The following is a 144,179-nucleotide window of genomic DNA, read 5'->3' as shown; positions in this document are numbered from 1 at the left end:
GACGGAACTCATATGGATAAAACTCGGAGTTGGTAAGCAACCCTCGTTTTCATTGCATTTTGTCATTAATCCACTGTTATTGTTGAATGACCGCTATTATGGTTTAAAATAAAGCTATTTATGGTGTCAACACGAATCGTCTCTGATGTCTGGCTGCGTGAGCGGTAAGGCAACTGGTTTAGGAAAATTGTCATGTCTCCCATAGTGATAGCTTTATTCTATTTGATTGTTATTTTTTAATGTGTTTCGATAGGCTCGGATTAACAGTTTTGTCCAAACAGATTTCAGTGCGCTAAAATGAAATGTGGGCGCAACAAATATCCCTTTCTATTTAAACCAGGGGTGTTTGTTTTGATAAACCACTGCACCTGTTCTGTAAAACAGGGCCTAGGCTGATTTATGTTATCATTCGGAATTGCACACTTCTCAAGAATTTGGCAACCATCCTATGGCAAACATTTAGTTTTTTATTTTCCTTATTTTTTTGCAATGCAATAAACACTAGATTATTCTGCAGCACAATATATTGCTTTTGTATTATTTCCCATTGTGACCTACAACAGGATTAGTGACATGGTATTGTCAATATAAGCACACGCACATAGCAGCCTATGAAAGTGTGTTCATTATGGATCATCTGACTCTTGACAGGGGTGGTGGCCAGAAAAGCACATAACATGTGATGTCGCTCAGCCTGATCTAGAAGCATGGGGCTGAGGCTAGTTGACAAGGTAAGTTAATTCTGAGTATTGATACACCCTCAGTTACTGTTCATAAATATAACTACAAGGCACCTGAAATGCTTATTTCTAGATTAAATTAACTGTTTTTGTAGAATTTGCTATCAAGTATAATTACTGATGCACTGTCCATAATAGGCCTATGTTTTGTACAATTTTATAGCATAACATTATGTATGTTGCATATGGTGCAAAGATGCTAAATAAACCTAAACTTGACAGTGTATTTGGAAAGTATTCAGACCCCCTTTTCCACATTTTGTTACATTATAGCCTTATTCTAAAATTGATTAAATTAAAACATTTCCTCATCAACCTACACACAATACCCGTCAATGACATAGCAAAAACTGTTTGTTTTTTTTATACATTTTTACAAATGTATACAAATGAAACATATTACATTTCCATAAGTATTCAGACATTTTGCTATGAGACTTGAAATTTAGCTCCGGTACATCCTGTTTCAGTTGATCATCCTTGAGGTGTTTCTATAACTTGATTGAAGTCCACCTGTGGTAAATTCAATAGATTGGACATGATTTGTAAAGGCATACACCTGTCAGTTGACCGTGCATGTCAGAGTGAAAACCAAGCCATGGGGTGAAATGAATTGTCCGTAGAGCTCCGAGACAGGATTGCGTCGAGGCACAGATCTGGGGAAGGGTACCAAGAAGGGTCTGCAGCATTGGAAGTCCCCAAGAACACCGTAGCCTCCATTATTCTTAAATTGAAGAAGTTTGGAATCACCAAGACTCTTCCAAGAGCTGGGCACCCGGCCAAACTGAGCAATCAGGGGAGAAAGGCCTTGGTCAGGGAGGTAACCACAAACCCGATGGTCACTCTGACAGTGCTACAGAGTACCTATGTGGAGATGGGAGGACCTTCCAGATGGACAACCGTCTCTGCAGCACTCCACCAATCAGGCCTTTATGGTAGAGTGGCCAGACGGAAGCCACAGTTCAGTAAAAGGCACATCACAGCCCTCTGAGTTTGCCAAAAGGCACCTAAAGGACTCTTTAACCATGAGAAACAATATTCTCTGGTCTGATGAAACCAAGCTTCACATCTGAATGCCAAGCGTCACATCTGGAGGAAACCTGGCACCATCCCCACGGTGAAGCATGGTGTTGGCAGCATCATGCTGTGGGGATGTTTTTCAGCGGCAGGGACTGGGAGACTAGTCAGTATCAAGGGAAAGATGGATGGAGCAAAGTACAGAGAATTCCTTGATGAAAACCTGCTCCAGAGAACTCAGGACTTCAAACTGGGGTGACGCTTCACATTCCAACATGACAACGACCCTAAGCACACATCCAAGACAATGCAGTACTGGCTTCAGGACAAGTCTCTGAATATCCTTGAGTGGCCCAGCCAGAGCCTGGACATCTCTGGAGAGACCTGAAAATAGCAGTCCAGTGACACACCCCATCCAACCTGACAGCGCTTGAGAGGATTTGCAGAGAAGAATGGGACAAACTCCTCAAATACAGGTGTGCCAAGCTTGTTGTGTCATACCCAAGAAGACTCTAGGTTGTAATTTTTATTTATTTATTTTTTATTTCACCTTTATTTAACCAGGTAGGCAAGTTGAGAACAAGTTCTCATTTACAATTGCGACCTGGCCAAGATAAAGCAAAGCAGTTCGACAGATACAACGACAGAGTTACACATGGAGTAAAACAAACATAGTCAATAATACAGTATAAACAAGTCTATATACGATGTGAGCAAATGAGGTGAGAAGGGAGGTAAAGGCAAAAAAAGGCCATGGTGGCAAAGTAAATACAATATAGCAAGTAAAACATTGGAATGGTAGATTTGCAAAGTAGAAATAAAAAATAATGGGGTGCAAAGGAGCTAAATAAATTAATTAAAATACAGTAGGGAAAGAGGTAGTTGTTTGGCCTAAATTATAGGTGGGCTATGTACAGGTGCAGTAATCTGTGAGCTGCTCTGACAGTTGGTGCTTAAAGCTAGTGAGGGAGATAAGTGTTTCCAGTTTCAGAGATTTTTGTAGTTTGTTCCAGTCATTGGCAGCAGAGAACTGGAAGGAGAGGCGGCCAAAGAAAGAATTGGTTTTGGGGGTGACCAGAGAGATACCTGCTGGAGCGTGTGCTACAGGTGGGAGATGCTATGGTGACCAGCGAGCTGAGATAAGGGGGGACTTTACCTAGCAGGGTTTTGTAGATGACATGGAGCCAGTGGGTTTGGCGACGAGTATGAAGCGAGGGCCAGCCAACGAGAGCGTACAGGTCGCAATGGTGGGTAGTATATGGGGCTTTGGTGACAAAACGGATTGCACTGTGATAGACTGCATACAATTTGTTGAGTAGGGTATTGGAGGCTATTTTGTAAATGACGTCGCCAAAGTCGAGGATTGGTAGGATGGTCAGTTTTACAAGGGTATGTTTGGCAGCATGAGTTGCTGGTGAAGGTGCTTCGACAAAGTACTGAGTAAAGGGTCTGAATACTTATGTAAATGTAATATTTCAGTTAAAATATATTAGTTTTTTTATATAACAATTTAATCAATTTTAGAATAAGGCTGTAACATAACAAAATGTGGAAAAAGTGAAGGAGTTTGAATCACCAGTTTGCCCTGCAAATGGGATTTGAGCAGCTTTCAATTTTTATTTTTTTTACTGAAAGTCAGATCGACAACAAAGCACTAACATTGATCCCGGCACCCAGAACCAAATACAGTGTACACGCTGGCCAGTTAATCGATTTGTTACCTTCCTGTAACAGTCTGTCACTAAAGAGTAACAAACAACACAGCAATAACTTGATGTATATCATTTACATGTACCCCCCTCATCTTTTCCAGCAAGGGCAGCAGAGCCAGAAGATGGTGATCTTCGGAGCCATCTTCCTCCTTATGACCCTCCTCATCCTCTATAGCTCCAACAGTGCCAACGACATCAGCCCCTTATACAGTCCCTTCAGGGCGTCCACGCCTCATCACGCCATCAAAGTCACCGACCTCAAGAAATGGGCAGGGAAGGAGGGCTATGTTGCTGTCTATGGAAACAAGGTAACTCACACTCAGGGTTGGAATGACAGACATTCTATGGAACGTCTATTTAATCCTGGAGACCTGGTCAAGAAGGCCACCCTATTATAAAACGCATGGGAGCTCAACCAAAAATATATATATTTTTTCAACATATTGTACATGGGGCAGAACAAGTATTTAATCAGAACATGCAGTACACTACAAACAGGTAGTGGAGAGTGGGGCAAATTGAACTGTCTAGAGAAATATAGTATGGTTTCTAACAAAGATATCTACATATTTCAGGATGTTGTGTATCCCTCAAGAATTAATGTAAACATTACAGGTAAGTTGAGCTGTGGAACAGGGTAAGTTCAGCCGCCTAGAAGTGTCAGTACTGAATTGAGTATTACCACTACCTTTTTAAATCCATGTATATCTTTATTTCCCAAACAATTTAACACAATCCAAACCACTGTCTTTTTAATAGTTTGAAGCATATTTTAACACTGGCTTACTGGCTTACTACGTAACAAACACTTTGTACTTGGCTCAACTTACCCTATGGCCATTGGCTCAACTTACCCTATGGCAAACATTTACTATATTAGCCCACACAGTTACAAGTCATACTTGAGTAAAAGTAAAGCTACCTTAATAGAAAATGACTCATTTGAAAGTCACCCAGTGAAATACTACTTGAGTAAAAGTCTAAAAGTATTTGTTTTTAAATATACATAAGTATCAAAAGTAAATGTCATTGCTATAATATCTTAAGGATAAGTGTAAAAGTATAAATTTGCTTATACCACAATGTTTTATGTATTTATTGATAGCCAGAGGCACAGTCCAATGCTCAGACAATTTACAAATCAAGTATTTGTGTTTAGTGAGTCTGCCAGATCAGAGGAAGTAGGGATGACCATGAATGTTCTCTTGATATGTGTGATTTTGACCATTTTCCTAAGCATTCAAAATGTAGCGAATAGTTTTGGGTGTCTAGGAAAATATAAGGAGTAAAAAGTACATTATTTTCTTTAGTATGTAGTGATGTAAAAAGTTGTAAAATATCAATGACGACTAAAGTATTTCTACTTAAGTACTTTACACCACTGCAAGGATGCACTTTCATGCCAGGTTTAGGACCTCATATTGAAGCTTATAGAGACCCCAACTGATGTACAGAACAATCTTAAAATTATCTACTTTAGTTTTTATACAAGCATCATAAAACCTCAAGCAAGTTAGGTCCCAAAAATGTGTTAATCACTTTTTCCATGTGATCTTATCCTTCAGACTCTGGAATGATGACCTCTTCCTAAATATTTGGTCAAATTATTAATTTTATGTATGGTTTCCTATTAACGAGTGGCTCAATGTATCCCTTTAGCTCAACTTACCCCACTCTCCCCTACAGTAAGCTTACCCAACATAATAATATGGTGGTAATAATCATATTAATATGCAGGGCACCCTTGTAACAATCAGTATAACATATAAATGTACTCCCACCCAGAAGCATAAAAACATTACTATTTGCTTCCCCCAAAGGGTTCAAATAATCTGGGTCAAGTCAGCTATTTTTAGGGCACCTCCAGCAGTCTAGGTGTAATTTGAACCCTGTTCCCGCTCACACTTGCGGCATCAAGTTGTATCGGTGGATACATTCATTTTTTCAACACTGGTTAAATGTAGCTATGTACTGCGTGATTCATAGACGCAATCATGCACAGCCCAAAAACAAAACATGCATTTATTTTTAGGAACATCCCAAGTCCAAAATGAAGTAAAACTTCACTGTCCCTAGTGGAAAGCTGTTGCAGTCCATACAACTGTGTTCATATAGCTGTGTAGAATTGTGGTGTGCTTGTTTACACTGCACATGTACTGTATGTTTATATTTGTGCATGGGTTTTCATTAAATGAGTCCCTTTTGTGTAGTGTAACTTGGTGGGGGGAAAAAACGTTCAACTCAACGCACATGTTCAACTTAATCATCTAAATGTTTTCCCATCTCAAGAGAGAGGCACTCTTTTTTTTCTTTTATTCTATGTGCCAAATAAAGTAGCAGGGTTGACTTAAAATCAGCCGCAAATCCCCTTGTGACAAGGGAATGGAAGCTTCCCAGCTAGCACATTTGGTTCCTTGGAAGTTGTGGGAATGTTTTTGGTTTCCTGTTGGTTCTGGGAACAAAGCCATACGTTTCCTGACCGGTAAAACAAAACATTGTTTTTATACGTTCTGAGAACGTAAGGTAAATGTCAGCTGTTCTGGGAATGTACATTTTTAGGTTGCAGGGAGGTTTCATTAACGTTTGAAGAAAGGACATTACAGGTTGTTTTGAAGGTAATGTTCTGAGAACATGTTTCAATAAGACTTTTAATAATACTGCTAGCTTAGTTTGGGTTAAGTGTTTTGAACTCCAAGCACAGATAGGACACATGGAAATAAATTTGCTTTGGCATTAATCATGTAAACACTTTTTTATTGTGTTCTCCATCCATGGAATTAGTCAACTGAGCCACCAGGATGGAGCTAGCATGCCATCTTTATTTAACTCATACAAAGCTGTTAATTTGTCTATTCAAACAGACCCCATTTCAAAGGAAAAAAAGCACTCATTAGGATCAGGTGTGGCTGAATTTACTTAACAAGATAGAATGAGAGTTTTATTGAAGCTGAGAATGGAATGTAGGATTTTAACCTTTTTGGGATAGGGGGCAGCATTTTCACTTTTGGATGAATAGCGTGCCCAGAGTGAACTAACTCCTACTGTGTCCCAGATGCTAATACATGATGATTATTATTATTATTAGTAGTAGTAGTAGTAGTAGTAGTAGTATTGGATAGAAAACACTCTGAAGTTTCTAAAACTGTTTGAATGATGTTTGTGAGTATAACAGAACTCATATGGCAGGTGAAAATCTGAGAAACCCAACCAGGAAGTGGGACGTCCTGAGGTTTGTAGTTTTTCAAAGCTTGGCCTGCCGAGTACACATTGAGATATGGATGAGGTTGCACTTCCTAGGGCTTCCACTAGATGTCAACAGTCTTTAGAAACTGGTTTGAGGATTCTACTATAAAGGAGAGGCTTATGAGACCTCTGAGTCAGTGGTCTGGCAGAGAGCCTTGGTCTCATGACGCGCTCCCGACAGGGTTACTTCTCGTTCCAGTGCTTTTCTGAAGACAAAGGAATTCTCCAGTTGGAACATTATTGATGTTTTATGTTAAAAACATCCTAAAGATTGATTCTATACATCGTTTGACATGTTTCTAAAGGAATGTAACGGAACTTTGAGTTTTTGTCTGGATGAAGTGCCTGCGCCTCATGAAGATGGATTACTGGGCTGAACACGCTAACAACAAGTGGCTATTTGGATTCCTCGGAGTGCCTTCTGATGAAGATCATCAAATGTAAGTGAATATTTATGGTGTTGTTTCTAACTTTGTTGATTCCAAAATGGCGGATATTCCTCTGGCTGTTTTGGGTTCTGAGCACCGTTCTCAGATTATGCTTTTTCCGTAAAGTTTTTAAAAAATCTGACACAGCGGTTGCATTAAGGAGAAGTCTATCTTTAATTCTGTGAATAACACTTGTATCTTTTATCAATGTTTATTATGAGTATTTCTGCAAAATCACTGGATGTTTTGGAATCAAAACATTACTGCATGTAAGGCGCCAATGTAAACTGAGATTTTTGGATATAACTATGCACATTATCGAACAAAACATACATGCGTGTCATCTGATGAAGATCATCAAAGGTTAGTGATTAGTTTGATCTATATTTCTGCTTTTTGTGACTCATCTTTGGCTGGAAAAAATTGCTGTTTTTTCGACTTGGCTATGACCTAACATAATCATATGTTGTGCTTTAGCTGTAAAGCATTTTTTAAATCGGATACGATGGGTAGATTAACAACATGTTTATCTTTCATTTGTTGTATTGGTCTTGTTAATGTGTGAAGTGACATATTTCAAAAGAAAAAAAATGAATTTCACACGCTGCCTTTTCAGTGGAATGTTGCGCTAGAAAGGTTAAGTGACATTCTTAGAATGTTCTTTGAATGTTACCAATGTTTTTATGGAAGTTTCTCAAAACATGACTTTAAATAGAACCATGAGAAAACGCTATGCTGAAGTACTGAAATTCCCACCTACAGAGGATTTGGAAAGTATTCAGACCCCTTAACTTTTTCAAAATGTTACGTTACAGCCCTATTCTAAAATGTATTACAATTTTTTTTTTCTCATCAATCGACACAGTACCCCACAAAAAAACGGAAATATCTAATTTACTTAAGTGTTCAGACCCTTTACTCAGTACTTTGTTGAAGCACCTTTGGCAGCGATTACAACCAAGGCTTCTTGGGTATGATGCTACAAGCTTGTCACCTGTATTTGGGGAGTTTCCCCCGATTCTCTGCAGATCCTCTCAAGCTCTGTCAGGTTGGATGGGGAGCATCACTGCACAGCTATTTTCAGGTCTCTCCAGAGATTTTAGATTGGGTTCAAGTCCGGGCTCTGGCTAGGCCACTCAAGGACATTGAGACTTGTCCCAAAGCCACTCCTCCGTTGTCTTGGCTGTGTGCTTAGGGTTGTTGTCCTGTTGGAAGGTGAACCTTCGCCCAAGTCTGAGGTCCTGAGCGCTCTGTAGCAGGTTTTCATCAAGGATTTCTTTGTACTTTGCGCCGTTCACCTTTCCGTTGATCCTGAATAGTCTCCCAGTCCCTATTGCTGAAAAACATCCCCACAGCATGATGCTGCCACCAACATGCTTCACCTTAGGGATGGTGCCAGATTTCCCCCAGATGTGACGCTTGGCATTCAGGCCGAAGAGTTCAATCTTGGTTTCATCAGACCAAAGAATCTTGTTTCTCATGGTCTTATAGTCATTTAGGTGCCTTTTTAGCAAACTCCAAAAGGGCTGTTGTGTGTTTTTTAATGAGGAGTGGCTTCCATCTGGCCAGTCTACCATAAAGGCCTGATTGGTGGAGTGCTGCAGAGATGGTTGTCCTTCTGGAAGATTCTCCAATCTCTACAGAGGAACGTCTGTGACCATCCAGTTCTTGGTCACCTCCCTGACCAAGGCCCTTCTCCCCTGATTGCTCAGTTTGGCAGGGTGACCAGCTCTTGGAAGAGTCTTGGTGGTTCCAAATTTGCAAAAATGTCAACCTGTTTATTACTTTGTCATAATGGGGTATTGTGTGCAGATTGATGAGGATAAATGTTTTATTTGATCGCAACTGGCGAAACTGAATGTCTATCTATGGATTTCTTAAAGCTTGTGAGGGGCAACTGTCTGTCTGGGTAAAAGGCTTGACGTGTAATTTTACACCACAGAACACCAGTAGAAACGGCTCACCTGCTTTTACACTATGATTTGACTATGAGATGTTAAATTTCATTTGAAAATCTTATGTATATATATATATATAGAGAGAGTTTTGGGGGCTACGTGGGTTAATCTTCCTGAGAAATCAGAGTGCACATAGGGACATTTTGGCAAGTCATTATTCATATAAAAATCAGATGTATTGCATTTCGCATGTGGTCTATATTAAAGGGCACTTCATTTAATATAGCGGGCTTTTAAAATCCAATATTGGTGCACAATTTTTACTTAAATATCAAATGGATAAACGGGACTCATTTAATGGAACGACCCGCATGAGAGAGAGAATTATATACTGAATATATTTTCTGACATTTATCCATTCCCTCTCCAGAATATGACCCTGCACTGCCACCACTGTGCTCTGGTGACCAGCTCCAGCCATGTACTGGGCAGCGGGGCCGGACCGGAAATCGACCACACCCAGTGCGTGATCCGCATGAACGACGCCCCCACCACAGGGTACGAGCGTGACGTGGGCAACCGGACCACTCTCAGAGTGGTGGCCCACTCCAGCGTGTTCAGGGTGGTCAGGCGGCCCACCGAGTTTCTCAACCACACGGATCATAAAGCAAACTCTGCGGTCATATTCTGGGGACCGCCCACCAAGATTGGGAGAGAGGCTAAAGGAACGCTGTACCGTCTGATCCAGAGAGTGAGCATGACCTACAGTAACCTGTCCAGCTTCACAATCACGCCCAGCAAGATGCACAAGTTTGATACACTCTTTCAGAAAGAGACTGGGCGAGACAGGTGGGTGAAAGGGATGAAGGTGGGGATGAGGATGGAACAATGGGGATGATGCGAAATTAATTCAGTTTCATGAAATTTCAATTCAATATGGGATTCAGCTTCAATTCATGAATCAAATTCTAATTGAATTCTAATTACATTTCTTAATGATGATGATCACAACATGAGGATTTTCCTGGCATCTAATGATAGAAATGGCCCTATCAAGAAATACAAAAGTTTTCTTAATATATATTTTTTTCTCACTAACATTTTCATTTTTATCCTTTGGTTTCCTTCCAAAGAGCGAAGTCTCAGTCCTGGTTGAGCACTGGCTGGTTCACCATGGTGATCGCCATAGAGATGTGTGACAATATTAAAGTGTACGGGATGGTTCCACCCAGTCACTGTGGGTGAGTATGAACAAGGCTAAACATAACGATAAATCGCTAATAGCGATCTATCAATCACTTAAATCAAACTATTACATTGTGTAATCCTTAATGTGTTCAGTGAGCAAATGGTTAATCTATAATACTGATTATTATGAAACCATTGTCTGCAATTGACAGGATTGCTTTCATATACACAATGTAATATTATGTATTATGATTGTGTTCCTATGAAAGAAGCATGGCGAAGACTTTTGGGTCGAAACGTTGCACTGTAAAACAGCGAGGGGAGCATTCGACAGTGTGCGGGTATCTATCTTTCTTGTCTACAAAGGAGCCATAGAGTAATTGCTACCCATTATGTATGCTGATTGTCTTGGAGCACATTGTCAATGCAGTCATTTGTAGCACCCCTTCTCCTAGAAAAAAGCCCCAGCCCAAGAAGATGCCCTACCACTACTACAAGCCCAGGGGCCCAGAAGAGTGTGTCACCTACCTGCAGAACGAGAAGGGCCGAAAGGGACCCCACCATCGGTTCATCACGGAGAAACAGGTGTTCGCACACTGGGCCAAGCAGTATAATATCACCTTCACTCACCCCACATGGTGAGATGACTGGTTCCTCTCACAAGGTATGCCCCCTTCTCTGAAAGGTAGTCATTTCTCTTGGGAAGTACTGTAGCCCTGTGATGACTTGAAGGAAATACATGGAGTATTTATTTCACATATGAAGCTGTGGGCTTGGTTTGTAACAAATAATATAAATTAGAAATGTGTTTTATTTTACAAAGCTAGCTACAAAAGTGTACAATCTAAGTTTTACAGGAGTTAATACTGTTTTTCTGTGTACAGTAGAAAATGAAATTCCAATGAAATTCCACACTCCACATTCCACACACAAACTGTAACTCCTGGAAACCTTAGATTTGTATGCTTTTTTTTATAGCTAGTTTGGTAAAATAAAAAACACATTTCTAATTATAGGGCAACTGATGTTTAATGTAAATATAAACAAACAAAAAATATTTTTACATGTTTCTAATGTTTGTTTTAAAAAAGTCCTCAAAAGCAAATGTTATAATACAATATAATATCAACTTTCTCATACTGAGGGGAGATTGTATTATCCTAGACGTTAAAGGAATTCATTTCAGAGACATATGCTTATAGACAGTATGGCTCAAATTAAGTGACATGTTTGTTGCATTACGTTATCCAATCCAACCTTGTGTGGCTTTCACTTAACACAGTAAAAATACCAACAGAAAACTTTAAGCTTACATTTATAGCACTGTAGGTTGGCTCGTGCCAACCCAATGGAATCATAACGTTCCTGTTGAATGTAGGGGTGTGTGAGATTAAGGCATTCACACAACTGTGCTGTACTGGATGCAGAGTTTGTTTTATCCTGTCAAACCATGACACAAACATTGTCTCGTCATCTTTGACCCTTTACCTCTGTGACATCCTGAGGCATGCAGCTGTTGGAGTCTGAACGATCCAAAAGAATGTATTGCGTTATTTATTGTTAGCATTGTGCTGATTGACTTGTTATTCTTCATGAATGTTCTGTAATGTGTGTCTTGAGAACAAATAACGTTTGATAAAAGATGCATGTACATGTTTAAATTCGCATGGAATCCTATACACAGGGGATAGTAGAAACATAAGACAAAAGGGTAACAGTGGATATAGATGGAACACACCTACTGACCTGATACAAAAGACAAGGAGTACCTCCAAGAACATCTTATGGTTCTTCACTTGTGCTGTGATCTTCTATCCTTGAATAAAAAATGCTGATGGTACAGAATGTCCATTCATTTGATCCCAGAAGTGTATAAAAGGTGTGAACTATTAGTCCTTTTGACTTCCTTTCAGTGATGGTTTGTCAGTGGCCACTTCCTGTTACGAACCTTTGGCCTTGTCTGGAAATGTGGCTGCGATTTTCTTCCTCAGGCTGGACATCGAGATCAAGATGGCCTCCTGTGGAAAAGACACCGGGTGGAGGTCAGGTTGCACTCCCAGCTGATATAATGAAAGATAACAGGCCCTGAGTTTTTCCTTACATGTATAGAAACCAGTGGAGGCTGGTGACTTGAAAGAGTGAGGAGGATGGAAGACCTACGTTATAGGCTCGGACCGAACAACAAAGCGCATTTGAAAAATCATCAAAGACAAATTATTTTAACCGAAAATGTTTATAAAAGACATTTATAGTAAACTATTATGGGGAATAGGAATGAGAGCATCTTACACTGTTGGGAAGGGCAGCAGTGATTGTATGAGGCATGAGTAGGTGTTTGGAGGCTTGACTTCAGTGCAGGACAGGGTTGAGGTGTTCAGAGGCTTCAGTGCAGAAAAAAGTTAATCATGGATGGATGATGTTGAAGAGCCCAACTCCTCCGCTAAGGACAGGACAGGATTTGACTGGGAGGACAAAAAACACAGTTGGACAAAGAATGAGTTAGTCCAAGCAAGGAGTAAAATCACATTGTGTTATAATGTGATTGTGTTTGTCTATGTGATTGACTCTTGATAGTAATTGAAAGAAAATATATAGGGGTACTCACAGTGCTTGGAGAGGAAACATTCAATGTGCCAGTAGATTAAATGGTTCTTCAGAGGGGCACAGGGCTGTCCTGTTTAAAGTCCGTTAAGAACAAATTCTTATTTACAATGACGGCCTACCAAAAGGCAAAAGCCCAGGGAATAACATTTAAAAATGAATACAATATAAATATAGGACAAAACCCACATCACAACAAGAGAGACAACACTACATAAAGAGAGACCTAAGACAACAACCTAGCAGCACAAAACATGGTACAAACATTATTGGGCACAGACAACAGCACAAAGGGCAAGAAGGTAGACAATACATCACACAAAGCAGTCACAATGAGGTTTGAGAAGGAAGGGAAGTGAGACTACCACTTGCTGGAAAATATGTTGTATTCAATTAACTAGGTAGGCCAGACCCAGCTGCTATAGAGAGCAATAGTAATGGCATCTTTTGTAGGCACAAACTCCGCCGTGGTTCGTTGGACAAATCCTATGGGAAAATTGTGTTTTTAGATCAACACTGAAAACAAGGTCTGTGGTAAACGCAGGCTTGAACCTTGTTTTTCACAGAATTTTAATTAAAAGCAAATGCTATAATGGTCATGTTAACTGATCTCAGGAAATGTATAATCTCCTAAAAGCCAATTTATACTAGATCGAAAATGTGGTCAGTGCCATATGAATGGTGTGAAGCAGGCGAAGACCAGTACTAAACAGCATGCAATATTAACTGTACAATGTGTTGGTTTTTTTTAGGCTCAATCTGTGTCCGGGAAACTGGCCCTAAAAGAAAAGTCATTTCATCTCAGTAACCATTATTGTAGAAGTTACTTTTTGAGGTAGTGCAGTAAGAGCAAACGCTGAAATACCTTGTAGTGGTCAGAGCCCTTCAGAGGTGCACAGGGCTGTCCTGTTCTTCAGAGGGCAGAGGACAAGGGGCTTCAGTTCTTCAGAGGGCACAGGGCTATTTTGTTCTTCAGTGGGCCATGGGGGGAGGGGGAGACAGAATACAGTATTCGGCATGTATTAAAAAGTGGTTGATGACGTATTTTATGTGTCACGTGGTTATGCCCAAATATGTACATCCTGTCCGGATGTTCTCACACTATCGAGTTAGTGTTTATGTAACCTGATAGTGCAGCTGTTCCTTTGAAGTAAAGCATGTGTTTGAACTAAAGCTGTCATGGTGATTGAAGTGTAGTGACCTTGTTGAACTGTGGAATGTTTGAACATTTGAGAGAGTAGGGCAATGTTGTAATGAATTTATGGCTCTGCTGTATCGGGATCTTGTATATTGAACAGTAATTTCCGGGGTAGGTCAGCCGGAGTATAAGTAAGATCTGTGAACACAACGAGTGCCAAGAAACCTTGAGAGCTAAACCACAGAATACTCTAAAGAAGAAAGAAATAAAACATGGCTACTAGACCCATTGTCAGTGTATTGTGTCCTTCGTGTCATGAACACAATGGCAAAACCATTGAAGCCATTCTTTGTGATGCCTCTGATTTGTTTTAATGGTGTGCGTGATATGAGTGATGGACATATGGGTTACATTTTCCAACCGGACGATTCAACGGTGAAGATTTTCACAAACAGCTGCCTCAGCACCATTTTCCAACCAAAAACAGGGAATTTTTCTCTTGCGTTGCGGATGAGAGAATGGTTTAAGATAAGACTTGCTCTATGTCAGATCGAACAGGTCCTGAGTGGGACAACCCTCACGGGGTATGAAGAGGAAGTCTGCGGGGGAGATGATTTGAAAGCCATAACAATCTCTTCAGTGGCATATAGTCCAGACTCCAAAGTGACAATTTTAGGTTGTGCCGAATTCAATAGTTCCAATGCAACCAAATCAGTTAGTTCGTATGTACTTTCAGAAGCCTGCACAGAGGTCAACTATTTTGTGCCTGTCTTTAGCTTCAGGCAGGTAGATTATCATAAAGACCTTGACATGATGAAACAAGTGGAAAATCTTTTCCAACATCATGAACATTTACGTCGATGGGCCATTTCTATCCTTAAGACAGAACCTGGGACTAAAGGCAAGATGGTTGATCTATCCTAGAAAATAAAACATACGGAACCTGGGACTAAAGGCAAGATGGTTGATCTATCCTAGAAAATAAAACATACAGAACCTGGGACTAAAGGCAAGATGGTTGATCTATCCTAGAAAATAAAACATACGGAACCTGGGACTAAAGGCAAGATGGTTGATCTATCCTAGAAAATAAAACATACGGAACCTGGGACTAAAGGCAAGATGGTTGATCTATCCTAGAAAATAAAACATACGGAACCTGGGACTAAAGGCAAGATGGTTGATCTATCCTAGAAAATAAAACATACGGAACCTGGGACTAAAGGCAAGATGGTTGATCTATCCTAGAAAATAAAACAGACAGAACCTGGGACTAAAGGCAAGATGGTTGATCTATCCTAGAAAATAAAACATACGGAACCTGGGACTAAAGGCAAGATGGTTGATCTATCCTAGAAAATAAAACATACGGAACCTGGGACTAAAGGCAAGATGGTTGATCTATCCTAGAAAATAAAACATACGGAACCTGGGACTAAAGGCAAGATGGTTGATCTATCCTAGAAAATAAAACATACGGAACCTGGGACTAAAGGCAAGATGGTTGATCTATCCTAGAAAATAAAACATACGGAACCTGGGACTAAAGGCAAGATGGTTGATCTATCCTAGAAAATAAAACATACGGAACCTGGGACTAAAGGCAAGATGGTTGATCTATCCTAGAAAATAAAACATACGGAACCTGGGACTAAAGGCAAGATGGTTGATCTATCCTAGAAAATAAAACATACGGAACCTGGGACTAAAGGCAAGATGGTTGATCTATCCTAGAAAAGAAAACATACGGAACCTGGGACTAAAGGCAAGATGGTTGATCTATCCTAGAAAATAAAACATACGGAACCTGGGACTAAAGGCAAGATGGTTGATCTATCCTAGAAAATAAAACATACGGAACCTGGGACTAAAGGCAAGATGGTTGATCTATCCTAGAAAATAAAACATACGGAACCTGGGACTAAAGGCAAGATGGTTGATCTATCCTAGAAAATAAAACATACAGAACCTGGGACTAAAGGCAAGATGGTTGATCTATCCTAGAAAATAAAACATACGGAACCTGGGACTAAAGGCAAGATGGTTGATCTATCCTAGAAAATAAAACATACGGAACCTGGGACTAAAGGCAAGATGGTTGATCTATCCTAGAAAATAAAACATACGGAACCTGGGACTAAAGGCAAGATGGTTGATCTATCCTAGAAAAGAAAACACACGGAACCTGGATGGAGCGGGATATCGTGCGGGGAAGAGACTGTCTGAACCGGTCACATCTTGACGATGGTGATTTAGAGACTGATGGTGATGTTGGTTTACCATAGATCCTACCCCAGGCCTTTTTCTCTAAGGAGGGAATTAAAGAATAATGACAGTATTGTTTCATAAAAACGTGTAATATGTATACAATTCGGTACTAAATATTTTTAAAATGTAATTTACATTGAATTAAATATCCGGCTGTCTCTCTCTATGTACCTCAAAAGGTTGCAGTGTGTGTCTGCGTGTGTGTGTGTGTCTGCTTATGCGTGTGTCTACGTGCGTGTTTGAACCAATGTTTTTTTCCTCATCAATTCAGGAGTAGGGGGCTATATGTACATGAGGATACCGAAATAAGTGTTTTTTTTTCCCCCTGAGCATCTCATTTCCCTTCAAGGGGCTGAAATATCTGTCTCTCTACCTCACTTGTGTGTCCCGGTGTCAGATTATGAGCTGGGTTTACACACACACACAGAGAATCTTGAAAATAATCAAAAAGCCTTCTTTTATATGAATACAGTCTTTCCTACAACAGGCAATTATAAATATAAACATTTAATGGGTTTTAAATGTAGTACTGTGTGGTAATAATATATGTTCTATACATTTTTGGGGGGTAAAAAAACATTCTGGCATAGTTAAATATTGCATTGTAAAATTGTTTTAAATAATTATAACATGTTTAAAAGGTCTGTACTAAAGATTTAGAATTAAATAAAGCATTTTAAAATGGTATCTTACCTTTAATGAATGGAATCTCTGTCTCTCGCGCTCTCTCTGTATCTGTCTGTCTCGGTTTCTCAACACAAGAGAAATGATTCTGGGAAAGGTGTGTGTGTGTGTTTGAACCAATGTTTTTTCTCATCAATTCAGCAGTAGGGGGCTATATGTACTGTATATAAGGATAGCTAAACAACAGGTGTTTTTTCCCCTGGGTCGGGATCAACAAAAAGTTTTACACCCCAGGAGAGCACCACACAAATGTTTGCAGTCGCAGTCAATCACATAGACAGTAAGAGGCTCCTGCAATCCTTTTAAACACATGGAGAATTTTAATGGTGAGTTGAAATTACAATCTAAACAATGCCTTTTTTATATATCTAACTATGCATGTTAATATGTATATATTGTATATTATAAAAGGTATGTTTTTTAATAAGGTATATATATATATATATATATATATATATATATATATATATATATATATATATATATATATATATATATATAGAAGGAGAGGTTATTGTTAAATGCTTTATTTATTTATTTATTTGTTAAAAGAGAATGGACTTGGGGCTTACACAGGTATTTACCCCAAAATGTTTTGGATAAAATCATATATATCAGACTTCTAAACAGCAATCACTAACTCAGAGAGGCTGCTGTATACATTGAGACCCAATCACGGTGCATCACTGGACAATGAATGGATCACTAGTCACTTTAAACAATGACCCTTTAAATAATGCCACTTCAATACTTTAATAATGGTTACATATCTTACATTAAGCATATCACCTGTATATATTGCATTTTATACCCTCTACTGGATCATGCCTATGCAGCGGTGCCATCGTTCACCCATATATTTATATGTACATATTGTCATTCACCCTTTTAGATTTGTGTGTGTATTAGGTGGTTGGGGGGGGCTTTTTAGATTAGTTGTTAGATGTGTGTGTGTAGTAGGTATTTGTCGGGAATTGTTAGATATTACATGTTAGATATTACTGCACTGTTGGAACTAGAAGCACACGCATTTCGCTACATATGCATTAACATCTGCTAACTCTGTATGTGACCAATAAAACGTGATTAGAATTGTTCTGAAAAATGAAAATCATGCAAACCATAGCCTCTCTCTCTCTATAAATAAAAAGGTTTCTTCAAATATTTAACAGTAGTTATATGTGGATAAGTGGATAAGTGGATGACATCCAACATCAGGTAATTCATATTATTACTACTGTATATGTTGTTTTTATGTCAATTGTATGTATTTTTTAAGAAAACCTATATATTTTGTGTAAATGTATTTCTATATTTAAATGTATATAGGATACCTTACATTTACCCAGCTGTGACCTGCAATAATTGATTTGGATCATCAACCATCAGAAGTTCTAATTATAGAAGATGATGATTTTGAGGAACAGCCAACCAAAGGTGTATCTTTACTCGGTCCTACACCCTCAAGATGATTTAGAAATGAGTCAAAATAAAATGCGTAATAATCTTTATACATTAAGCATTAAACAAATTGTGTACACTATTTTAAAAACATAATCTTGTGTTTACAGCTGACAGCCCCCAGACAAGAATTCCCGAGGCATTATGGGCTCTACCATTGAATGACTTTGAAAGGGAATTGAAAATTACAATATTCTACCATTCTGTACGGCCGGCTTCGCCAAAACTCAAAACAGCCCGAGAATCGAAGATTTAGCACACATATACACACCTCCAAGAAGCCCCAGCCCTTCGGTATATAATCCTACACCATATCCTAGTCCTGCACGGTTCCACAGAACAGCAGTTCAAATACACAGAACTGCATCACCTCTGCCCGGGAAGGTCGACTGGTCTGAAACGATTGGATTCAAGAGCCATATGGTATGAACAGTTTTTTATTAGTTATACATTTTTTTTAAAGAATATGTTAACTATTTCAAATAATGTTATGCTTTTCAGTCTCCAACGATACCTATACAAATCTTGCAGACTCTATACATCAAGAGGACATCAGGATAGGAAACACATCAAGAATTCTTCAGAAAAACAGGCATGAAACAACCAAAGGTAATTTAACTAAAACCCAAGGCCTAACAATGAGAAACAGAAACAGGGTGATGTGTTAAATGTACGGTTTTCACTTTTAGTACTATTATTGGTTATTTAATATAATATATATTTTATTTCTAATACACTATTTTGTATATATTTTTCTTTCAGACTTCTCCCAGGCCTACACAAACATAGAAGACCCAATACACCAAGAGGAGGAAGAGGACGATGATGTCATACAGAGTAAAACATCTAAACCGGTTGATACATTCAATGCTTTTAATGTCAAGGATGATTGATGTTGCTGATGAAGGATTGAGCTATGATGAGGATGACGTGTTGATGTATGATGCGGCTAAACAGCTTGATACAATCAATTCAGAGGTAGAGCCAATACTCATTGAAGATGGCATGAGGACACTGATCCTGAAACAGAAGTTCAAGATAGGTTTCTCACAGCCTTTTACAGGGCTCTAAAAGCCAGAGAGGTCCAGCTACACACACGTATGGTTGCTTTATGAAGAGGTCAGTCCAGCCAAGATATATCCTTCTGGCATAAAACCATGTCACGCTTGTTAAGCATCAATCTGATTAAAAAACGCCCAAACAAATGATAAAAGCCATATGTAACATGGATACTTCTAGAATACCACCAGAACTGATCTCCTTAATTAACGAGAGAGGTCCCCCCCACATCAGCCCTCATCTCCTATAACCCTTACACATGAACACCCATCATCACAGGTGAACTTATATCGTTAATTAACCAAATGAATGAGAGCACCCCACCTTCAGCAGCTACACACACACACAACTCCTATAACCCGTACACATTATCCTTAATTAACCAAGTGAATGAGAGCACACCATCATCACCCCCCCCCCCCCCCCCCCCCCCCCCCACACACACACACACACACACACACCTCCTATAACTCCTATACATGATGACAATGAGCAACCACATGATGATTTTGAGGAATTAGAAAAAAAATTAAATCAGAGGGGGGGCGGTATTGATAGAAGTGTCCCTGTTGTGTACCTCAATAAATTGAACAATACTGCGATTCGTCAGTTTTTTAAATTCGCATGTATCAATCAGAGCCATGATTATGCAGTATTTTATGTGATGATGTTGGATACTCTAGGATAACTTTTAGAGGGCTACAGATTTTGCCAAACCTCGTGATGTCTTACAACTTGAAATATGTTGTGATAGTCTGCAAAACACAGTATCTCTTGTTGTACCTAATGGTGAAGCAGATCTTGAACAATTTATAGCCCTGCTGGAACATCTTGTTTAATCTAATTTATCTATCATAGCTGATAGGACATTAGAACTTGCTGTACAAATAGTCTGCCAACCCCTAGGCGGAGGGGGTCAAAGAAGAAAAACTGATAGTCTCATGCAATCTGAAATCATAAAAAATAAGCAGGCTATCTCATAAACGTTAACAATCCTGGTAATTAATTATGCTTTGCAATAGGCCTATCACATTTACTCAACCCTGGATGTACTGATCTAGAAGATTTACAAAAGGCTAGTGAGCTCCAAAAGGTTGGTTTAGGTATACAGGAGGCTGTGGCTTTCTCTGACTTAGTAAAATTTGCTGAACATCAAGATTGTAGTTTGGTGCCATATTAGAGCTAATTCAGCTCTCTTGAAATTCCAGAACAACCCTCAATCTCATCCTCATATTCTGTGCTTTTATGTGAAAAACAATTTTTATGATATTACCAACATCACAACTTTATGTGTCCATGTCATTCAGGCTACAGCCGACAGGGGGCACTCTTGTCGTTATAACAGTTCAGTGTGTCAGGATGAAAAATGTCCGATGCAGCCCTTACACCTAACACCATGTGAGGATTATCATCATACATGTCGTTCTGCCTACTGCTACGAAAAACACAACATTTAAACATGGCACCCCAAGGCATGTAAATCTGTAAGCAGTTGTGACATTAACAAGAAATATCCAAAATGCCATTGCAATTACAACCTTAAAATAGACAACCCCCAAACTCACTTACAGTGCCTTGCGAAAGTATTCGGCCCCCTTGAACTTTGCGACCTTTTGCCACATTTCAGGCTTCAAACATAAAGATATAAAACTGTATTTTTTTGTGAAGAATCAACAACAAGTGGGACACAATCATGAAGTGGAACGACATTTATTGGATATTCCAAACTTTTTTAACAAATCAAAAACTGAAAAAGTGGGCGTGCAAAATTATTCTCAATCATGCTCAATCATGTGTGGCCATGCCCAACTCAATCATCAAGTTTGCAGACGACAGTACAGTGGTAGGCTTGATTTCCAACAACGACGAGACGGCATACAGGGAGGATGTGAGGGCCCTCGGAGTGTGGTGTCAGGAAAATAACCTCACACTCACAACTACGGTACAGTAGTGGAGAAGGTGGAAAGTTAAGTTCCTCAGCGTACACATCATGGACAAATTGAAATATCCACCCACACAGACAGCGAGGACCTCAGGAGGCTGAGGAAATTTGGCTTGTCACCAAAAACACTCACAAACCTTTACAGATGCACAATCGAGAGCATCCTGTCGGGCTGTATCACCGCCTGGTACGGCAACTGCTCCACCCACAACCGTAAGGCTCTCCAGAGGGTATCATGGTCTGCACAACGTATCACCAGGGGCAAACTACCTTCCCTCCAGGACACCTACACCACCCGATGTCACAGGAAGGCCAAAAAGATCATCAAGGACAACAACCACCCGAGCCACTGCCTGCTCACTCTGCTATCATCCAGAAGGCGAGGTCAGCACAGGTGCATCAAAGCGGGGACCGAAAGACTGAAAAACAGCTTCTATCTCAAGGCCATCAGACTGTTAAACAGCCATCACTACATTGAGTGGCTACTGCCAACATACTGACTCAACTCTAGCCACTTTAATAATGAAAAAATTGATGTAATAAATGTATCACTAGCCACTTTAAGCAATGCCACTTTATATAATGTTTACATACCCTACATTACTCATCTTATATGTATATACTGTACTCTATACCATCTACTGCATCTAGCCTATGCCGTTCGGCCATCCCTCATTCATATATTTTTATGTACATATTCTTATTCATTCCTTTACACTTGTGTGTATAAGGTAGTTGTTGTGAAATTGTTAGGTTAGATTACTTGTTAGATATTGCAGCATGGTCGGGACTAGAAGCACAAGCATTTCGCTACACTCGCATTAACATCTGCTAACCATGTGTATGTGACAAATAACATTTGATTTATAACATGTTTCAATACATTTGTTTGGTAGCATTTCTATATTGAAGATTGAAAAAGAATTTGGTGTATTTTTTCACATATTCCATACAGTTTGCTTGTTTATAAGATATTACACTGGATCTTTCTTGAATAAGTTTCTCCATTTCTTTTTGTTTTTCCTCTAACTTATTCTATGCCTCTATGGTAAAGTTTTTATTGCTATCTAACTGTACCGTTAGTCCTTCAATTTCCTTTATTAATATGGACTCTTGATCTAAAGTCCTTTTGTTTTATAGATGAGTACTGAACCACATGGCCTTTGCACATTTTAAAGTGTCCCATACAATAAGGGGATCTGCTGTACCTACAGTTGAAGTCGGAAGTTTACATACACTTAGGCTGGAGTAATTAAAACTCATTTTTCAACCACTCCACAAATGTCTTGTTGACAAACTATAGTTTTGGCAAGTCAGTCAGGACATCTACCTTGTGCATGACACAAGTCATTTTTCCAACAATTATTTACAGACAGATTATTTCACTTATAATTCACTGTATCACAATTCCAGTTGGTCAGAAGTTTACATACACTAAGTTGACTGTGCCTTTAAACAGCTTGGAAGATTCCAGAAAATTATGTCATGGCTTTAGAGGCTTCTGATAGGCGAATTGACATAATTTGAGTCAATTGGAGATGTCCTTGTGGATGTATTTCAAGGCCTACCTTCAAACTCACTGCCTCTTTGCTTAACATCATAAGAAAATCAATCAATAGCGTTTATTCTCGAGAGTACATGGTTACAACAGGTTATAAACTAAAAATGACCTCATAGGTTTTAAACTGTCCCTCCTCCACTCCGATACAATGGCAGTATAGTTCACAAGCCTTCCCACATCGTCCACCACTTGTTAAATAATTTACTACTAGCCCAAGGTCTCTCCTCTTCCTGTGTATAAGATGTCCAGTAAGGGACACAGCATTCTAGCCAGTCTGACTTCATTCGTTTCTACCAAGGAAAAGACCGTCTTTGTTCTAATTGTTGATTATAATTACACACGTTATATTCAGTACTATGATTATAATAAGATTCATACATCCATCCATACAGTAACATGGTATTCTGTTTAGTTGTAGTTTTAAGCTAAATAATGTATACCTAATTTAGTCATTATTCATCAAAATCTCATAACAAAAAATCAAAAGAAATCAGCCAAGACCTCAGAAAAAAATTGTAGACCTCCACAAGTCTGGTTCATCCTTGGGAGCAATTTCCAAACGCCTGAAGGTACCACATTCATCGATACAAACAATAGTATGCAAATATAAACACCATGGGACCACGCAGCCGTCATACCGCTCAGGAAGGAGACGCGTTCTGTCTCCTAGAGATGAACGTACTTTGGTGCGAAAAGTGCAAATCAAACCCAGAGAACAACAGCAAAGGACCTTGTGAAGATGCTGGAAGAAATGGGTACAAATGTATCTATATCCACAGTAAAATGAGTCCTATATCGACATAACCTGAAACGCCACTCAGCAAGGAAGAAGCCACTGCACCAAAACCGCCATAAAAAAGCCAGAGTACGGTTTGCTACTGCACATGGGGACAAAGATCGTACTTTTTGGAGCAATGTCCTCTGGACTGGTGAAACAAAAATGGAACTGTTTGGCCATAATGACCATAGTTATGTTTAGAGGAAAATGGGGAGGCTTGCAAGCCGAAGAACACCATCCCAACCGCAAAGCATGGGGGTGGCAGCATCATGTTGTGGGGGTGCTTTGCTGCAGGAGGGCCTAGTGCACTTCACAAAATACATGGCATCATGAGGAGGGAACATTATGTGGGTATATTGAAGCAACATCTCAAGACATCAGTCAGGAAGTTAAAGCTTGGTCGCAAATGGGTCTTCCAAATGAACAATGACCCCAAGCAAAGTTGCGGCAAAATGGCTGAAGGACAACAAAGTCAAGGTATTGGAGTGGCCATCACAAAGCACTGACCTCAATCCCATAGAAAATTTGTGGGCAGAATTGAAAAAGCGTGTGCGAGCAAGGAGGCCTACAAACCTGACTCAGTTAGACCAGCTCTGTCAAGAGGAATGGGCCAAAATTCACCCAACTTATTGTGGGAAGCTTGTGGAAGGCTTGACCCAAGTTAAACAATTCAAAGGCAATGCTACCAACTACTAATTGAGTGTATGTAAACTTCTGAACCACTGGGAATGTGATGAAAGAAAAAAAAGCTGAAATAAATCACTCTACTATTATTCTTTAGTTTCACATTCTTAACATAAAGTGGTGATCCTAACTGACCTAAGACAGAATTTTTACTAGGATTAAATGTCAGGAATTGTGAAAAACTGAGTTTAAATGTATTTTGGTTAGGTGTATGTAAAATTCTGACTTAACTGTATGTTATGTCTGAAAAAGTCAGTTATAAATTATTCTGTCCTATTTATAAACAATTTATCATCTAGTAGGCTTTGATTAAATTTCCAATATCCTCGCCCATGTGGATATTCTGTAAGAGTAATATATATGCCAATTATGTGATGATCTGACCGCATTCTGTCCCCTATCAACACTTTTTTTAACTTTTGGTGCCAGCGAGAATGACATAAGAAAGTAATCAAGATGACTAACTTGATTAAGCCTGTGCCATGTGTATCTCACGAGGTCAGGGTATTTAAGCCTCCATATATCCACTAATTCCAACATATCCATGACATTCATGATTTCCTTAAGTGCCTGAGGGTGATAGTTGGTAGTGTGATTTAGCAAAGACTTATAGATGACCTGGAGCCCGTGGGTTTGGCGACAAATATGTAGCAAGGACCAGTCAACGAGAGCATACAGGTCGTAGTTGTGGGTAGTATATTTGGCTTTGGTGAAAAAATGGATGGCACTGAAATAGAATGTATCCAATTTGTGGAGTAGAGTGTTGGAGGCTATTTTGTAAATGACATCGCCAAAGTCATGGATCAGTAGGATAGTCAGTTTTACGAGGGAATGTTGGCATCATGAGTGAAGGAGGCTTTGTTGCGAAAGACGAAGCCAATTCTAGATTTTACTTTGGATTGGAGATGCTTAATTTAATGTGAGTCTGGAAGGAGAGTTTACTGTATAGCCAGACACCTAGGTATTTATAGTTGTCCACATCTTCTAAGTCAGAACCATCCAGAGTATTGATGCTAGTCGGGCGGGCGGGTGCGGGTAGCGATCGGTTGAAGAGCATGTATTTCGTTTTACTAGCGTTTAAGAGCAGTTGGAGGCCACAGAAGGAGTGTTGAAGCTCGTTTGGAGCTCGTTTGGTGGTTTATTAACACAGTGTCCAAAGAAAGGCCAGATGTATACAGAATGGTGTCGTCTGTGTAGAGGTGGATCAAAGAATCACCCGCAGCAAGAGCGACATCATTGATATATACAGAGAAAAGAGTCGGACAAAGAATTTAACCCTGTGGCACCCCCATAAAGACTGCCAGAGACAGGCCCTCCAATATGACACACTGAACTCAGAGAAGTAGTTAGTGAACCAGGCGAGGCAGTCATTAGAGAAACCAAAGCTGTTGAGTCTGTCGATAAGAATACTGTGATTGACAGAGTCGAAAGCCTTGGCCAGGTCGATGAAGACGGCTGCACAGTACTGCACAGTACAGCTTGGAAACCAGATTGCATAGGGGAGAAGGTACGGCGTGATTCAAAATGGTCGGTGATCTGTTTGTTCACCTGGCTTTCGAAGACTTTGGAAAGGCAGGGCAGTATGGATATAGGTCTAACAGTTTGGGTCTAGAGTGCCTCCCCCTTTGAAGAGGGGGATGACCGTGGCCCCTTTCCAATCTTTAAGAATCTCAGACGATACAAAAGAGGGGTTGAACAGACTAGTAAATAGGGGTTGCAACAATGGCGGCAGATAATTTAAGGACGAGAGTGTCCAAATTGTCTAGCCCAGCTGATTTGTAGGGATCCAGATTTTGCAGCCGATGTAGGCAAGACCGTTAACCTTTCTGGGATATGTGGTAGTATCCCACCTGGCCAAAAGCCAGGAAAAATGCAGAGCGCCAAATTCAAATAAATTACTATAAAAATTTAACTTTTATATGAAATCACACATGTAAGATAGCAAATTAAAGCTACACATGTTGTGAATCCAGCCAACATGTCAGATTTCAAAAAGGCTTTTCGGCGAAAGCAAACGATGCTATTATCTGAGAGTAGCACCTCCGTGAACAAAGAGAGAAAACATATTTCAACCCTGAAGGCGCGACACAAGACGCAGAAATAAAAATATAAATCATGCCTTACCTTTGAAGAGCTTCTTCTGTTGGCACTCCAATATGTCCCATAAACATCACAAATGGTCCTTTTGTTCGATTAATTCCGTCGATATATATAAAAAATGTTAATTTATTTGGCGCGTTTGATCCAGAAAAACACCAGTTCCAACTTGCGCAACATGACTACAAAATACCTCAAAAGTTACCTGTAAACTTTGCCAAAACATTTCAAACTACTTTTGTAATACAACTTTAGGTATTTTTTAAAGTAAATAATCGATAAAATTGAAGACGGGATGATCTGTGTTCAATACAGGAAGAAAACAAACTGTCGCTACCTTTCTGGTCACGCGCCTCTAACAAACAGTACACTGGAAGTGACCCTCGTTTTGAACAGGGCTACTTCTTCATTACACAAAAGAAAAACCTCAACCAATTTCTAAAGACTCGTGACATCCAGTGGAATCGGTAGGAACTTCGGGACCTTCCCTTCAAGAAGGTCCCGTTTTCATTGGATTCCCAATGAAAACCCATCGAAAAGAGAGTGACCTCAAAAATAAATCCGAATGATTTTTCCTTGGGGTTTCGCCTGCTACATAAGTTCTGTTATACTCACAGACATGATTCAAACAGTTTTAGAAACTTCAGAGTGTTTTCTATCTAATCATACTAATAGTATGCATATCTTATCTTCTGGGGATAGGTAGCAGGCAATTGAATTTGGGCATGCATTTCATCCGGACGTGAAAATACTGCCCCCTGTCACCAAGAAATGACATCAACATCAGCATCAACTGTCATGTCTTGTCATGTTATGTCTTGTTCCTGTTCTTTCTCTTCACTCTGTCTCCCTCTGCTGGTCGTATTAGGTTACCTTCTCTTTCTCTCCTCCTCCAACTGTTACTCATCTCCTCTAACTACCTCGTTCACCCTCTTCCCACCTGTTCCCTTTTTCCCTCTGATTAGGTCTCTATTTCTCTCTCTGTTCCTGCTTCTTTCTTTGTCAGATTCTCGTTTGAGTTTCTCATGCCAGAAACAAACTATCGTCTCGTTTGCTTCACCCTTGTCCTGTCCCGTCCTGTCGGAATCCGCCTGGCAAGTGCATCCTGTACTCAGCTAACTGTCTTGTCGTTTGTACTGTGTCCAGTTCATCTGATGCTACGTGAGATCAGGTACCACTGTTCCTCTACGACCCGCGCCTACCCAGAGAGACCTGCAGCCTGTCGCCGCTAACCCAGCTATTCTCCTCTGTTGCTAAGAAGGGGGCTCTTTTGTAATTATCAGAAGGACTTTTTGTTTCATTTGTCGCCCTCTCTGCGGGTTGTCTATTTTTCCATTATCTACATCTGAAGAGGATCTATGTCTTCCCTGTGTTTACATTAAAAGACTCTGTTTTTGTTAAACCGCTTTTGGGTCCTCACTCACCTGCACAACATCAACATAACAATGGATCCTTATCTTTCTTTTTAAGTAGGGTGATTGTAACAAAACAAAGTGACTCGAAGTACATTTTTCTATAGAGCTTCTGTGAACATAATACGCTTTACAGACAGACTTTACGGTATGTTGCCTGTAAAAAGAAAAAAAATCTGATTATGTTTTTTGAACCCAAATCGTACAGTCCCATTTTTACCTTTTAAGTATTATATGTCTCCCGTGCACATGCTGGCAAGTGTAGGAGTAGACGTGGGCCGATGTGAGTGGATGTCTATTTGAATTAAAAACAAAAAACATGTTTTAAGTATTTGTATTGTATTTATTATGGATCCCCATTAGCTGCTGCCAAAGCTACTCTTCCTGGGGGTTTAGCAAAATTAAGGCAGTTTATACAATTTTTAAACATTACAATACATTCACAGATTTCAGAACACACTGTGCGCCCTTAGGCGCTACAGTACTAAATCCATGTGTATGTAGAGTGCGTACAGTGGGGAGAACAAGTATTTGATACACTGCCGATTTTGCAGGTTTTCCTACTTACAAAGCATGTAGAGGTCTGTCATTTTTTATCATAGGTACACTTCAACTGTGAGAGACGGAATCTTATACAGAACTGCCACTGCAATAATGATTGTCAGTATCGTGTCCATCTGTGTGCAGAGCCCATCCTGTAGGCACAGGAATCTTTTTTCCCACACGCCAAAAACTCTGAGACCTCTTTCCAGGATATGAGATGTTGTATTCTCTCTCTTCAGGTGTCTGGGGGATTGAAAGGGGAGTCATAAGGTACCTACGACAGGCATACATCCTTCATATGCCCTCCTTTCCAGCATTGCACACAAACGACTATTGTCAAATATTCTGCTGTCATGGGTGGATCCTGGCTATCTAGCTACGATGTTGGTGAGCTGACCTTTGTCAGCAGCCTGCACGTTAATGGAACAGTAACCTTTCCGATTCTGAATAGTTCTCCATTCTCGCCACCAGGGTTGGGAATAAGAATGTGTGTACAGTCTAGTACACCTGGGAATCTAGCTCTCCTGTAAAATCCAGCTGCTGTTTCCTCTGTAGGGTTGAACCTGATGTACTGATTCTTCAGACCGGCAATAGAAATGGACACTGAGTGCATCCTGCAGATGGTTGACTTGTGGAGTCCAAAAAGGTCCCCATCCACCATCTTGAAACATCCAGTTGTGCAGAACCGTAGGGCCACCAGGAGCTGAGGGGGTACAACCATGTTCCTATCACTACCATGCTTTATGGTCCAACCATACTTTCCAGTTGCATTACATTCTTTCCAGTCCTTGGAGAAGTGGTATATCCTTGAAAACTCATCATTATCATAACACTCAACAAGATTCAACAAGACTAATTATTCTCTGACAAACTCAGAACTTAGTCGTTTTGGTCTTTCCACTGTAGATATGCTGCCATTTTATCAGTTAAACCACCTCAAGTGGCAGTTTAGAATTAATCTCCAATCTTATATTTAAAAATAATAATAATTGAACAGGCTTAAAATGTATCTAGGTTTAAAGTAAAAAAATAAACTTAGATTAGAGGAAGGATTTAATTTAACTAGGATTAATTTAAAACTAGGTTTAAAATTCTGTGCAACAAGATTAATAGATACAATTTGATTTAACCCAGTTTAAGAGTTAATCGATGTTGCTGCAACCCACCCTCAGTGGGAGAATTTTGCAACTGCAGCCTGCAATTCGGGGCACCATAACATTGGATGCCAATTGCCGATAAACCCCAAAGAAGAAGAAGAGGCGGAGGCGACTAAGGTAGCTAGCTATAGCTAGTACACACCGGTAAAGTGTCCTTCTCCGTTGCCTATCGGCCACTGTTTTCCCAGTTCTCTTAACGATGGCATGTGTTCGGCAGATGGGAGCGAAGGACTCTGTGTGCTAGCTTAGCCAGCAAGTCCAAAAGAGGCTAACTAACAAGTAAACTAGCTAGCACACGGTGTCGCCCCCGCCTCTCGCCGGCTGTGTACCGGAGTAGCTGGCGGTTTTATCCCATACACAGCAGGTAGGAGGCAGGTGCGACACTGTTTTCTAGCTAGATAACTAGCAAGTTAGCACACGGTGCCACTAACTAGCAAGATAGCTAGTTAGCACATGGTGTCCCACCAGCCTCCCGCCTGCTGTGCTAGTGGGGGCGACCGGTAGACAGTCTCTTTCCCCCCCCGCCTGTCGGGCACAGATTGCTCCGGTACACAGCAGGTAGCTAACTAGCAAGCTAGCACACGGTGTCGCTAACAAGCAAGCTAGCTAGTTAGTCAGCACACATTGTCGCTCCAGCCTGCTGTACTAGCAGAAGACGGGGCAACCGGTAGACAATGTCCTTTGCCCCCCCCCCACCTGTTTGACACTGTTTTCCAGCAGTTCTGTAAACTATGGTGAGGGCAGGTGTTCGACAGGCGGGAGTGAAGAACACTGTCTACCGGTGTCGCTCCCGCAATATAGCAAAGAGGATTCCGGTACACAGCAGGCGGTAGCGAAAACTCAGATAAGTGATTTTAGAAACAATAAAAGTATTATGGTAAAAACAAATGGTGGAAAAATTATTGGAACCATTTTCTTGTTTGGCCGCTAGGTTTTATGGGTAATCAAATCAAATTTTATTTGTCATATACATGTTTAGCAGATGGGATTGGGATTGCTAACTATGTAAGGGAATACCCCCCTGATTTGGACAAAAACAAATGGCGGTATATTGGCATTGGACAAACCATATACACGATGGTCAATACCACCCAATTTGGCGTTGATTCATGCAAAGTATATTGCAAATGCCATATGGCAATTGCCAATTGTAACACTTCAAAATTCCAATAGGGGGCGTGTGCGTTCCACCGGGGCATTTCATATTGCAAATGGCACCCAAGTCAACATCCAAAAGCCAAATTTTGAAAAATGACATTTTTTAAAAAAAACTTAAAAACCCTTAAAAAAGTGCTTTCTGGACCTTTTTTCGAAATTCTTTCGAGTTTTTTGTCAATTACACATGGGTAAGTACTGTATGAGTATACTTTTGTCATCATATATATATATTTTTTAAGTACATGCGCATAAGGCATATGTTTTGTCCATTTGCAATATGATTTCATAGGAAGTCAAAAGTCAAAAGTCAAAAATGTCAAAATTTGGTAAAAAACTTCACACATCCTTAAAAAAGTGCTTTCTGGACCTTTTTTCAAAATTCTTTTGATTTTTGTGTCAATTACACATGTATAAGAACTTTATCAACATACTTTAGTCATACTTTATTATCATATATATATATATATTTTTACTTGTGCATAAGGCATATGTTTTCTCCATTTGGAATATGATTTCATAGGAAGTCAAAAGTCAAAAGTCAAAAATGTCAAAATTTGGTAAAAAACTTCATACATCCTTAAAAAAGTGCTTTCTTGACCTTTTTTCAAAATTCTTTCGATTTTTGTGTCAATAACACATGTATAAGAACTTTATCAACATACTTTAGTCATACTTTATTATCATATTTTTTTTACTTGTGCATAAGGCATATGTTTTCTCCATTTGCAATATGATGTCATAGGAAGTCAAAAGTCTAAGTCAAAAGTAAATATTTTCCTCCGTGCAACTGATGATCTAAAATGTGCAACAAAATTTTTTGGATTTTTTTTGTTTATGTTTCCTTACTTTTTCAAAGTCACTGTGCATTTGCAATATGTTTTAATGGGCAGATACCATCACGAATTTGTCATGCTCAAAATTCAAACTTTACTTTGCTCAAACTATACCTTGGTCAACTTGTATTACATATTTCTTTTTGTTTTACTTGTGCATAAGGCATATGTTTTCTCCATTTGCAATATGATGTCATAGGAAGTCAAAAGTCAAAGTCAAAAGTAAACATTTTCCTCCGTGCACCTGGTGATCTGAAATGTGCACCTGGTGACCTGAAATGTGCACCTGGTGATCTAAAATATGCAACTGGTAACCCAAAAAAAAAAATTTGGGATGTTTTTTTGTTTATGTTTCCTTACTTTTTCAAAGTCACTGTACATTTGCAATATGTTTTAATGGGCAGGTACCATCACGAATTTGTCATGCTCAAAATTCAAACTTTACTTTGCTCAAACTATACCTTGGTCAACTTGTATTACATATTTCTTTTTGTTTTACTTGTGCATAAGGCATATGTTTTCTCCATTTGCAATATGATGTCATAGGAAGTCAAAAGTCAAAGTCAAAAGTAAACATTTTCCTCCGTGCACCTGGTGATCTGAAATGTGCACCTGGTGACCTGAAATGTGCACCTGGTGATCTAAAATATGCAACTGGTAACCCAAAAAAAAAAATTTGGGATGTTTTTTTGTTTATGTTTCCTTACTTTTTCAAAGTCACTGTACATTTGCAATATGTTTTAATGGGCAGGTACCATCACGAATTTGTCATGCTCAAAATTCAAACTTTACTTTGCTCAAACTATACCTTGGTCAACTTGTATTACATATTTCTTTTTGTTTTACTTGTGCATAAGGCATATGTTTTCTCCATTTGCAATATGATGTCATAGGAAGTCAAAAGTCAAAGTCAAAAGTAAATATTTTCCTCCGTGCACCTGGTGATCTGAAATGTGCACCTGGTGACCTGAAATGTGCACCTGGTGATCTAAAATATGCAACTGGTAACCCAAAAAAAAAATTTTGGGATGTTTTTTTGTTTATGTTTCCTTACTTTTTCAAAGTCACTGTACATTTGCAATATGTTTTAATGGGCAGGTACCATCACGAATTTGTCATGCTCAAAATTCAAACTTTACTTTGCTCAAACTATACCTTGGTCAACTTGTATTACATATTTCTTTTTGTTTTACTTGTGCATAAGGCATATGTTTTCTCCATTTGCAATATGATGTCATAGGAAGTCAAAAGTCAAAGTCAAAAGTAAATATTTTCCTCCGTGCACCTGGTGATCTGAAATGTGCACCTGGTGACCTGAAATGTGCACCTGGTGATCTAAAATATGCAACTGGTAACCCAAAAAAAAATTTTTGGGATGTTTTTTTGTTTATGTTTCCTTACTTTTTCAAAGTCACTGTGCATTTGCAATATGTTTTAATGGGCAGGTACCATCACGAATTTGTCATGCTCAGAATTCAAGCTTGTGATCTAAAATATGCAGCTGGTTACCCAACATTTTTTGGGATGTTTTTTTGTTTATGTTTCCTTACTTTTTCAAAGTCTCTGTGCATTTGCAATATGTTTTAATGGGCAGGTACCATCACGAATTTGTTTATCGAATTTGTTTATGTTTCCTTACTTTTTCAAAGTCACTGTGCATTTGCAATATGTTTCAATGGGCAGGTACCATCACGAATTTGTCATGCTCAAAAAATTTTAGATGTATTTTTTTTTGTTTCTTACTTTTTCAAAGTCACTGTGCATTTGGAATATGTTTTAATGGGCAGGTACCATCACGAATTTGTTTATCGAATTTGTTTATGTTTCCTTACTTTTTCAAAGTCACTGTGCATTTGCAATATGTTTCAATGGGCAGGTACCATCACGAATTTGTCATGCTCAAAAAATTTTAGATGTATTTTTTTTTGTTTCTTACTTTTTCAAAGTCACTGTGCATTTGGAATATGTTTTAATGGGCAGGTACCATCACTAATTTGTTTATCGAATTTGTTTATGTTTCCTTACTTTTTCAAAGTCACTGTGCATTTGCAATATGTTTCAATGGGCAGGTACCATCACGAATTTGTCATGCTCAAAATTTTTTAGATGTATTTTTTTTTGTTTCCTTACTTTTTCAAAGTCACTGTGCATTTGGAATATGTTTTAATGGGCAGGTACCATCACGAATTTGTTTATCGAATTTGTTTATGTTTCCTTACTTTTTCAAAGTCACTGTGCATTTGCAATATGTTTCAATGGGCAGGTACCATCACGAATTTGTTTATCGAATTTGTTTATGTTTCCTTACTTTTTCAAAGTCACTGTGCATTTGCAATATGTTTCAATGGGCAGGTACCATCACGAATTTGTCATGCTCAAAAAATTTTAGATGTATTTTTTTTTGTTTCTTACTTTTTCAAAGTCACTGTGCATTTGGAATATGTTTTAATGGGCAGGTACCATCACGAATTTGTTTATCGAATTTGTTTATGTTTCCTTACTTTTTCAAAGTCACTGTGCATTTGCAATATGTTTCAATGGGCAGGTACCATCACGAATTTGTCATGCTCAAAATTTTTTTGATGTATTTTTTTTTGTTTCCTTACTTTTTCAAAGTCACTGTGCATTTGGAATATGTTTTAATGGGCAGGTACCATCACGAATTTGTTTATCGAATTTGTTTATGTTTCCTTACTTTTTCAAAGTCACTGTGCATTTGCAATATGTTTCAATGGGCAGGTACCATCACGAATTTGTTTATCGAATTTGTTTATGTTTCCTTACTTTTTCAAAGTCACTGTGCATTTGCAATATGTTTCAATGGGCAGGTACCATCACGAATTTGTCATGCTCAAAATTTTTTAGATGTATTTTTTTTTGTTTCTTACTTTTTCAAAGTCACTGTGCATTTGGAATATGTTTTAATGGGCAGGTACCATCACGAATTTGTTTATCGAATTTGTTTATGTTTCCTTACTTTTTCAAAGTCACTGTGCATTTGCAATATGTTTCAATGGGCAGGTACCATCACGAATTTGTCATGCTCAAAAAATTTTAGATGTATTTTTTTTTGTTTCTTACTTTTTCAAAGTCACTGTGCATTTGGAATATGTTTTAATGGGCAGGTACCATCACGAATTTGTTTATCGAATTTGTTTATGTTTCCTTACTTTTTCAAAGTCACTGTGCATTTGCAATATGTTTCAATGGGCAGGTACCATCACGAATTTGTCATGCTCAAAATTTTTTAGATGTATTTTTTTTGTTTCCTTACTTTTTCAAAGTCACTGTGCATTTGGAATATGTTTTAATGGGCAGGTACCATCACGAATTTGTTTATCGAATTTGTTTATGTTTCCTTACTTTTTCAAAGTCACTGTGCATTTGCAATATGTTTCAATGGGCAGGTACCATCACGAATTTGTTTATCGAATTTGTTTATGTTTCCTTACTTTTTCAAAGTCACTGTGCATTTGCAATATGTTTCAATGGGCAGGTACCATCACGAATTTGTCATGCTCAACATTTTTTAGATGTATTTTTTTTTGTTTCTTACTTTTTCAAAGTCACTGTGCATTTGGAATATGTTTTAATGGGCAGGTACCATCACGAATTTGTTTATCGAATTTGTTTATGTTTCCTTACTTTTTCAAAGTCACTGTGCATTTGCAATATGTTTCAATGGGCAGGTACCATCACGAATTTGTCATGCTCAAAAAATTTTAGATGTATTTTTTTTTGTTTCTTACTTTTTCAAAGTCACTGTGCATTTGGAATATGTTTTAATGGGCAGGTACCATCACGAATTTGTTTATCGAATTTGTTTATGTTTCCTTACTTTTTCAAAGTCACTGTGCATTTGCAATATGTTTCAATGGGCAGGTACCATCACGAATTTGTCATGCTCAAAAATTTTTAGATGTATTTTTTTTTGTTTCCTTACTTTTTCAAAGTCACTGTGCATTTGGAATATGTTTTAATGGGCAGGTACCATCACGAATTTGTTTATCGAATTTGTTTATGTTTCCTTACTTTTTCAAAGTCACTGTGCATTTGCAATATGTTTCAATGGGCAGGTACCATCACGAATTTGTTTATCGAATTTGTTTATGTTTCCTTACTTTTTCAAAGTCACTGTGCATTTGCAATATGTTTCAATGGGCAGGTACCATCACGAATTTGTCATGCTCAACATTTTTTAGATGTATTTTTTTTTGTTTCTTACTTTTTCAAAGTCACTGTGCATTTGGAATATGTTTTAATGGGCAGGTACCATCACAAATTTGTTTATCGAATTTGTTTATGTTTCCTTACTTTTTCAAAGTCACTGTGCATTTGCAATATGTTTCAATGGGCAGGTACCATCACGAATTTGTCATGCTCAAAAAATTTTAGATGTATTTTTTTTTGTTTCTTACTTTTTCAAAGTCACTGTGCATTTGGAATATGTTTTAATGGGCAGGTACCATCACGAATTTGTTTATCGAATTTGTTTATGTTTCCTTACTTTTTCAAAGTCACTGTGCATTTGCAATATGTTTCAATGGGCAGGTACCATCACGAATTTGTCATGCTCAAAAATTTTTAGATGTATTTTTTTTTGTTTCCTTACTTTTTCAAAGTCACTGTGCATTTGGAATATGTTTTAATGGGCAGGTACCATCACGAATTTGTTTATCGAATTTGTTTATGTTTCCTTACTTTTTCAAAGTCACTGTGCATTTGCAATATGTTTCAATGGGCAGGTACCATCACGAATTTGTCATGCTCAAAATTTTTTAGATGTATTTTTTTTTGTTTCTTACTTTTTCAAAGTCACTGTGCATTTGGAATATGTTTTAATGGGCAGGTACCATCACGAATTTGTTTATCGAATTTGTTTATGTTTCCTTACTTTTTCAAAGTCACTGTGCATTTGCAATATGTTTCAATGGGCAGGTACCATCACGAATTTGTCATGCTCAAAAAATTTTAGATGTATTTTTTTTTGTTTCTTACTTTTTCAAAGTCACTGTGCATTTGGAATATGTTTTAATGGGCAGGTACCATCACGAATTTGTTTATCGAATTTGTTTATGTTTCCTTACTTTTTCAAAGTCACTGTGCATTTGCAATATGTTTCAATGGGCAGGTACCATCACGAATTTGTCATGCTCAAAATTTTTTAGATGTATTTTTTTTTGTTTCCTTACTTTTTCAAAGTCACTGTGCATTTGGAATATGTTTTAATGGGCAGGTACCATCACGAATTTGTTTATCGAATTTGTTTATGTTTCCTTACTTTTTCAAAGTCACTGTGCATTTGCAATATGTTTCAATGGGCAGGTACCATCACGAATTTGTTTATCGAATTTGTTTATGTTTCCTTACTTTTTCAAAGTCACTGTGCATTTGCAATATGTTTCAATGGGCAGGTACCATCACGAATTTGTCATGCTCAAAATTTTTTAGATGTATTTTTTTTTGTTTCTTACTTTTTCAAAGTCACTGTGCATTTGGAATATGTTTTAATGGGCAGGTACCATCACGAATTTGTTTATCGAATTTGTTTATGTTTCCTTACTTTTTCAAAGTCACTGTGCATTTGCAATATGTTTCAATGGGCAGGTACCATCACGAATTTGTCATGCTCAAAAAATTTTAGATGTATTTTTTTTTGTTTCTTACTTTTTCAAAGTCACTGTGCATTTGGAATATGTTTTAATGGGCAGGTACCATCACGAATTTGTTTATCGAATTTGTTTATGTTTCCTTACTTTTTCAAAGTCACTGTGCATTTGCAATATGTTTCAATGGGCAGGTACCATCACGAATTTGTCATGCTCAAAATTTTTTAGATGTATTTTTTTTTGTTTCCTTACTTTTTCAAAGTCACTGTGCATTTGGAATATGTTTTAATGGGCAGGTACCATCACGAATTTGTTTATCGAATTTGTTTATGTTTCCTTACTTTTTCAAAGTCACTGTGCATTTGCAATATGTTTCAATGGGCAGGTACCATCACGAATTTGTCATGCTCAAAATTTTTTAGATGTATTTTTTTTTGTTTCCTTACTTTTTCAAAGTCACTGTGCATTTGGAATATGTTTTAATGGGCAGGTACCATCACGAATTTGTTTATCGAATTTGTTTATGTTTCCTTACTTTTTCAAAGTCACTGTGCATTTGCAATATGTTTCAATGGGCAGGTACCATCACGAATTTGTTTATCGAATTTGTTTATGTTTCCTTACTTTTTCAAAGTCACTGTGCATTTGCAATATGTTTCAATGGGCAGGTACCATCACGAATTTGTCATGCTCAAAATTTTTTAGATGTATTTTTTTTTGTTTCTTACTTTTTCAAAGTCACTGTGCATTTGGAATATGTTTTAATGGGCAGGTACCATCACGAATTTGTTTATCGAATTTGTTTATGTTTCCTTACTTTTTCAAAGTCACTGTGCATTTGCAATATGTTTCAATGGGCAGGTACCATCACGAATTTGTTTATCGAATTTGTTTATGTTTCCTTACTTTTTCAAAGTCACTGTGCATTTGCAATATGTTTCAATGGGCAGGTACCATCACGAATTTGTTTATCGAATTTGTTTATGTTTCCTTACTTTTTCAAAGTCACTGTGCATTTGCAATATGTTTCAATGGGCAGGTACCATCACGAATTTGTCATGCTCAAAAAATTTTAGATGTATTTTTTTTTGTTTCTTACTTTTTCAAAGTCACTGTGCATTTGCAATATGTTTTAATGGGCAGGTACCATCACGAATTTGTCATGCTATAAAAATCCTGCAGGAATGTGAAATTGACTGGCCCGATGAACTCGGGATGGCTTTGCAGTGATTCTGGGTCATCTCAATCGCTCGTTTGGGTTGATTTCAGAATGTCGCTTTTGGTGATGTTTTTTCACTATAGAATCATATTGCAAATGTACAAGAGTCAAGTGGACAAGAGTCCATCAGTCAATTAGATATCATTCTGACCACCAAACTGATACAAACTGACACCAAACCCACTTTTTCCAACTCGTTTAGTAGCCAACTATTACATACTTCAGAGCTGGCCCAAAATTCACAACGCCTTCGGTACAAACCATAAAAAAACCATAAAACACGTAGTTACGTTCTAGCTGCGGGTCCATTTCTTATGTTATGTGTTGGCCTAGCTGAGGCGACCCCGAATCCCAAGTTTCGGCTCGATAGGTCATTTGGTGTCCGAGAAAAACCCTAATTGGTGCTGAAAATCCACTATTTTCCATGACTTGCTACGGGGTCCTTGAATGAGATATCGGACAGAAACGTTGGGGTCTGTCTATATGGGCCGAGACGTTCGCAATGCACCTAGTCTTGCGACTCTGGGACATTTCTAAATGTCGTCATTTTCGTGATGCAAAAATGAATTGAAGTTATTTCAAATGTACGAGGCTGTTTCTCGGTCCGAGAACCTTCTAGAGCCACGTAACTCACCACGCACCATCTACGGGAGGTCTAGAACAGGTTTCTAAAGTTTCGGAACTCTAGGTCCGACGGTTCTTTTTTAGCTCCAACAAAGCTAACTATTGGAGCCACTGTCTGTCTCTACGCACCCCAATACGTCCCTCCATCCAAGTTGTGTTTTAGTGCAATTTTTTTTTCCTTTGATTTTTTTGGGGAAAAATGACTGATTTACAGTTCATGGGGGTTGCCTAATCACACATATGAAGTTTTGGAAAGATCAGACTTTTTTAACCCTTCGAAACAGCCCCTGAGACACCAATTATGGCACTTCCGGTTGGCACAGGAAGTTATAAATCAACACATATCCTCATTGGGGTATGCTGTTACAGAATCCTGAGTTTTAAGTCCTTACGTTAAGAATTGACTGATCTACACAGGGTTGAATGCACTATGTCTATCAAACTGCATGCATTGTATGGGTAAACACTTTTAGGGGCATTTTAACCACTTCCGGTTGGTCCAGGAAGCTTAGAATCAACACAGGTAGACCTCATAGTGGCCTGATGGACTGGTACCGAAGACAGGTTCATACGGCATTCATAACCCACATAGGCCTCAGGTTGAAATTAGGGGTGCAGGCAATGTATTCCTATGGGGAGAGATGACACTGTAATCTGTGAGATCAAAAAACACTGTTTTACTGTGAAGGGTTAATGCCACACGGTCAATGTTAGGCTTGTTGAGATCGGGAGGACCTTAGGAACATTCAAGTGGTGGAATTTTTCTTCTCACCCTAACGGTTCTCTCACTGTCACTCAAAAGCAAATGACATTGTGGTGCAGGCTTCATTTTGGGCCTTCTATTCTAATGGTTGCTGCGCCTAGACCGAGCGAGCTACGGTCAAGCGGGATAGCTCGTTGAACTCAGAACAGTCTGGAGACTATGGTGATGCCATTTTTTGTGTTGATTTCAGAATGCCATTTTGGTGATGGTCCCTCTCCGTTTAAACATATTGCAAATGTACAAAAGTCAACTAGCAAGTCAGTGTCCATCAGTCAATTAGATGTCATTATGACACCAAATGGATATCAATTGACACCAAACCCACTTTTTACTACTCATTTAGTAGCCAACTATCACATATGTCAGCGCAGTCCCATAATTCACAGCGCCTTCAGTTGAAAACCTAATAAAAAGGTAAAACACATAGTTACGTTCTAGCTGCGGGTCCAGTTCGGACATTATGTGAAGTCCTATGTGAGGCGACCCCGAATCCCGAGTTTCGGCTCGATAGGTCATTTGGTGTCCGAGAAAAACCCTAATTGGTGCTGAAAATCCACTTATTTCCATGCCTTGCTACGGGGTCCTTGAACGAGCTATCGGACAGAAACTTTGGGGTCCGTCTCTATGGGCCGAGCCGGTTTCAACGCACCTAGCCTTGCGTCTCTGAGACTTTTCTAAACGTCGTCATTTTCGTGATGCAAAAATGAATTGAAGTTATTGCGAATGTACGAGGCTGTTTCTCGGTCCGAGAACCGTCTAGAGCCACGTAACTCGCCACGCACCATGGCCCGGAGGTCTAGAACAGGTTTCTAAAGTTTCGGAACTCTAGGTCCGACCGTCCTTTTTTAGCTAGAACAAAGCTAACTATTGCGGCCACTGTCTGTCTCTACGCACCCCAATACGTCCCTCCATCCAAGTTGTGTTTTAGTGCGATTTTTTTTTCCTTTGATTTTTTTTGGGAAAAATGACTGATTTACAGTTCATGGGGGTTGCCTAATCACATATATGAAGTTTTGGACAGATCTGACTTTTTTAACCCTTCGAAACAGCCCCTGAGACACCAATTATGGCACTTCCGGTTGGCACAGGAAGCTATAAATCACCACATGTCTTGATTGACATGGCCACTTACAGAATCCTGAGTTTTAAGTCCTTACGTTAAGAATTGACTGATCTACACAGGGTTGAATGCACCATGTCTATCAAACTGCAGGCAGTGTATGGGTAAACACTTTTAGGGTGATTTGAACCACTTCCGGTTGGTCCAGGAAGCTTAGAATCAACACAGGTAGACCTCATAGTGGCCTGATGGACTGGTACCGAAGACAGGTTCATACGGCATTCATAACCCACATAGGCCTCAGGTTGAATTTTGTGGTGCAGGCAATGTATTCCTATGGGGAGAGATGACACTGTAATCTGTGAGATCAAAAAACACTGTTTTACTGTGAAGGGTTAATGCCACACGGTCAAGGTTAGGCTTGTTCAGATCGGGAGGACCTTAGGAACATTCCTATGGTGGAATTTTTCTTCTCACCCTAACGGTTCTCTCACTCTCACCCAAAAGCAAATGACATTGTGGTGCAGGCTTCATTTTGGGCCTAATATTCTAATGGTTGCTGCGCCTAGACCGAGCGAGCTACGGTCAAGCGGGATAGCTCGTTGAACTCAGCACAGTCTGGAGACTATGGTGATGCCATTTTTTGTGTTGATTTCAGAATGCCATTTTGGTGATGGTCCCTCTCTGTTTAAACATATTGCAAATGTACAAAAGTCAACTAGCAAGTCAGTGTCCATCAGTCAATTAGATGTCATTATGACACCAAACCCACTGTTTCCTACTCATTTAGATGCCAACTATCATATATGTCAGAGCAGTCCCATAATTCACAGCGCCTCTAGTTTAAAACATAATAAAAAGGTAAAACACATAGTTACGTTCTAGCTGCGGGTCCAGTTCGGACATTATGCGAAGTCCTATGTGAGGCGACCCCGAATCCCGAGTTTCGGCTCGATAGGTCATTTGGTGTCCGAGAAAAACCCTAATTGGTGCTGAAAATCCACTTATTTCCATGCCTTGCTACGGGGTCCTTGAACGAGCTATCGGACAGAAACTTTGGGGTCCGTCTCTATGGGCCGAGCCGGTTTCAACGCACCTAGCCTTGCGTCTCTGAGACTTTTCTAAACGTCGTCATTTTCGTGATGCAAAAATGAATTGAAGTTATTGCGAATGTACGAGGCTGTTTCTCGGTCCGAGAACCATCTAGAGCCACGTAACTCGCCACGCACCATGGCCCGGAGGTCTAGAACAGGTTTCTAAAGTTTCGGAACTCTAGGTCCGACCGTTCTTTTTTAGCTCGAACAAAGCTAACTATTGCGGCCACTGTCTGTCTCTACGCACCCCAATACGTCCCTCCATCCAAGTTGTGTTTTAGTGCAATTTTTTTTTCCTTTGATTTTTTTTGGGAAAAATGACTGATTTACAGTTCATGGGGGTTGCCTAATCACATATATGAAGTTTTGGACAGATCTGAATTTTTTAACCCTTCGAAACAGCCCCTGAGACACCAATTATGGCACTTCCGGTTGGCACAGGAAGCTATAAGTCACCACATATCCTCATTGGGGTATGCTGTTACAGAATCCTGAGTTTTAAGTCCTTACGTTAAGAATTGACTGATCTACACAGGGTTGAATGCACTATGTCTATCAAACTGCATGCAGTGTATGGGTAAACACTTTTAGGGGCATTTTAACCACTTCCGGTTGGTCCAGGAAGCTTAGAATCGACACAGGTAGACCTCATAGTGGCCTGATGGACTGGTACCGAAGACAGGTTCATACGGCATTCATAACCCACATAGGCCTCAGGTTGAAATTAGGGGTGCAGGCAATGTATTCCTATGGGGAGAGATGACACTGTAATCTGTGAGATCAAAAAACCCTGTTTTACTGTGAAGGGTTAATGCCACACGGTCAAGGTTAGGCTTGTTGAGATCGGGAGGACCTTAGGAACATTCATGTGGTGGAATTTTTCTTCTCACCCTAACGGTTCTCTCACTGTCACTCAAAAGCAAATGACATTGTGGGGCAGGCTTCATTTTGGGCCTACTGTTCTAATGGTCGGTTATTGTGTTATTTCAGAAAATCATAGAAAATCACAGAAATGTCGCAGAGCTCCGCAGCACACTTTAAAAAGATTCGTATGAACACCCTGCAACTGGATCTGTAACCGTTGAAAAAAAAAAATGCCTATTTGTGACCATCACCAATTTGTCATTGTTCCGTTTCTCTTAAATGACGATAGATAAATGGCTGGTTCTTTTTTTATTGACACCGGAGGCTCCTTGGCTTTGACCTGAAGTGGAAAAATAATTTCTCTACTTCCATTTTAAGCCTTTAATCCCAGAAAAATGGCCGTAGCTCAAAAACCGTCGAGGCCTAGACGCCATCCCGTTCGGGGCCAACTGCCCCTTGAGCCAAACCTACGCTCGCCAAGTTTCGGCTTCGAAATATTTTCAGTTTTTGAGATAAGGCCCCGTCGCGATTCGTGATGTTTTGCCAAATTGCCATATGATTCCGTATGCCATCTGGTGGGAGTGTCCGGGACGGCGGAAAAACGGTCCGAAACTTGTTTTTTTTTTTAAACGGGAACCGAAAGTCCGACAAAGTTCATTCGATGACTTCCCGGTAGGTCTGGCCCTACCGCACGGCCCGACGCCGACCGCGAATTTTACAAACGATTTCGGACGTCGGGTAAGGGACCGTACATTTGCAATATGGACTTTCTCACTGATCATACACGAAATGCCGAAATGTTCCCTTAAGGTATGTAAATCTCTCTTGGACAAGGTGACTTTTATCAATATATTCGGCTCTATTTACTCTCAGATTCGAAAATGCTAATTAGCAATATATCAATATATAGCAGATGTAGTGAAATGCTTGTGATTCTAGCTACAACATTGCAGTAATATCTAACAAGTAATATCTAACAATACACACAATCTAAAGCAAAGGAATGGATTTAAGAATATATACATATTTGGACGAGCAATTTCAGAGTGACAGACTAAGATACAGTAGAATACGACAGAACACAGTATATACATATGAGATGACTAATGCAAAATATGTAAACATTATTAAAGTGACTAGTGTTCCATCATTAAAGTGGCCAGTGATTTCAAGTCTTTGTGTATAGGGCAGCAACCTCTAATTTGCTAGTGACGGCTATTTAACAGTCTGATGGCCTTGAGATAGAAGCTGTTTTCAGACTCTTGTTCCCAGCTTTAATGCACGTGTACTGATCTTGGCTTCTGGATGATAGCAGGGTGATAATCAAGGACAACAACCAACCGAGCCATTGCTATCTTTTTGGCCTTCTTGTGACACCGGGTGCTGTACCTGTCCTGGAGGGCAGGTAGCTCGCCCCCGGTGATGTGTTGGGCAGACTGCACCACCATCTGGAGAGCCTTGCGGTTGCGGGCAGTGCAGTTGCCATACTAGGTGGTGATACAGCCTGACACGATGCTCTCAATTGTGCATCTGTAAAAGTTTGTGAGAGTTTTCGGTGCCAAGGCACATTTCTTCAGCCTCTTGAGGTTGAAGAGGTTCTGTTGTGCCTTCTTCACCACAATTTCTGTGTGGGTGGACCATTTCAGTTTGTCAGTGACGTCTACGCCGAGGAACTTGAAGCTTTCCACCTTCTCCACTGCGGTCCTGTCGATGTGGATAGGGGGGTGGCTCCCTCTGATGTTTCCTGAAGTCCACAATCAGCTCTTTAGTTTTGTTGATATTGGGTGAGAGGTTATTTTCCTGGCAGCATACTCCCAGGGCCCTCACCACCTCCCTGTAGGCTGTCTCATCATTGTTGGTAATCAGGCCAACTACTGTTTCGTCATCTGCAAACTTGATGATTGAGTTGGAGGCGTGCGTGACCATGCAGTCATGAGTGAACAGGGAGTACAGGAGGGGGCTGATCATGCATCCTTGTGGGGCCCCGATGTTGAGGATCAGCAAAGTGGAGGTGTTGTTTCCTACCTTCACCACCTGGGGGCGGACCATCATGAAGTCCAGGACCCAGTTGCACAGGGCGGGGATCAGACCCAGGATCTCGAGCTTAATGATGAGCTTGGAGCATACTATGGTGTTGAATGCTGAGCTATAGTCAATGAACAGCATTCTTACATTGGTATTCCTCTTGTCCAGATGAGATAGGGCAATGTGGAGTGCGATGGCGATTGCATCGTCTGTGGATCTATTGGGGCGGTAAGCAAATTGAAGTGTGTTTAGGGTGTCAGGTAAGGTAGAGGTGATATAATCCTTGACTAGTCTCTCAAAGCACTTCATGATGACAAGATAGTCATTTAATTCAGTCACCTTTGGTTTCTTGGGTACAGGAACAATGGTGGACATTTTGAAGCACGTGGGGACAACAGACTGGGATAGGGAGAGATTGAGGATGCGGCTAGGGTTGCCGTCTGGGCCGGGAGCCTTGCGAGGCTTATCACGCTTAAATGTCTTACTCACGTCTGCCACGGAAATGGAGAGCCCACAGTCCTTGGTAGCAGGCCGCATTGGTGGCACTGTTTTATCTTCAAAGCAGGCAAAGAAGGTGTTTAGATTGTCTGGAAGCAAGACGTCGGTGTTCGTGACGTGGCTGCTTTCAGTTGTGCGCGAATGCTGCCATCTATCCACGGTTTCTGTTTAGGGTAGGTTTTAATAGTCACAGTGGGTACAACATCTCCTATACACTTCCTGATAGACAAATACGGTGACTGAGTTTATGTTGTTCTCGGAGGCTACCCGGAACAGATCCCAGTCCACGTGATTCAAACAATCTTGAAGCATGGATTCCGATTGGTCAGACCAGCGTTGAATAGTTCTTAGCACAAATACTTGTTTGAGTTTCTGCCTATAGGAAGGGAGGACCAAAATGGAGTTGTGATCTGATTTGCCGAAGGGAGGGCCTTGTAGGCATCCCGGAAGTTGGAGTAGCAGAGGTCGAGTGTTTTAGCAGCACAAATACTATAGTCAATGTGTTGATAGAACTTCGGTAACTTTTTCCTCAAATTTGTTTTGTTAAAATCCCCAGCTACAATAAATGCAGCCTCAGGATATGTGGATTCCCTTTTACATCATGTCCAGTGAAGTTCTTTGAGGGCCGTCGCAAGGGGGAATATACACGGCTGTGACTATAACTGAAGAGAATTCTCTTGGGAGGTAATACGGTCAGCATTTGATTGAGTTATTCTAGGTCGGGTAAACAAAAGGACTTGAGTTATCATAATCACACCATGAGTAGTTAATCATGAAACATATACCCTTCTTCCTGGATAGATATTTATTCCTGTCTGCCGATGAACTGAGAACCCAACTGGCTGAATTTACTCAGACAGCATATCGCGAGAGAGCCATGTTTCTGTGAAACAGAGTATGTTACAATCCCTGTTACAACGCTGGTAATGCTGGTGAGTTACTGCCGCTCTGATATCCAAAAGTTATTCCCGGCTGTATGTAGTAACACAAAACATTTCCTGAGCTAATAATGTAAGAAATAACACATAAAAAAAAAAAATACTGCAAAGTTTTCTAGGAGCTAGAAGCACGGTAGCCCTGTACGAATGGGATACTTTTACTCTACCAACTGAGATTTTTTCCTGCTATCTGTTGAAACTAACAACGTTGCTCTATCAAATATATAGAATAATTCCTCCGTGCTTGGAATGGAATCTCTTATGCTAGCTTAGATGAGATTAGCAAAAGTTAGTTTCAAGTTATCTAAAAAAAGAAAATACAACTTACCGTTTTGCTCCAAAATGTTGTCCTTTCTCAATATTACACGTTAGTGGCATTGCCAATTCTTGTTCACAAATGTATTTAGTTACAGTCTGTGGTCCTCAAACTCAAAAATTATTGTTACCACAGCCATAAAGTCAGACGGACCGCTTGAAGGAGTGATGACACATATGCCGGCTCAGAAGGCCTGCACACCTGACCAATCAGATGAGGTAGTGTAATGATCTGTATTTTGGTTTGCGGGAAATGCCAAATTTTCAGTCGTCACTAGTTATTAACCTCTTGAAACTAGGGGGCACTATTTTCATTTTTGGTCGTCACTAGTAAGTACACAGGATATTTTTCAGGACCAGATAATGTCATATTTATATAATTGACAGCTTAGGATAGAAAACACTAGTTTCCAAAACTGTAAAAATATTGTTGGTGTATAACAGAACTGATATTGCAGGCGAAAGTCTGAGAAAACCAATCAGGAAGTGACTCTTATTTAGAAACCTCTGCGTCCCTATTGAGCAGTGAAAGGGATATCAACCAGATTCCCTTTTCTATGGCTTCCCTAATGTGTCTAGTGTCACAAGACATAGTTTCAGGCTTTTATTTTAAAAAATGAGCGTGAACGACAACATTGCGTCAGTGGTCAGCTGGTGGCTCTCAGAGATTTGTGCATAATAGACAAATGCGGCCATTGTTTCTCTCGCTCCTACTAAGAAGCCAACTGTCCCGGTTGATATATTAACGAATAGATATTTGAAAAACAACTTGAGGATTTGCCATGTTTCTGTCTATGGATCTAATTTGGAATATTTTTCAGCGTTACGAACAAACAGGTATTTCGGCTATAAAAATTATCTTTATGGAACAAAATGAACATTTGCTGTCTAACTGGGAGTCTCGTGAGTGAAAACATCCAAAGCTCATCAAAGGTAAACGATTTAATTTGATTGCTTTTCTGATTTTCGTGGCTAGGCTATCGATAAACTTACACAAATGCACGTCTTGCTTTGGCTGTAAAGCATACTTTCAAAATCTGAGATGACAGGGTGATTAACAAAAGGCTAATTAAGCTGTGTTTCAATATTTTACTTGTGATTTCATGAATATGAATATTTTCTAGTCATATTTTTTTGTCCGTTGTGTTATGCTAATTGATGACAATTCTCCCAGATCCGGGATGGGTAGTTCCAAATTAACACAGCCACAAATTCATAACTTATTTCTACAATTTCGCTTCTTAAAACTTCTTGCGACTCCAAACCCGTATCCGGGAGCGTAATCATAGCCTCAAGCTCATTACCATAACGCAACTTTTCCTATTCATGAAAATCGCAATTGAAATGAAATAAATATATTGAAACACAAGCTTAGCCTTTTGTTAACAACACTGTCATCTCAGATTTTCAAAATATGCTTTTCAACCAGCTACACAAGCATTTGTGTAAGAGTATTGATAGCCTAGCATAGCATTAAGCATTCAGCAGGCAACATTTTCACAAAAACAAGAAAAGCATTCAAATAAAATCATTTACCTTTGAAGAACTTCGGATGTTTTCAATGATGAGACTCTCAGATAGCAAATGTTCATTTTATCCAAAAATATTATTTGTGTATGTGAAATAGCTCCGTTTTGTTCATCACGTTTGGCTAAGAAAAAGACCGGAAAATGCAGTCGCTACAACGCCGAACTTTTTCCCAAATTAGCTCCATAATATCGACAGAAACATGGCAAACGTTGTTTAGAATCAATCCTCAAGGTGTTTTTCACAATTCTATTCGATGAAAAATCATTCGTGGCATTCGGTTTCTCAAAGTCAAACGGAAAAATACTGCAGCTGGAGATTACGCAATAATTGCGACAGAGGACACCAAGCGACCACCCGGTAGAAGTAGTCTCTTATGGTCAATCTTCCAATGATATGCCTACAAATACGTCACAATGCTGCAGACACCTTGGGGAAAACGTGGAAAATGTAAGCTGACTCCTAGCTCCTCCACAGCCATATAAGGAGTCATTGCCATGAGGCGGTTTCAAAAAATGCAGCACTTCCTGATTGAAATTTCATCTTGGTTTCGCCTGTAGCATCAGTTCTGTGGCATTCACAGACAATATATTTGCAGTTTTGGAAATGTTAGAGTGTTTTCTATCCAAATCTGTCACTTATATGCATAGTCGAGCATCTTGTCGTGACAAAATATTGCGCTTAAAACGGGAATGTTTTTTATCCAAAAATGAAATACCGCCCTTAGAGTTCCAAGAGGTTAAAATCGGATTTTAACCTTAACCACGCTGATAACCTTATGCCTATCCCTAACCTTAATGAACATTTAGGTTACAGGTTTCTTTTTACAATATAGCCAATTTTAACTTGGTTGTTATCTAGTGGAAACCCTTCAGCGGGGGGAAGACGTTGGGGTCACCAGCATCTTGTCAGCAACAATAAAAAAGTACTTCTGGGTCACAGGATTTCTGAAATGTTCAAAATAAAATTCCCCCACATAAAACTAGAAAGGTGTCATGAAAACGGCCAATGTGGCATCAATAATGTCCTGTAAGAATGCCGCTGGATGGAATAGTGGCCACTTTACAGGCTCCTGACCAATTTTCTATTTTGTGTATTTTTTTGCTCTGACTTCTATGTCAATGAGTTGGAGGCAAAATACATATTGATTATCCTAGACCAGGCCCAAATCCCGACACTCAAAGAAGAAATTATGGCTGTAGACCATACTATTAACTAAGAGAGTTTATATCTTTCATAGCTGTCTATTTACCACCACAAACCGATGCTGTCACTAAGACCGCACTCAACGAACTGTATATGGCCATAAGCAAACAAGAATATGCTCATCTCACGAGGCGGCGCTCCTAGTGGCCGGTGACTAATGCAGGAAAACTGAAATCCGTTTAACCTCATTTCTACCAGCAACTAGAGGCAAAAAAACCTCTAGATCACCTTTACTCCACACACAGAGACACATACAAAGCTCTCCCTCGCACTCTATGGCAAATCTTTCCATACTCCACATCAACGGGGCTGTAGCAGAGTAGGTCGAGAGCGTGAAGTTCCTCGGTGTTCACATCACTAAGGAATTATCATGGTCCACAAATCAACAGTCATGAAGAGGGCACAAAAACACCTCTTCCCCCTCAGGAGCCTGAAAAGATTCAGAATGGGCCCTCAGATTCTGAAAAAGTTATACAGCTGCACCACTGAGAGCATCTTGAATGGCAGCATCACCATTTGGTATGGCAAATGCTTGGCATCCGACCGCAAGGCGCTACAGAGGGTAGTTCATACGGCCCAGTACATCACTGGGGCCGAGAACCGTACCATCCAGGACCTCTATACCAGGTGGCAGAGGAAAGCCTTAAAAATCTCCAGCCGCCCAAGTCATTGACTGTTTTCTCTGCTACCACACAGGCAAGTGGGACCGATGCACCACGTCTAGAACCAACAGGATCCTGAACAGCTTCTACTCCCAAGCTATAAGATTGCTAAATAGTTAGTTAAATAGTTAACCGGACTATAAGCGTTGACCCTTTTTTCACTAATGCTTTTGACTAATCACATACGCTGCTGATACTGTTTATTATCTATCCTGTTGCCTAGTCACTTAATCCCTACCTACAGTGCATTCGGAAAGTATTCAGACCTGTTGACTTTTGTTACAGAACTATTGTAAAATGGATTAAATGAAAAAAATTATAGTCTACACACAATTCCCCATAATGACAAAGTGAAAACTGGGTTAAAATGTTTGCAAAATTATTACAAATAAAAAACAGAAATACCTTATTTACATAAGTATTCAGACCCTTTGCTATGAGACTCAAAATTGAGCTCGGGTGCATCCTGTTTCTATTGATCATCCTTGATGTTTCTACAACTTGGAGTCCACCTGTGGTAAATTCAATTGTTTGGACATGATTTGGAAAGGCACACACATCTATATAAGGTCCCACAGTTGACAGTGCATGTCAGAGCAAAACCAAGCCATGACGTCAAAGGAATGGTCCGTAGAGCTACGAGATAGGAATGTGTCGAGGCACAGATCTGGGAAAGGGTATCATAAAATGTCTGCAGCGTTGAAGGTCCCCAAGAACATAGTGGCCTCCATCATTCTTTAATGGAAAAAGTTTGGAACCCCCAAGACTCTTCCTAGAATTGGCCGCCCGGCCAAACTGAGCAATCGGGGGAGAAAGTCCTTAGTCGGGGAGGTGACAAGGAACCTGCTGGTCACTCTGACACACCTCCAGAGTTCCTGTGTGATGATGGGAGAACCATCTCTGCAACACTCCACCAATCAGGCCTTTATGGTAGAGTGACCAGACAGAAGCCACTGCTTCTAAAGAACCTAATGAACACTGACCATTAGAAACAATATTTTCTGGTCTGATGAAACCAAGTTTGAACTCTTTGGCCTGAATGCCAAGCATCAAGTCTGGAGGAAACCTGGCACCATCCCTACGGTGAAGCATGGTGGTGGCAGCATCGTGCTGTGGGGATGTCTTTCAGCGGTAGGGACTAGGAGACTAGTCAAGATCGAGGAACAGAGCAAAGTACAGAAAGATCCTTGATCCAAACCTGCTCCAGAGCGCTCAGGACCTCAGACTGGGGCAAAGGTTCACCTTCCAACAGGACAAAGAACCAAAACACACAGCCAAAACAGTGCAAGAGTGGTCTCTGGACTTGAACCCAATCAAACATCTCTGGAGAGACTTGAAAATAGCTGTGCAGCAACTCTCCATCCAACCTGACAGCGCTTGAGAGGATCTGCAGAGAATGGGAGAAACTCTCAACTACAGGTGTGCCAAGCTTGTAGCGTCATACCCAAGAATACACAAGGCTGTAATCGTTGCCAAAGGTGCTTCAAAGTATTGAGTAAAGGGTCTGAATACTTTTGTAAAAATGTCTAAAAACCTGTTTTTGCTTTGTCATTATGGGCTATTGTGTGTAGATTGATGAGGGAAAGAAACAATTTAATCAATTTTAGAATTAGGCTGTAACTAAATGTGGAAAAAGTCAAGGGGTCTTAATACTTTCCAAATGCACTGTATGTGTACATATGTACCTCAGGCAGCAGGTAGCCTAGTGGTTAGAGCGTTGGACTAGTAACCGAAAGATAGCAAGACCGAATCCCCAAGCTGACAAGGTAAAAATCTGTCTTTCTGCCCCTGAACAAGGCAGTTAACCCACTGTTCCTAGGCCATCATCAACAACGACAGGTAATGTTTGTTATGTGAAAAGTTGTATTAAAAAAGAAGCTTGATAAACTAGTAGGCTAATTTCCCAGCCAAGCAGATACAACTAGTGTAATTTTGGATGTGAAGTGCATTAGCAAAAAGCTTCATCCTTCCTTTGAACAAAATGTAATTTACAACTTGGCTGAGTATTATATCACCCTGTCACAGGCCAACCCAGTCAACACCACCTCATACAATTGCCTAATGCAGTTGTTCAAGAGATGTTCCGTTTGCAGCCAAGCATGAAGCATGGAGAAGACCAGCAAGAGGGCTCTCATCAGCATCACGCAGACATACCCCCACAGCGAGGGTATCTTGGTGGCACTGGAGAGGATGGCTGCAGTTTTATTGGCTCAACCAACTGTGCTATTTTGTTAAACTGTAATATCTTATGTTTCATCGAGTCGTGGCTGAACGACGACATTAATAACATACAGCTGGCGGGTTATACACTATCGGCAGGATAGAACAGCAGCCTCTGGTAAGACACGCGGCAGCAGCCTATGTATATTTGTAAACAGGTGGTGCACGATATCTAAGGAAGTCTCAAGGTTTTTCTCGCCTGAGGTAGAGTATCTCATGATAAGTTGTAGACCCCGCTATCTAACTAGTTTTCATCTGTATTTTTCGTAGCCGTTTACATACCACCACAGACCGATGCTAGTACTAAAACCGCACTCAATGAGCTGTATACCGCCATAAACAAACAGGAAACCGCTCACCCAGAGGCAGCGCTCCTAGTGGCCCCGGGACTTTAATGCAGGGAAAATTAAATGAGTTTTACCTAACATCTATCAGCATGTTAAATGTGCAACCAGAGGGAAAAGAAACTCAAGACCACCTTTACTCCACACACAGAGATGCGTACAAAGCTCTCCCTTGCCCTCCATTTGGCAAATCTGACCATAATCGATCCTCCTGATTCCTGCTTACAAGCCAATATTAAAGCAGGAAGCACCAGTGACTCGGTCTATAAAAAAGTGATCAGGTGAAGCAGATGCTAAACTACAGGGCTGTTTTGCTAGCACAGACTGGAATATGTTCTGGGATACTTCCGATGGCATTGAGGAGTTTACCACATCAGTCACTGGCTTAATCAATAAGCGCATCAATTAAGTCGTCCCCATAATGATTGAACATACATTTCCCAACTAGAAGCCATGGATTACAGGCAGCATTTACACTGAGTTAAAGGGCAGAGCTGCCACTTTCAAGGAGCAGGACTCAAACCTGGAAGCTTATAAGAAATGCCGCAATGCCCTCCGACGAAACATCAAACAGGCAAAGTGTCAGGACTGTCACATCTGCTCCAGCAACGCCCTCTACTGCTCATCCTGTGTCTCCTTGGCCTGCTGCCACTCCCCCAGTACTCTCCCCCTCTGTGTTTGTGTGTGTGAGACAAGTGTGCTGGAGTCAGAGCATATTCCCACCAGCTGCAACCTGTTCCATAATCAAGACCTCAACAAATACTCAGCCCTGCCACTTCCACTCTGCAAGATCGTAATCTCTGCTCAGTCAGCCTACGTTTATAGCCATTTATTACTATTCCGATCCTGTTATTCTGTTGTGCCTGCTTTCCTTGGCTGATGCGGTTTTCCTCTCCACTACAGTTCTGCCCGCTCCGACTCTGGTCCCTGTCTCCAGTCCCGCCATCCTGCAACTCTAGGGGGAGGGGAGGTGACATTCATATTGCACTGTACAGCTTCACCTAAGGTTTGGGGATCAATGAAATGGGGTAACAGTCTACTCAATACCCAATATATTTTTTCCCAACATCCTCCTCAGTTATCAGACTCCAAAACATCCACGCAGTATTGTTTTTCCTCTGGAATAATGTTCAATACACATAGGTTAACAATAAATGTCTCAATTCAGTTCTTTCAGAGTCCCACATTCAAAGCTACGACACAAATGTACTCTGGCTGTCACTGAGTAGACGGACACCCCATGTCATTGATCCACAGGTAAGGTTGTACAGTGAAATAAGTATGCCCGTAATTAAATTCTAAGTCCAATACATCCAGTGTGATTTCAGATTGTCTTTTGGTTTTATATAACATTTCAAACTCATTTAGCATGATCTATTCAATGTCATAATTATACTACTTGTATTCATTCGCATCAGTCAATGATACTTTTATTTTGAAGGCTAACCGCAAAGTCCACTATTGTGGCTAATCCTCATTGTGGCTAGATTCACATAGATGGGTCCGACCACCACCATTGATCAAATAAGAACCGTCTTATAAATTAGGGTTATTTTAAGATGACACAGCTAGCATAACTATAGCTACTGAAAAAAGATTTGTCATTTTGCTCTCCTTTTGGGGAAGAACATTGTTTCATACTCACCTACCTCTTCCTTATCATTCAAGGGACGTGCTGCTGTAAGTTAACTGGAAAAATGCCGTGCCACTCTCCCGCTGTCTTTCCAGTGCACGTGCTGATACTGTAACTAGCATACTTTGTCTCTTCTCTTCGGTCGCATGCTGCATTCTGTTATGTGAATGATTGGCTGAGCCACTTGTTCACATACAGCTAAACTTTTCCTCATCGGATCTACACGAGTTTCGTAGTTCACATTTTGCATTCAAAACGGCTAGTTTGCATTCCTTCAATTGACTGATTTCCTTTTCTGAACTCGGTAAAATTGTTGAATTTTTTTGTTCAGTATACACACAATCCAATCTGACAAAAGACCAGAAAAAATAGCATATTTCTTGGAACATTTATTTTGATAGCAAACAGTTTATCCGAGCTTGGTGGCCAGTTCCTTGGCCTTTGCCTTCTCCAGCTTTGTGATGCGGGCTGTGGACTTGGGGCCCATGATACCACCTCCCCAGTGACGACGGATCTAGGAAAGGAAGCACATTGTCATGATTTAATTCAGCCTGGTGGGGAATGGCATAAAGACATTTTAGAGAAAGGCGAAGACTGCAGCAATCTGCCTCCAGATCCCCTCCAGTTATGTAGCAACAGGGGGGATATCGCAATATTTTTGACAATCGATATTTGACTCCAGTATCAGTTTGTAAAAAGGTAGCGCTAGCTAGAGCTAGTCTGCTGTGCCTGTGCCAAAAGGCTGGTATTTTTAATCCTATAGCTTGTTCTCAATCCCACAAAAAACAGTGAGCCAACATGTTCAGCACTACCATTTCCCCAATTGATCAGAACTTGTTTTCAGGTCCTCTGTCTCCCTGCAGCATACAGTGAGCAATACGTTTGAAACATAAAAATCACAATACATTTTGTATCGGCGTCTAAGTATCGTGAAATTGTATCGTGAGGTTCCTGCCAATTCCCTGCCCCATATACAGAAATTAACACATGCAAAGGGTCGTTAACAAAAATTGCATCAGTGATCCTAGTGGGTATCAATATCCCTTTTAAGAGAGCAAATATGTCAAGTCATCTGCAAAACCAAAACGTGACCCACAAGATAATCCATTCCATCTTCAGGACACCAAAACATACTGGCTTGACTACTTGTCAATATTAACAAAGATGGTGGGCAGACCAGCCACTCACCTCCTCGTATCTGTCATTGTAGTTGGTCTTGATGGCTTCCACCAGCTTGGCAAGGGCACCTTTGTCCTCACTGAAGAGGTAGGAACATGTCATCAGTGCATCGTCACAAAGAACATTTGAGATCCAGTTAACACTGCACACAATCCTTTGGTTCATGGTTAAAAAGCTCATAAAGCAACATGTTCAGTTGAAGAAATTCATACATCATCGCCAAAGGATTTAATCAATATTATAAAGCACAAGCGCAAATTCCTAGGCGTAGGCATTAGTGCATCAACACCACTTTCACAAATGTTTGGCTATGCCACCTGTTACTTACGGGTTTGTCTGTGTGAAGGCAACTGAAGTGCAGGTCTTTCTGTGCACCAGTCGTCCCAACCTGGCCTTTCCCTTGACAATGCAGTAAGGGACACCCATCTTACGACACAGAGCAGGCAGGAACACCACTAACTACAAAGGGGAAAAGAAAATGTCAAGTATCTATTCTTTGTGGACCAAACACTTGACTGTGCTTTTGCTTCTCAACTACAATATTAGTCTTCGCTCAGAATTAAAAAGATTGTATGTTTTGATCCACATTGAGGATTCAGGTGAAGAAATTCAAGCATCATTGCAAAGAACCACATTAGCCCATGAATAATGATCAAGTCTGCAACAGCTCACCCATAATGAGCAAAATAAGCATAGAATAGTGAAAGGAGTCCTACCTCAATAGGGTCCACATCGTGGGCAATGACCACCAGCTGGGCCTTCTTGCTTTCCACTAGAGTGGTGACTGTGTTCACACCTATGGGAGAATTCAACATGGATATCAAAAACATGTTCAACCACAAGTTATGTTGAACTAGTCAAAAACAATTATTGAGGCTGATGCTCAGAGTTAAAAAGCTCAAACTACATGATTGTTTCAGGTGAAGAAATTCAAACATCATTGCATCAAGGCCAAAGTATGTAATCTAAAAATGACTTCAATCCCTCATGCCTCACCTGCACGGAGAACAGGAGGCCTCTTGGTTGGGGTATCTCCCTTTCCAGCAGCCTTCTGCTCAGCGCGGGCCAGCAGCCTCTGCTTCTTCTCCTGCTTGGTCTCCGGCCTGTACTTGTGGGCCAGTTTGAACAGCTGTGTGGCTGCGGAGATACAGAATTAGTACATCCCACTGGATCTGAGGAATTGCAGAAAACAACTGTAACTCAAGTTGTCAAAAGTTAGGGATCCAGCCGAATAGCTTGAGGGTCTTTCAAGTACAGTAAATTGCATCAGTGATCTTGGTGGGTGTCAACATTGCTGTTCAGTTAGCAAATATTCTTTCACATCATCTGCAAAACCCACAATATACCAGCCATCTTCAGAAACAATTCCCCCATGTCAATACACAACTCAGCAATATTGATAAGCCATTGCACAGACTTACCCGTCTGGCGGTCCAGTGCCTGGGTGAACTGGTTGATCGCAGGGGGGACCTTCAGACGCTTGTACAGGATGGAGCGCTGCCTCTGCAGGCGAATGTAGCGGGGCCATTTCACAAAGCGTGTCAGATCACGCTTGGGCTGGATGTCCTGACCTATAAACATGGGGGGGGTTAGTGCATCTAATCACTTTAGAATTAATAGAAAATAGCCTGAAGCCACTATAATCATGAAAGAAGTGCATCAGCGATCTTGGTGGGTTGTCTGCATTGTTGTTAAGATAGCAAATATTCTTTACATCATCTGCACATGCTGACATGAGAAAATGTCTAACAGTTGGTTAAAACATAATAGAAATCCCAGGCTGACTTTACTCACCAATGCCATAGTTCTTTGGCCTCTTCTCGAACAGGGGATTGACCACTTTCTTGGCCTCGTGCTTCTTGGCCACTGAAGGGGCGGGTGCCACCTTCTTCCCCTTAGACTTCTTGCCTTTAGGCTTTCAAAAACAGGTAGACGACTGGTCAGCATAAAGTTAAACGGTCAAACACATTTAACAGAATATAACTTAACTGTGGCTTTAGCTCAGGGTTAAAAAGCTCGTGTTTTGAATCAACATAACAGATTCAGTTCAAGAAATTCAAAGCATCATTGCAAAAGCCATTACTAAATTGTCTGTGCGAACAGACATTAACACTAGCGTCTTTGGAGGTAACGTTAGCTTTGGCTACCTAGTTAGCACATTTAACTACCCAGCTCTCAAAGGCATACAATAGTTTACTTGACAACTTCGTATTACTTGATAATTTGATATCCTTCACTACTACTGTTATGGACAATGAGTTAACGCAATCTGGGCGCATGGAACAGGCCGTGAGACCCGTAACCTAAACTGACGCGAAGTTAGGCCTTCGAGACTAGCTATCCCACTCGCTAGCTACGTTGCAATAGCCCTTTAGTCCCACATCAACTATACATTTTCCAAGATGCGTAAAACGTGTAATGCATGATTTAACGTTTCCATAAACTGCATTTCAACAAGTTCCTAGACAAAGATGGTGTTAAAATAAACCACTCTGTATGGGTGGTGTTCCTGCGGACAACTTCCAAGTGCCAAGTCATGGGAGATTTCGGATAAAACAGCAAAACATTATTAACATACCAATGTGAAATGGGTGCTTTGTTTATGTACGACAAGTAAGAGTAACTTTTATGGCACAAAAACATTTAAAAAATAAGATGGTAATGGATGAAAACATGTATCTTTTCCCCACCAAACGAAATATCCATACACTCACCATGTTGGATCAGATAGAAAGGAAGACCTATGCATTGTGGGTAATTTAAGTTCCGCGATACCTTGATGTGACGTCATTAACAATCGACGGCAGGGTTGTTTTTGAACGGGATGTTTCTGTTTTTATAAATAGTATTTTTCAACAATGAATTTGAAGGTAATTGAATAATACTAGACTATATATAGGGTGCACAATCATAGGATATGTCTAAACATATTTGGTTCATGCATTTCTATGTACATTTTTGCAAGTGGAGGAAGTTAAGACACTTGTGATAAACTAACGTTACTAACGTTAGCCAGTGCCATGCACATGCCGTTTTATTTTTCTGGTTAACAACATAACTTTATGATCGTATTTTATGTTATTTATATTCTTTATGTGCTTTTAGTGGGTTTGTTCACATTCCTGAATAGTATGGCAAGCCAAAGAGCGCTACCTCAAAGCAAGGAGAGCCTTCTTCAGAACTACAACAAAAGACTGAAGGATGATATTAGGTCCATTCTAGACAACCTCACAGAAATCATCAAAACTGCAAAGGTAGCTGTAACATTACGATATTTGTGTGTGTGTGTGTGTGTGTGTGTGCGCGCGCCACGTGCGCAGCATGCAACCTGTGTAAAAAGTACAGTGAAATTCTTACCTTTTAGAGTTTCCCAAAAACTTTAAAACTTTACTTTCCCAAAAATGCAGTGACAATAATAGTAATATTAATAATATAGATACTAGAAAATAGAGTAGCAAATACAAGTAAAAATAAAAACCACATAAAAACTATGATGAGCGTTAAAGAACATGAAAATGCAAGTATGTACTGGTCAGTGCCAGTACCTTATTCAATGTGCAGGAGAGGTGGGTTTATACATAAAAAGTGACTGGTAGTAGGATATATATGTGAACAGGCCTGAAAAGTTACTGGTAGCAGGAATATATAAATACTCATGGTAATATACTAATGGTAGAATATACATGTAAACATGAGGAATAGTGACCAGTAGCAGAATAAATAGATACAGTAAATACTATTGGTAATGGCAATCAATAATCATTGGACAGCTGCATAATGGAGTTAAACATCTAATCAATATTAATTTTAGCAGCAGCGTAGGTTGTGTTTGAGTTTGTATAGACCTGTTGATGGTCTGTGGGTGAGGGAGAGCAGTTGTGGTTAGCAATTTTACCGTGTTATGGCCAGGGGATTAAAGCTGTTTAGGAGTCTGTTTGTCCGAGTCTTGATGCACTGGTAACGCCTGCCAGACTGGAGCATGGAGAACATGTCTCGGGTGGCTGGAATCTTTGGCAATTTCTCAGACACCACCTGGCATGTACGTCCTGGATAGCTGGGAGCTCGCTCCCAGTGGTGCCCTGGGCCGTGTGCACCACCCTCTTGTAGGGCCTTCCAGTCGCAGAGTGGTGAGACATAGTGTGTGTTTGTCTGTGTGAGAGAGAGAAACAGAAAAAGTGTCGATTTTTTACTGAAAGAATGATGGTTCAACTAAAAGAGTCATCTCTCCAACCAAAATGTGTTGGGTTGTTTTACTTCAGGTAGAGGATGAGACACAGGTCTCTCGGGCTACACAGGCTGAGCAGGACCATTATGAGATGCATGTCAGAGCAGCCAACATAGTAAGTACATTCATTATACTATACATACATACCACCCAGACTCCCTTGAAACTAAACAAGCTTGTCTTTAAACCCCAGAGTGTATATTCATGACACTAGTAAAGTAAATGATAAACATGGAATTGAATCCTGGCTCATGTTCATTGGGGGCATGAAACAGAAAACATTTGAAAATATTTTGCAACTAAAAACGTTGGAAGTCCTTCCCTGTTTCAGTCAGTGCTTTCCCCATTTGGTGCATAATGAACATGAGTGCATGTTACAAAGCAAAAGCACCAGTGATAATCCCAGTGCTTTGTTGTTGTGTCTAAAGGTGCGTGCGGGCGAGTCCCTGATGAAACTGGTGTCGGACTTGAAGCAGTTCTTGATCCTCAACGACTTCCCGTCAGTCAATGAGGCCATCAGCCTGCAGAACCAGCAGCTGCGCTCGCTGCAGGAGGAGTGCGACAAGAAGCTCACCTCGCTCCGCGACGAGATCGCCATCGACCTGTACGAGCTAGAGGAAGAATATTACTCCTCCAGGTACAAGTAGGCTCATACTGTACAGTCGTTGATCATTTGGCCTACTCCATCATGCCCTATAGCCCCAACATTATAGCACCTATACCCCTCACCGCCGTGCCTTATGAAGGGTTGATCTTACCCCACCACCTCAGTCATATCCATTAGTTCGTTATTGTCTTTGTATGTTGAGTCAACTTCATTAGAATATCTAAATGCCCGGGTTCAATAGATGATTGATCTATCTATGGTCAAAAATCAATTGCAGTACATTTAACGTGAGAATCTCATCTCATTTAGTTTAAAATTAAATGAAGTGCCTTGTTTGACATGCCTCTGGAAGTTTTTATCCTCATGTATGATAGATTGTAGGTCTCTACATGGTAAATGTTACACTCAATCATAAGTGTGGAGTTTCTACTGTATCTGGTTGCTATATTCTTCCTCAGTTCTTTGTAATAGGCAAATGGAAGTGATGAATAAGAGAACATGCATAGAGAGGAGGAAAGGGAAATGTCAGAAAAATACATGTTAAATGCTTTGTAGCATATTTCTTGGATTCTTATGAAGAACAAAAACTATGATACAATCACAAAATCACTGGAAGATTATTTATATTCAATTGTTGTAGTTTTTCCTCCATTAACATGTCTTTATAACCCCAAATATAAATTATGGATGTATAGGTAGATTAACCATTGTATAATCACACCAGCCATTTGAAGCTTTCTATGTTATTCATTTTCTATAGAATGTTTTTTGACTGGAAAGTGCTAGACATGTCTCAAATCCAATCTCTATGAGGGTTCCATAAACTTGTTTGAACAGAATCCAGTATCTCTACCGATTCCATCCCTAGCTAGCCGACAAGTTACCAAGCCAGTAACCGTGCAAATTGTGTTCACAAAGCACGAACATCAACTATGGCATTATGTATTAAGTCTATATCAGTCACCTACATAGACCCACCCTTAAACCCTTTTAAACTTTAAAAAATAAACTAGACACAAAACAATGTAGTTCGTTGTCTAATTTGTTTAACTGTGAGAAATCTAGCTGTCTCTCTGGATGCTGCTTTTAGGCATGCAAGGTGTTGGGGCCACTCTTTTTCTCTGCCTTTGCATTTCCTGTTCTTACCCCTGCATCAGGACCTAATACACTTCTGGGATTATGGTTACAAAATTAGGTGATTTAGGTATTTTAAGCACTCAGTTCAAGATGACCCAAAGCTAGTCATTGACCATTTGCTCCAGGTCATGTTCCATTGATTGTGTTGCATTTGGAAATGGAAAAAACAAGCTATGAACGTGTTCAGTTGACCATCTTTGAGATCGCATTGAGGCTGTTAATAGCGAAGACGGACAGGAATGAAGACACACTTATTTATATAGGGATATCATCACAGCACCAGATAACATTTCTCTGTGATCCTTAGAGCTTAAGCTTGTCCTTTATACTGCTGTTTACTGACTTCTTGTGTGTATCATACCTGTCTGTCTCTTTTGTGCATGTGTGTGTGTGTGTCTGTACCAGATGTGAGTCTGCCCCTTCCTCTCTGTGCTTTGCTGATTCTATGCCCCCCTATGGTTTTTGTTCTGGTAAAGCTACAGTCAGTGGGACAGTACGGACCTGCCTCTGTGCGAGGCCTACCGGCGCGGGGACAGTTGGGCGTCCCCGGACGGGGGTGACACATCTAGGTCAGCCCAGGATGGCGTGGAGGACACAGACGGACCCACCTCACAGGAAACTACCCCCAAACACAACTTAAACGGTCACGGGACCACTGGCGCGATAGATGAGCCCTAAAGCACTGGAGCAGACCATATGGATGGGCACAAAGACGGGTTGGGTGACAACGTCAAAAACATTATGCACACACATCGATGTGGCCGGAAGGCATGCATTTTTATGATTCTAAACGGTCAGATAGCTAACAACAATGACAAGAAGCTTCCAAGTGGGGAATTGTAGGTGGCTTTTTCACTAGCTACAGTTCAAGTCGGAAGTTTACATACATTTAGGTTGGAGTCATTTGAAAACTCGTTTTTCAACAACTCCACAAATATTTTGTGAACAAACTATAGTTTTGGCAAGTCGGTTAGGACATCTACTTTGTGCATGACACAAGTAATTTTTCCAACAACTGTTTACAGACAGATTATTTCACTTATAATTCACTTTATCACAATTCCAGTGGATCAGAAGTTTACATACACTAAGTTGACTGTGCCTTTAAACAGCTTGGAAAATTCCAGAAAATAATGTCATGGCTTTAGAAGCTTCTGGTAGTCTAATTGACATAATTTGAGTCAATTGGAGGTGTACCTGTGGATGTATTTCAAGGCCTACCTTCAAACTCAGTGCCTCTTTGCTTGACATCATGGGAAAATCAAAAGAAATCAGCCAAGACCTCAACAATTGTAGACCTCCACAAGTCTGGTTCATCCTTGGGAGCAATTTCAAAACGCCTGAAGGTACCACGTTCATCTGTACAAACAATAATATGCAAGTAGGACCACACACATGGGACCACACAGCCGTCATACCGCTCAGGAAGGAGACGCGTTCTGTCTCCTAGAGTACTTTGGTGGGAAAAGTGCAAATCAATCCCAGAACAACAGCAGGAACATGTGAAGATGCTGAAGGAAACAGGTACAAAAGTATTTATATCCACAGTAAAACGAGTCCTATATCAACATAACCTGAAAGGCCGCACAGCAAAGAAGAAGCCACTCCTCAAAAACTGCCATAAAAAAGCCAGACTATGGTTTGCAACTGCACATGGGGACAAATATTGTCATTTTTGGAGAAATATCCTCTGGTCTGATGAAACAAAAATAGAACTGTTTGGCCATAATGGCCATCGTTATGTTTAGAGGAAAAGGGGGTAGCTTGCAAGCCGAAGGACACCATCCCAACGGTGAAGCACAGGGGTGGCAGCATCAAACATGGGGGTGCTTTGCTGCAGGAGGGACTGGTGCACTTCACAAAATAGATGGCATCATGAGGGAGAAAAATTATGTGGATATATTGAAGCAACATCTTAAGACATTAGTCAGGAAGTTAAAGCTTGGTCGCAAATGGGTCTTCCAAATGGACAATGACCCCAAGCATAACTTCCAAAGTTATGGCTTAAGGACAACAAAGTTCAGGTATTGGAGTGGTCATCACAAAGCCATGACCCCAATCCTCTAGAACATTTGTGGGCAGAACTGAAAAAGTGTGTGCGAGCAAGCAGGCCTACAAACCTGACTCAGTTACACCAGCTCTGTCAGGAGGAATGGGCCAAAATTCACCCAAATTATTGTGGGAAGCTTGTGGAAGGCTACCTGAAACATTTGACCCAAGGTGACAATTTAAAGGCAATGCTGCCAAATGCTAATTGAGTGTATGTAAAATTCTGACCCACTGGGAATGTGAAGAAAGAATGCAAAGCTGAAATAATTATTATCTCTACTATTATTCTGACTTTTCACATTCTTAAAATAAAGTGGTGATCCTAACTGACCCAAGACAGGGAATTTTGTCTAGGATTAAATGTCAGGAATTATGAAAAACTGAGTTTAAATGTATTTGGCTAAGGTGTATGTAAACTTCCGACTTCAACTGTATGTAACCATCAGCTGTAACGATGTATTTGAGAGAGAAGTGCTCATTGGGCAAATGTATTTGTGTTTTCAATAAACATTTGGAGACTAAATGTAGTTTACAATCCTGTCTGTTTTGTCCTATAGTTGCGCACAGGTCGGTTTGGTTGCTAAACAAATCAACCCTTCTATTGGAACAAGAATGGACCTCTCCCTCGATCACTGTGTATAACTATGGTTCTAACAACACTCCAAACTGCACAAACATCACACATATTTTATGAAATCAATAATGGTAATCAACTGTAACAGTTCATAAATGCTATAAGATCTGTAGGAACGTATTTGAAATTTTAGTGTTCTTCATTCATGAATAGTTGGGACAAGATTAGAAGTAATAATACAACTAGTTTGAAGACTTAATTAGCTGGCCTAAGCACCTTAAAATGTGTCCCTGGATATCTAAGATTATAAAGGTTTTGTATTTTGCTCTTTCTGGTGTTAATATGCCCATTATGTACATTGTTGTTGATATTTCGTTAGGTGAAACCCATTTCAGTTAACTCAGTGGCAGAGATGTACAGTATTACTAGATGCCATTTTCTTTCGTTCTGTTAAAACATGTTTAAATGTATGACTATAGGACAGCATGTCATGGACATGTTATTGGATTTCTTTTGCAGCAGTATTTTTGTAATTTTGCAATTTCAGTTAGTAAGCGTTTGTTAATTCCATGAAGGATTGGACAAGTCAATAAAACATAATTATAAACTCAAGCTTCGGCCTCTTCTCTTTAAAAAAATCCCAGATATTTCTGGAAAAATCTGAAAATGTATACTGCTACAACAAAAATACTTTTATTCTAACTTTGACACAAAAATTCTAAAATAGCATGGGAAATGTATTGTAGAAACCAAGGATGGAATGACACCATCACATAATTCAGATTTATGACATTTCACATGCTATCTGCAATGGTAGAATACAAATATAGACAATACATAACATTGATCAAGTCCCAGACAATATAACAATGCTGGAAACAAAAAGGAGAAGGGGCTATAAAGACAAAGGTGTTCACGAGGAAAACAGGGAGATTTTCGTTTTCTGAAGAACATTTAGGGCTGGCTTCCAGGACACAGATTAAGCCTAGTCCTAGACTAAAAAGCATGTTTAGTAGAGATTTTTCAATCTCCAGTCCTAGGGCCAATCTGTCCCCAGTATCTGTGATTCCTCTTCTTGAACTTCTCGAAGTGGTAGTCATCAGTGGCCTTCTCGTTGTTTGGCCTCTTGTGATGTTTGGGTGGTTCCACAGCTGGGACAGACAAGTGCAGATTGACAGTTAGCTTCTCTAATAGGTCAAAATATGTCAGCTAAAAATATAAACATCTCTTCGTCTCAGAAATATTGTGTTATCCTATCAGTATCAGCAGTTGATTCTCTCAAAATGGTGTGTGAATGTTTATATAGAGTACCAGTTAAAAGTTTGGAAAAACACCTAATCATTCCAAGGTTTTTCATTATTTAAATGTTTTTTCTATATTGTAGAATAATAGTGAAGACATCAAAACTATGGAATAACACATATGGAATCATGTAGTAACCAAAAAAGTGTTAAACAAATCTAAATATATTTTATATATTTGAGATTCTTCAAAGTAGCCACCCTTTGCCTTGATGACAGCTTTGCACACTCTTGGCATTCTCTCAACCAGCTTCATGAGGTAGTCACCTGGAATGAATTTCAGTTAACAGGTGTGCCTTGTTAATTTGTGGAATTTCTTCCCTTAATGCGTTTGAGCCAATCAGTTGTGTTGTGACAAGGTAGGGGTGGTATACAATAGATAGCCCTATTTGGTAAAAGACAAAGTCCATGTTATGGCAAGAACAGCTCAAATAAGCAAAGTGAAACAACAGTCCATCATTACTTTAAGACATGAAGGTCAGTCAATCAGGAAAAGTACAAGAACTTTGTAAGTTTCTTCAAGTCCAGACGCAAAAACCATCAAGCGATGATGAAACTGGCTATCATGAGGACCGCAACAGGAAAGGAAGACCCAGAGTTACCTCTGCTACAGAGGATAAATTACAGCCCAAATAAATGCTTCACGGAGCTCAAGTAACAGACACATCTCAACATCAACTGTTCAGAGGAGACTGAATCAGGACTTCATGGTCGAATTTCTGCAAAGAAACCACTACTAAAGGACACCAATAATAAGAAGAGACTTGCTTGAGCCATGAGAAACATGAGCAATGGACATTAGACGCAGTATAGGGGGTAGTGCGTACGGCCCAGTACATCACTGGGGCTAAGCTGCCTGCCATCCAGGACCTCTACACCAGGTGGTGTCAGAGGAAGGCCCTAAAAATTGTCAAAGACCCCAGCCATAGACTGTTCTCTCTACTACCACATGGCAAGCGGTACCGGAGTGCCAAGTCTAAGACAAAAAGGCTTCTCAACAGTTTTGTGACAGCCATAATCAAATGGCTACCCAGACTATTTGCATTGTGTGCCCCCCCAGCCCCTCTTTTACGCTGATGCTGCTCTCTGTTTATCATATATGCATAGTCACTTTATCTATACATTCATGTACATACTACCTCAATCAGCCTGACTAACAAGTGTCTGTATGTAGCCTCGCTACTGTATATAGTTTCGCTACTGTTATTTTTCACTGCATTTTTACTGTTGTTTTTATTTCTTTACTTACCTATCAACTAATACGTTTTTGCACTATTGATTAGAGCCTGTAAGTAAGCATTTCACTGTAAGGTCTACAACTGTTGTATTCGGAGCATGTGACAAATAAACTTTGATTTGATTTGAGACCGGTGGAAATCTGTTCTTTGGTCTGATGATTCCAAATTTGAGGTTTTTGGTTCCAACCGCCATATCTTTGTGAGACGCAGAGTAGGTGAACAGATGATCTCAGCATGTGTGGTTCCCACCGTGAAGCATGGAGGAGGATGTGTAATGGAGTACGTGTAATAGTGTGCGGGTGCTTTGCTGGTGATACTGTCTGTGATTTATTTAGAATTCAAGGCAAACTTAACCAGCATGGCAACCACAGCATTCTGCAGCGATACGCCATCCCATCTGGTTTGAGCTTAGTGGGACTATCATATGTTTCTCAACTGGACAATGACGCAACACACACCTCCAGGCTTTCTAAGGGATATTTGACCAAGAAGGAGAGTGATGGAGTTCTGCATCATATGACCTGGCCTCCAGAATCACCTGACCTCAACTCAATTGAGATGGTTTGGGATGAGTTGGACTGCAGAGTGAAGGAAAAGCAGTCAACAAGTGCTCAGCAAATGTGGGAACACCTTTAAGAATGTTGAAAAAGCATTCCAGGTGAATAGCTCATGAAGCTGGTTGAGAGAATGCCAAGCGTGTGCAAAGCTGTCTTCAAGGCAATGGGTGGCTAATTTGAAGAATCTAAAATATAAATATATTTGGATTTGTTTTGATTACTACATGATTCCATATGTTTTAGTTCATGGTTTTGATGTCTTCACTATTATTCTACAATGTAGAAAATAGTACAAATAAAGAAAAAACCCTTGAATGAGTGTGTCCAAATTTTGACAAGTTTTGACACATCTGTACTGACCTCGCTTTCTGGATGATAGTGGGGTGAACAGGCAGTGGCTCAAGTGGTTGTTGTCCTTTATGATCTTTTTGGCCTTCCTGTGACAGGTGCTGTAGGTGTCCTGGAGGGCAGGTAGTTTTCCCCCGGTGATGCGTTGGGCAGACCGCACCACCCTCTGGAGAGCCCTGTGGTTGCGGGCGGTGTAGTTGCCTGAGGGTTTAGGTGCTGTTAAACCTTTTTCACCACACTTTGTCTCTATACTGACGTTTTGCCTGTTTGATTGCCTTGTGGAGGGAATAACTACACGGTTTGTATTCTGCCATATTCCCAGTCTTCTTGCCATGTTTATAGTTGTAGTCGGAAGTTTACATACACTTAGGTTGGAGTCATTAAAACTTGTTTTTCAACCACTCCACAAATGTATTGTTAACAAACTATAGTTTTTGCAAGTCGGTTAGGACATCTACTTTGTGCATGACACAAGTCATTTTTCCAACAATTGTTTACAGACAGATTATTTCACTTATAATTCACTGTATCACAATTCCAGTGGGTCAGGAGTTTACATGCACTAATTTGACTGTGCCTTTAAATAGCTTGGAAAATACCACAAAATGATGTCATGGCTTTTGAAGCTTCTGATAGGCTAACTGATATAATTTGAGTCAATTGGAGGTGTACCTGTGGATGTATTTCAAGGCCTACCTTCAAACTCAATGCCTCTTTGCTTGACATCATGGGAAAGTCAAAAGAAATCAACCAAAAAATGTAGACCTCCACAAGTCTGGTTCATCCTTGAGAGCAATTTCCAAAATACTGAAGGTACCTTCATACCGTTCAGGAAAGAGATGCGTTCTGTCTCCTAGAGATGAACGTACTTTGGTGGAAAAAGTGCAACTCAATCCCAGAACAACAGCAAAGGACCTTATGAAGATGCTGGAGGAAACAGGTACAAAAGTATCTATATCCACAGTAAAACGAGTCCTATATCGACATTACCTGAAAGGCCGCTCAGCAAGGAAGAAGCCACTGCTCCAAAACCGCCATAAAAAAATGCCAGACTATGGTTTGCAGCTGCATATGGGGACAAAGATCGTCATTTTTGGAGAAATGTCCCCTGGTCTGATGAAACAAAAATATAACTGTTTGGCCATAATGTCCATCGTTTTGTTTGGAGGAAAAAGGGGGAGGCTTGCAAGCCGAAGAACACCATTCCAACCGTGAAGAACGGGGGTGGCAGCATCATGTTGTGGAGGGACTGGTGCACTTCACAAAATAGATAGCATCGTGAGGAAAGAAAATTATGTGGATATATTGAACCAAGATCTCAAGACATCAGTCAGGAAGTTAAAGCTTGGTCGCAAATGGGTCTTCCAAATGGACAATGACCCCAAGCATACTTCCAAAGTTGTGGCAAAATGGCTTACGGACAACAAAGTCAAGGTATTGGAGTGGCCATCACAGTTTTGTGCGAATGCTGTCATCTATCCACAGTTTCTGGTTAGGATAGGATTTAATAGTCACAGTGGGTACATCTCCCTTACACTTCCTGATAAACTCAGTCACCGTATCAGTATATTCGTCAATGTTATTTTTGGAGGCTGCCAGGAACATATCCCTGTCCACGTGATACAAAACAATCTTGAAGAGTTGATTCCGATTGGTTAGACCAGCTGAATAGTTCTTAGCACAGGTACATACTACAGTCAATGTGTTGATAGAACTTCGGGCAGACTTTTTCACAAATTTGCTTTTTTTAAATCCCCAGCTACAATAAATAGGATATGTGGTTTCCAGTTTGCATAAAGTCCAGTGAAGTTCTTTGAGGGCTGTTGGGGTATCGGCTTGGGGGGATATACACGGCTGTGACTATAACCAAAAACAATTATCTTGGGAGATAATACGTCGGCATTTGATTGTGAGTTATTCTAGGTCGGGTGAACAAAAGGCCTTGAGTTCCTGTATGTTATCACAATCGCACCATGAGTCGTTAATCATGAAACATGCAACCCCGCCCTTCTTCTTCCCGGAGAGATATTTATACTGTATGCGCAATGAACTTAGAACCCAACTGGCTAGACGGACTAGTATATCCCGAGAGAGCCAAGGGCTATTTGCCCGAGGCCTCCTCTGTAAAGATGATGTTCTTTATCTTAGCACCGAGGAATAAGGAAATAAACAATGCTCTTTATCCAAGCCGTGGGGGGTCAAACAAGATGTGCTTAAAGATAGTAATAGAGATAAACAAACACCAAAGCTGCTGTGCAAGGTTTTCAGTCACTGGATTTGTTGCGGTAAGATTATTGCCGACATTAATACAGTTTCAACAAGTGCAAAAAAACCTGGGCACTACCACAGCCGTAGAAACATTTTGAGACAACTCACTAAATGCCTAGGTCAACTTCGGGGACAACATCTCATGTCTTCTTGGTCCGAGGAGGTCTTATGTGTTCCTTCACCTTCAACTTTCTGTTCCTCCACTACCACCAAGCCATTCTTTGGTTCTGTCTCAATGTACTTCATCCTAGCCACGAGGACAGGGGGAGAGAAAATGCAAAAATATATAGCTTCCAGATATAGAACTTCAAAATTGTGACCAGTAGAGAAAAATACAGAACTTCGAATATATGTAACCTTAAAATTGTGACAGGTAGAGAACATTATAAAAATGTATAGCTTCCTATTGTGCCTAATTCTACTTCCTAACATTGCAACCAGGGATGACTGTAGACTATAGAATTAGGGATTAGAATACTAGAATGGACATGATGAACCTTCTTATGATGGCATAATAGACAGCCATTTTGGTCAGGGAGTTGGTCAACCATGGTTTGCCAGTGTTGTGATAAGATATTGTGTAAAATTAGGAATTTGAATAATTGATCTGCACTGTTTGTTTGTTAGCTAGCTAGCCAGTTTTACAGGAATGATGCTATAAATGTTTCAAATCAACTGCCAATATGCCAACATTCCATTCAAACAATGCAGTCAATCCACAGCCATTGGATTGGATTTGGATTTACACAAGTTGTAAGTGTAACAAGTACCGCTATTGTATCATATAACAGCACTCCAATAGCACTTTCCAAGAAAATAAAAATGTAGATATTTATGGTATGTTTACATATATTATAGAGGATATTTATACAGAAAATGGGTATGAAACCTATATAAACTGTATTTATAATTTTTGACAATTCTAGGTTGACAATAATTCCATTACACAATTTCTGATATCACATGCCTTACTTTTATTTTCCGCATTAAGTAAAATCAGGATTATGCCATTAATTCCAATTAGACTGGTTTGAGAGTTTATGACATAGCCCCTCTAGTAATTTATCCTAATATTGGGGGCATTTGAGTGGCTAAAGCAACCGACTAGACCAAAGTCGTGGAGTGAAGTCGGAGGTAAATCTGCAATTGACAAAAGTCGGACACAAATGCCTTTTTTCCAACAGAAAAACTCAGATCAACATGGCAGTGTTACAATTGTTTATAATAGGGTTTCTTTATAATTTCTAAAAAAACAATTATCCAACACCCATTCACAAACTGAAATTATGTGTGTACATTATACAATCAATTCGTGAGAGAGAGCCTCAATCTCATGTATTTATTCACTGTAGGCTACACGTGGTTCTCGTTTCAATCCAGGGATAGTGTTATGGACGGGCCAGGCTACCGGATCTCCTTGCCCGTCCAAATAAGATATTGGAATATTTCTTATTTATTTGACCGAGACGCACATGGACAGAAAGAAGCATCAATCTCTGTTAAAACATCCGAGCGAGCGAAACAGCGCCCCACTGTCTCATTATGTCAAGCCCATGTATCTGATGCTGTCTGGACCAAAAGAGTATGACATGTCATACTATTTCTGGCCAGACCGCACCCGATACATGGGCTACACATTGAGTTGCGCTGTTTCGCTCACTCGGATGCTTTCTCCAGTGACATAGTTTCAGCAGAGAGGAAGAGGTGAAGCGAGAGGGCTCACTCTCGCCAAAATCTGTCCAGAATAAGACAATGCGTTTTTATGGGCATAATATGCTAACCTAAGCTTGTTGCCTGCCTTCCGGCCTTTGAGACAAAACTCTCATTGTTAGGGTAGAGACATGAGCATCTTGTCATTATATACAGATCTCTGGTTTCACCCTTTTGCGAATTGTAGATGAAAGTTGGCGGGTGCACAGTTAGGATGCTGGACTGCCCTAAATTAAATTGATGTTTCGCCAAAATAATATAATTACTCCTGTCTAAATAAAATAATTAAAAATACTTCACCAGCGAGCATGACTTAGCCACAGAGGATTATTAGCCTATGCCTATTTGGGAAGCACGTAATTTGGGTAGTGCGCATGGCAATAGGTCTAGCTGATTGAGTTGCGTCTGTCAGTGAAAAGCGTCTAAAATATGTGTGAAGATAATATGTGTCTTGAGTATAATATAAAGTTGCATCAAGAAGAAGAGGGGTGTGATTTAATGAAAGTTTGAGTTTTATCGCGTTTTATTTGAATTTGGCACTATGCATTTCCTGAGGCTATTGGCCACTTGAGACGCTAGCCTCTCCCCTATCCATAAGAGGATAACTTCTTAGGGCTAAGGCCCCCTTTTTTCTCCACTTCCTGCCTGAATGACGTGCCCAAAGTAAACTGCCTGAAGCCAGGATATACATATAATTGGTACCATTGGAAATAAAACACTTTGAAGTTTGTTAGAAATGTTAAAATAATGTAGGAGAATATAACACAATAGGTATGGTAAGAGAAAATCCAAAGAAAAACCAACCGGAAATCTTTTTTTTGAGAGACCATCCTCTTAAAAATGCAAGAGAAAGGTCATATTGAAAAGTAGCTCCCTGGATGCAATTCCTATGGCTTCCACAGGGTGTCAGCAGTCTATGTTCAAGGTTACAGGCTTGTAACTTCAAAAACTCATAAGAAATAACTGTTTAAGTAGGACACAGTCTTGGAAATTCGTGTTTGCGCACGCCATGAAGACATTACGCACCTGCTAAAATCGGTTTCCTATTGAACATACTTCTTTCCGAAATAAACATTATAGTTTGATTACATTTTAGGGTATCTGAGGAGAAAATATAAATGTATTTTGACTTTCAAAAGTAAGTGAATATTTAATCATTATATATGAATGTATGAAACCTGTGCTGATGGAAAAATATTTTGATGTGGGGCGCCATCCTCAAACAATCGCATGGCATGTTTTCGCTGTAATAGCTACTGTAAATCGGACAGTGCAGTTGTATTAACAATAATTTAAGCTTTCAGCCGATATAAGACACTTATATATACCTAAATGTTTAAAATCTATAATAATTCTGATTATTTATTTGAACTGCGCGCCCTCCAGTTTCACCGGATGTTGTCCCACTAGTGGGACACCGATCCTTAAGCCAAAACCACGCTGTGTTATTCAGAGGGGCGTTCTACTACGCTCCCATTGGCTAGCTAGCATTATCTCACTCACAGGCGATCAGCGAAGAGACAGTGGCTTTAACAATTAGAATTAACAATTGAAAAGTGTAATTTAACAATTAGCTGCCTACCATAATGCAGGCCTATTTTATTATCATGTTTGGTAACATTTGCCCATGTATTTATTTTCAGAGTTTCAATGAGTTTTAAAAATGTCTCAGAACTCTGCTGAATTCCCTCAATTGAAGGTCAGCTAAGTTTACCTAGGCTACGTAACGTTACTAGCTCTGTATTTGAAGTTGTTATATTATCATTAGTAGTCTATTATCAGGTTAAAGCATATGCTTATTATTCATAATATCTCAAGTATTTATTAGCTAATCATTCAGTCGAATACGTTATGCTACAGCCATTGAATCTGTCTGAGCATTAAGGGATGTTATTGGCTAGCTCTGTCCACGAGATAATGTTATTATATTTTACAATCTTGAAATACAAGGGAAAATGTTAGGGATAGGGGGCAGCATTTTTCACGTTCGGATGAAAAGCGTATAAAAGCGGATGAAAAGCGTTATCAGTAGTGGATAGAAAACACTCTGAAGTTTCTAAAACTGTTTGAATGATGTCTGTGAGTATAACAGAACTCATATGGCAGGCGAAAACCTGAGAAAAATCCAACCAGGAAGTGAGAATTTGGTTTGTAGTTTTTCAACTTATTGCCTATCGAATATACAGTGTCTATGGGGTCATATTGAACTTCCTAAGGCTTCCACTAGAACCTTGCTTTAGGCTACTGTGAAGGGGGAGAGAATGAGAGCTGTTTGACTAAGGGTTCTGGCTGAAGGCCATGAGCTGATCAAGCGTGTGGCCATGAGAGCGACCTGCGTTCCATTGCATTTCTAAAGACAAAGGAATTGTCCGGTTGGAAAATTATTGAAGATTTATGTTAAAAACATCCTAAAGATTGATTCTATACATCGTTTGACATGTTTCTACGAACTGTTATATAACTTTTTGGACTTTTCGTCTGAACTTTGACCTGGACTTGCCCGCCCCTCATGAGTTTGGATTTGTGAACTAAACGCCCCCAACAAAAGGAGGTATTTGGACATAAATGATGGACTTTATTGAACAAAACAAACATTTATTGTGGAACTGGGATTCCTGGGAGTGCATTCTGATGAAGATCATCAAAGGTAAGTTAATATTTATAACGCTATTTCTGACTGTTACTGACTCCACAACATGGCGGGTATCTGTATTGTGTCTGAGCACTGTATTCAGATTATTGCATGGTTTGCTTTTGCTGTAAAGCTTTTTTTAAATATGACACAGCATTTAGGGAGAAGTATATCTATAATTCTGTGCATAACACTTGTATCTTTTATCAAAGCTTATGATGAGTATTTCTGTAAACTGATGTGGCACAGGAAATTTTTTACATTTCTAACATTTATGGTTGAGATTTAATTAATATAACTATAAACTATGCACATTATGATTTGCATTAACACGCGATGCAGGTGTAACAGTATAACTTAAGACCGTCCCCTCACCCATACCCGGGCGCAAACCAGGGACCCTCTGCACACATCAACAACAGTCACCCACGAAGCATCGTTACCCATCGCTCCACAAAAGCCGCAGCCCTTGCAGAGCAAGGGGAACCACTACTTCAAGGTCTCAGAGCAAGTGACGTCCCCGATTGAAACGCTATTTAGCGCGCACCACCGCTAACTAGCTAGCCGTTTCACTCACCCGCCTTTTGACCTCCTCCTTTTCCGCAGCAACCAGTGATCCGGGTCAACCGCATTAATGTAACAGTATAACTTTAGACCGTCCCCTCGCCCATACCTGGGCGAGAACCAGGGACCCTCTGCACACATCAACAACAGTCCCCCATGAAGCATCGTTACCCATCGCTCCACAAAAGCCACGGCCCTTGCAGAGCAAGGGGAACCACTACTTCAAAGTCTCAGAGCAAGTAACGTCACCGATTGAAATGCTATTTAGCGCGCACCACCGCTAACTAGCTAGCCATTTCACATCCGTTACACAGGCGTCAGTAGCGCTTTGAACACACGACTGTGTTTTCGCGTTTTGGTACACAAGAAGAACACTAATTTGGGATGCTGCGTTTGCCTTGCAGCATTGCGTTGCAGAGGCAGTTGCAGAGACAGTTGCAGAGACAGTTGCAGTGCTTAATCGAACGTATGCATCAAATTGTATGCGTAGACTTCACAGAAAGTAGCAAAATGTGAATGTTGAATTTTTGTTGCACACATGTCCAGTAACAAAAAAAAATTGGGATTACATAATAAAACAGTTTGATTGCATAATTTCTTTACATATTTAATTAATTTATTTGTCAAGTAGCATACATAACAATTTATTGTGAGAGCCTATAATATAATTTCCCTCCAAAATGCATAGTTTTGGAGGGAAATGCAATAATAAGTAGTCAAGAAAGTAGAAACTAGGCTCTTTCAACAATGAGACCAACGCTAAGGAAGGTGGTTTTGATCGCGCTGTTGGGCTGAGACCAGCCGTGTAACACGGAACCCAAACTGGTTGCGTGCGTGCGCCATCGTGCATACATTTATTTTGTCCCCCCACACCAAACGTGATTACGACACGCAGGTTAAAATATCAAAAAAACTGAACCAATTACATTAATTTGGGGACAGGTTGAAAAGCATTAAACATTTATGTCAATTTAGCTAGCTAGCTTGCACTTGCTAGCTAATTTATCCAATTGAGCTAGCTTGCTGTTGCTAACTAATTTGTCCTGGGATATAAACATTGAGTTGTTATTTTACCTGAAATGGACAAGGTCCTCTACTACGACAATTAATCCAAACATAAAACGGTCAACCGAATCATTTCTAGTCATCTCTCCTCCTTCTAGGCTTTTTCTTCTCTGGACTTTATATTGTAAATGGCAACATTCATAAATTAGGTGTGGGAGCAATAATTTAATAATATAGATTTCTAAATGTATTTTGCAACGCACGTGATGCTAGCGGTGTAGTCAGCCTGAAAGGCGTTGGTATCATGTCAGGTGGTACCGTTGCTTAGGCTTATATATGTCCCTTATCACCCCCCATAGCTCCTGGTCTTGCTGACATTGTGCATAACAACACTGACGTAAAAACAATCTGTACGACGGCAGTACCAGCAGCTAACAGTAGTACATTCACGTTACAACAGCTAGCTTGCGTACAATCACTAGTTAGACGTTAACTTACTGTTTGGCTATCTTTAACGGAAGTTTTCCCGTAAATTAACTGTTCTGACATCGCCTGGTTTTGGTAAATATAATTCCGGCAAAGCATGTATTTGTTGTCATCCTTGATGTATGATGCTAGTCTGGAGAGGAAAGCAGGGCCTTCAAGTTTGCAACAGAGCTGTTATTTCGGTGGCTCTGTGGCCAAACCACAGTGCAGAAAAATTTTGTCTCGTCTTTGATTTCATTCTGAAACAATATGCCTATGTTGGCTGATATGCGGTAGCTAGATGATGAATTAATTGATCATCAATTTCTAGAATGCGCAATGAATGTCAGGCAGTTAGCTACAGGGTTGACTTTCTATGACTTTATTCACTTTCTGACTTCACCCGTTTTGATTTGAACGAAATCTTTTTCATGCATGTTTGCCCGGCCATGGTAATAGTGGTCAGAAAGTTAATATTTGGACCGGAATGCCAAAACATTCATGAGTTCGAGATGCTCAAAGTTGACCCAATTTGGTAACAACAGATTGTACACTAGCCCAATAATGGACTAAAGAAGGACTTTACTCCTTATAGTCCAAGGACCTTTCATAAAGCGAATTGGCTGGCAGTCAAATACTCCGTCTACAGTGAATCGATTCTCAAGTGCCAATTACCGTACGGTTCTAGAAACATAAAGGACACTATTTTCATCTTACATCAAAATAATTTCACAAATGCAAAATATACACTTATTGTATACTGTTTTAACACAGTTGCAGCCAATAGTATTTTTCAGCGACATCACTGTTGTGGCATCCGTCTTCTGTTTCGGAGACACTAGATGAGTTTTTGGGGGCGATGTGTTGAATCCACCATGCATCCAGCTTGGCACTCCCTCACCGTCTTAAAACAATATTTTGGAAGCTATAGCAATGCATTTATTAATGTCTACATCTGTTTTTTTCCAAATGTATTATATTACAGACACCTTAATACATACTTTTAAATTATATTATGTGAGCTAAAAACGTAAAAATATCTAAAAACATTATTTCAAGTGTATTTTTTTATTTATTACTGATGTTACTTAAATACATGTCATTTTGTCCTTAACATTTATTGAAATACTGTTCCATTAATTCCAATAATTTCTATGGAGGACGGCTCCTACTGGGAAGTGGCATAATGGCGAACCGGTGCCTTCAAAGCCTCTCAATGGCTAATACATAGCATCTACAATCCCAGGGTTTATATACAGCATTGGATAAACAAATACTTTTTGGTGTCCATTACAGGAAAGCCCCATACGAACCGCCGACATAGATTTTTCATCTAACATGTTCTTGGCTATACTCGATTCGGTGAAAAAAAAGTATATTAGAAATGTCAGTTTCCAGTTGCAGGTGGTTCGACAAAAAAAAACAAATTCAGAAAGATATTCAATCCATGTTTTGTGTTAAATGACTAGTTCCTGCAAAGAGAATGGGAAATGCTAGATGTGCGGCAGCTAAGATGGCGAGAACCTCCTCGCTCGGAACAAAACATGGATTTCATATCTTTCTGGTTGAGTTTTAGTTTAATATCAAACTGTTGAGTTTGATTTCATTTGAAAGTGTACAAACAATTCTATGTTTTCTTGAAATATATATATATTTTTTGTTATTTAACCTTTGACATCAATTCTACTTTTTTTTACTCACAAATGTTGTATATTAGTCCTTTTTTACATCAGCTCAGGTGTTTGTGATGTGCCCGTCATCAGACACAGCATACTCTTGAATACAAGGTGGGTGTTATTTCAATCATTGAAATGTTATTCATAGATCGGACCTATCCCTTCAGACCACTGCAATTTAGCTGGTCCACCATTACCATTTAAATTGAATTAAAACGTCCAATTACTACCAGAAAGGTAGCCGTCCATCCACCCACCATTGAATGTAAACTTGAATGGTAATGTCTATTAAATGATCAATATTTCAATAGGTTACCTATGGAAGATGATCACTTTCATTTACAACAATGGATATTCCATTGCAAGTGAACATACTCTTGATGTATGGACCTCCTATCTTTGTGGTACTATTTCAAAGATGAAATTTAGTACATTTATCAGCTATATCCTCCCAGTATGCAAGAGTATGCTGTGTCTCAGCCGATGGCGGGCCCATCACAAACACCTCAGAAGCTGTAAATAGGGTCTAAGCTACAAGAAATATGAAAATGGAAAAAATCGGCGTTCACACGTTTTTAGATAATTAACGTTAAAAGTTTTTTTTTCAAATTACAATGTCAATCAGAAAATAGTTGGACAACCCTGTTTGTAAGCTTTCAAATGATATATTTGCTAGTGATTAAAATGTTGAGCACCTCAATCTCTTAAATGTTTTAGCATTCAGGTCCAAAAAGTAACTTTCTGACCACTTCTACCATGGGCAAACATGTATGGAAGGTTTCTTTCAAATGAAAAGGAGTGCAGTCAGAAAGTGATTGAAATCATATGGAACCACCCAACAGTGAATTGTTGCATTGTTCCATATGATTTCAAGTTCACAGCTTTGTTTGAGTGAGTAGAGTAGCCGGCTAGCTAAATCAAAGAGCTTCATTGTTAGCTGAATTCCTTCCAATCATGAATCCTCCATACATTTTGTAATAGCTGACTTGTAGAGTTCGTAGACACACACCTTGATTGAAGTGTAACTGCTTGTAGTCTTTGACTCTGTCAGCTTGCTTCCATTTCATGTTTAACCTGCCCATACAAAATGTCATAGATTAATACCTTTTTGTTTATTATTTGATCTTTACAAGAAGTTTAATAAACATGAGTGACCAGGGGGACATTTGTCCCCACCTGAATTCTATAGGGGAGGTAACCAAGGAGGAGCTTCTGCAGAAATCCAAGGTGAGCATGAATAGTTTCAAGAGAGACTTGCTGCGTCAAGCCTCTGGAATATGTATGGAATGGATGCAATTTGTGACAAGTCATGCATGTCTTTTAGTTTTGAGTCACATCTTCTAGATTTGCCTTCACAAAAGGTCAACATTTTTTGAAGACATTCTGGTGGTCTGACAATCACATAGGAGATGGTGCTCTATGATTGTTTTTCAGCCTAGAGAGAAGCCTTGTCTAATACTGTTTGTTCTCTGTCCTGTTCTGAAGGGATCCTGCCAGTCATGTGGAGTGGGAGGTCCCAACCTCTGGGCCTGTCTGCAGGTAAACAGGGGTTTTCTGTAGGTCTGTTTTTCCTCAACATATTTTGAAATAGATTCAAAGGCCATGACATCATTCTCAGGATGTGTTATTATGACACTTTTATAACACTCTTTCAGATGGATTATACATATTTTTGTTTTTACCCCATATATGTTTATTTCTCATGTATTACTTTATTTATCTTGGTCAGAGCGAGTGTCAATATGTTGGCTGTGGAGAAACCTTTTCAGACCACAGCACCCTACATGCACAGGTGAGTTTTTCACAGAGCTTTTTTTCCTTGGGTAGTGAGAGATGCCATTTCTAGAAAGCATGCAACAACGTTTTTCAAAGCTTAGTGTGTGTGTGTGTGTGTGTGTGCTCATCCCCCAAGGCAAATAAACACAACCTGACGGTGAACCTGACCACTTTCAGGATCTGGTGCTATGTGTGTGAGAGGGAGGTGTTTCTGGAGCAGAGGCCTGCAGTTGTACCTGCAATGTCTGCCACACACACTCCCCACCACTGTAAAGCTAAGGAACACCAGGTACGCCATCGCACAAAGGTCAGCTGAATTATAGTCAACTATACTATGTTTACGTGCCATTTGGGCTCTGGTCAAAAGTAGTGCACAATATAGGGAATAGGGCACTATTTGGGATGGGCCCTATATCAAATATGGGTAACACCACCATATTTTTCATTAGTAAACATGAATAAACTATTCATGATTACTGTATTATGCACTATATATAAAGTATTTATTTAATATAACGTTTTACTAAACTATTCTGTTTCGTTTTGATTAGCACACAATTTACATTTGTGAGCTAAAATACAGCCTATGTTCTTTTAATATATTGTGTAATTGGCTTTCCACAGGCAGACACTGATGTCATTATTTGTTGTTTTTAACAATTACTTACTTTCCCAGGATGCAGTTCATCAACCAGTGAGTCACCACCACCCGTTGAAAGCAGTCCCTATCGCGGTAGCCGAAGAAGAGTGGTCAGAGTCAGAAGAGGATGTGCTCAAACCCAGAGGTAACCTCAGACCCCCTTCTCTCAACGTCATGGGATCTATTCAATAACAGTAAAAACTATAGTCCAGCATATCCACAGTTAAACTGATACCCTTAGCGTTACATCATTGCATTTTTATCTTTATGGATGACACAATCATAGCTATCAAATATGATCTGCAGCTTAAATTAACATATGTTACAAATGTAACATCAATCAGGCAAAAGCCAGCTGTCAAGGTCTAGAACTCTGTAGAATTGGTTCTTTCATCCTTTGACAGGTTTTGCAGGTCTATTCCTTAGTGAATTATGCCAAGCTGATTTGGGCAGAGACCTCCCAAATGATCTGAGAGCCAGATGATCAGGGTTAGGAGAAATGTAATTGTTTTTGAGCCTAAGAATAGGTTCCAGACCAGGTACCAGATCCATTTAAGTAACGGTAATAGACTGAAGCTCATCATTAACTGACAGCGTCTGTGTCATGCATGTTCTCCAAATGTTAGGTATAAACGCAGCTGAGTGGCCTTACCATATAGTCCTAATGTTATAAATATACCTGTATGATGCTATTAGAGCTTTTTTTAACCTACATCTCATCCTCTCAAAGGTTTGACAGGGATGAAGAATATTGGTAACTCCTGCTACATGAACGCAGCGCTTCAAGCCCTGTCCAACTGGTGAAGTCACTTCCTGTCTTATTTCTTCATTAGTCTGGGGATTTATGGCAGATAGATTGACATGTTTCTGAGACCTGTCACTAAAATGTTTGAGTGTGTGAGCGAGCATGTGTATGTGTACCTTCATCTTAGCAGAAGGGATTGTATTCATTTTCATAGATTCGAACATAGACTGATCAGTTCTTTCTTTCTTTCTTCTCCTCTAATCTCTCTCATCTCCAGTCCTCCTCTCACTCAGTTCTTCCTGGACTGCAGTGGACTGGTGCGGACTGACAAAAAGCCTGCACTGTGCAAAAGCTACCAGAAACTCATCTCTGAGCTCTGGCACAAGAAACGGTACTATACACACATTACACTATATTTCTTATCTCTGTTACAGTACTTATCTCTCTGAGAGTACCTCTCAGTGTGCACATTTTTGCAATAGATATTCATAAGATGATATCCAAGAATGCAGCAAGATACTGTCTGACTTATGTAATAGAAGAAAAAACAGACTTTCTCTTTCCTCTCTCTCTATTCTCTCTGCTCCAGGCCCAGTTACGTAGTCCCCACCAGTCTGTCCCAGGGCATCAAGCTGGTCAACCCCATGTTCCGTGGCTACGCCCAGCAGGTAGGGGCAAGCTCCCAGCAGGTAGGGAACAAAACAATGCCCCAACCCCTCTCTCTGACCACTGACCTAACCCATCTCTCCCTATGTCCTCTCTCATCCCCCCAAATCACCCCTGTTACCTCAAATTGTATTTCCCTTTGGGGACAATGAAATTGGATTGGTTGATTGATTGTTGTGTAGCTGATTGGCATCTTGAAGTGTGGTGCCAAGACGATGAAATGGTGTTCCCCCCAAATTATACCCTAGTCTCTATGTAGTGCACTACTTTTGACCAGGGCCATAGCAGTGCAGTATATAGGGAATAGGGTGCCATTTGGGATCCAGGTATTATTTAACTAACCCACAGTAACCAGATGAAATCCGTTCCTCAATGTTGGATTGATTGGGATGTTGGAATGGGATTGTGTGTATTTCACTTGTTTGGTTTTGTTTATGGAAAATCCATTTATCTCAATCTAAAATGGTGTTGAGTTAAGCCCGTGTGTGGTTACGCCTGTGTGTCTCAATGGCTGTCTCTGTCTGTCCCTAGGAGCTGCAGGGAACATTCATACAATACTGTCCTCACTATACACACACACACACACGTCTCAGTGTATAGGACTGCTCAGCACACTCTCCCTCTGTGTTTTCTGCTGTAGGACACCCAGGAGTTCCTGCGCTGTCTGATGGACCAGCTCCACGAGGAGCTCAAAGAGCCACTGGCAGAGTGTGGCGGGGGAGGGGAGGGGGATGAGAGGAGGGATGGGGGCGACCGCTCCCCCTCTGAGGACGAGTTCCTCTCCTGCGACTCAGGCGCCAGCAGCGACCGGGGGGAGGGAGGGGGACTGGGGGAGCCCGAGCTGCTCATTCAGGACGAGTATGGGGTGGGGCCGAGAGTTGGAGGAGGGGGGACAGGCACGGGCGGAGGGGTTGGCACAGGGGGGCCCATCTCAGAGAAAGAGAGGCTGAAGGAGAAAAGGGTGTTGGGCTCACCCCTCCACAGGGGCTCCCAGGAGATGGACGAGGACGCTGATGTGGATACGACAGTGGCCGAAGAGGGTGGTCTGGAGAGGGGAGCGGAGGAGGAGGAGGGGACCCCCCCTAGCCCTAGGCCACAGGGTCCGAGTCAGACACAGGGGCAGACGCAGAGCAACAGCACTCCAGGTACGGGCCTGGTAATGGTGGAAGTAGAACATCAAAAAATATATGGAAGTGTGTGCGCGAGCAACTATGTGGACGTGTGTGTATCTCTGTGTGTTTGTTTCTGTATGTGGAGAGACCTGTTGTAGTGATGTGTGAGTAATCTCTAAAAGTCCCCTCTTCCTCTCCTACCCAACTCTACCCAGAGCCAGACAATGAGGCATCGATGCAGAAGCGCCCCCAGTCTCGCCCCTGCAGCCCCGTCCGTACTGTCCAGGAACTGCACCCTAAACTCTCCCCCAGCCCCACTCGCTCCAGCCCCTTCCGCTCTGCAGGGCCCGAATACTCTTTTAAGAAAGGTATGGGGGTTCTGGACAATTCACATACACGTACAGAAACACATTCTGTCACGCAGTCTACCGACAGATACACACTGTCACGTACGCTCACTCTCTCACACACACACTCAACCCCCTCATACACAAACTATGTTTCCCATAATCCTCCACAGCCCAGCTGTTCCTGGGTGCCAAGAAGCAGAAGCAGTCTCACTACCGCAGCGTCATTTCAGACATCTTCGACGGCTCAATCCTCAGCCTGGTCCAGTGTCTGACTTGTGACAGGGTGAGCTGTGTGTGTCATGTGTCGTAGCGCAAGGGTGCGCCATTTACATAACTCAGCTCCACTTCTTCGATTGAAACCTCACAAAACTGTCACATGCATATTGAACGTTGACGTGTTGTAATTTGTAGACATTTCACCACATGTTCTTATGCCTAAACTTGATCGTACTTTATCCATGAATATGATGGATTCTGCTTGTTTGGATTATCATTTCAGATTGTTAAAACCATCTCTCGCTCGCTCTGGCTGTCCCCTCTCTTCTCCCTCCTCATCTCTCCTCTCCCCCTATAGGTGTCGACCACAGTGGAGACCTTCCAGGACCTGTCCCTGCCCATCCCAGGTAAGGAGGACCTGGCCAAGCTACACTCCTCCATCCACCAGAACCTCCCAGCCAAGACCGGGGTATCTCTGGACGTCTACGGCTCCCAGGGCTGGATCACCTACATCATGGACTCCATACGCAGGTGAGGGAGCTGGGGGGTAGGGGGATAGGGCTGGAGGGTTGGGCGTACTGGGGAAGGGGATAGACTGGGAGTGTGTGGTGTAGAACAGATATGATGGTCTGTCATGTAGAACAAGGAATCGTGTCAGCTCTATTCAATGAATTTTTATCTGCCACATCTGGATTATATTCACTTATTTTCCCGTGAGTGAACTTCTTGTTTGGATCGGTTAAAGAACAAGAACAACATACAACATAAACAGTTTACACAGTAGACCCACTAGGCACAAATAGGAATAGTCTGTCACCAGACACTTCCTTACAGCTTGGGGACGAGGATACACAAATAAACAGGACAATAACTTCATACACAACCGTGAGAGCGATAGAGCTGGACTTCCCCAGCAGAGTTGGGGGCCTCCGATCATGCAGACTCGCCGCCCGCATTGATAGCAGTAGTTCATAACATCATAAAGTTCACACAGCAGCATTATGGAGAATCGAGCCTCTGCCTCCCCTGCCGACTTGTAGTTGACTCTCAAAGAAGTAGCTAGTCAGCGCTGTCTTTCTCTGTCCGGCTGGCTATTCACAGTTCCAATGTCATCTATGTATTCGTCTTGTAACAAGTATGAAAGTATATGTAACAGCCACATTGTGCTTACTATGTATTCACCCCCTCCCATGTCTTCCCACCCTCTGCAGGTTTGTGGTGTCCTGTATCCCCAGCTGGTTTTGGGGTCCTATGGTCACACTGGAGGATTGCCTCGCCGCCTTCTTCGCCGCTGATGAGCTCAAAGGTAAACTAGTCACGATAAAGTTGTTGTCTAATATGCCTAGACTTCAGTTGTATGATCCATTCATAATCAGAACATGAAATAAATGGTCAGTCATTTCTTCATTGTTTTGCAGGGGACAACATGTACAGCTGTGAAAGGTGTAAAAAGTAAGTATTTGTGGAATTTGTTGATCATTTTAGCATTAGAAGATCAATATGTCTAGTTGGTAAAACAACACTACATACATTTGAATACTTTTTCACTTACCTTCCAGATTGAGAAATGGTGTAAAATATTGCAAAGTACTTCGGCTACCTGAGGTAACGGCTTCTATTATATCATACTTTGACATCCTGCATAGAAGATAAAACTACCTTATCAAAATGATTGAAGATGCCTAAGTTGTGACATTTCCTTGATTTTTTTAAATTATGAAACATTTTCTTTCAGGAAATCTATAGGGTCGTTCCACTTGATTTAAATCACACTCTGACCCCTTTTGATTTGAACAACACTTTCCATACATATTTGCCCATGGTAGAAGTGGTCAGAAAGTGACATTTTGGACCTGAATGCCCAAACACTCAGGGGATAGAGGTGCTCAAAGTTGACCCATTCTTCATACCCCAACATACCATAAGACATCCATGTCTTCATCACTGGAACATATTAATGATTGAATTTGATATTATTTAAAAGCTTACAAACAGGGTTGTCAAACTATTTGATAATTTCTTAAAATGTTTTTTAACCCTCAAGCTACTGAGATATTTTACATACATCAATTATCAACATTTTGATCCCAGAAGAAACTATTGAAAAAAAGCAACAATCAAAGCAAAATATCTGCCAATTTCTTATCAAAGCTGCATTAGACATGTAGTTTAATGTTGTCTAAAATAAGAAATAACCGAAATAGACTGTTATTTTTGTAAACTTACTTAATTTGCATTCCCTGTGGAACTGAAATATTCATTTTCCCTTTATATAATGTGCAGCTTTTTTCCAAAGTACAAACCACATTAGTGCTAAACAGCTAGTTTACCATAATTGGATTTTGGTATCATTTTAATTAGCGGAATCTTTAAGTAAATATTCATTTTGTCATATTTATGTGGTAAAAACGACTGCCATTTAATTTAAAGGGGCAGTACACCAAAATGTGAAATGTACTTAATTTTATTGACAAAAAGTGATTTATTCATCCATTGATCCTGAGAGACTTTGACCAAAAATGTGGCTTAGTTTTTATTTATTTATACAGTGGGGCAAAAAAGTATTTAGTCAGCCACCAATTGTGCAAGTTCTCCACTTAAAAGATGAGAGAGGCCTGTAATTTTCATCATAGGTACACTTCAACTATGACAGACAAAATGAGAAAAAAAATCCAGAAAATCACATTGTAGGATTTTTTATTAATTTATTTGCACATTATGGTGGAAAATAAGTATTTGGTCACCTATAAACAAGCAAGATTTCTGGCTCTCACAGACCTGTAACTTCTTCTTTAAGAGGCTCCTCTGTCCTCCACTCGTTACCTGTATTAATGGCACCTGTTTGAACTTGTTATCAGTATAAAAGACACCTGTCCACAACCTCAAACAGTCACACTCCAAACTCCACTATGGCCAAGACCAAAGAGCTGTCAAAGGACACCAGAAACAAAATTGTAGACCTGCACCAGGCTGGGAAGACTGAATCTGCAATAGGTAAGCAGCTTGGTTTGAAGAAATCAACTGTGGGAGCAATTATTAGGAAGTGGAAGACAAATCACATCAAATCAAATTTTATTTGTCACATACACATGGTTAGCAGATGTTAATGCGAGTGTAGCGAAATGCTTGTGCTTCTAGTTCCGACAATGCAGTAATAATCAACAAGTAATCTAGCTAACAATTCCAAAACTACTACCTTATAGACACAAGTGTAAGGGGATAAAGAATATGTACATAAAGATATATGAATGAGTGATGGTACAGAGCGGCATAGGCAAGATACAGTAGATGGTATTGAGTGCAGTATATACATATGAGATGAGTATGTAAACAAAGTGGCATAGTTAAAGTGGCTAGTGATACATGTATTACATAAAGATGCAGTAGATGATATAGAGTACAGTATATACATATGAGATGAATAATGTAGGGTATGTAAACATTATATTAGGTAGCATTGTTTAAAGTGGCTAGTGATATATTTTACATCATTTCCCATCAATTCCCATTATTAAAGTGGCTGGAGTTGAGTCAGTGTGTTGGCAGCAGCCACTCAATGTTAGTGGTGGCTGTTTAACAGTCTGATGGCCTTGAGATAGAAGCTGTTTTTCAGTCTCGCGGTCCCTGCTTTGATGCACCTGTACTGACCTCGCCTTCTGGATGATAGCGGGGTGAACAGGCAGTGGCTCGGGTGGTTGTTGTCCTTGATGATCTTTGTGGCCTTCCTGTGACATCGGGTGGTGTAGGTGTCCTGGAGGGCAGGTAGTTTGCCCCCGGTGATGCGTTGTGCAGACCTCACTACCCTCTGGAGAGCCTTACGGTTGTGGACGGAGCAGTTGCCGTACCAGGCGGTGATACAGCCCGACAGGATGCTCTCGATTGTGCATCTGTAGAAGTTTGTGAGTGCTTTTGGTGACAAGCCGAATTTCTTCAGCCTCCTGAGGTTGAAGAGGCGCGGCTGCGCCTTCTTCACGATGCTGTCTGTGTGGGTGGACCAATTCAGTTTGTCTGTGATGTGTACGCCGAGGAACTTAAAACTTACTACCCTCTCCACTACTGTTCCATCAATGTGGATAGGGGGGTGTTCCCTCTGCTGTTTCCTGAAGTCCACAATCATCTCCTTAGTTTTGTTGACGTTGAGTGTGAGGTTATTTTCCTGACACCACACTCCGAGGGCCCTCACCTCCTCCCTGTAGTCCGTCTCGTCGTTGTTGGTAATCAATCCTACCACTGTTGTGTCGTCCGCAAACTTGATGATTGAGTTGGAGGCATGCGTGGCCATGCAGTCGTGGGTGAACAGGGAGTACAGGAGAGGGCTCAGAATGCACCCTTGTGGGGCCCCAGTGTTGAGGATCAGCGGGGTGGAAATGTTGTTGCCTACCCTCACCACCTGGGGGCGGCCCGTCAGGAAGTCCAGTACCCAGTTGCACAGGGCGGGGTCGAGACCCAGGGTCTCGAGCTTGATGACGAGCTTGGAGGGCACTATGGTGTTAAATGCCGAGCTGTAGTCGATGAACAGCATTCTCACATAGGTATTCCTCTTGTCCAGATGGGTTAGGGCAGTTTGCAGTGTGGTTGAGATTGCATCGTCTGTGGACCTATTTGGGCAGTAAGCAAATTGAAGTGGGTCTAGGGTGTCAGGTAGGGTGGAGGTGATATGGTCCTTGACTAGTCTCTCAAAGCACTTCATGATGACGGAAGTGAGTGCTACGGGGCGGTAGTCGTTTAGCTCAGTTACCTTAGCTTTCTTGGGAACAGGAACAATGGTGACCCTCTTGAAGCATGTGGGAACAACAGACTGGGATAGGGATTGATTGAATATGTCCGTAAACACACCAGCCAGCTGGTCTGCGCATGCTCTGAGGGCGCGGCTGGGGATGCCGTCTGGGCCTGCAGCCTTGCGAGGGTTGACACGTTTAAATGTTTTCCTCACGTCGGCTGCAGTGAAGGAGAGTCCGCATGTTTTAGTTGCGGGCCGTGTCAGTGGCACTGTATTGTCCTCAAAGCGGGCAAAAAAGTTATTTAGTCTGCCTGGCAGTAAGACATCCTGGTCCGTGACGGGGCCGGTTTTCTTTTTGGAATCCGTGATTGACTGTAGACCCTGCCACATGCCTCTTGTGTCTGAGCCGTTAAATTGAGATTCTACTTTGTCTCTGTACTGACGCTTAGCTTGTTTGATTGCCTTGCGGAGGGAATAGTTACACTGTTTGTATTCTGTCATGTTTCCGGTCACCTTGCCCTGATTAAAAGCAGTGGTTCGGGCTTTCAGTTTCTTGCGAATGCTGCCATCAATCCACGGTTTCTGGTTTGGGAATGTTTTAATCGTTGCTATGGGAACGACATCTTCAACGCACGTTCTAATGAACTCGCTCACCGAATCAGCGTATTCGTCAATGTTGTTGTCTGACGCAATACGAAACATATCCCAGTCCACGTGATGGAAGCAGTCTTGGAGTGTGGAGTCAGATTGGTCGGACCAGCGTTGAACAGACCTCAGCGCGGGAGCTTCTTGTTTTAGTGTCTGTCTGTAGGCAGGGATCAACAAAATGGAGTCGTGGTCAGCTTTTCCCGAAAGGAGGGCAGGGCAGGGCCTTATATGCGTCGCGGAAGTTAGAATAGCAGTGATCCAAGGTTTTTCCAGCCCTGGTTGCGCAATCGATATGCTGATAAAATTTAGGGAGTCTTGTTTTCAGATTAGCCTTGTTAAAATCCCCAGCTACAATGAATGCAGCCTCCGGATAAATGGATTCCAGTTTGCACAGAGTCAAATAAAGTTCGTTCAGAGCCATCGATGTGTCTGCTTGGGGGGGAATATATACGGCTGTGATTATAATCAAAGAGAATTCCCTTGGTAGATAATGCGGTCGACATTTGATTGTGAGGAATTCTAAATCAGGTGAACAGAAGGACTTGAGTACCTGTATGTTGTTATGATCACACCACGTCACGTTAACCATGAAGCATACGCCCCCGCCCCTCTTCTTACCAGAAAGATGTTTGTTTCTGTCTGCGCGATGCGTGGAGAAACCAGCTGGCTGCACCGACTCCGATAGCATCTCTCCAGTGAGCCATGTTTCCGTGAAGCAAAGAACGTTACATTCTCTGATGTCCCTCTGGAATGCTACCCTTGCTCGGATTTCATCAACCTTGTTGTCAAGAGACTGGACATTGGCGAGAAGAATGCTAGGGAGTGGTGCACGATGTGCCCGTCTCCGGAGTCTGACCAGAAGAACGCTCCGTTTCCCCCTTTTACGAAGTCGTTTTTTTGGGTCGCCGGCTGGGATCCATTCCGTAGTCCTGGGTGAAAGGCAGAACACAGGATCCGCTTCGGGAAAGTCATATTCTTGGTCGTACTGATGGTGAGTTGACGCTGCTCTTATGTTCAGTAGTTCTTCTCGACTGTATGTAATGAAACCTAAGATGACCTGGGGTACCAATGTAAGAAATAACACGTAAAAAAACAAAAAACTGCATAGTTTCCTAGGAACGCGAAGCGAGGCGGCCATCTCTGTCGGCGCCGGAAGTACATACAAGACCACTGATAATCTCCCTCGATCTGGGGCTCCATGCAAGATCTCACCCCGTGGGGTCAAAATGATCACAAGAACGGTGAGCAAAAATCCTAGAACCACACGGGGGGACCTAGTGAATGACCTGCAGAGAGCTGGGACCAAAGTAACAAAGCCTACCATCAGTAACACACTACGCCGCCTGGGACTCAAATCCTGCAGTGCCAGACGTGTCCCCCTGCTTAAGCCAGTACATGTCCAGGCCCGTCTGAAGTTTGCTAGAGAGCATTTGGATGATCCAGAAGAAGATTGGGAGAATGTCATATGGTCAGATGAAACCAAAATATAACTTTTTGGTAAAAACTCCACTCGTTGTGTTTGGAGGACAAAGAATGCTGAGTTGCATCCAAAGAACACCATACCTACTGTGAAGCATGGGGGTGGAAACCTCATGCTTTGGGGCTGTTTTTCTGCAAAGGGACCAGGACGACTGATCCGTTTTTGAGTGAAAACCTCCTTCCATCAGCAAGGGCATTGAAGATGAAACATGGCTGGGTCTTTCAGCATGACAATGATCCCAAACGCAACGAAGGAGTGGCTTCGTAAGAAGCATTTCAAGGTCCTGGAGTGGCCTAGCCAGTCTCCAGATCTCTACCCCATAGAAAATCTTTGGAGTGAGTTGAAAGTCCGTGTTGCCCAGCAACAGCCCTAAAACATCACTGCTCTAGAGGAGATCTGCATGGAGGAATGGGCCAAAATACCAGCAACAGTGTGTGAAAACCTTGTGAAGACTTACAGAAAAAGTATTGAGATAAAACTTTTGTTATTGACCAAATACTTATTTTCTTATTTGGAAATAAGTTCATTAAAAATCCTACAATGTGATTTTCTGGATTTTTTTCCCTCGTTTTGTCTGTCATAGTTGAAGTGTACCTATGATGATAATTACAGGCCTCATCTTTTTAAGTGGGAGAACTTGCACACTTGGTGGCTGACTAAATACTTTTTTGCCCCACTGTATACCCCACAGTCAGCATTAGCATCGCTGTTAATGAAAAATTGGGAGTGGCAGGCAGTGTTGCCAACTAATTTTCAGGGGAAGTTGCTTGAGGAAATGTTGCTAAATGACATTGTGATGTAATTGCGTGATGACGTCATTACGTAATAACGTAAAACTGCGTCATTACGTAGAATACACAATGACGTTGATCAAATTGACTTGCCATCTCGTTGAAAAATATGATTTGACATTTGTTAGTTTAGATTGCTTTGTTTATTATCACATTTTTATTTGGAAAAAATAATATAAATTCAACACATTTTATATGATCAGATTTTTAAAAAAATACAACACATTGAATTATTGAACAATTACACATTATTGAACAATTGCATTTTATTTATTTTCTTTTTAACCTTCACATTCTGAACAATTATAGTTTTAAGCAGTGTATTCTTACGGCTGAAATCCGGTTAACGGGATCGATATGACAACAGCCAGTGAAAGTGCAGGGCGCCAAATACAAACAACAGAAATCTCATAATTAAAATTCCTCAAACATACAAATATTATACACCATTTTAAAGGTTAACTTGTTGTTAATCCCACCACAGTATCCGATTTCAAAAAGGCCATTTTTCCAGCCAAAGAGAGGAGTCACACAAAGCAGAAATAGAGATAAAATTCATCACTAACCTTTGATGATCTTCATCAGAAGACACTCATAGGACTGTTACACAATACATTTATGTTTTGTTCGATAAAGTTCATATCCAAAAATCTCAGTTTACATTGGCGCGTTATGTTCAGTAATGTTTTTCTTCCAAAACATCCGGTGATTTTGCAGAGAGCCACATCAATATACAGAAATACTCATAATAAACATTGAGTAAAGATACAAGTGTTATGCATGGAATAATAGATAAACTTCTCCTTAATGCAACCGCAGTGTCAGATTTAAAAAAAGCTTTACTGAAAAAGCACACCATGCAATAATCTGAGTACAGCGCTCAGGCACCAAAACAAGCCATACAGATTCCCTCCATGTTGGGGAGTCAATAGAAGTCAGAAATAGCATTATAAATACTTACCTTTGATTATCTTCATCAGAATGCACTCCCAGGAATATCAGTTCCACAATAAATGTTTGTTTTGTTCGATAAAGTCCATCATTTATGTCCAAATACCTCCTTTTTGTTCGCACTTTTAGTTCACAAATCCAAAATCATGAGGCACGAGCACTAGGTCCAGACGAAAAGTCAAAAAGTTCCGTTACAGTTCATAGAAACATGTCAAACGATGTATAGAATCAATCTTTAGGATGTTTTTAACATAAATCTTCAATGATGTTCCAACCGGACAATTCGTTTGTCTTTAGAAATGCAATGGAACGCAGGTCGCTCTCATGGCCATGTGCGTGATCAGCTCATGGCCTTCAGCCAGACACCTGATTGAAACAGCTCTCATTCACTCCCCCTTCACAGTAGAAGCCTGAAATGAGGTTCTAAAGACTGTTGACATCTAGTGGAAGCCCTAGGAAGTGCAATTTGACCAAATTTACACTGTGTCTTCGATAGGCAAAGAGTTGAAAAACTACAAACCTCAGATTTCCCACTTCCTGGTTGGATTTTTTTCTCAGGTTTTGCCTGCCATATGAGTTCTGTTATAGACATCATTCAAACAGTTTTAGAAACTTCAGAGTGTTTTCTATCCAAATATACTAATAATATGCATATCTTAGCTTCTGGGCCTGAGTATCAGGCAGTTTACTCTGGGCACCTTATTCATCCAAGCTACTCAATACTGCCCTCCAGCCATAAGAAGTTATTAACATAATACCGAACTGACCAACAATTATAGGTACAAGCTAATAACAAGGTATATATGCTATCTTATTGAACAAGCAGCTCAACTCAAATACTGATGTGTGCACTAGGCATCTCTCTCCAGCTCTCTCCAGGTTGTTGTGCTGCTTGGCTGGCTAGCTGCTCAATGGTTTCCTCCAGATATTGCCACTGTTCTCGCTCACACTGCAGTGCACACTGCCACCATCAGCTGTGTGTCTCCACCAGTTCCAGAAAGTCCACTCCTTGCATACGTAATGTAAACATGATGAATCTTAGATTGGCAAGGAAATCCACTTCATCTTCACTGTCCAACTGCATTGTCACGGGGCTGGAACCAGCAGTAGAGGATGGAGTGGCCTTAAAGTGTACGCTGCTGTGGTGCCAAACTGCTGCAGAACTTCACTTGATAGTTGTTGGTAACAGGTATCACCAGGCAGCTTCAGTCCATACCGTACAAGGAGTATGGAGTTGAGAGTGTGCAGTGACATTCTATTTCTTAACTTTGACTTGAACACAATCATTTGGCTGAACAGCCGTTCAACCTCCGCATTTGAGTGTGGCAAGGAGAGGGCAGCGAGCTCAGCTTTGCAAGGTTCTTCAAATGGATTTGACACGGAAGAGTCCGTGTAGTTATTCACTTCACTTCAAAACTCGACTTTATTTTCAGTTGAGTCCCACCTAAACAGATGGATGTTTTTCCATTGGGAAACAATTTGATCAATTGTTTGAGGCGTTTAGCGTTTCCTTAACACTGAACAAGGCCATGTTTCGCAAGGCTTCCAGGTTGTCTGGTAGCCTTGAGTTTGCAGCTCTTTGCTTAAAGCAACAATGTAGTTGATGCACTGTCTCCATATGACCTTTTTGTCCTCAGTTGGTACAACGTGCTCTCGAAAAGGTACCCAAGGAATAGTGATGGACTGAGATGTCAATCAATGGCATCATTCAGGACATCAATTTTTGCCATAGGGTTGAATTATCTGCTGCAAATTGATATTAAGAGGTATACCAGATTGTCCAAAAGCTTGACAGGATCTGTTTGCTCTACCTCAAATGACTTCACTGCAACTTGTACGTCGGACAGGATTGATTTCAAGAATGTCAGGTAGACATAGTTGGTCTTGCCCATGGACATGGTGTGGAGCACATCCACCATATAGCAATGCTCACTGGCCTTGGTCAACTCAAATTGGAGTTTCAGTTCTTCCCGCAGGCTCAATCGATAGCCAACGCGTGGCACACACTTTGGTGATCTGCAGGGTTTTCTGGACACAATTAATTGTGGCATACACTGCTTTGTACGCCTCGTGCCATTTTGGGGAAATCAAAAACCAGTTGTAGGTTTCCATGATTAAGTACTCAACACTCCTCGGGATGGTTTCTGTGGATGCTGCACTGACAGCCAATTGTACAGATTGGCACACACAGGGGAAATTTGGGCAATGCACATTTTTCCTTTCAAATCTTGTGCACCCAAGTCATCACGGACGCATTATCAGTGCCAATACCCTGAAGATTCTATTTTTTAAGGTTATACTTCTCAAGAAACTTAACTACCGCCTTTGCTATTGATCTGGCATCGCCCCCCTCCAATTTAATCAGCCCGAGAAATGTGGACACAACAGTTCTTTTTTAGAACTGAAATACCGAATCACCACACCCAGGTATTTCAAGACACTGACATCAGTGGACTCATCCAGCCAGTACTCCCCTAATAATTTCTGTGCATTTGGAAGTTTGTTGCTTCCACAGAATCTGAAAAGGCAGCTTTGCAAGCCTAAACGGTCGCATGCTAGTAGCAAACAATGCTCCGCAATGGCCATTGCCATAGTACTTCTGCGCTTTTGCAGTTATCCACTTTCTTAACCTGTCTAGAAACCCTGTTCCGCTAGCGGAACCCCCCCCCTCCCGCAACAGCCAGTGAAAGTGCAGGGCCCCAAATTCAAATCAACAAAAATCTCATCATTAAAATTCCTCAAGCATACAAGTATTTTACACCATTTTAATGATACAATTCTCGTTAATCCAGCCACAGTGTCTGATTTCCAAAAGGATTTACAGTCGAAAGCACCACAAACGATTATGTTAGGTCACCACCAAGCCACAGAAAAACACAGCCACCATTTTAAAGATAAACTTGTTGTTAATCCCACCACAGTATCCAATTTCAAAAAGGCCATTTTTCCAGCCAAAGAGAGGAGTCACAAAAAGTAGAAATAGAGATAAAATTCATCACTAACCTTTGATGATCTTCATCAGAAGACACTCATAGGACTTCATGTTACACAATACATGTATGTTTTGTTCGATAAAGTTCATATTTATATAAAAAAATCTGAGTTTACATAGGCATGTTACGTTCAGTAGTTCTAAAACATGCGGTGATTGTGCAGAGAGCCACATCAAATTACAGAAATACTCATAATAAACATTGATAAAGATATGACTATTATACATGGAATTTTAGATAAACTTCTCCTTAATGCAACCGCTGTGTCAGATTTCAAAAAAACTTTACGGAGAAAGCAAACCATGCAGTAATCTGAGTACAGATTTTAGACAACAAAGCAGCCAAAAAAGATACCCGCCATATTGGGTAGTCAACATTACTCAGAAATAGCATTTTAAATATTCACTTACCTTTGATGATCTTCGTCAGAATGCACTCCCAGTTCCACCATAAATGTTTGATTTGTTCGATATTGTCCATCAGTTATGTCCAAATATCTTCTTTTGTTAGGGCGTTTGGTAAACAAATCCAAAAGCGCGTTCAGGTCACACCGAACGTCGGACAAAAAGTTCAAAAAGTTCCGTTACAGCTAGTAAAAACATGCCAAACTAAGTATGAAATCAATCTTTAGGATGTTTTTAACATAAAACTTCATTAATGTTCCAACCGGACGATTCCTTTGTCTGTACAAATTAAGCGGAACCTTTCACGTGAGCACGCCAGACCGAGGCTGTGGCACTCTGCCAGACCACTCACTCAAAGCGCTCTTATGAGCCCCTCCTTTAGAGTAGAATCCTCAAAACAGTTTGTAAATACTGTTGACATCTAGTGGAAGCCTTGGGAAGTGAAACATAACCAATATCCCACTGTATCTTCAATGGGGGCTGAGTTGAAAAACTACAATCCTCAGATTTCCCACATCCTGGTTGGATTTTTTTCTCAGGTTTTTGCCTGCCATATGAGTTCTGTTATACTCACAGACATCATTCAAACAGTTTTAGAAACTTCAGATTGTTTCCTATCCAAATGTACTAATTATGCATATTTGAGCTTTTACGGCTGAATAGCAGACAGCTTAATTTGGGCACGTTTTTCATCCAAGCTACCCAATACTGCCCCCTACCCCAAAGAAGTTAACCACCTGTGGTAATGTAGACTGTGTTGTGGGGTTGTATGGTTTTGATTTATTTATATACTTTGCTGTTTTTTGATGTCATACATTTTTGCAAGCATATCTAATTTGCAGTACGCACATTATGCCCAACAATCATCCCCAATTACTGGCTTCAGCCACCCTTTAAATTCAGGTACAGACTCCCACTCTTTTCTGTACTTCTGGCTGTAAAATTATTATTATTATTTTTTTGAATTTTACCCCTTTTTCTCCCCAATTTCGTGGTATCCAATTGTTGTAGTATCTTGTCTCATTGCTACAACTCCCGTACGGGCTCGGGAGAGACGAAGGCTGAATGTCATGCGTCCTCCGATACACAACCCAACCAGCCGTACTGCTTCTTAACACAGCACGCATCCAACCCGGAGGCTACGGTTACGACAGAGCCTGGGCGCGAACCCAGGGACTCTGATGGCACAGCTGGCGCTGCAGTACAGCGCCCTTAACCACTGCGCCACCCGGGAGGTCCTGGCTGTACAATCTTGATTGAGACATGTTGATTGATGTTGTAAGTTCTGTTCAAGATCAAACATTCGTGACCAACTATATTCATTGGGTTTGTCTCGTCGAATGCATACTGCTTCTAGAGTCAGCCAACAGTGCAATTTGCTGAAATTGCGGCAGGCCTGCTGCTGCCTGTGAACGAGCTGAGCGCCTGCTGCTGACGTCACTCACAATGCTCTTTTGCAGCCAGACACGTGTGTTGTGACTGAGTGTGTGACAGAGAAAATCGTTGTTGTGTCCTTTAGAGGGAAAATGTGTGCATTTTAGCATTTGTGTCACTTTTTCAAAAGTTGCTAAAAGTTCCAAATACAATTTTTAAAGTAGCTAGGTGCTGTTTGAAAAAAAAAAATTGCCAGGGTAGTCTGAAAAGTTGCTTAATCTAGCAACAAAATTGCAGTGGTGGCAGGGCCTATGGCAGGATGCTTCAAAAAGCCAGAATCCTCAGTCACTTCAAACCAAATGTAATAGCACCCAAAATATCATACGTTGCACATATATTATAGGATTTTTCTTCTATATGTATACATGGATGGTAGCTGGTTTCTGTATTACAGTTCTACTAATAATTCATACCACTGACTGACTTGTCAGCTGTTTTGACTGCAACTAAGCATATACAGTGCATTCGGAAAGTATTCAGACCCCATGACTTTTCCCACATTTTTTTACGTTACAGCCTTATTCTAAAATTGATTAAATAGTTTTCCCCCTCATCAATCTACACACAATACCCCATAATGACAAAGCAAAAACCAGTTTGATAATAAATTAAATCACATTTACATAAGTATTCAGACCCTTTACTCAGTACTTTGTTGAAGCACCTTTGGCAGCGATTACAGCCTTGAGTCTTCTTGGGTATGAAGTTACAAAGCTTGGCACACCTGTATTTGGAGAGTTCCTCCCATTCTTCTCTGCAGATTCTCTCAAGCTCTGTCAGGTTGGATGGGGAGTGTTGCTGCACAGTTACTGGCTGGGCCACTCAAGGACATTCAGAGACTTGTCCCGAAGCCACTTCTGCTTTGTCTTGTTTGTGTGCTTAGGGTCGTTGTCCTGTTGGAAGGTGAACCTTCACCCCAGTCTGAGGTCCTGAGCGCTCTGAAGCAGGTTTTGATCAAGGATCTCTGTACTTTGCTCCGTTCATCTTCCCCTTGCAAACTCCAAGTGGGCTGTCATGTGCCTTTTACTGAGGAGTGGCTTCCGTCTGGACACTCTACCATAAAGGTTTTATTGGTGGAGTGCTGCAGAGATGTTGGTCCTTCTGAAAGGTTCTGCCATCTCCACAGAGGAACTCTGGAGCTCCAATCAGAGTAACTATCACCTCCCTGACCAAATCTCCCCCAATTGCTCAGTCTGTGTGCCTTTCCAAAATCATGTCCAATCAACTGAATTTAACACCGGTGGACACCAATACAGTTGTAGAAACATCTCAAGGATGATCAATGGAAACAGGATGCACCTGAGCTCAATTTCGAGTCTCATAACAAAGGGTCTGAATACTTATGTAAATTAGGTATTTCTGTTTTTTGTTTTTTTATAAATTCACACATTTCTAAAAACCTGTTTTTGTTTTGTCATTATTGCGTATTGTATGTAGATTGATGAGGAAAAAACGATTTAATACATTTTAGAATAAGGCTGTGACGTAACATAGTGGAAAAAGTCAAGGGGTTGGAATACTTTCCGAATGCACTGTGTATATATAAGGTCATTTAGATTTTGTACACGGACATACTCATGCTGCAATGTATAAGATAATATTGTCTCCAGAGAAACCTACATTCAAATAAATCTTTTTTCATTGTCTCACATCAGATAGCGCAATGACCGTCTGCACTGATCTGTCTGATAACTTGCAATATATATTTGTCATGAGAAAGTCTTCACTACCTAATTCTTCATCTAGCTAAGGTGTTTTGTGGTGGTGCACAAAAATTTGCTTGCCAATGCTACTGTCTTCTTGCTGGCTGAACCAGTCTCAAATCAGTCCATATGGAAGGAAAGGCAGGGATGCTAACAATGCCAGTTCACACACTCCATGCTGAACACTCCCTCTAGCTAGTATAGTGAAGTTCTAGCTATGCATAAATTAGTTTTCATGATATCTGTTCTGCCGTGATAGTGCGCTGACTTCTACAACACAAATGACTGGTCTCTGCGACGTTATCGCATTGGCCAAATGTTACAAAGTAGTGAGGCACGGTGCCATCTGTCAGTCAGTCAGATAGATGCTGATTTCGGAGAACAGTCCCATAACTTTGGTGTCGTACAACTTCATCAACAATCTGTCAAACTAGCTACCGTACGGCCATTCAAAAAAGCTTGCACTAGGCTGCTAGCTGGAGAAAGTTTGATCAGCATATCCAGCGTGCATGGTTTGTCATAGTAGCCAGTACATCATAGCTACTGTGAGCAGAGGGATTTTCAGAATTAGGAAGTAATGTTAGGCGGATGAGCAAAATCTAGATTTTTAGAGATGAGTTCCACGTCCTACAAGATTGATCGGTTGAGTGACGAGTGTCATGTAGGAGTGACGCCATCTGACGTGAAACAATGGATTTACCCTGAATAACTACTTATTGGGGAATACACACTGTTACAGCTCTCTGTGTAGAGTTCTGTATTGCAGTTCTGATAAGTATTTATACCATTGGCAGACTTTGTATACCATTAGCAGGTTTTTATACAGTATATCAAAATGACCCCAGTCTGTAGTTTGTTGGTTAATACAAATTATTTACTTTTTTTTACCTTTTAACATAAATTGTCAAAAAATGCATAAACTCTTTAATTTTTGTATATTTTGTAATTTAGACCCTAATTTACATAATCTGAGGTGTATGTGTTGTGCTCGCCATCGGTTGAGACACAGCATACTTCAATACAGGGTGGATGTCATTTCAATCATAGAAATATAATTCAGTAAGGTCTCCCGGTGGTCTAAGGCACTGCATCGCAGTTGCTAGCTGTGCCACTGGAGATCCTGGTTCTCGTCCAGGCTCTGTCGTAGCCGGCTGCGACCGGGAGACCCATGGGGCGGCGCACAATTGGCCGAGCGTCGTTAGGGGAGGGCTTGGCCGGCAGGGATGTACTTGTCCCATTGCGCTCTAGCGACTCCTGTGGCGGGCTGGGCACATGCACACTGACACGGTCACTAGGTGTATGGTGTTTCCCCTGCTTTCCGGTTCAGCGGGCATTGTGTCAAGAAGCGGTGCGGCTTGGTTGAGTTGTGTTTCGGAGGACGCGTGGGTCTCGACCTTTGCCTCTCCTCAGTCCATATGGGAGTTGCAGCAATGAGACAAGACTGTAACTACCAATTGGATACCACAAAATTGGGGAGGAAAAAGGGGTAAAAAAAAAAAAAAAAAGAAGAAATTGCTGGTACACAATTGACATTTTAAATAGAATTGAATTGAACTTCCAATTACTACCACAAAGATTGCTGCCGGTCCACCACTATTGAATATCAACTTAAAGAGCGACTGCCTTTAAAAAGCAACAAATCCCTTCATGGCATCGATATCAGTCAGGAACCATTATTCTAGTGTCAGAATTTACTACAAAGCGTAAACAGAATCATTTTGGTCACAGTTAGTCTGGTCTAAAACAGAGTTTGGAACATCTGTGCGTCACAATGGGTAAAATAAGATTGAGTTTTGATTTGACAATGTCCATTTGCCCACTAACATGGGGTGAACAGCTGCTGTGATTGCTCTCGATCCAATAGCATAGACAGTGAGACAGACCTGCCCAGCAGTTCCGTCTTTTTTACATAAGACAACACATTGCACATTTTTTTTACTGGAGAAATACTGCACCAAACACCCTAGTTAAAGTTAAATTGCGCAACTAACACATCCTCGGCCAAAACGTAAACTCAAGAAACCTGTAATTAATTTGTTCTGAGATTGATTCTGGGGATTTTGAGAAAGTGAAATAGCCTTCCGTGTCTACAGTGTCTCATGGGGATGAACATCTTGAACCAAACGCGGAATCGGTTAGAAAACTGAAGTCTAGTTTTCCTTATGAGCAACAGAATAACACAGAATAATCGGCGTGTTCAGTGGCTCTTTAAATGGGAGTGTCTATTCTATTATCTATATATCTATGGTTTCAATAGGTTTCCTATGGAAGATTGACAGTGTAATTTAAAACAACTGATATTCCCACTCAAGTCAACATTCTCTGATGTGTAAACCTCCAACCATCTTTGTGGTACTTTCCCAAAGTAGAAATTTCAATTTTAGTACATTTATCCATTCCAAAAAGTAACTTTCTGAGCAAATATCTATGGAAGGTTTCATTCAAATCAAAAGGGGTGCAGTCAAAAAGTGATTGAAATCAAATGGAACCACCTTGTATACAGTGCCTTGCGAAAGTATTCGGCCCCTTGAACTTTGCGACCTTTTGCCACATTTCAGGCTTCAAACATAAAGATATAAAACTGTATTTTTTTGTGAAGAATCAACAACAAGTGGGACACAATCATGAAGTGGAACGACATTTATTGGATATTTCAAACTTTTTTAACAAATCAAAAACTGAAAAATTGGGCGTGCAAAATTATTCAGCCCCTTTACTTTCAGTGCAGCAAACTCTCTCCAGAAGTTCAGTGAGGATCTCTGAATGATCCAATGTTAAAAGCGCAGAGAGCATCATGAAGAACAAGGAACACACCAGGCAGGTCCGAGATACTGTTGTGAAGAAGTTTAAAGCCGGATTTGGATACAAAAATCAGACCACTGCAAATCTACCAAGACCTGGCCGTCCCTCTAAACTTTCAGCTCATACAAGGAGAAGACTGATCAGAGATGCAGCCAAGAGGCCCATGATCACTCTGGATGAACTGCAGAGATCTACAGCTGAGGTGGGAGACTCTGTCCATAGGACAACAATCAGTCGTATATTGCACAAATCTGGCCTTTATGGAAGAGTGGCAAGAAGAAAGCCATTTCTTAAAGATATCCATAAAAAGTGTCGTTTAAAGTTTGCCACAAGCCACCTGGGAGACACACCAAACATGTGGAAGAAGGTGCTCTGGTCAGATGAAACCAAAATTGAACTTTTTGGCAACAATGCAAAACGTTATGTTTGGCGTAAAAGCAACACAGCTGAATACACCATCCCCACTGTCAAACATGGTGGTGGCAGCATCATGGTTTGGGCCTGCTTTTCTTCAGCAGGGACAGGGAAGATGGTTAAAATTGATGGGAAGATGGATGGAGCCAAATACAGGACCATTCTGGAAGAAAACCTGATGGAGTCTGCAAAAGACCTGAGACTGGGACGGAGATTTGTCTTCCAACAAGACAATGATCCAAAACATAAAGCAAAATCTACAATGGAATGGTTCAAAAATAAACATATCCAGGTGTTAGAATGGCCAAGTCAAAGTCCAGACCTGAATCCAATCGAGAATCTGTGGAAAGAACTGAAAACTGCTGTTCACAAATGCTCTCCATCCAACCTCACTGAACTCGAGCTGTTTTGCAAGGAGGAATGGGAAAAAATTTCAGTCTCTCGATGTGCAAAACTGATAGAGACATACCCCAAGCGACTTACAGCTGTAATCGCAGCAAAAGGTGGCGCTACAAAGTATTAACTTAAGGGGGGTGAATAATTTTGCACGCCCAATTCTTCAGTTTTTGATTTGTTTAAAAAGTTTGAAATATCCAATAAATGTCGTTCCACTTCATGATTGTGTCCCACTTGTTGTTGATTCTTCACAAAAAAATACAGTTTTCTATCTTTATGTTTGAAGCCTGAAATGTGGCAAAAGGTCGCAAAGTTCAAGGGGGCCGAATACTTTCGCAAGGCACTGTATTTCCTGTAAGAAAATTCTTCATAATGAAAATTCTGTGTTCAGATCCTGTGCATCCACCTGAAACGTTTTCGCCACGAGGTGATGTACTCCTTCAAGATCAACAGCCACGTGGCCTTCCCATTGGAGGGCCTCGAACTCCGACCTTTCCTGGCCAAGGACAGCCCCTCCCAGATCACCACCTATGACCTGCTGTCCGTTATCTGTCACCATGGCACCGCAGGCAGTGGGTGACCCTTGACTGAATTACCTAACATTAAAGACTCCCTCCAGCTATTTTTGACATGTTTGTTTGGCTGATATTGGTTGTGATTCACTGCAGCATATTCTTAGTGTTTCTGGTGTTTTCTTCATAGCTTACTATCTACATTTCTGCAATTCCATTAATCAACCTCTTTTTCACTGCCTCCCCCCTCTCTCTTCTCTCTTCCTCTGTCTTTCTCCTCCTATTTTCTCTCTCTCTCTCTTCCCCTCACTCCTAGGTGGTCACTACATAGCGTACTGTCAGAACGTGATTAACGGTCAGTGGTACGAGTTTGATGACCAGTATGTAACGGAGGTCCATGAGACGGTGGTGCAGAATGCTGAGGCCTATGTGCTCTTCTACAGGTGAGACTTCAACCTTCATTATGTTAGAACACTTTAAATGTTTTAATGTTTTGTTGAACTGAATATTGAGTATTTGATTTTGTGTGTGTGTGTATACACATGTGCTTGTGTGGGCCTGTGTCTGTGCATACACGCAGGCAGATGGCCATTTGAGTCTTTTCCATCTTACCTTACAAATGCATTGTATGCAGCCATCAATCCACTCCTATCCCCCGTGGACTGGTTCATACCTAAAAGGCGTCGATTTCCTCAACTAGATTGAATGGTGAGAAGGTGGTAAAACAACAGGGAAAATAAGCCTACTTTCTATATGAAACACCATATTCCACCACCATGCTAAAGTGGCTAGGAATGCTAGTCACGAATGTTGCGTATCGCGTTCAGCCAATCAGGTTGCAGCATTCTGTTGTTTACCCCTGTCTGAACACAGGGCGCAACATCAGGAAGTAGCATTAGCCACTAGCATGGTGGTGGAAAATGGTGTTTCTTAAAGAAAGTACACATACTTTCACATGTTTTTTTTCTTCTGCCTTCTCGCTATTCAATCTAGTTAGAGGAAATCGACACCTTTGCAGCCTGAATGGAGAATGTTTTAGGTACAAACCGGTCCAAGAAGGATACGTGTGTATTGCCGGTTGCATACAATGCATTTGGATGGTAAAGATGAAACCATCCATACCAGATCAATATCGGCATCTGCCAATCTTTGAGCTAACATGCGTAATCAAATCACATTTTATTTGTCACATGCACCGAATACAACAGGTGTAGTAGACCTTACAGTGAAATGCTTACTTACAAACCCTTAACCAACAATGCAGTTTTAAGAAAAAATACATGTTAATTAAAAAATAAGAAATTAAAGAGCAGCAGTAAAATAACAATAGCGAGGCTATATACAGGGGGTACCGGTACAGAGTCAATGTATGGGGGCACTGGTTAGTCGTGGTAATATGTACATGTACAGTGGTTCCTACTTTAAAGGTTGCGAGCTTGCACCGCGGGACTTAGAGGTACCCGGCTTCACGGCTTCATTGCTCCAGACCACCACAAGGGGGAGTTAGAGCACTCATTATGCATTTGGGTCCCAAGGTTTTTATATGACCAATCATATGGAGTGGTTCCGATGACGAATTTGACGTGGGCCACCCGTCCCTGGTGACAGATGGCTGACAAAACATTACGGGAAGCAAATGTATGTAGTTATAACATCATAACGAGTCAAGCTAAAAATGTACAGTTGAGAGGAATTTGTTAGTTAATGTAGACACAAACCGATTGTGCATATTTTTTTATCATAAAGTTAATTAACGAAAATCCCTATTTAGCACGTTTTTTCCCCTGCCATATCCAATACCAGGTGTATCAAACTCATTCATTATAGCAAGCAGGGAGCGGGTTTCGAACCCTCAACATTCTAGCCTGACGTCCAGCACGCTATCGACTGTGCCCAAATGTATTCATTGGGGTTGGGGCCGATTGTGGCTAAAAACACTTTGTCAATTGGAATCTTTAACATGTGGAAAGGGGAAAAAGTATTATTAGTTTTTCACAAGCATAGCTGGAGGGCTATTAGTGGAACAATAGTCTATTCAACCTTCTCTAAAGAATTGTCTAATACCCGAGCTAAGTGTGAAACTCCCTCCTCCCCAACTAGGAACAAATCATTTTCAGGACTATGTAGAAAAAGCAGCGGAGATGCACACTATGTTTCTAAGAAGAGGCTATTCTCCACAATGTGTGGATGTAGCTCTTAATTTGGCATTGGGGAAAACATGACATGAGCTGCTACAAAAAGACCAGCTAAAGCTAAAGAACACTCTGTAATGTTCACAACTACATATACGAAAAGTGGGAGATGCGTTCAAGAAACACTGACATGTTTTATTTACGCGAGAAATTGGTCCATGCCAACTGCCAGCCACAAAAGAAACTCAGCCAGAATGTTCTTGGATTTTCCCCCTCCAGACATATCCTAAAGGTCTTAATGATGAAATGCCTATGTATGTTATGTTGTGAATTTGAACATGAATTATGCCCCTATTTCAGATCACTCTGACGTTTTTCTTACACTGTACCCAAAGATTTATGAAAACCTGCTTGGTAGGTCACAAAAAAAGATAGCTCAGATGTGCGAGTGAGTACCTTTTCAATTTTGAATTTGACTTTACAAACAACAAGAGGGCTTAATTGGAGTCTATTTCTTCGGAGCCCAGATCTATATAAAATAACTTAACTGGCTGAGGTAGGCTACGAGGCTTAACAGCCTAATAGAAGTTTTTTTTTTTATTAGGCCTACTTACAATTGCAACTGGTCCAAAATGTAGCATCCTACATAAAACAATCATTTAAAGAAAATAAAGTCTGCACGTTCGAACTAAAACAATGTAACTAAAAAGAAAGAGCACATTTGTAATTCCAAACTCTAAAAGTAATTGGAAAGGTAGATACAAATGATGTATGACATTGTGGTTACAATATTCAGTCAAGGGTAGCCTAGTGGTTAGAGTTTTGGACTAGTAACCGAAAGGTTGCAAGTTCAAATCCCTGAGCTGACAAGGTACAAATCTGTCGTTCTGCCCCTGAACAGGCAGTTAACCCACCGTTTCTAGGCTGTCATTGAAAATAAGAATTTGTTCTTAACTGACTTGCCTAGTTAAATAAAGGTAAAATAAAAAATATAAAATACAATAAAGAATGTAGCCCATCATGCAAATGATTCTTATTAGCAGGACAATAGACTCTTTATAGCCTGGCTACTGTTGTGAAAATCCCTCAACTTGCAATATATTCGATGCTTTAGTACTCTAGAGTGTTACATTTCTAACTCAAAACAGCATTTCTTCATCAACATCTTCATGCTTTCGTTAATCTTCTTGATCTTCTTTCTTTTTTTCTGTAGCAATTTTGAGCAAATTGCTCAAGGGCCACGGTTGATTAGTCTGTGAAGATGACGTTATTGAATGTCTCGCCAGCTTTGATCCATGACTGGGCCTGCAGGACGCAAAGTTCTTTGTTTGTCAGACAAATCATTCGGTCGAAACTTCAGAACAGTGCAAAACAAGCAAACACACTAGGTTAATGTTCTGAGAATAAAATATATGTGTGTGTGTGTGTGTGTGTGTGTCATACATTTCTTACCGAGTCGTGATGCCCGCAGATTAAAGTTTGCCTTTGCCGATCGCTCATCATCTTCATTCATCAGTGAGTCAATGGCTTGAATAGTCATTGACTCACTCGCGCATTGAAAAGGAACGAGATGGCATCACAATCCATGCCAGGCACACCTGTGAGCTCTGGAACTCCACCTCCGACAGGCAGTGTCAACATACAGTACAGGGTTTGTCAGCTTTTCGTTTCACCCTGACATTTCCATTCCTCTTCTGACAACAGAACTTGACCAACTGCTCACCAGGCACAGCAAGGGCCGCCCGGGTCGTTATGCTGTTCTGCTATTCCAAGGATGTGTAACCGAAAGAGAGAGATACCACGAGTGGGCACAGAATACATACCCTCCCGCTGTGGCCGTCTATTTCAGCACTGTTTCGCGCTGCTCTGAGACAAGCATGGAGAAACAAAAATGTTAAAATATTCCATGATATTTTTAAGATATGTTTTGACTGAATATAAGCAAGTGATGTCTGCTAAATAATCAAGTTAGGTTTCTCCAGAATTAAATCATTCTAAATAACTGGCTTTATTTACAAATTAGTGAGAATGTCTCACCCCATGTTCAAGAATCTCCAAAATGGAGTAACTTTTTAAATAAAGCGATTATTATTATTCATTAATTTAGAATTATATATAAAAGCCCATTAGATATTCCCACAGATCCTAATGGAAAATGCCCCTTAAATATGAATATATAGTCCTCCAAGCCTACTCCCGACTGTCACGTTGAACAATCGCCATATTTTCCATTCCATCCTGACGGAATCCCTGAGTTTTTTTTTCTTCTTTTTTTTTCTCTGAATAGAAACTCGAATCAAATTAATTAAGCCAAATTTCTTAAAATCAATCCAATAAACTATGTCATTACAAAAAAATATTTTAAATTCTCTGGTAACGCTAATATCTAATGCTTCTCAAAGATGCGATATCAAACTAGCAATAACTTGCAGTAACTGAAAAAATGTCTGAGAATGAAATGGTGTGCCACAGAATGATGTGCCGCAGCAAGGTGTGGCGCAGTATGACGCAACTTTTAAAGGAGGAACCACTGTCGGTAGAGTTATTAAAGTGAGTATGCCTAGATAATAAACAGAGAGTAGCAGCAGCATAAAGGGGGGAGCATTGCAAATAGTCTGGGTAGCCATTAGCTGTTCAGGAGTCTTTTGGCTTCGGGGTAGAAGCTGTTGAGAAGCCTTTTGTACCTAGACTTTGACAATTTTTAGGGACAAACCTGGTATAGAGATCCTGGATGGCAGGAAGCTTGGCCCCAGTGATGTACTGGGCCGTACGCACTACCCTCTGTTGTGCCTTGCGGTCAGAGGCCGAGCAGTTGCCATACCAGGTAGTGATGCAGCCAGCTGCTCTTCATGGTGCAGCTGTAGAACTTTTTGAGGATCTGAGGATCCATGGCAAATATTTTTCTCCTGGAGGGGAATAGGTTTTGTAGTGCCCTCTTCATATCTGTCTTGGCATGCTTGGACCATGTTAGTTTGTTGTGGACACCAAGGAACTTGAAGCTCTCAACCTGCTCCACTACAGCCCTGTCGATGGGAATGGGGGGCATGCTCAGTCCTCCATTTCCTGTAGTCCACAATCAAATCCTTTGTTTTGATCACGTTGAGAGAGATGTTGTTGTCCTGGCCTCACACGGCCAGGTCTCTGACCACCTCCCTATAGGCTGTCTCATCGTTGTCGGTGATCATGCCTACCACTGTTGTCATCAGCAAACTTAATGATGGTGTTGGAGTCGTACCTGGCCATGCAGTCATGAGTGAACAGGGAGTACAGGAGGGGACTGAGAACACACCACTGAGGGGCCCCCATGTTTAGGATCAGTGTGGCGGATGTGTTGTTACCTACCCTTACCATCTGGGGTGGCCCGTCAGGAAGTCCAGGATCCAGTTGCAGAGGAAGGTGTTTAGTCCCAGGGTCCTAACCTTAGTGATGAGCTTTGAGCTCACAATGGTGTTGAACGCTGAGTTGTAGTCAATGAACAGCATTCTCACATGTGTTCCTTTTGTCCAGGTGGGAAAGGGCAGTGTGGAGTGCAATAGAAATTGCATCATCTGTGGATCTGTTGGGGTGGTATGCACATTGGAGTGGGTCTAGGGTTTCTGGAATGATTGTGTTGATTTGGGTCATGACCAGCCTTTCAATGCACTTCATGGCTACACACGTGAGTGCTACGGGTTGGTAGTCATTTAGGCAGGTTACCTTAGTGTTCTTGGGCACAGGGATATGGTGGTCTGCTTGAAACACTTTGGTATTACAGACTCAGAAAGGGAGAGATTGAAAATGTCTGTGAAGACACTTGCCAGTTGGTCAGCGCATGCTCAGAGTATACATCCCGGTAATCCGTCTGGCCCTGCGGCCTTGTGAATGTTAACCTGTTTAAAGGTCTTACTCACTTCGGCTACGGAGACTGTGATCACACAGTTGTCCGGAACAGCTGATGCTCTCATGCATGTTTCAGTGTTACTTGCCTCGAAGCAAGCATAGAAGTAATTAAGCTCGCCTGGTAGGCTTGTGTCACTGGGTAGCTCGCGGTTGTGCTTCCCTTTGTAGTCTAATGGTTTGCAAGCCCTGCCACATCCGACGAGCGTCAGAACCGGTGTAGTACGATTCGATCTTAGTCCTGTACTGACGCTTTGCCAGTTTGATGGTTCGTCGAAGGGCATAGCGGGATTTCTTATAAGATTCTCTCTCCTTGAAAGCGGCAGCTCTGCCCGTTAGCTCAGTGCGGATGTTGCCTGTAATCCGTGTGTGTGTGTGTGTTTGTTTGTCCACAGGAAGAGCAGTGAGGAGTCGGTGAGGGAGAGGCAGAAGGTGGTGGATTTAGCTAACATGAAGGAGCCAAGCCTGCTGCAGTTCTACATCTCCAGAGAGTGGCTGAACAAGTTCAACACTTTCACTGAGCCAGGGCCCATCAGCAACCACACCTTCCTCTGCCAGCACGGAGGTCAGTACTGTACTGGTCCTACCACCACAACCCATTCTAAGCATCAACCACACTCAATCCATATAAGAACTGGGCTCACTTCAAGTAGTACTTGTTTTCTTTCAAATACTGCACTTGATTGAGCTTCCTGGCGCAGTGGAAGCAGTAGAGTACTGAGTAGTCCCAAAAGTGCAAACTCTGTCCATCTGGTCTGAGGGCCTTTCCTGTTCAAGGTATTCTATTTCTGTCCTCACTAACCCCACCTTTAGATACCAAGCACAACCACTTTCAACCCCAATTGAACTAATCTCCTACTTGTGTTTTGTCCAGGGATCCCGCCCAATAAGTACCACTACATTGACGACCTGGTGGTGATCCTGCCCCAGAACGTGTGGGAGTACCTGTACAACAGGTAAGATGAGTCTCGCTCCTCAGTCTGTCTGGCTGGCTGTCAAACTTTTTATCTTCCTTTCTGTCTGACGGACTGACGGACTGACTGACATGGTGAAGGAGTTCAATGGTCTATAAATTCTGTCTTTTCTGTCCGACTGTCTTCCTGCCCACCTGTCTGTCTGTCTTTTCATCAGACTGTCTCTCTAACAGACTGTATATCTGTCTCCCAGTTTTGGAGGAGGTCCAGCAGTGAACCACTTGTACGTGTGTGCCATCTGCCAGGTGGAGTTAGAGGCTTTGGCCAAACGCAGGAAGGTGGAAATAGACACCTTTATCAGGGTAAGAGGTGTTGTGTGTCTGTTTTTTCTGCATCAAAAAGGGGCTTAAGTGGTTGGCATGGCACGGTCAGTGTGGTTGAATTTGAGAGAACATTTTAGAGGCCCCCCCCCCCCCCCATCTTGCAGCGTATAAACATTTTTGAATTCCATTTTTTTTCAGCTTTAAAGCACATTTCCTGCAATTCTGTACTGAACAAAAATATAAACGCAACATGCAACAATTTCAACAATTTTACTGAGTTACAGTTCATATAAGGAAATCAGTCAATTGAAATTAATTTATTAGGCTGTAGTCTTGGGATTTCACATGACTGGGCAGGGGTGCAGCCATGGGTGGGGTAGGGAGGGCATAGGCCCACCCACTGGGGAGCCAGCTCAGCCAATCAGAATGAGTTTTTCCTCACAAAAGGGCTTTATTACAGACAGAAATATTCCTCCGTTTCATCAGCTTTCCGGGTGGCTGGTTTCAGACAATCCAGCAGGTGAAGAAGCTTGATGTGGAGGTCCTGGGCTGGCGTGGTTACTCATGGTCTGTGGTTGTGAGGCCGGTTGAACGTACTGTCAAATTCTCTAAAATGACATTGGTAGAGAAATTAACATTAAATTCTCTGGCAACAGCTCTGGTGGACATTCCTGCAGTCAGCATGCCAATTGCACGCTCCTTCAACTTGAGACATCTGTGGCATTGTGTTGTGTGACAAAACTGCACATTTTATTGTCCGCAATACAAGGTGCACTTGTGTAATGATCATGCTGTTTAATCAGCTTCTTGATATGCCACACCTGTCAGGTGGATGGATTATCTTGGCAAAGGAGAAACGCTCACTAACAGGGATATAATCTTATTTGAGAGAAATATTTTTTTTGTGCCTATAGAACATTTCTGGGATATTTTATTTCAGCTCTTGAAATATGGGACCAAGAATTTACATGTTGCATTTATATTTTGGTTCAGTGTACACATTCTGCCATGGAGCTGAGAGAAAATGTTGCAGTTTTAAAGCTAATTTCCTGCAATTCTATGCATTTTGCCATGGCTATTGCTGTGTTCTTTTGCTCAAACATAATAACTAAATCTGTACAGATAAGTTAATTGTTTTTGGAGTTTTCAATTCTCCCTGACTGTCTAGCTGTTATTTTGGTTATTGTTAGTTCTCGAAGATTATATTCTAAAAAAATATATATAGATCCATTAATATTTTCTAAATATGTTATGTTGTTTAGCCGTTTAAGTTTACACAAAGCATTTTCCATTTCATTAAAAAAAAAACTGTTTAGTTATTAAGCGGCCCGCCCAAGGATTTCAATGGTAGAAAAATCCCTGTGTGTTTGTGCCCTCTCTCGGTCTCTCCAGTTGAATAAAGAGTTCCAAGCGGAGGAGGCTCCTACAGTCATCCTGTGTATCAGTATGCAGTGGTTCAGAGAGTGGGAGAGCTTTGTCAAGGGCAAAGACAATGGTAGGATTCTATGAGAATAGATACCAGGCATTATAGTACCAACAGAAGCTAAGAGCTGAATTACCTCAGTACACCATCCTTATCATATTGTATCCTCTGTGCAGACCAGATATGTAATAATAATATATGCTATTTAGCAGATGCTTTTGTCCAAAGCGACTTAGTCATGCGTGCACACACTTTAAAATGGGTTGTCCCGGGAATCAACCCACTATCCTGGCGTTACAAGCGCCATGCTCTACCAACTGAGCTACAGATGAATAAATACAGTCTGCAATGTTCCTCAGTAACAACACTAAAGCTTTTGTTGGTGTTTGTTTATGTTGGTCATTGTTTTCTCAGAGCCCCCTGGTCCTATTGACAACAGTAAGATTGGTGTCATGAAAGGGGGACATGTACAGCTCAAGCAAGGTAAGCAGTGTATTCTCATACATATTCACATTGTGTGGGTTGGTTGGTCGGTCTGTGGGTACTTGCGCTTCTGTGTATATTGGAATACACCGTGTGTGTGTGTGTGTGTGTGTGTGTGTGTGTGCGCGCACGTCTGTACACACAGAGTGTACAAAACATTAGGAACACCGACTCTTTCCTTGACAGACTGACCAGGTGAATCCAGGCAAAAGCTATGATCTCTTATTGATGTCACTTGTTAAGATGAATGGGAGGAGACAGGATAAAGAAGGATTTTTAAGCCTTGAGACGGTTGAGACATGGATTGTGTGTGTGCCATTCAGAGGTGAATGGTGGGCACGACAAAATATTTAAGTGCCTTTAAACAGGGTATGGTAGTTGGTGCCAGGCACACCGGTTTGTCAAGAAATGCAATGTTGCTGGGTTTTTTACGCTAAAAAGTTTAATGTGTGTATCAAGAATGGTCCACCACCCAAAAGACAACCTGCCAACTTAACACAACTGTGGGAAGCACTGGAGTCGGCATGGGGCAGCATCCCTGTGGAATACTTTTGACACCTTATAGAGGCCATACCCCGATGAACTGAGGCTGTTCTGAGGGCGAAAGGGGGAGGTGTCCTTAATGTTGCCTTTTTCCACATGTTGTTACGTCGCTCCACAGCTATTTTCAGGTCTATCCAGAGTTTTTCGATCAGGTTCAAGTCTGGGCTCTGGCTAGGCCACTGAAGGAAATTGAGACTTGTTCCGAAGCCACTCCTGTTTTGTCTTGGCTGTGTGCTTAGTGTTGTTTTCTTTTTGGAAGGAGAACCCAGTCTGAGATCCTGAGACCTCTGGAGCAGGTTTTCACCAAGGATCTCACTGTACTTTGCTTCATTCATCTTTCCCTCGATCCTGACTAGTCTCCCAGTCCCTGCCTCTGAAAAACATCCCTACAGCTTGATGCTGCCATCATTTCCTCCAAACGTGACCCTTGGCATTCAGGCCAAAGAGTTCAATCTTGGTTTCATCAGACCAGAGAATCTTGTTTCTCATGGTCAGAGTCCTTTTGGCAAACTCAATGTGGGCTGTCATGTGCCTTTCACTGAGGAGTGGCTTCCGTCTGGCCACTCTACCATAAAGGCTTGATTGGTGGAGTGCTGCAGAGATGGTTGTCCTTCTGGAAGGTTCTCCCCTCTCCACAGAGGAACTCTAGAGCTCTGTCAAAGTGACCACTGGGTTCTTGGTCACCTCCCCGACAAAGGCCCTTCTCCCCTGATTGCTTAGTTTGGCCAGGCGGCCTGCTCTAGGAAGAGTCTTGGTGGTTCCAAACTTCTTCCATTTAAGAATGACGGAGACCACTGTGTTCTTGGATTTTCAATGCTGTAGAAATGTTTTGGTACCATTCCCCAGATCTGTTCCTCGACACAATCCTGTCTCGGAGCTCTACGGACAATTCCTTTGACCTCATCGCTTGGTTTCTGCTCTGACATGCACTGTCAACTGTGGGACCTTTTTAGACAGGTGTGTGCCTTTCCAAATCATGTCCAATCAGTTGCATTTACCACAAGTGGACTCTAATCAAGTTGTAGAAACATCTTAAGAAAGATCAGTGGAATCTGGATGCACCTGAGCTAAATTTCGAGTCTCATAGCAAAGGTTTTGAATATTTATGTAAATAAGGTATTTCATATATTTGTACATTTATTTTTTGGCAAAAATTTCTAAACCTGTTTTCACTTCGTTGTTATGGAGTATTGTGTGTAAATTGAGGGGATACAACTCTTTTTTTAATCCATTTTAGAGTAAGGCTGTAACATAAAACAAATTGGAAAAAGTCAAGGGGTCTGAATACTTTCCCGAATGCACTGTATATCAAATAGCTAAATGACCATATGATCCTTGTGGGGTGCTCCTAATGTTTGATATACTCAGTGTAGTGTATGTTAACACGCCTTGGTGTGTGCTCCTAGGGGCTGACTATGGTCAGATCTCAGAGGAGACGTGGCAGTATCTCCTCGGTATTTATAGTGGAGGGCCTGAGATTGCAGTGAGACAGACGGTGCCGGCCACCAACACAGACAGCCTGCATGGAGAGAGGAAGATCGAGGCAGAGACCAGGGCACTCTGAGAAATGGTGAGTCACAGCACACACACACACACATACAAGCACCCAATACACACGTTGTGTTTACAGACTGTCGTGATAATTTCCTGTATTACCAAATAATGAGAGAGCAAACCACACACAAGTCAGAGTTATATCATAAAGTCCATCTTTAATTATATGAGCTTCACCATAGCCCTGTGACTCTCAGATCAATTCAGTGTCTATAGATGAATTCTCTGAGAGTGCTTACAAAACAGTTCTTAGTATCATTTATAGCCAAGACACACCCATCTCAACTCACATGACAAATAACAGATCTTATGAACATTACAAAGGAAGACTTTACTTGAAAGAGGAGAATCCCATAGCCAGACAGCATTAGCTATAAATTATCGTTCAGTTTGGTCTTCTAAACAAAGTTCTTATCTCGTTCTTGGTACAACATAGTACCAAACCATTACCTTATCCAATGGCATATATCAATTGTCAATTCTAGATACTCCCTCCCATCTCAAATTAAACCCCCTCCTGGACAAGATCACAGAGACAGTGAGCCTCTTAGTTCATACACTAAATCAAGAGAAGAGCAACCTCAGAGGGGACATGTAATAGTTCCAGGCACATTCCCATAAGAAGACAAGCCTGATCTCTCCCCTCTCTGGGGCCCAAGTAACTTTCCCACATAAGCATACTTGTGAAAATTGATAAAACATCTTATTTATCAATGTTACCTAAAGAATTCTGATTCTGCCACAACAAAACATATACAGGTAAGCACACATACAAACAAGCACACTCAATCATACACATGCAGTGCATTCAGAAAGTATTCACACTCCTTCACTACTTTCACATTTTGTTGTGTTACAGCTTGAATTTAAAATTGATTCCATGTTTTTATTTTCCAATTCACTTTTTGTCCTGAATAAAAATAAATGGGGGGGGGGAGGAATACAATACAACACATTACTTAACAAGTCACATAATAAATTGCATGGACTCTTACATTTATTGACTCAGGGGTGTGAATACTTTTGTAAATGAGATATTTCTGTATTTAAATTTCAATAAAAATTTCTAAAAACATGTTTTCACTTTGTCATTATGGAGTATTGTGTGTAGATGTGAGATTTTTTTATTTACTTTGAATTTCATTTTGAATTCAGGCTGTAACACAACAGAATGTGGAATGAGTGAAGGGGTATGAATACTTTCTGAAGTACACTTACATATTATTGCTTCCCACTGACGGTTTCCCACACACATGCACCTAAGACACACTATACAGTGCCTTGCGAAAGTATTCGGCCCCCTTGAACTTTGCGACCTTTTGCCACATTTCAGGCTTCAAACATAAAGATATAAAACTGTATTTTTTTGTGAAGAATCAACAACAAGTGGGACACAATCATGAAGTGGAACGACATTTATTGGATATTTCAAACTTTTTTAACAAATCAAAAACTGAAAAATTGGCCGTGCAAAATTATTCAGCCCCCTTAAGTTAATACTTTGTAGCGCCACCTTTTGCTGCGATTACAGCTGTAAGTCGCTTGGGGTATGTCTCTATCAGTTTTGCACATCGAGAGACTGACATTTTTTCCCATTCCTCCTTGCAAAACAGCTCGAGCTCAGTGAGGTTGGATGGAGAGCATTTGTGAACAGCAGTTTTCAGTTCTTTCCACAGATTCTCGATTGGATTCAGGTCTGGACTTTGACTTGGCCATTCTAACACCTGGATATGTTTATTTTTGAACCATTCCATTGTAGATTTTGCTTTATGTTTTGGATCATTGTCTTGTTGGAAGACAAATCTCCGTCCCAGTCTCAGGTCTTTTGCAGACTCCATCAGGTTTTCTTCCAGAATGGTCCTGGATTTGGCTCCATCCATCTTCCCATCCATTTTAACCATCTTCCCTGTCCCTGCTGAAGAAAAGCAGGCCCAAACCATGATGCTGCCACCACCATGTTTGACAGTGGGGATGGTGGGTTCAGCTGTGTTGCTTTTACGCCAAACATAACGTTTTGCATTGTTGCCAAAAAGTTCAATTTTGGTTTCATCTGACCAGAGCACCTTCTTCCACATGTTTGGTGTGTCTCCCAGGTGGCTTGTGGCAAACTTTAAACGACACTTTTTATGGATATCTTTAAGAAATGGCTTTCTTCTTGCCACTCTTCCATAAAGGCCAGATTTGTGCAATATACGACTGATTGTTGTCCTATGGACAGAGTCTCCCACCTCAGCTGTAGATCTCTGCAGTTCATCCAGAGTGATCATGGGCCTCTTGGCTGCATCTCTGATCAGTCTTCTCCTTGTATGAGCTGAAAGTTTAGAGGGACGGCCAGGTCTTGGTAGATTTGCAGTGGTCTGATACTCCTTCCATTTCAATATTATCGCTTGCACAGTGCTCCTTGGGATGTTTAAAGCTTGGGAAATCTTTTTGTATCCAAATCCGGCTTTAAACTTCTTCACAACAGTATCTCGGACCTGCCTGGTGTGTTCCTTGTTCTTCATGATGCTCTCTGCGCTTTTAACGGACCTCTGAGACTATCACAGTGCAGGTGCATTTATGCGGAGACTTGATTACACACAGGTGGATTGTATTTATCATCATTAGTCATTTAGGTCAACATTGGATCATTCAGAGATCCTCACTGAACTTCTGGAGAGAGTTTGCTGCACTGAAAATAAAGGGGCTGAATAATTTTGCACGCCCAATTTTTCAGTTTTTGATTTGTTAAAAAAGTTTGAAATATCCAATAAATGTCGTTCCACTTCATGATTGTGTCCCACTTGTTGTTGATTCTTCACAAAGAAATACAGTTTTATATCTTTATGTTTGAAGCCTGAAATGTGGCAAAAGGTCGCAAAGTTCAAGGGGGCCGAATACTTTCGCAAGGCACTGTATATACACACACACAGTTGAAGTCAGAATACATTTAAACACATTTTTCACAATTCTAACATTTAATCCTTAGGTCATTTAGGATCACTACTTATTTTAAGAATGTGGAATGTCAGCATAATAGTACAGAGAATGATTTATTTCAGCTTTTATTTCTTTCAGCACATTCCCAGTGGGTTAGAAGTTTACATACACTCAATTAGTATTTGGTAGCATTGCCTTTGAATTGTTTAACTTGGGTCAAATTTGGGTGAATTTTGACCCATTCCTCCTGACAGAGCTGGTGTAACTGAGTAAAGTTTGTAGGCCTCCTTGCTCGCACACACTTTTTCAGTTCTGCCCACACATTTTCTGTATGATTGAGGTCAGTGCTTTGTGATGGCGTTAACTTTGTTGTCCTTAAGCCATTCTGCCACAACTTTGGAAGTACAGTGGGGCAAAAAAGTATTTAGTCAGCCACCAATTGTGCAAGTTCTCCCACTTAACAATATGAGAGAGGCCTGTAATTTTCATCATTGGTACACAACTATGACAGACAAAATGAGGGAAAAAAAATCCAGAAAATCACATTGTAGGATTTTTTATTAATTTATTTGCAAATTATGGTGGAAAATAAGTATTTGGTCAATAACAAAAGTTTATCTCAATACTTTGTTATATACCCTTTGTTGGCAATGACAGAGGTCAAACGTTTTCTGTAAGTCTTCACAAGGTTTTCACACACTGTTGCTGGTATTTTGGCCCATTCCTCCATGCAGATCTCCTCTAGAGCAGTGACGTTTTGGGGCTGTTGCTGGGCAACACGGACTTTCAACTCCCTCCAAATAATTTCTATGGGGTTGAGATCTTGAGACTGGCTATGCCACTCCAGGACCATGAAATGCTTCTTACGAAGCCACTCCTTCGTTGCCCGGGCGGTGTGTTTGGGATCATTGTCATGCTGAAAGACCCAGCCACGTTTCATCTTCAATGCCCTTGCTGATGGAAGGAGGTTTTCACTCAAAATCTCACGATACATGGCCATTCATTCTTTCCTTTACACGGATCAGTCGTCCTGGTCCCTTTGCAGAAAAACAGCCCCAAAGCATGATGTTTCCACCCCATGCTTCACAGTAGGTATGGTATGGCACTGCAGGATTTCAGTCCCTGGTGGCGTAGTGTGTTACTGATGGTAGGCTTTGTTACTTTGGTCCCAGCTCTCTGCAGGTCATTCACTAGGTCCCCCCGTGTGGTTCTGGGATTTTTGCTCACCGTTCTTGTGATCATTTTGACCCCACGGGGTGAGATCTTGCGTGGAGCCCCAGATCGAGGGAAATTATCAGTGGTCTTGTATGTCTTCCATTTCCTAATAATTGCTCCCACAGTTGATTTCTTCAAACCAAGCTGCTTACCTATTGCAGATTCAGTCTTCCCAGCCTGGTGCAGGTCTACAATTTTGTTTCTGGTGTCCTTTGACAGCTCTCTGGTCTTGGCCATAGTGGAGTTTGGAGTGTGACTGTTTGAGGTTGTGGACAGGTGTCTTTTATACTGATAACAAGTACAAACAGGTGCCATTAATACAGGTAACGAGTGGAGGACAGAGGAGCCTCTTAAAGAAGAAGTTACAGGTCTGTGAGAGCCAGAAATCCTGCTTGTTTGTAGGTGACCAAATACTTATTTTCCACCATAATTTGCAAATAAATTCATAAAAAATCCTACAATGTGATTTTCTGGATTTTTTTTCTCATTTTGTCTGTCATAGTTGAAGTGTACCTATGATGAAAATTACAGACCTCTCTCATCTTTTTAAGTGGGAGAACTTGCACAGTTGGTGGCTGACTAAATACTTTTTTGCCCCACTGTAGATTTGAGAAAAAAAACAATTGAATCCATTTTGGAATAAAAAAGTAAAGGAAAGCGGTCTGAATACTTTCCGAATGCATACTATATACACACACACACACACACACACACACACACACACACATACACATACACACACACACACACACACACCACTCAGGTCTAAGGAGGAGGCTGCATAAACATTACCATTTTCCCCAAACACTTTCAGTACTGGACCTTTTGGCTCCTTTAACTGTCTGGTACCATTGTTCTCACGTAGCTCTGGTCGTTCTCATGAGTTACTACATTCCTCCATTGCGGGATAGGGTATGTGTGGTTAATGGGTGTGCCTCAATGTGAAAAGAACAAGGAAGGCAATGCACTTGATGTAGTTAATAAACGTAATTCTGGACAACTTGAGATTCCAGATACTGTAACTAGATTGCACATTAAGACGGAGGGGAATTGGTCTTGCACATTAAAACATGCAATTCAACAAAAAAAATGCTTAATCCACCAGAATACACACAATTCAAGTCCGTTGCCCTTGATGTATTTTCCTCTTTTTATAAGAATGTTTTCTTTCCTTCCCTTATAGGTTGTCTGTGTTTGACACCCCTGTACACTAGCCCTCACTGGAGCTGAGGTGGTTGATTTGCACCTGGGTGAAGAGAAGCCTTATTGTGAGCACTTTGTAAAATGTAGCAACGCGCCTTATTCTATTACCTGTGCAGGAAGACATATTGGTCAATTATCATCATAGTGTAGTAGAAAAGGTGTTATTTATTTAACTCTTAAGATGTTTTAGTAAGAAAATATACATTATGTGACACAATGTCTTCGAAGCTATTGTGGTAGTTGCAGTAGGTTGGTGACATCAAAATCTAAATTGCTGCTGTACTACTGTAGTAGGTGAGTCATATCGTTAATGGTGTCCTGCACTCAGACGAGAGGCAGAGGGAGGCGTGCCGAGGGGCGTGACATCATCAGTGTTAATTGCTACTTGACAACTCGGGTGAACTTGTACTAATCTTTTTTTGCTGCAGGCCCCAAACAACAAACATTCAATGACTACACGTTTGTCACTCCGAGACGATGGAAGAGGATGGATGTAATTTTTTTTTTAAAAGGCTGTCCAGAGCGTGTTGAATGTTGCGGTCTTGTTGAAGTGTTCCACTCCCTTTCCGAGGACAACTGCAAAGTTGTCAGATTTTCGTGACTCGTGGCGTCTCATCGCATAGTCAATTTATTTATTTAAGTCATACAGATCGAGGCTTATCCCATCAATAACCCTTAGTAGTGTAAATTTACATACCGTGTGAACAAGCAGATTAGGTTATTGTCTCTCTCTCTCTCCATTCCTTAGTGTGGGAGAATAGACTGTTCCCAAGTCTATTTGTGCTGTCTTACCAAATCTATGGTCTACCAACCCTCCGGTTTCTGCAGCCCCAGTTTAGGATAGGATATCAGGCTAGGAGGAGAGGAAAGAGAGGGGGGAGATCCCGTCCACTTGGAGGGGTAGGTGTGGAAGAGGTGTAAAGAGTTGTCGGTCACCCGTCTAAAGTGAGTGTTGCTCAGATGTCTCGTACTTCTCAGCTCAGCAAAACTCCATATCCCAGAATTCACCACTCCCCCAGTTTACTAGCCTGCACCTGTCTGCACTCGTCCTTCTGCTTGGAAAATATGGCCGGCAGGTAGCCTAGCTGTTAAGAGCATTGGGCCAGTAACCGAGAAGTCTCTGGTTGGAATCTCCAAGCTGACTAAGTGAAAAGTCTGTCAATGTGCCCTTGAGCAAGGCACTTCCCCCTAATTGCTCCTGTGTGTTGCTCTGGATGAGCGTGTCTGCTAAATGACTTAAAATGTCAAATATTATAATCCCCCTCATCCCTTTACTGTGCATGTATATACTGCACGCTAAAACAGAGGTTCAAACTTGTTTTTTGTTTTTGGTAGGTAGGACGATGTTATGTACTTTGACAAGAGATGATGTCATTATGAGCTTCCCCTGATTTCCCTGAGTATGCCAACTAACCGTTTAATGGTTAAATGACATGCGTTCAAGCGTGTCAATGGCTACTGTAGCAATGCTATGTAATGGATGCTGTCTAGTCGGTCCAAACAGTGTTTGAACCTAAAAGTAGAGGTTTGAAAAACATCTGAGTGATTCTGTGCTGCCGTGCTGGTAAGTGGTATGTCAGTGTCCAAAGAGTAATTATGTAGTTTTTTAAAAAGATAATGTAATTTTTTCCCCTTTTTAAAATAGATATATAATATATATAATTTTTTTGTACTGTATTTTTGTCAATTTGGTACAGATGTTTTTTTTTTATAGAGAAGTGCAATGAAACATTTCTGGCTGTCTATCTGCTCAGACACCTTGTTGTTGTTATTATTATTAAAGTCTGCTGATAGGTTGCTAAAGCATTGTACATTTGTTATGACAGTGGACTACAGTGACGATCCTTGTGCTGCAGTATTATTCCAACGTTTTTAAAACGCTATGTGATACTTATCTTAATTCACCTCACTTCTGAATTCCTGGTTGGTGTGTTTATGTTGGGTTGTTTACACACACACACACACACTCGCTTGTAAGAGTTTTATTTTCACTTGTTGATGATTTAACATTGCTGTGGTGGAATTGATTGCGTAGATAATGACTCGCCTCTGTCTTTATCCAAAATAATAATAGTAATTAATCAACTTGTTTTTCAATGACTATAGTGTGTCTGTCATGGTCACAGCAATGATGATCTATTGATGCTGTTTGTCTTCGTGGTACATCCAAACTCAGATGAGTGTCTGTAAAACTGATGTAATGATTATATGATTAAAAGGCTTCTTTCATTTGCCTGTGTATTTTGGTGTGTAATAATATTTTCACACTTGTTTTCACACATAGCCGCAGTACAGTGTTGAATTAGAACCAGGAGATTTTTTTTGCACTGGCAAGGGCTTGAAAATGTATACAGTGGGGAGAACAAGTATTTGATACACTGCCGATTTTGCAGGTTTTCCTACTTACAAAGCATGTAGAGGTCTGTAATTTTTAACATAGGTACACTTCAACTGTGAGAGACGGAATCAAAAATCCAGAAAACCACATTGTATGATTTTTAAGAAATTCATTTGCATTTTATTGCATGACATAAGTATTTCATCACCTACCAACCACTAAGAATTCCGGCTCTCACAGACCTGTTAGTTTTTCTTTAAGAAGCCCTCCTGTTCTCCACTCATTACCTGTATTAACTGCACCTGTTTAAACTCGTTACCTGTATAAAAGACACCTGTCCACACACTCAATCAAACAGACTCCAACCTCTCCACAATGGCCAAGACCAGACAGCTGTGTAAGGACATCAGGGATAAAATTGTAGACCTGCACAAGGCTGGGATGGGCTACAAGACAATAGGCAAGCAGCTTGGTGAGAAGGCAACAACTGTTGGCGCAATTATTAGAAAATGGAAGAAGTTCAAGATGACGGTCAATCACCCTCGGCCTGGGGCTCCATGCAAGATCTCACCTCGTGGGGCATCAATGATCATGAGGAAGGTGAGGGATCAGCCCAGAACTACACGGCAGGACCTGGTCAATGACCTGAAGAGAGCTGGGACCACAGTCTCAAAGAAAACCATTAGTAACACACTACGCCGTCATGGATTAAAATCCTGCAGCGCACGCAAAGTCCCCCTGCTCAAGCCAGCGCATGTCCAGGCCCGTCTGAAGTTTGCCAATGACGATCTGGATGATCCAGAGGAGGAATGTGGTCTGATGAGACAAAAATAGAGCTTTTTGGTCTAAACTCCACTCGCCGTGTTTGGAGAAAGAAGAAGGATGACTACAACCCCAAGAACACCATCCCAACTGTGAAGCATGGAGGTGGAAACATCATTATTTGGGGATGCTTTTCTGCAAAGAGGACAGGATGACTGCACCGTATTGAGGGGAGGATGGATGGGGCCATGTATCGCAAGATCTTGGCCAACAACCTCCTTCCCTCAGTAAGAGCATTGACGATGGGTCGTGGCTGGGTCTTCCAGCATGACAAAGACCCGAAAGACACAGCCAGGGCAACTAAGGAGTGGCTCTGTAAGAAGCATCTCAAGGTCCTGGAGTGGCCGAGCCAGTCTCCAGACCTGAACCCAATAGAAAATCTTTGGAGGGAGCTGAAAGTCCATATTGCCGAGCGACAGCTCCGAAACCTGAAGGATATAGAGAAGGTCTGTATGGAGGAGTGGGCCAAAATCCCTGCTGCAGTGTGTGCAAACCTGGTCAAGAACTACAGGAAATGTATGATCTCTGTAATTGCAAACAAAGGTTTCTGTACCAAATATTAAGTTCTGCTTTTCTGATGTATCAAATACTTATGTCATGCAATAAAATGCAAATTAATTACTTAAAAATCATACAATGTGATTTTCTGGATTTTTGTTTTAGATTCCGTCTCTCACCGTTGAAGTGTACCTATGATAAAAATTACAGACCTCTACATACTTTGTGAGTAGGAAAACCTGCAAAATCGGCAGTGTATCAAATACTTGTTCTCCCCACTGTATATATATCAAGCCCCTGCCAGTGCAAAAAATATTGTTGACTGCTGATCTATCCCACTGCCACACCCCAAAGTATACACTAAGTAGTGGTTTAATATCTTGTTATAATGATCAGCGCTAAGTCTGCCATCTTTCAAGATATTTATAATAATGGAAGAGAATATTATGATTCATAATCTCGGTATTAAAATATCATTTTTAATGTTGGAATGATGGCCAGATCAATAGGTAATCTGGAAGACCAGACATTTCCAATTGATTAAGCTTTCAGGGGCATTAACCTTTTGTAACTAGGGGGCAGTATTTTTATTTTTCGATAAAAAAACGTTCCCGTTTCAGACATTTCCAATTGATTAAGCTTTCAAGGGCATTAAGAGCCACTGATCCCTTATGCTGCATGCTGGGTAAAATAATCTAATTGGACACTCCCTTGATGCTTTGGTGACCTTTTCTTGTCTGTGTGTGAGTGCACATGTTTGCGGACGTGTTTTGGGCGTGTGTGTGTTGGCACGCATGTATGCTTTGTGAAACTTGTGTGTGAGAGAGCGAGACAGAACAGTGGTGTCTCGCTGTGTGAGACTATGATGTCATAGTCTCATCCCCTATGCATGGCTCTGTCTGTATCATGCTAATCCAGACCGAGGCAGATAGAGATGACTAAGGAGAGAAGGGAGGAGAGAAAATAACAGGAGGAGAGAGGATAGAAGAGCACACGGATCATCCTTTGCAGAAAGGAGCAGTGAAACAACATACAAGGTAAGTGGGAGGGGTAATGTATACCTCTCATTCTCTCTTTGACCAACCCACATAAGACTAATGCTGGATCGCTCCACTGTTTCAAAACATTGGCATGTGTGCCTCTGACTGCAGCCTCTTGACTACTGCATGTGTGTGACTGTCTACACCAGCTGTCTGAGAGTAATGACATATGTTCCTGTACAGATTGTGTTTGCGCGTAACAATCCGGTGTTCTGTGCATCTCTGACTGCAGAGGTGCAAATATTGTACAAACAGTGTTTATCATAATGTTACTTCATTTTCTGACACAGTAAAGATTAGAGTTTCAGCTGTTACAGACATTGAATGACTCAGGAGAAACCAAACCTCATGAAATGAATGAGTGATGATCGTTAAATAGCTGCTGTAGAATTACTTTAAGCCTTTGGCTGTGATAGAGTTAAATTAAATCATGGAGGATCTGTAGTAATGACAGGGATGCTGTGCAGGCTACTGTACCAGTAGCTCTGATTGGACTGGGGTGGGGCTCTCCCGTCCTCGCCCCAGCGACTGACATCATTGGCTCATTTGGATGTAATGGCTCTTTGTATGCAAACGAGTTGCCTTTGCATGATGCACACAGGCTGATCATGATGTGACGGTAGACAGAAGGTCACAGTCTACTGACAGTAGACATCATAATGCTCTTATCTGGTTACATTGAAAGGTATAATTATTAGTCACTACAATGATTACATGGAAATAGGATAAAACACACAAGATACGATGTCCTGTAACTGATGGTTTCGACTGGGTCATGTATGTTTCAGGGTACTGTTCATAATTCATGGATGTCTCATCCACCATTATAACTATATCTATATCAACATATTGGATGGTGAAAATAAGGGGGGCTACTGATTATTTAATGAATGAGAGAAATGTTGTTTTTGTAAAGTGGCAAAGTAGTAAAAGCAACACATTTCACCTCATACAGTGCATTCGGAAAGTATTCAGACCCCTTGACTCTTTCCATATTTTGTTACGTTACAGCCTTATTCTAAAATTGATTAAATTGTTGTTACCCCATAATGACAAAGCAAAAATAGGTTTTTAGAAATGTTAGCAAATGTATTAAAAAAAATCACATTTACATAAGTATTCAGACCCTTTACTTGGTACTTTGTTGAAGCATCTTTGGCAGCGATTACAACCTCAAGTCTACTTGGATATTATGCTACAAGCTTGGCACACCTGTATTTGGGGGAGTTCCATCCATTCTTCTCTGCATATCCTCTCAAGTTCTGTCAGGTTGTATGGAGAGCGTCGCTGCAAAGCTATTTTCAGGTCTCTCCAGAGATGCTCGATCGGGTTCAAATCCGGGCTCTGGCTGGATCACTCGAGGACATTCATAGGCTTATCCCAAAGCCACTCCTGTGTTGTCTTGGCTGTATGCTTAGGGTTGTTGTCCTGTTTGAAGGTGAACCTTCACACCGGTCTGGAACAGGTTTTCATCAAGGATCTCTTTGTACTTTGCTCCATTCATCTTTCCCTCGATCCTGACTAGTCTCCCAGTCCCTGTTGCTGAAAAACATCCCCACAGCATGATTCTGCCACCACCGTAGGGATGGTGCAAGTTTTCCTCTAGACGCGACACTTTGCATTCAGGCCAAAGAGTTCAATCTTGGTTTCATCAGACCAAAGAATCTTGTTTTTCATGGTCTGAGAGTCCTTTAGGTGCCTTTTGACAAACTCTAAGCAGGCTGTCATGTGCCTTTTACTGAGGAGTGGCTTCCGTCTGGCCACTCTACCATAAAGGCCTGATTGGTGCTACAGAGACGGTTGTCCTTCTGTAAGGTTCTCCCATCTCCACAGAGGAACTCTAGAGCTCTGTCAGAGTGACCATTGGGTTTTTGGTCACCTCCCTACCGTACAGCAGTTTGTGTTAGGAGAGACATGAGTAGTTAGTAATGTGAGTATCTGAGTCTTCTGTGTGTCAGCATGTAGACTAATGTATACGTACAGTAAGTGATTTATGTCTGTTGCACTGCCACTGTCCATTCAGCCAGCGGGGTTTTCTGTCCATCACACAAACAGAAAGAAAGAACTGTCCGGGAAAAAGAAAGGCAGAGGGGTTAGTTTGATGATTAACAACTAATGGTGTGATTGTGGTAATGTACAGGAACTCAAATCCTATTGTTCTCCCCATCTGGAATACCGTACCATCAAATGTCAAATGCCATGTATACACTGACTCGGTTCATCAGGAAGTGCATAGAGGATGTTGTTCCCAGTGTGAAGATTAGAACTTATTCAAACCAAAAACTGGAAAGACGGCAGCATTCACGCAAAACTGAAAGGGTGAACAACAGCATTTAACAATTGCAAGATGACTGGGAACATGGACGTGGACAAACAGACAAGCTATGACCTCCGTAAGGCAATCAAAAAGGCAATGTAACAGTACAGGGACAGAGTGGAGTTGCAATTCAACGGCTCAGACACCAGACGTATATGGCAGGGACTCCAGACAATTAATGACGGATTATAAAGGGAGAGCCAGAGGAGAGGAAAACCACATCGGGCCGACGACGCGGACCCCCGCCACTCATGAGGACTGTGTGCTCTCGTTCTTCTTGGCCGACGTGAGTAAGACATTTAAGTGTGTTAACCCTCGCAAGGCTGCCGGCCCAGAAGGCATCGCAGGCCGCGTCCTCAGAGCATGTGCAGACCAGCTGGCTAGAGTGTTTACAGACATATTCAATCTCTCCATATCCCCCCCCGTCTGTTGTTCCCACTTGCTTCAATATGTCCACCATTGTTTCTCTACCCAAGAAAGCAAAGGTAACTGAACTAAATGACTATTTCCAAGTAGCACTCACTTCTTTCATCATGAAGTGCTTTGAGAGGCTTGTTAAGGATCTTATCACCTCCACCTTACAACGAAAGATGAGAGAGCCTACAGGAAGGAGGTGAGAGCCCTGGCGGAGTGATGCCAGGAAAATAACCTCTCCCTCAACAAAATGAAGGTGCTGATCGTGGACTACAGGAGACCGCAGAGAGACTATGTCCCCTTCCACATCGATGGGGCCGCAGTGGAGTGGGTCAAAAGCTTCAAGTTCCTCGTCGTGCACATCACTGATGATCTGAAACATCTACAGACTCTGGTGTCACAGGAAGGACCATCAATATCAGGGGTGGGCATCTCCAGTCCTCGGGGGCCTGTGTCACACTATCTCCTTCCCTAGCAAACACAGCTGATTAATCAAATTGCATTCGAAACTGAAGATCATGATTTAGGTGATTATTGGAGTCAGGTGTGTTAGCTGAGGCTGGAGCAAAACTGTGACGCCAAACAGGCCCTCGAGGACTGGAATTGCCTCAAGTGTTGGTCCCATGTTTCATGAGCTGAAATAAAAGATCCCATAAATGTTCCGTATGCTAAAAAAGCTTATTTCTCTCAAATGTGCAAACGTTTGTTTGTGAGCATTTCTCCTTTGTCTAGATAATCCATCCACCTGACCGGTGTTGCATATCAGGAAGCTGATTAAACAGCATGATCATTACACAGGTATTGTGCTGGTGACAATAATAGGCCACTGTAAAATGTGCAGTTTTGTCACACAACACAATGCCACAGATGTCTCAAGTTGAGGGAACGTGCAATTGGCATGCTGACTGCAGGAATGTCAACCAGAGCTGTTGCCAGATAATTTAATGTTAATTTTTTCTACCATAATGTCTACCACAATGTCGTTTTAGAGAATTTGTCAGTAGATCCAACCGGCCTCACAACTGCAGGCCAAGTGTAACCACGCCAGCCCAAAACCTCCACATCCAGCTTCTTCACCCGCGGGATCGTCTGAGACCAGCCACCCGGACAGCTAATGAAACTGTGGGTTTGCAAAACCAAAGAATTTCTGCACTAACTGTCAGAAACCATCTCAGGGAAGCTCATTTGCGTGCTTATCGTCTTCACTAGGGTCTTGACCTGACTGCAGTTCGGCGTCATAACCGACTTCAGCGGGCAAATGCTCACCTTCACTGGCATGCTGGAGAAGTGTGCTCTTCACAGATACTGGTTTCAACTGTACCAGGCAGATGGTGTCAAGTGGGCAAGCGGTTTGCTGATGTCAACGTTGTGAACAGAGTGCCCCATGGTGGTGGTCGGGTTATGGTATGGGCAGGCATAAACTACGAACAACAAATACAATTGCATTGTATTGATGACAATTTGAATGCATAGAGATACCGTCATGAGATCCTGAGGCCCATTGTCGTGCCATTCATTCTCCACCATCCCCTCATGTTTCAGCATGATAATCCACAGCTCCATGTCGCAAGGATCTGTCCCAGGTGTTCCATGGCCTGCATACTCACCAGACATGTCACCAATTTGAGCCTGTTTGGGATGCTCTGGATTGACTTGTACGCCAGTGTGTTCCAGCTCCTACCAATATCCAGCAACTTTCCACCGGCCACAATCAACAACCTGATCAGCTCTATGCGAAGGAGAGATAGATGTGTCATGCTTCATGAGTCAAACGGTGGTCACACCAGATACTGACTGGTTTTCTGATCCACTCCCCTACCTTTTTTTTAATGATATCTGTGACCAACAGATGCATATCTGTATTCCCAGTCATGTGAAATCTATAGAATTAGCATCTAATTAATTTATTGCAATTGACTGATTTCCTTTAACTCAGTAAAATCTTTGAAATTGTTGCATGTTGCGTTTTATATTTTTGTTCAGTGTAGGAGGCGACAGTACAGGTGTATCAAAGCTGGGACCGAGAGACTCCAGGCTATTAGACTGCTAAACAGTCACTGCTAGCCGGCCTCCTCCCAATACCCTGCCCTGAACCATAGTCACTCTTACCAGCCAGTTACCACTCGATACTCTATCCTGCACCTTAGAGACTGCTTTGCCCTATCCACTGTACATAGTCATTTAACACTGGTCACTTTAATAATGTTTACACACATTATATGTATATACTGTATTCTAGTGATGGCTCATCCTATATAACTACTGCTGTACAAACCTTTTCTATTCATATACTGAGTCCATACGGTCTGCACACCTTAATACACTGAATATACTAAACGTTAGGATCAAATCAAATGTTATTAGTCACATGCGCCGAATACAACACCTTACGGTGAAATGCTTACTTACGAGCCTCTAACCGACAGTGCAGTTTAAAAAAATACAGATAAGAGAGAAAAGTAACAAATAATTAAAGAGGAGCAGTAAAACATAATATATACAAGGGGGTGCCGGTACAGAGTCAATGTGCGAGGGCACCAGTTAGTTGAGGTAGTATGTACATGTAGGTAGAGTTCATTAAAGTGACTGCATAGATGACAACAGAGAGGGGCAGTGGTGTGGAGAGGGGGGGGGGGGTATTTGTGAATAGTCTGGGTATCCATTTGACTAGATGTTTAGGAGTCTTATGGCTTGGGGGTAGAAGCTGTTTAGAAGCCTCTTGGACCTAGACTTGGCGCTCCGGTACCGCTTGCCATGTGGTAGCTGAGAGAACAGTCTATGACTTGGGTGTCTGACAATTTTCAGGGCCTTCCTCTGACACCGCCTGGTATAGAGGTCCTGGATGGCAGGATGCTTGGCCCCAGTGATGTACTGGGCTGTTCGCACTGCCCTCTGTAGTGCCTTGCGGTCGGAGGCCGAGCAGCTGCCATACCAGGCAGTGATGCAATCAGTGCTCTCGATGGTGTAGCTGTAGAACCTTTTGAGGACCCATGCCAAATCTTTTCAGTCTCCTGAGGGGGAAAAGGTTTTGTCATGCCCGCTTCACGACTGTCATTGTGTACTTGGACCATGTTAGTTTTTTGGTGATGTGAACACCAAGGAACTTGAAGCTCTCAACCTGCTCCACTACAGCCCCGTCGATGAGACTGGGGGCGTGCTCGGTCCTCTTTTTCCTGTAGTCTACAATGATCTCCTTTGTCTCCTTTGATCAAATTGAGGGAGAGGTTGTCCTGGCACCACACGGCCAGGTCCCTGACCTCCTCCCTGTAGGCTGTCTTGTTGTTGTCGGTGTTGTCATCGGCATATTTAATGATGGTGTTACGCACGCCTCTTGGAGGAGGGAACGCAACACCCTGCTACACTCAACTCCCTGCGGAGTGAAAGAGGTATATGACTGTAGGTGTGGGTAAGGATGTCAGAGGCAGAGAATATTACTGTTTACAGGGAATTTATTCTTCCTTCACATGGTAATTTGAGGAAAAGGAGCTGGACGGAACCAAAGAAAGTAAAATTTCAAGAGCCCCATCTCCCACCTTACCTACCTACCCACTACTTACTTATACTTAACGCCACCTGGTGCGCTGACCTTTATACAGGGGGTGGTCCGCCCAGGTCTTACCTAGTGTGCATAGACAGAGTACATACTACAGGTATATGTATGCCCGCAGGCCTCTTGCCTTAGCACTCCCAAGGTGCCTTCTCCTTCCCACTTGGGAACAAAAACAGAATAATTACTAATGTAAAGTGAGCAATTTCCATAATCAAAAACACAGTCCTTTTGACAAAAACATATCCCTGCCTGACCGGCTACAAAATATTTTACAACAAATTATACAGACCCACAACGAAACACAGGACACACAAAGAAGCTCTCTCCCATAACAAAGGAACACTGGCTTTTCAAGCTGCATAAGGAGTCGGTAATTGCAGAAAGCTGTATCCCCTGACAAAAGGACAGGGTCAGAGCTCCAATTTGCAATGGGGGCCGTCCAATCAGTTGCTTGGGGGAATCCAGGAAGACATTTCCTGAAATACACACATGCATATACACAACACAGAACTGGGAACGTAACAGATGGTGTTGGAGTTGTGCCTGGCCGTGCAGTTATGAGTGAACAGGGTGTACAGGAGGGGACTGAGCACGCACCCCTGAGGGGCCCCTGTGTTGAGGATCAGCGTGGCGGATGTGTTGTTACCTACCCTTACCACCTGGGGGTGGCCCATCAGGAAGTTCAGGATCCAGTTGCCGAGGGAGGTGTTTAGTCCCAGGGTCCTTAGCTTATTGATAAGCTTTGAGCGCACTATGGTGTTGAAACGCTGATCCTTAGTCAATGAATAGCATTCTCACATAGGTGTTCCTTTTGTACAGGTGAGAAATGGCAGTGTGGAGTGCAATAGAGACTGCATCATCTGTGGATCTGTTGGGGCGGTATGCAAATTGGAGTGGGTCTAGGGTTTCTGGGATGTAGTGTTGATGTGAGCCATGATCAGCCTTTCAAAGCACTTCATGGCTACAGACATGACTTGTGTCACTGGGCAGCTCTCAGCTGTGCTTCCCTTTGTAGTCTGTAATGGTTTGCAAGCCCTGCCACATCCAACGAGAGTCAGAGCCAGTGTAGTATGACGCGAACTTAGTCCTGTATTGACGCTGTTCCTGTTTGATTGTTCGTCGGAGGGCATTGCGGGATTTCTTATAAGCTTCCGGGTTAGAGTCCCGCTCCTTGAAAGCGGCAGCTCTAGCCTTTAGCTCAGTGCGGATGCTGCCTGTAATCCATGGTTTCTGGTTGGGGTAAGTACGGTCACTGTGGGGACGACATCATCGATGCACTTATTGATGAAGCCAATGACAGATGTGGTGTACTCCTCAATGATATTGGGGGAATACCAGTACATATTCCAGTCTGTGCTAGCAAAACAGTCCTGTAGCTTAGCATCTGCTTCATCTGACCGCTTTTTTATTGATCTAATCACTGGTGCTTCCTGCTTTAATATTTGCTTGTTAGCAGGAATCAGGAGGATAGAATTATGGTCAGATTTGCCAAATGGAGGGCGAGGAAGAGATTTGTATGAATCTCTGTGTGTGGAGTATAGGTGGTCCAGAGTTCTTTTCCCTCTTGTTGCACATTTAACATGTTAATAGAAATGAGGTAAAACGGATTTAAGTTTCCCTGCAACTGGGAGCGCCGCCTCTGGGTGAGCGTTTTCTTGTTTGCTTATGGCGGAATACAGTTCATTCAATGCTGTCTTGGTGCCAGACTCTGACTGACTGTGGTGGTATGTAAACAGATACAAAAATATAGATGAAAACTCTCTCGGTCGGTAATGTGGTCTGCAGCTTATTATGATAAACTCTCCTCAGGTGAGCAATGTCTCAAGACTGCCTTAGATATCGTGCACCAGCTGTTGTTTACAAAAAGACATAGACCACCGCCCCTTGTCTTACCAGAGGCCGCTGTTCTATCCTGCCGGTGCATAGCATAACCAGTCAGCTGTATGTTGATATTGTCGTCGTTCAGCCACAATCCGTGAAGCGTAAAATGTTGCAGTTATTAATGTCCCGTTGATAGTTTAATCTTCCCAATAACTCGTCCAAAGATTGCAAGTTTGCGAGCAGAATTGAGGGGAGTCGGGATTTATTAGATCGCCTCCTACTCCTCAGAAGGCAGCCCACCCTCCGGCCTCTCTTTCGCAGCCTCCTCTTCAAGCAGATCACTGGGGTCGGGGCCTGTTCCCGAGGGAGCCGTATATCCTCCACCTCGGGCTCGTCAGAGTCGTGAAAGAAGAAAAATTATTCTGCTAGTCCGTGGTGTGTAATCGCAGTCCTGATGTCTAGAAGTTATTTTTGGTCATAAGAGACGGTAGCAGTAACATTATGTACAAAAATAGTTCTACAATATATAGTCCCGACACAAATCTAGGGTTGCTAACCAAGCCGGCTGGCCGTTCATTCTATCAGTTCTGTTGCCAGAGACGCGACCCAGTCGTTCTGTCTTTTTGTTCTGTATCTATGGGCTGTATCCGTTCGTTCGTTCTAAAATACTTGCTGGCAACGTTCTTATGCCTTGCTTGCTAGCTAGTGTGAGAGCAAAATTACCAGATTATGTTATAATTCTGTTTATCAAATAAGGTTTGAGCACTCTCTCGTCTGTGTCCATGGGCCTGAGTTGGGCCTCTGGGGCTTGAGCTGGCAGTTGACTTGGTGATAAAACCTAAAGACTGCCTTCCATAGACAAGATGTGGTGGGTATAATTGAGATAGAGTGAGCCTGGAGGAGTAGAACATGATCCCTTATTGTCTCAAAATCATGGCATCTGGGAAACTAAGCCCGGGTGGGGATAAAACAACACTGGGTGCAGATGACCACAGGATGAACCCAGGATGGCTTGTGGTGCCCCCCGATCAGCATGGGAGGGGTGGAACCAGCCATGACTAAGCGTTTTTAGTGTTCACTATATAAGAACTCTGCATTGTCTGCAAAGGTTAAGCTCTCGGCAACATACTCAAGAGTGCTGGGTCAACGGCTTCATGGGGTGTCAGGTAGCCTAGTGGTTAGAGCGTTGGACTAGTAATCAGAAGGTTGCAAGATCGAATCCCTGAGCTTACAAGGTAAAAATCTGTCATTCTGCCCCTGAACAAGGCAGTTAAACCACTGTTCCTAGGCCGTCATTGAAAATACGAATTTGTTTTTAACTGACTTGCCTTGTTAAAAAGTGCAGCCAGAATAACAGCAAAGTAGCTGCATTTGTTTAAGCAGTTTTCTAGTGACATTTATTTGGGTACATCCATAACAATGAACTAATGAGGTGTGATTTCGCCTGACCTAGAAAATGTGCTCTGTTGTTCAGAGGAGCTAGCCAACAGCACAGCTAACACAATCACTTCAAACGGAAGCTGGAAAGACTGCAAACTAGCTGCATTTTGTTTCATTTGACCTCTTTTTTCAATAGCTTTTTTATTTTTATACATCCATAAAAATTATGCCACCTGATTCATAATCTCGACTGGCTGACAAACGCTGCCTGCCTATCTGTCTCGTCCCGACGCCCGACACGTTCATTACTATGGGACAGCAGAAGATCGAATTTGAATACTGAAACAATGTTGCAAATGTTGGCGAGATGACGTTTATATAAATCTCTGCTGTTGAAAACTAAATGTTAGTCTAAAAGAAAGGGGAAATAATGTCTAGATGATTTTTAGATGATTAAGCTTATAAATTACCTAGCTGGGCTGATGAGACAGACTGCGCAGTCAAACTAAATAGGAATTTTAACGTTATAGATTTAGCCGGCTGGAATGCGGTTTTAACCAATCAGCATTCAGGATTAGACCCACCTGTCGTATAAACAGTATAAATACATTTCGCACTCTGACATTGCTCATTCTGATATTTCTTCATTTTCTTTTAACTTTTAAGATCATGTGCATATTATTTTATTTTGTTTTCTAGGTATTATTACCGCACTGTTGGAGTTAGAAACAAAAGCATTTCGCTACACTTACGATAACATCTGCAAATCTGTGTACATGACCAATAAACTTTTGATTTGATTTGCCACAATGAGCAGACTGAATTTGGCTAGCTTGGCAATGATTATTATTATATATTTTTTTGCATTACTAAAACTTGGGTGATTTTACCAGGCAGTAACCATTGGTTACTGGCCTACTCCCGGTGTGTGTAGGGCAGGCCAACAGTATGCGAGTAGATGGCTTCAGTATTATTAGTGTGTGTGATATTAGTATTACTGGCATGGATCAGTTTGACCTCGGGTGGGTCAGTCTGTCTGTCCAGAAACTTTGTATGAGTGACAGATGACAGAGAGAATATAAAATTGATAGTCAGAGTGTTGTTTTGATCTCCTAATCTGTGTGTGTCAGTGACGTGCAGTCAGATCGGTGGCTGGGTAGGCACTGGCTATTATCAAAGCTAGATTTACTCACGAATAAACCTTGATGAAGCCCAAGTTCACCATGCAACAGATAGCTCCAGCAACCACAGTGACAAAGGCTATTCACCGAAATTGACAATCAATTTTCACCAAATGTAAATACCAATGTAGCCAAGATACACAAGCAATGGCCTATGATTGCTGGATATTTCATATCATCCAACTTTGTTTGAGGTGCAGCAGTTGTCAGGTTGTTTTTGCTACAGTAGCTAGCTAGCTTCGTTCAGTTCAAGGGACATGCCCAAACGTGCAGGGTTTACCCGTGGCTTACCCACACAACATGTTTATGCAATATGCATGTGCAAAATATGAAATAGGCTCAATGCAACAAATGGAGCTCGGCAAAGCAGCGAGGCCTATGCTGACCCTGTCCATTAAGTCACTGTAGTAAGGAATAGCTGCTCGCATCAATGGTTTGAATGAATGGAAAGGAAGACGTGAATACCCTAGTGCCTTTCCTGAGGTTTTGATGCAGTTTTAGCACATTTTGAGCATAACAATCAACAGAATCATTGAGAAAAAAAAACTATTTTCATAACAGCTTTTTTCGTAGATTATCACAGGCCTATCCCGACTGCACGTCACTGGAATGTGTGTGTTCTACCCCGGCAGACAACTGTGTTAGATAGCCTTGTTGTGTCTGTGTGACTGGACAGGAAGGACTGGGAGGCCAGACTTATTAACCCCTCGTTTTCCTTTTTTTCTCTCTTTCTTTTCAGGCTCGTCTCTGTTCGACAACCTGAGCTAAAACATTCACTGACCTGAGGACCTCACACCGAGGACAACCCTTGCATGACCAAGGACTGACCAGGACCACGTTTTTGGATTGAAAACACTAGTTGGAGCCAGAGTAAACCATACTGCAGATGAACCATATCCTGGATTAAGGAGAGAGGGGGACAAATATTGAACACTTGTTCCATCCCTCTCCCTCCCTACTGGCACTAGAGAAAGACTTTACAGAACAGACTAATACCTGATTAAATATTGACATTGTGTTGGGTGCCTGTCCTCATCTGAATTGCACTAAGAGAAAGAGAAGAGAAAGTTATGGGAGCTCATCCATAACCCTTTGACTCCTCAACTGGCGGTGACCTCAGAGATGCCCTAGGGGCTGGGTTCGATGTGAGGCAGCTGTCTGCTGCGGTCGACGTACAACCAACGTCTGACGTCTCTTTTTTTACTCCCTCTGTTTTCTTCTCTTGTTGTAGCTACACACCTCTTTCTCTCCTCGGCCTGGGGCGAGGGTTCAAATAGTCCTCCTGTAAATCCATTCTGAGGGAAGACACACACACTCGCTCACTCACTGGAGGTCTGAGTCAGACTGCGCCACTGAGAGAGAGTTGTGTGTGTCAGTGAGTCTGTCATGTCTGTTTCACTTACTTACCTGTCACATCTGTCCACCCGTCTGTCTGTCCGTGTGAATAAGTGTGAGTGATATCACATGCGTAACGGTTCGCGGTGTTTGTCTCCCTGTCTGTCTGTGGGAATCAGTGACTTCATGTGACAAAACGTGTGAGTGTGTTTCTATCAGCATTCAACGATACGAGCCAATTTCACTCTGTGTGTATTGCTCTCCATAAACCCACAATGGGCTGTGCAATGTGCTCACAGTTGATTGATGTGTGGAGTCTGTCGGTGAGGAGAACCAGCCGAAGGGCCATGGAACTGACTGCCCTTCCCGAGGCTCTCCAGGGGGGCTACCACAGAGTCACTGGCCTCCACTACATGTCCTCCTTCTCCGATGCAGAGGACTGCTGCGATGACAACAACAGTCACAACAGCACCACCGGCAGCTCCTTCACTATGGACTGGCAAGAGACAGATGACTGACACTGGGGTGACAGGTAGCCTAAGCAGTGTTTCCCAACTCCAGTCCTTGGGTACTTGTCAACTAATCATCAAATAAAAATCATATTTTATTAGTCACATGCACAAGATATAACAGGTGTAGCCCTTACAGTGAATGCTTACTTACGAGCCCCTAACCAACAGTGCAGTTTCAAAAAAGACGGATAAGAATAAGAGATGAAAGCAACAATTAAAGAGCAGCAGTAAAAAATAAAACAACAATCGTGCCTCCTACTGGCCCTCCAACACCACTTCCAGCAGCATCTGGTCTCCCATCCAAGGACTGACCAGGACCAACGCTGCTTAGCTTCAGAAGCAAGCCAGCAGTGGTATGCAGGGTGGTATGCTGCTGGCATGACCCTAAGCATACTGCTAAAGTTATGGCGAAATGGCTTAAGGACAACGAAGTCAAGGTATTGGAGTGGCACAATGCCTTGACCTCAATCTTATAGAACATTTGTGGCGTATGTGAGCATGGAAACCTACCAACCTGACCAAGTAACACCAGCTCTGTCAGGAGGAATGGGCCAAAATTCACCCAACTTATTGTGGGAAGATTGTGGAAGGCTACCCGAAACGTTTGACCCAAGTTAAACAATTTAAAGGCAATGCTACCAAATACTAATTGAGTGTATTTAAACTTATGACCCATTGGGAATGTGATGAAAGAAAGAAAAGCTGAAATATATCATTCTCTACTATTATTCTGACATTTCACATTCTTAAAATAAAGTGGTGATCCTAACTGACCTAAGACAGGGAATTTTTACTCTGATTAAATGTCAGGAATTGTGAAAAACTGAGTTTAAATGTTAAGGCTAAGGTGATTGTAAACTTCCGACTTCAACTGGTAGAGTTAATTAAAGTGACTATTAATAGATGACAACAGAGAGTGGTGTTGGTGTGGAGAGGGGGGGGGGGCAATGCGAATAGTCTGGGTAGCCGTTTGACAAGATGTTCAGGAGTCTTATGGCTTGTAGGTAGAAGCTGGAAAGAAGCCGTTGATGAGTTGAATGAGGTGTTCTTGTCCGGGGCTACAACGAAAATGTGTACTGTTGGGGGTACTGGAAGTCAAAAGGTTAGAGAGGCGGTCCAGAACCGGAGGGTCGGCAGTTCAAATACTGAGTTTGACGGGAAATCTGTTCTGGACTAGAGTGAACTGGCAACCTGAGTCTAATTTGTACCAATATCCTATAGATGCCATATCCTGCCCTTGTTTAATGGATGCAAAAAATGCACTGAGTACAACCCAGGGGATACCACGTTAAAAGTATTCCACTTATTTTCAACGTGGTCCCCGATGGAATTCAGACAAAACAACATTAATCCCTATGCATCACATAGCATAGAATAAGTAAATAAATCAAAATAAAAGATACAAGAAAATCTAATAAAATACAGTCAATTTATCCTGATCCCATCATTTTGTCTTCCTGGACTCTATACACGTCCTACATCAAAACATTACATCTTTAGTGTGGCTTGTGAAAGTGCCACTTATTTATACACTTCATTATTCTTTACAAGGCTACTCCTCTTACGCCGTTTTAAGATAGAAATTCCAAACTTTAAAAAATGCAAACTGATCGAGAAATATTGTGCTTACATACACTTTCAGAAATCATTTCTACTTTTTAAACGATTGAACTTTTATTAAACTTCATTAAACTTCATACTATTCATATTTCTTCAACATTCTAAACCTCCCATTATTAAAAAAATCCCATTCTGAAGATGTGACTTCCAACATTCTATTCACTGTAAACACTAACTTTTGACGTAAATCAGCTACTTTCCCAACAACTTAGACAAACACATAGAGGGTATGAAATCTTGATATACTTCTCTGCTTCTCAAATCTGAAATCAGAACAGAATTATCTTCTATCAATCAAAAACAGCTGTTTTAGTAACTTTTAAAAACAGACATTTCGACCACTTTCCCAACAAGTTAGACAAAAACTTGGAGTGTATGAAATCTTAGTCTACTTCTCTGCTTTTCAAATATAATATCAGAACACTTCTCCCACAACCACAAAAATACTTTTAAAGAGCTGAAGCGGGGCATACAATTTTACTTCAATAAAGCTGTATTCCAGCTAGGATGGTCTCGGGGCCAGACCTATGCTTTCACATTACTGATGTAGCAGAGGCATAAATTCCTGTCTGGCCACGTTTCCACTCTACAAAGAAAATCTTGCAGGTTCAATATCAGAAATGTTGACAGACAATTTGTTCATTTTACAAGGTGGAACTTTTTGTGTCTGTAAAATGAATTATGTGACAAGTTGTGGTGGAAACGATTTCTTGCGCAATTGTTGATAGAATAATCATAATGTCGAGGTACATTTTTGGAGTCATGCTATGTAAAAAAAATAATAAAAAAATGAAACAGATCAAACTAAACGAAATATATTGTCACCAAATAATTCATTAAAACATGGGTTTGCAATGAAGGTCTATAGTAGCCTCAACAGCACTCTGTAGGGTAGCACCATGGTGTAGCCGGAGGACAGCTATTTTCTGTCCTCCTCTGGATACATTGACTTCAATACAAAACCTAGGAGGGTCATGGTTCTTACTCCCTTCAATATACTTACACAGTAATTATGAAACGTTGGAGGACGTCCTCCGGATGTTATCAGAGCTCTTGCAGCATGAACTGACATGTTGTCTACCCAATCAAAGGATCAGAGAATTAATCTAGTTCTGAAAGCATAAGATACAGTTAGCTACCACTGCAGTTCATAAAATGTGGTGAGTAGTTGACTCAAAGAAAGTGAACGACGATGGTTTAACAGTTTTGAACAAATTTGTTTCGAGAGAGAGCTATATTTCGTTATATTTTCTTTTAACTTTCATTTATGAAGTGAATGCAGCTAGCTAATTGAGCCTAGAGGGATGCTATGTTAGCTAGCTGGCTATGGCTATCTAACACTGGAACTCTTCCAACTCAAGCTTTTGGTTTTATTAATTTATTGCCATTGGGGCCTGCCGGTGTAACTGCTAAACTACTTGCTGCCTACACTGTACTGCATGATTGTAGTGGGTTTACTAACTCGTTAGTTCTAGTAGCTACGATGATGTAGGTAGGCTGTGTGTAGCGGTTATGATATGAAGGTTTGGCTTGGAAAGGTTTTTTTGCCTGGTCAAAGAAAGCTGATGTGTTGCTCACTGAAATCCACAAAGGGAAAATGTGAGAGAAGGAGAGCACGTAGACGTGAGAAGGAGTTCTACATGAGAAAGAATATCTGTTTGTATATGACTGCTGTGAACATGAACTGTGTTTGCGTGTGATCAGTGGTGTTCATTTCGCCAATTATGTTGAAAAAAATTATTGAACGGAATCGAATGAAACGGGCATAAACACACCTGAATTTGCCTAATAGAACCTCTCTTTTGCAACTTTTGACTGTGCCTGCAGCATACCAGCCTGCACCCCACTGCTGGCTTGCCTCTGAACTTAAGCAGGGTTGGTCCTGGTCAGTCCCTGGATGTTGAGACCAGATGCTGCTGGAAGTGGTGTTGGAGGGCCAGTAGGAGGCACTCTTTCCTCTGGTCTGAAATACTTTAACTATCCCAGGGTAGTGATTGGGGACATTGCCCTGTGTAAGGTGCTGTCTTTCAGATGGGATGTTAAATGGATATCCTGACTAAAGACCCTGGGGGGTTAACCTAGGTGTCCTGGCTAAATTCCCCATCTGGCCCTCATACCATCATGGCTGCCTAATCAACCCCAACTTACAATAATCATTTATCTCCCCTGTAACTTTTCACCAGGTTGTTGCTTTAAATAAGAATGTGTTCTCAGTCAATTTACCTGGTAAAATAAGGGTTCATTACTTTATTTTTTTACACCCTAGATCGGCTAGATGCCAATGTCAATACCCACTGGGCAAAAACTGGTTTAATCAACATTGTTTCCGCCTTATTTCATCCCAAAAAATCAATGTGATGACAATGAATCAACATGGAAAACTGATTGGATTTGCAAAAAGTCATCAAAGTAAGGGCATTTTGTCGAAAGAAAAATGTACCCAACTTTTTTCAAATTCAATTCATGTTAGTTGACAACTCAAAACTAACTAGACCTTAAACGGATGTCTGTGCCCAGTGGGGATTATCAATAAACAGTTTGGTTTGTGAGACCACTTTGAAATAAATCTTAATCACCAAAGCTTTATTAAAAGATCACGTTTGGCAGCAGCAAAACAGTGAGCGGACCATCTCCTTTTTTATCTATGTAGGCTATTATATTATTTTAGCCAGCTCCTGCTATTATTTTGGATGTCTGTAAAACCCCTCCATGTAGTCTATATGCCCATCATGGAATGAGAGATGAGATCATCCGGTGACACTATTTTCCTGTTACTATTTTCCATTTAGTTTGTTAAAAAAATCAAGCCCTTTGTAGTGTTAGGTTCTTATTTTTCAGAGTAAATAAATCTCACGAACACTAGAGAAGCTTTAACCAAGTTTAATTCTTCCCAAAGTTTCTGTACAGCTGTATTCAGACACCCAGATATTTATATCCCACTTAAGACACTCCTTCTTTCTCTCCAATCCTTACATTTTATGGTCCTACAGGAAGAGAGTAAAGAGGGTAACAGGATAGCAAACCTTTATTACTCCCTTAAGGGAATCTGTCCTCACCTCCTGACCTCAACTCCTCCTTCCTCTAATCCATCTGTCTTTCCTGTATCAACACCGCGCTTTGCTCACGTCCCCCAACACATTCCACAGCTATCTGTCTTTCTACTGAGGCCCAGTCTCTTTCTCCTTTGATTCTATGCTTCTTTCCTATCATTTATTTAATATCTCAATGTTCAAAATGTTGACTCCAACAGTAGGCTGCCCTCACACTACCATAACCAAAGCTGGTTCAACAGCAATGCGACTGATGTCTTTCTTATCCTGGCCATGTATTAGCCAAGTAGTCTATCCATAAAAGGTTCCTAAATGGTATACTCGCGAGGCTTTTGCCGACATGCTTTTGCAATATTCTCAATTCACATAGGCGTATCTTTGGTGCACACTCCATTCGACTTGTATCCATCCCATTTCCAAAGAGCCCCTCTTGTCCCGTTACCAAAGACGACCTCCTCCAAAGAAGTGGGATGCTTGAAGGACTATACTCGTTGAAACCAATTACAACATAATGTTGACTGTCAACACATAATGAGCAAACACTGGATGTTTGTTTTTACTTTTACTGTCACACGTTAATGTAGCCATTGCTATTTAATAAACTGCAGTATCAATCCACAATAGACTAGGATCGGACGATATAATTCGTGCCCCCAGCCAAATGGGAGTTGATGACAACTCAAAGACCGTCAATAATCTACAGAATTTGAGACAAACACATGCAGTATTAAGCCATGGAACTGCTTGATTGGCCAGTGACTGGCCAAGGCCTCCTCACACCTACAACTTTATTCATCAAAACCAAACCCTTTCACTCCACTGCCAGCTCTTGCACTCTGTGAAAATATTTAAAATATTTATGACAGACCCCCAGACCTATAGCGCTTCCGCCAACGCTTAGATTTACAATCACTCAGATTAACATAAACACAACTGTTGGCTAATACTCCTTGTGGGAATGTGAGTGAGATAAGGGGAACTGTTTGGGTTTATGAACCATTAAAATGATCAACATTATATTCATTGTACAGTATTTATTATTTCACATCTGTATCCTTTTGACTATTTGTTTGTTTCTTTTGTCTTATAGAAGGGATTTGGAAAGACTTTCTTGGTACTCTCATAAACAACCCAGTATTTTTTTCGGACTGGGTGACCTGACAAGGAAAAGATACTAGAACCTGGAGTTCTGAATTACTTTTGGCCCTACTCAAGTGAATTACTCTGGGCCCTGATCATAATGTATCAGTCTACATTACATCTAACATTGAAATACTGTCAGTGTCTTGGCTTTTTTTTTTTTTTTTTTTACCTTTATTTAACCAGGCAAGTCAGTTAAGAACAAATTCTTATTTTCAATGACGGCCTGGGAACAGTGGGTTAACTGCCTGTTCAGGGGCAGAACGACAGATTTGTACCTTGTCAGCTCGGGGGTTTGAACTCGCAACCTTCCGGTTACTAGTCCAACGCTCTAACCACTAGGCTACCCTGCCGCCCCAAAATATGTAGTACAAGCTTATTCTAGATTTCTTACTAAAATAGCTTGATTATACAGTTTCTAGTGTGTCAGTCAGTCAATACACTGCTTATGATTCCCTTGACGTTGGTCTATTAAAAGATGGGTGCAGGAGAAATCTGTTGCGTATTATACAACACCAGCCCCTATTTTGGCAAAGACGTGGAGACACACACACCGCGTCAGACACTGTGGACCCACGCACATAACTCTGTTCTGTAGGAATCTCTCACCTGGATGAGATCAAGTAGCCTGGATCTCACAACGCTGCGCTCACCATTGTTTTACTTCACTTGAGCAAAGCATTCAGTCTGGTTTAACCAGGGTACAGACAGATCCAGAGCCAAACAGCAGAGAAGAAAGGGAAACTCTCTTTGAAGTTTGGCGCTCCCACCTACAAAGTTTCCACACCACCTGCATCTTTTAAAACAATCCGAACGCAAGCTTTCTGAAAATTACATGCCGGGGGGAGAGAAATGGTTAGGAGGACTGACATGCTATGGGTGTTTACCTGTATATAATACCTAGTCAGTTGTACAACTGAATTGCATTCCACTTAAATGTGACAAACTCCTTTCATGCACAGGAATATTTCTCATAAAAAGGATGATAAAGAGTCCTTCTTGCCAACAGTAGCACCATGGACATTATCCAGGAGTTGACATGGACACATCTGCCTTGTGTTAAAACTGAGCAAATGAGGCTACAACAGAAACTGACACCAAATAATATTTTTTCTAGGTCAGGTTGTTGTAAAGGTTATGGATACATTTGAGAAGTCTAAGAACAGTGCATATAAGGATTTAAGTGCCCTTCATGGCAGGAGAAACTGTCACCATGAAAAGCGAACAGTAAATTGGAGAGCGTTTTGTTGACAAGTTTGACATTTCTGGTAAACACCAGTCTATTAGCACTGACATCATTGGACATTGGCATTGGGAGGATTGTACAATTGTTAGTGTTATGATGTGGAGGACATATGTATCTATATATTTTACAGATGTAGGATCTTACTTTGATCACCCTGTTACAGGTGACATTTCCTGCAATCCAGGAAATGCTCAACTTGTAGTGGTTAAAAATGCTTCTGAAGTTTGTCATTTCCACTTCGAAATTTCAGATTTTCCTTTAGGAAAAATGTCCATTAATTATAATTCACATATTAATTCACATGTCCTGGAGCTGCAGTATTAATTTCCTGCTGTAGCAAACTGTCTCAAATTAACATCTTACATTTGTATATTTCTGTCTGGGCCTCTGATGCTGATGATAAACGGGACAATCCAGGAAGGAAATAGAAACCTCTCTTTCGCTCTCTTTATTTCTCTCATTGTCAACCAAGGCTTTTCCAAGGACATTTTAGCTAATGCTGCACTGCTTTTATGGCACAGTGCTTCATAACACTATGGAGTTGCGGGTTCAAGTCCTGCTCCTCAATGGATGCCGAAACGTTTCATAGCACTTATCCCCGGCCAGTATCCTGGCGACAGTAGGCTTAGCTATCCAGCTTTTAAATTCTGAATTCGTCCCTGGCCCTTTTTTAATCTCTGATATCTGAGTAATGATTTAATGAACTATAATGACAGAGTTCAAATTGACTGGGAAGTTTAATTACACGGAAAGAGGAGTGCGTGTGCGTTCCTAAGAGGTAGACTCTCTTTGAACTTTGGTGCTCCCACCTACACATTTTCCACACCACCTACATCTTT

The 144,179-nt window shown here is 41.2% G+C and overlaps 4 protein-coding genes, 1 long non-coding RNA gene, 5 other non-coding genes and 2 pseudogenes across 39 annotated transcripts in view; 4 read left to right on the top strand and 8 right to left on the bottom strand.

Moving 5' to 3' along the window:
• Positions 1 to 12,066, top strand: part of LOC110509509 (alpha-N-acetylgalactosaminide alpha-2,6-sialyltransferase 6) — a 12,150-nt gene extending 84 nt beyond the window's left edge. Inside the window, exons 1-8 of one of the 9 annotated variants that reach the window (XM_090227287.1) lie at positions 1 to 32; positions 652 to 731; positions 3,571 to 3,777; positions 4,045 to 4,084; positions 9,469 to 9,887; positions 10,172 to 10,279; positions 10,499 to 10,567; positions 10,682 to 12,066. The exon at positions 1 to 32 is cut by the window's left edge and continues 60 nt beyond it. In XM_090227287.1, the coding sequence (XP_090083413.1) occupies positions 9,472 to 9,887; positions 10,172 to 10,279; positions 10,499 to 10,567; positions 10,682 to 10,868 (780 nt within the window). In that variant the 5' untranslated portion in view covers positions 1 to 32; positions 652 to 731; positions 3,571 to 3,777; positions 4,045 to 4,084; positions 9,469 to 9,471 and the 3' untranslated portion in view covers positions 10,869 to 12,066. Of the gene's footprint in view, positions 33 to 651; positions 732 to 3,570; positions 3,778 to 4,044; positions 4,085 to 9,468; positions 9,888 to 10,171; positions 10,280 to 10,495; positions 10,568 to 10,681 lie in introns of all 9 variants that reach the window. The other 8 variants (XM_090227285.1, XM_090227286.1, XM_021590410.3 and 5 more) reach the window with 8 other exon arrangements.
• Positions 12,067 to 54,579: 42,513 nt separating this feature from the next.
• LOC110509510 (large ribosomal subunit protein eL8) lies at positions 54,580 to 57,300 on the bottom strand (the record flags this gene model as incomplete). The annotated part of the gene is made up of 7 exons (XM_021590414.3): positions 54,580 to 54,717; positions 55,392 to 55,461; positions 55,711 to 55,841; positions 56,099 to 56,178; positions 56,379 to 56,519; positions 56,804 to 56,953; positions 57,177 to 57,300. Coding segments are annotated over 7 exons (801 nt in total), but the record flags the coding sequence as incomplete, so codon positions are not given.
• LOC118945684 (small nucleolar RNA SNORD24) lies at positions 55,215 to 55,280 on the bottom strand. The gene has a single exon (XR_005040799.2). It is a non-coding gene; the product is annotated as a small nucleolar RNA SNORD24 (small nucleolar RNA).
• LOC118945680 (small nucleolar RNA SNORD36) lies at positions 55,538 to 55,605 on the bottom strand (annotated as a pseudogene).
• Positions 55,931 to 56,007, bottom strand: LOC118945679 (small nucleolar RNA SNORD36). The gene has a single exon (XR_005040794.1). It is a non-coding gene; the product is annotated as a small nucleolar RNA SNORD36 (small nucleolar RNA).
• On the bottom strand, positions 56,261 to 56,328 carry LOC118945678 (small nucleolar RNA SNORD36; annotated as a pseudogene).
• Positions 56,645 to 56,713, bottom strand: LOC118945683 (small nucleolar RNA SNORD24). The gene has a single exon (XR_005040798.1). It is a non-coding gene; the product is annotated as a small nucleolar RNA SNORD24 (small nucleolar RNA).
• LOC118945682 (small nucleolar RNA SNORD24) lies at positions 57,038 to 57,106 on the bottom strand. Its single transcript, XR_005040797.1, has one exon. It is a non-coding gene; the product is annotated as a small nucleolar RNA SNORD24 (small nucleolar RNA).
• Positions 57,301 to 57,378: 78 nt separating the features above from the next.
• Positions 57,379 to 57,455, bottom strand: LOC118945677 (small nucleolar RNA SNORD36). Its single transcript, XR_005040792.2, has one exon. It is a non-coding gene; the product is annotated as a small nucleolar RNA SNORD36 (small nucleolar RNA).
• A 684-nt stretch (positions 57,456 to 58,139) lies between these two features.
• LOC110509512 (mediator of RNA polymerase II transcription subunit 22) lies at positions 58,140 to 64,586 on the top strand. Its single transcript, XM_021590416.3, has 5 exons — positions 58,140 to 58,252; positions 58,488 to 58,636; positions 59,642 to 59,722; positions 60,036 to 60,244; positions 61,828 to 64,586. The coding sequence occupies exons 2-5, from the start codon at positions 58,514 to 58,516 to the stop codon at positions 62,027 to 62,029; spliced, it is 615 nt and encodes a 204-aa protein (XP_021446091.3). The 5' UTR covers positions 58,140 to 58,252; positions 58,488 to 58,513; the 3' UTR covers positions 62,030 to 64,586.
• An 11,410-nt stretch (positions 64,587 to 75,996) lies between these two features.
• LOC110509295 (ubiquitin carboxyl-terminal hydrolase 20) lies at positions 75,997 to 121,306 on the top strand. 22 transcript variants are annotated; one of them, XR_016493426.1, is made up of 26 exons: positions 76,003 to 76,158; positions 78,872 to 78,965; positions 79,224 to 79,277; positions 79,468 to 79,530; positions 79,651 to 79,803; positions 80,191 to 80,299; positions 80,885 to 80,954; positions 81,177 to 81,290; positions 81,489 to 81,588; positions 82,206 to 82,710; positions 82,893 to 83,045; positions 83,198 to 83,310; positions 83,602 to 83,774; positions 84,455 to 84,549; positions 84,662 to 84,695; positions 84,803 to 84,848; positions 102,371 to 102,551; positions 102,808 to 102,934; positions 108,895 to 109,064; positions 109,374 to 109,455; positions 109,667 to 109,775; positions 111,129 to 111,231; positions 111,574 to 111,642; positions 113,592 to 113,755; positions 119,057 to 119,141; positions 119,505 to 121,306. XR_016493426.1 is itself a non-coding variant. In XM_090227277.1 (25 exons), exons 4-24 carry the CDS (start codon positions 79,481 to 79,483, stop codon positions 113,747 to 113,749), a joined length of 2,670 nt encoding a protein of 889 aa, XP_090083403.1. In that variant the 5' UTR covers positions 75,997 to 76,158; positions 78,872 to 78,965; positions 79,224 to 79,277; positions 79,468 to 79,480; the 3' UTR covers positions 113,750 to 113,755; positions 119,057 to 121,306. The 22 variants fall into 22 exon arrangements, 17 of the variants coding, with proteins under 17 accessions (XP_090083403.1, XP_036823375.1, XP_036823378.1 ...); XR_016493428.1 differs by having other exon boundaries at positions 76,008 to 76,158; positions 81,489 to 81,567; XR_016493427.1 differs by having other exon boundaries at positions 76,008 to 76,158; positions 79,651 to 79,821; positions 81,489 to 81,567.
• A 2,091-nt stretch (positions 121,307 to 123,397) lies between these two features.
• LOC149970460 (uncharacterized) lies at positions 123,398 to 137,724 on the top strand. The gene is made up of 2 exons (XR_016493430.1): positions 123,398 to 123,771; positions 135,177 to 137,724. It is a non-coding gene; the product is annotated as an uncharacterized LOC149970460 (long non-coding RNA).
• The last annotated feature ends 6,455 nt before the right edge of the window (positions 137,725 to 144,179 follow it).

Source organism: Oncorhynchus mykiss, chromosome 29, assembly GCF_057628025.1.
Source record: "Oncorhynchus mykiss isolate SJ-2025 chromosome 29, ASM5762802v1, whole genome shotgun sequence".
In the NCBI taxonomy this organism is placed as follows: Eukaryota; Metazoa; Chordata; class Actinopteri; order Salmoniformes; family Salmonidae; genus Oncorhynchus; species Oncorhynchus mykiss.
This window is presented reverse-complemented; position numbering and strand designations above follow the sequence as displayed.

What these genes read in the sequence shown, in the direction of transcription:
- LOC110509295 (XM_036967478.2), top strand. Translation starts at nt 78,885, where the DNA reads ATGAGTGACCAGGGGGACATTTGTCCCCACCTGAATTCTATAGGGGAG. An exon ending in GGATGTGCTCAAACCCAGAG is followed by an intron (nt 80,300 to 80,884) that starts GTAACCTCAGAC and finishes ATCCTCTCAAAG; the next exon opens with GTTTGACAGGGATGAAGAAT. An exon ending in GCCTATGTGCTCTTCTACAG is followed by an intron (nt 102,935 to 108,894) that starts GTGAGACTTCAA and finishes GTTTGTCCACAG; the next exon opens with GAAGAGCAGTGAGGAGTCGG.
- LOC110509512 (XM_021590416.3), top strand. Translation starts at nt 58,514, where the DNA reads ATGGCAAGCCAAAGAGCGCTACCTCAAAGCAAGGAGAGCCTTCTTCAG. An exon ending in ATGTCAGAGCAGCCAACATA is followed by an intron (nt 59,723 to 60,035) that starts GTAAGTACATTC and finishes TTGTGTCTAAAG; the next exon opens with GTGCGTGCGGGCGAGTCCCT. An exon ending in GAAGAATATTACTCCTCCAG is followed by an intron (nt 60,245 to 61,827) that starts GTACAAGTAGGC and finishes GTTCTGGTAAAG; the next exon opens with CTACAGTCAGTGGGACAGTA.